The sequence below is a fragment of the Apteryx mantelli genome, chromosome 15, assembly GCF_036417845.1.
Source record: "Apteryx mantelli isolate bAptMan1 chromosome 15, bAptMan1.hap1, whole genome shotgun sequence".
Classification (NCBI taxonomy): domain Eukaryota; kingdom Metazoa; phylum Chordata; class Aves; order Apterygiformes; family Apterygidae; genus Apteryx; species Apteryx mantelli.
In genome coordinates this window covers 16,963,021-17,086,899 of record NC_089992.1, presented here as the reverse complement: position 1 = coordinate 17,086,899, position 123,879 = coordinate 16,963,021, and the positions used below count along the sequence as shown (strand labels likewise).

The 123,879-nt window shown below is 40.6% G+C and overlaps 1 protein-coding gene and 2 long non-coding RNA genes across 6 annotated transcripts; 1 reads left to right on the top strand and 2 right to left on the bottom strand.

Moving 5' to 3' along the window:
• Positions 1-5,023: 5,023 nt before the first annotated feature.
• On the top strand, positions 5,024-64,774 carry ALDH1A2 (aldehyde dehydrogenase 1 family member A2). Of its 4 annotated transcripts, XR_010885693.1 has the most exons (15): positions 5,139-5,161; positions 5,667-6,005; positions 30,961-31,065; positions 31,273-31,413; positions 32,961-33,090; positions 38,809-38,870; positions 41,669-41,797; positions 41,936-42,049; positions 52,474-52,576; positions 55,459-55,643; positions 56,415-56,579; positions 57,017-57,174; positions 58,015-58,089; positions 62,371-63,784; positions 64,533-64,774. XR_010885693.1 is itself a non-coding variant. In XM_067305461.1 (14 exons), the coding sequence occupies exons 2-14, from the start codon at positions 5,889-5,891 to the stop codon at positions 62,441-62,443; spliced, it is 1,557 nt and encodes a 518-aa protein (XP_067161562.1). In that variant the 5' UTR covers positions 5,024-5,095; positions 5,667-5,888; the 3' UTR covers positions 62,444-64,774. The 4 variants fall into 4 exon arrangements, 3 of the variants coding, with proteins under 3 accessions (XP_067161562.1, XP_067161560.1, XP_067161561.1); XM_067305461.1 differs by lacking the exon at positions 5,139-5,161 and adding an exon at positions 5,024-5,095 and having other exon boundaries at positions 62,371-64,774; XM_067305459.1 differs by having other exon boundaries at positions 62,371-64,774.
• On the bottom strand, positions 24,321-31,322 carry LOC106496537 (uncharacterized). Its single transcript, XR_001294630.1, has 2 exons — positions 31,239-31,322; positions 24,321-24,520 (listed from the first exon to the last, which is right to left on the bottom strand). It is a non-coding gene; the product is annotated as an uncharacterized lncRNA (long non-coding RNA).
• Positions 61,857-121,938, bottom strand: LOC136993410 (uncharacterized). The gene is made up of 3 exons (XR_010885694.1): positions 121,889-121,938; positions 121,619-121,723; positions 61,857-62,048 (listed from the first exon to the last, which is right to left on the bottom strand). It is a non-coding gene; the product is annotated as an uncharacterized lncRNA (long non-coding RNA).
• Between the last annotated feature and the right edge of the window lie 1,941 nt (positions 121,939-123,879).

Sequence of the window (123,879 nt, the reverse complement as noted above, 5' to 3'; positions counted from 1 at the left end):
ATCTGTGGCTTGGTTAAATTCTTCAACTGGAGTTTAAATTTAGGACTGACTTTACTATAGCAACAATTTACAGTTCTGCTGGGTGTAAAATGTCCAGTATCACAGATTAGAAAGCTGACCTGTTATACTCATTTTTAGTAAAAAAATTTTCAAATGAGGTTTCTTCATTGGTCATTTCTGGATTTTCAGTAATACAAAAATCATTCCTCTTGATATCAGCATTTATTTTAGAGTTTATGTTAAAATAATGTAAAAGTAAAATAAAAGTATATATTTCTCATTTCTGTAGAACTTAAAATGTATCCAGAGTCATTCTCAAACAATTATTATAAAGATTTGTAGTATTAAGACAATGAATTCATTGGGATATTTGAAAATTTCTATAATTTTTAGAGGATCATCACAGTATTGTGGGTATTGCTTTACAAAAAATACTGCTTATGCATATGGCTATTTTTATCTTACATGTATAATATATCTTTATCTAGAGTAAGGACCGATACCATTCTGCATGCAATCCAAGGGCCATAATTCTTAAAAGATGTCAAACAATCAACTCCTTTCAAATGATCAGGCTTAGAGACATTTAGAGAATAGATTCAATTAACCCAGAGGAAAAAAGTGCTACAGTGTGTGATTTATATTTGCAGATAAATTAAAACACAAGTATCTCCTGAAGATCATTTGCTGCCATCATGGTCAGTAATGAAAATAGCAGGCAATTAACATGGAACACCTAAGGCTGAAGCTTTTACTCTACACAGCAGAACATCAAGTTCAGATTTCATAAGTGCAAATCTGAGTTTAAAAAGTAACTTAGTGGAAGTTTCTTTTTGGTCCCTATTTTTCCTCCATAAGAGATTTCTAAAGCACATAAGAAATGGGATGGACATTTATTGAGGCAGAAGGCAAAAGGAGCAGAAGAGTAAGTTCTCTCAATCAATACTAAATTTGTATGAGAAGCCAGAGATATCAGTGCTAAATGGTAGAGGGATAGCTGAGTGAATTATATATAAAAAAGAACTTATGGGTCAGATGGAAATCAATTCAGGGGAGGGTTTTGAAGTTGATCTTGGAATGAATCACTGCAAGTGTCTGTCAGAATGATGTGATTTGGTTCCTTTGTGTGTGTGACAAAGTGCTTAGAAAATGTCTAGAGCTCACCAAAGAGCATAAGAAATACTCATGGTGCAAAGGATTTGAAGTCGTAAGAAGATCTTTGCGATTTTGGAGTTAATGTAGCCCCTGTACATTTCAGGGGTGTATCAGCATATGCCTTGATATGACTGCTCTGTCCAAAACAGGTATTTCGGATACAAATGTTTTTTTCCAAGCCTCTAGTTTATGGCCTATATTCCTTCAGGCAATGGGAGCATAGTAATAATGGGCAGAAAAACACCAGTACTCTGAGCAACCTGTGAATGCCTTGATTACAACTGTATTGTCTTCAACACCAGAGCTCTGTCATTTGCACCCTCTAAAACTACCAAATGTCCTGTTTCCATCAGATGGTATTTGCATGAGTGACATCTGTGTGCTTGTCTACAAATAATACTAGGTGCTGGCAGTAGGCAGAGAAATTCACAGAAACACAGAATGGTTGAGGTTGGAAGGGACCTCTGGAGATCATCTAGTCCAACCCCCCTGCTCAAACAGGGTCACCTAGAGCACATTGTACAAGATCGCATCCAGGTGTGTTTGAATATGTCCAGAGAAGGAGTCTCCACCACCTCTCTGGGCAACCTGTTCCAGTGCTCTGTCACCCTCACAGTAAAGAAGTTTTTCCTCATATTCAGATGGAACTTCCTGTGTTTCAGTTTGTGCCTGTTGCCTCTTGTCCTGTCGCTGGGCACCACTGAAAATAGTCTAATAATTAAATTAAATTAAGACTTGTAAAGGAAACAAGGCTGTTTCTTCAAATGTTATTTTCCATTTGTGTTAATCTGAATATAAAACTAAAACTCTTCAAGAATGAGTTTGATCTTGGCTGTATACCAGCCTAAATTCTAACACTTAAGTAAGAAACAGACTCACTTGGTAGTTCTTCATTTTCTTGACAATTCTTTCTTCACAAAGTGTGAAGACAGTAATATCTTTGTCATTACAACCTGAAACAGGACATATTTGTTTCCTGATCGGAAGTTGCTGTCTAAATAGGAGTTTAATTAAAACCCTTTCATGTGAGAAAAAATAAGCCAGTCTGACTTAACTGTCAGTTTATTTAATATTGTGACTCACTCCTCCCCCCATCCCACCCCAACACACACACACACACTGCAGGACTGCAATAAGAATAATGGTTTTGCTGCCATACCCAGGTGTTTGGGGACTGCAGAACTCGAGTCCTGGCTAGTGTTTCTGTTCTTTTTGTTCTTGGTAAATGTTGGACTTGCTGTCGTTTTCCACAAATTAGATTGGTTTACTTCTGTAATCATTGTTATTACTGAGTTATTGTTCTAATGCCCAAAGCAACAGGTGTAGCAATCCCTCCCACAAAGAAATTGCATTAAATATTAAATATTCACTTGCATGATTTGAAGCCATGACATTTGCTATCACAAAGTAGCCTGTGTAGTGCTGACTCATTGAACCAGCTCATTGAGCTGGGCTCCCTACGTGCGGAGTAGCATTGTGGACCTGGCTCCTAATTCTGTTTGGCAAAGCTGTTGTACGTGATGAAAACCCACTTGTGGTCTTGGCACTGAGGCCTACATCTCTCTTTGCAGATGGAGGAAGAGACAGTGCTATTGGTGGCTGGCTGTGAGAAGGCAGACGTCCCCCAGGAGCCCTCTGAGGCCAGTCGTTGACCGGAGAGCCTGTGGCGGGGCAGTGGGCACGCATGGTGCCGTTCACCGCCTGGGGAACGCGTGCGAGGCATAGTTAGCAATTAGTCTAAAGGTGAGTCAGCTCTGATTTCTTTTGCAAATGAAATTGCTTTTAGCTGTAAAAGGAACATAATCCATATGACAAGGAATTGGTGGAGGCTGAAGAAGACAAGAAATAATTAGAGGCACAGGAGCTCGGTGACAATATCACAGCTTAAAGCATTTCCAGATTATGTGGGTTTGAACTGCATCTTCAGATGCACTGCAACCTCTCCTCTCCAAAACCTCCTGAAAACTTTATTGACTGTATTTAAGAATGAAATTGTTGTACAGTCTCCTCATTCCTCAAACGTGTGTAAATGCAGTCCCTTTTTGAAGGAGCACGTCCCCATTCTGATTTATTTTAAGTCAGCTTTTAGAATGTGTCATCCTTGTGATGAAGTGTTAGGTCTGTATTGCCAGTGTGCCATTAAAAATTGAATTTCCGACGTTTAAAAGTCTCACTCATCCCAAGTGTCGCAATTTGACAGCTCTACATGTCACATTACAGCACAGTATTATGGATCCATTTCCTCTGTCATGAAAAAAGAAAAGAAATATGAAAAATGAGAGAGAGCAAAATCTTTACCTCCTTTTTCATTATTCATCTGGAAATTCACAGAAATATGCATGTTAGCCCTGAAATGACTTAAACGGCCCTCTATATTTTATGATGCCTGTCTGTGCGCAAGCAAACTTTGTCCCATGCTCTTGTACAAATATTAAGAATATGCTATGTCAGTCTTGTCAATAGTCTGTGAACTTGTAAAACAAGCAAGAAGGAACATCTATGGGATCAACAAATGGGTATTGTAACAAAATCAAAACATGACCAGATCCTGTTGTTTATTCTTAACAAGGTCAATAAAAAGGTCATGTGATATATTTCTTGCTACTTTGTTTTTGCCAACTCTGGACAGCCATTCACTTTCCTGCCCTTTCTCCGTTTATCTAACTTCAAAACATGACATCTGATCAGCTTCAAAATGTTGGGGTGTTTGCATCAGTAAGCAAAACCTTATTGATTTTGCTGAAAGTAACAAAAATGGTCTGAGCTTCAGATATGTTTTCTGCCTAGAACTTTTGTCCCCGCAGAACTTGAGGACTTTGGCCAGAAGTTTCTGATGTCCATCAGCCCAGTCAGAGCACAAGCTGAAGCCATCTGCTGTTTCATCCAGCGAGCTGGGACAGACGTCCAGTGCACATGCGCTGCTTGGCGCACGTTGATGAGTTTGACACAGTGAGTAATGGCACCAGGTTGTATTTGGCTGCTGCCTTTCCCAGGGACCCAGCCACCCCTCCCTGTTATATGTCATGCCCAACCTCTTCCATGATGTGGCCTCCCAGCTACGAGGGTCCTCCAAAAAATAATAGCTGGGAACAGGTGGCTGTTGCCTGAATAAATATTCTGGCCTTCAGTCCTTGTCCTTTCGCAAAGAACTTTCAAGAAAAGAGAAAGCCACGGCGGGGCTGCAGAAACTACACTGGCAGCAAGCGCCTGCTCTTTTGGTTGCTGCAGAGCTCATAGCAAAAGGGGAAATAGGTCATGGAGGCAAAGGGAGCCCCTGGCGTGGTTGTGGGACCTTGTCAATGGGAAGCGAGGAATGGAGTATCGATCCTTTCCATGAAGGGGGAAGCGGAAACCCAGGAAATGGAACAGCAGCAAGAACCTCCCTTCAGGAAGAGACCTTCACACGGACGGAGGGGACGGGGCACTCCAAGCCCTCCGGCAGTGCAGGCACTGAGGGAAGCAAGGTGAGCAATGCACCCGGCATCGCCAGCCTGGAGGACACAGTGCGCCTTCGTGCCAGACAGGGACTGGCAGCAGGAATGCTGTCATGGGAGGGAGAAATAACTCCCCATCCAGGCATCTTTGTGTTGGGAGGCCTGGGCACACAGTGGCAGAGTGGGGAACGAGGGCGCGAGGCGAGGGCGGCGCGGGGAACGAGGGCGCGAGGCGAGGGCGGCGCGGGGCCCCGCCACGGCGGCGCGGGGAACGAGGGCGCGCGGCCCCGCCACGCCGTTGGCTCTTTGCCGGCGGCGCCGGGCGCGCGGGCGGGCGGGCGCGGGGCCCCGGGCGCGGCAGTGGCGGGCGGCGGCCGGCAGGGGGCAGCAGCCCGACGGGGATGGCGGCGGCCGTGCGGCAGGTAGGGTGTCCGCGGGCCGCGGCGGTGGGAGAGTGTTTTCCTTGCATCCATCACTGTCACCCGCCGAAGCGGAGCCACTTTGATGTAAGTCGCTGCGAAAATACAAGCGGGGCGATCTGGGGAGCGGCGGGACCCGGCGAGGACCAGGCGGTGGGGCAGCGCCTTCCCCGCCCGTGCGCTGCGCGGCGGCAGCGAGGCGCCGGGGGCAATAAGGCGGCGGCGGCGGGTCGGGGGCCCGCGAGGGCGCAGCGGGCCGGGCGGCGGCGGCGGACGCGGGCGGTGCTCCGCGCAGCCCCTCCGGCCCCGCCGCTCGGGCAGGGCAGGGCAGCGCTGCGGCGCGTCCCCGGCCAGGGGGGCGTGCGGGGGGCCGCGCCGGGCCCCGGCCCCGGCCCGCCGGCCGGGCCGCGGCTCCGCGCCCGAGGGCCCGCTCCGGCTCCCGCTGCGGCCGGGGAGCTGCGGCGTCCCCCGGCCCGGCCCGGGGCTCCCCCCGGGGCTGCGCGGCCGCTCCGCCGCCCCCCGCGCGGCTCCCACCCCCCTGCGAGCGGGGGCTCCGCCGGCTGCCGCGGGGGCCGCTGCCGCCCGGCCGAGGGGCCGTCGGGGCGCGGCGGCGGCGGCGGCGGCGGCGTGTGAGCGGGCTGTGCTGCTCTCGCCCTAGGTAGGACGGACCTGCCCCCCTGCCTCTGCCCCCATGTCCAATAAGAAGAGCCCCGGCTTGACACCTGCCTATATACAGCGGACGGGAGCAACATCTTCAGCGCTGGTCTTTGGAGGGGGGGAGGAAAAAAAAAAAAAAAAAAAAGCCCCAAACACAACACAGCCCCCTCAGGTCAGAGCGGGGGGCTCGGCTGTGCTATAAACCCCCCCGCCCCCCGAGACTATGACTTCCAGTAAAATTGAGATGCCAGGGGAGGTGAAGGCAGATCCCGCAGCTCTGATGGCATCTCTGCATCTGCTGCCTTCTCCCGCTCTCAACCTGGAAATCAAATATACCAAGGTAAGTTGTGCTCGTTTGTTCTGACAGGGGATTCAGGGCTTTCCCTCCAGAGGAGGGATTTTGCTTAAAATCAGGTCTGATCTGCCCTAACCAACTTGAGTGGAGAGAGAAAAATCTGCCTTGAATCTGTAATAAAGAAAACAGATTGTTTTAGCCTTGTAATCATCTGAAAAAGACACTGGATAATGGAAAAGCAAATGAGATTTGTTGAGACTGGCTTTGTCACTTTCCTGCTCTTTAAATGTGTTATTTTTTACAGAGCTGCTGGAGTTTATTTTCAGTGCAAAATCAGTAGTTTCCTAATGTGCTTCAATTGCTTTTGATATAAATCAGAGAAAGTTACTATACATACCTCAATTTCTCAATCAGAAAATAAAAATGTTTTCTTTCTTGAATTACCCTGTGTGCCCAAGGGACTCTTTTACAATTCCTAGAGGACTCTTAATACTACCAGGTTGTTGTTACAGCTCTGGAACAGGTCTCTTTACTAACTTCCTTGATATTTGAATATACCCTTGAACGACATTGTAAGAGGGCATATGTTTTCCGACTAACCTTTAAGACTTATTTTCTTAAAGAGAGGATTAAGAATCGTGCCATCGGGTCTATGTAGAAAAATCTGCTGGATTTCTATGGTATATTACAGGACTGAATTGTTTTTGTAAACTAAAATGGGCTTTAAGAACAGTTATTTGTTTGTGAATGCAATTTGAATTTTTAAATTCGTTTTTATGTTTTGAGTCTTTGCATCCTTAGTATCTGTAACTAAGGAATGTTTTCATTTCTTCTGGAGAAGTTTCAAATGTATTGTATGAACAGATTACAATGTGTCAGACTTTGTTTCTAATTACTGAGTAACTTAATAGGAAAATAAAGCACATCAACACTGGAAGAAGGTGATAACATTTTTATCTACTGGAAATACAACATCAGGAGCTTTAGAGCTGATAGGAAACTCATTTTGGCCAATGCAGTGTAATATTTTCCTCCATATCATCACTTTAAAAGCTTTTCATCTTTTCTCTTTTTTAAGCGGGTGCCAAAACTAATTTATCCTCTAATTTGTTACAGCTATTCCATGTTCTAGAAGATTGTTTCAGAGGAAACTCAACTGTTTTAGATTTCATTACATTTTAATGAAAACTGTGATATGCAAATTAAAAGATGCATATAATTTCTTGTATATAATTTATTTGAAGTTAGCTTAAATAAATAAAGTAGGTGGTTATTTGATGTTGTGTGGTATTACACTTTGGGAGCAATGATACTGTGCAAATAGCACTTGGCATGAATTTTGTTTGTTGCTGTTTTCATTATAGAATATGCTTTAGGAGTGTTCAGGGGATGATATTTGCTAGTATCACAGTCAGTTTGCATAGTAAATGTACTTGTATTTCTCAGTTTTAAAACTAGAGAAATGATTCTAAAAACCTTTGAAAAACATAACACAGTCATTAGCAATCGTATCTCCGTATTTGTTAGAATGTAGGCTGGATAGTAACCTTTAATAAATCAGAATATATAGTGCCATCACCTCAGAAATATGTGAGATGTCACACATTTTATACTAATGAAACAAGTAAAAGAAAGTTATTTTATTTCAATATTAAACCAGTAACAACAAATGTTTCTTCTAGACTTGGTTTCGAGATATCAGGTAACTCCTGGCTGCTCTTGAGAGAAATTGGGTTTAGGACAGGTATCGAATATTTTATTTGGCATATCCTCTGTCTCTGTTTTTCTGTCTGTCTCTCTCCTCCCTCCCTCTTCTCTTTCTCTGCAGGAAATACAAGTGATTTATAGATAATTGGAGTCTTCAGTTTGGAGTCTTGTCTTGGGCAGGACTTTTATCCAGGATCCACTTTCCCACCTATTACAAAGAAAAACAATCAAAAATGAAATAATGGATTGTAACTTGATTCTTTCATTTGGGGGAGTGGTCGCTTCATGTCTTAAATGACAAACAACTTCCGTAAATAATAAATAACATTAGACTAAAGCACTTTACCCCAAAATTACCCCCCCACACACAAACCTTGTGAAATCAGACATCTGTAAGCATTCCTAGCAGCCTCTCTCCTGCTTGTTAGCTGAGAATTTTAAATACACAACCAGGACTCAGAATTCTTGAACTCTTTATTACAGCTGTCGCTGAAAGTAAAATCTTAACCATTTGGGAGTTAATTCTTTATGAAAAATAAAGGTACCTGTGGACATTTTTTAAACTAAGTGAAATAATTTAAAAATATGTTTTGCCAATTAAATTCCATTTCTGGAATTCTAAAATTGGGAAATATTTAAGATGATTTTGTTAAGATAAAACATATTAAAAGTTCCTGGAATCCCTAAATGAGATTTAGTAAAGATTTTTCATATGTACTGGAAAAAAGTAAATTTATTACTCATTAATCTTTAAAACACCACATTATCCTTGGAAATGCTAATTCAAGTAATTCAAGAACATAAATAAAACAAATACTGCCCATGTATTTGTAATATTTGTGTATTCTATTATTTAGCAGATTTCATGAAACTTGCATAGTAAAATATTTACCTGTTCCTCTGGTAGGCTTACTAAAGTGATCAGAAAATTGTGTATTAAGTCAGTCCAATGTGTGCAGCAAATATAGAACACAGGGACAACATAGTTCTTCATTGGTCAGGAAAAAATGTATGTGATTAGTGATGAAAATTTCATGTGCAGTTTTTATTTGAGATGTACAGCAGTATCTGTCGTGACTTCACTATTGGGAGTCAGCCTATGCTTCTTTAAAAACATAGTCATTAGAAATATATTCCCCATCTTTTTAATACCTCAACATGGTCTCTGTGAAAAATAACTAGTTCTAGATATGCATAATAAGACATGCTGGATGGGATGTAAAAAAACATATTCTATCCAAACATGACGATCAGAGTTCAAATACACTTACAGAGTTAAGTTCTTCTGTGTGGGTGGCAAGTACTAAAACTGCTACATGCAGGATTATATCCTCTTTTCATTGTGATGATCCTTTAATTTTTTATTTCTTAGCATTAACATTTTGAGAGGAATCACTTCCACAGAGCAGGCGATCTGCCCATGTGGAATCACGTTATTCTGCAGCCCGGTGGCACAGTCCCCCAGACCTGTCACGAGTTTGCTGGCAGTGCTGTGCCCCCCGCACAAGGCAGCGTGTCAGCAGGAGGGCATGCGAGGGGGATCGACCCTCTCCCTGGCAGCAAGTGATGCTTCCGGGACAGTCAGTTCTGTGCCAGCAGCTCTCCCAGGATGGGCTGCTCAGAAGCATCCAGCTGGGGAGACCATAGTGAGAAGCCTAGTAAGGACGTGGCTCTTTGCCTGTTGTGCAGGGCAAGCACGCTTCGGAGCGGACGGCTGGGAGACCTGGCGGCTCCTCCGGGAGATCCATGAGTCCCAGACTCCACCAGTGCCTCCATTCTCACACCCTTATGAGACTCCACTCTCCCCGCAGGATTTGAGTGTCTTCCAGTGTCTGCCAGCAGGCATGGAGGCAGTCCAGTGGAACAAACCCTGGGTAGCATTTTTCTGCCTTAAACTCCAGCTGCCTCCATTCGAGGAGGGAAAGGTGTTTCTGCAGGATGTGGCTATTCTTTTCTTGCTCTGGTGTCATCAAATCTGCTCTATGGAGTATTTTCATAGTGGTTTTAGTAAGTCACATTGACTTCAGAGGACAGCTTGAGGTACGGAACAAGGACCCTGGGGTCTGTTGTGTTCCTAGTTTCTACCAGTGCTTTGTGTTACTGCGAGTGAGCAAACTTGTCCTCACTGTGCATCATGGTGGGGACACAAATTCAGCTGGATGTTGTGACGTTTCTTTCCTGCTTGCCAATTGGTTTTAGTTTGATCCTGAGCATGAGGAAGAGTTAAAGAATTGTGCTCTTTGAGAGCTTTTCGTAAGAGGTGCTGTAAAGGGGTGAAGTTGCAGTGCTGTGGCAGTGAAGATGTACAGAAATGTTTCTACAGTAATAGCCTGTGAATTGACTGTGTGAAAAGGTTCACCTCTAGTCTTAAACCATAGACTAAAACCAGGTCAGTTCCTAAACACAGATCAGGTAAACAGTCAAACTGTCAGCCTGCCCAGCAGTGAAACAGAAAATCATATACATCAGTTTGAATTAAGTGTGGGCAAACTGCTTCTGGGTAAATAAGAACTAACAAAAACATTTGAAACTCTAATATAATAAGCATTTTGGTTTGAAGTGTTTTGTTATTAAGTTTCTGTGTTTTCATTCCCACTGGGCTTTCTTGGCATTGCCCAGAAATGAATGTTGCAGAATATTATTACAAATTCTTTTCCCCAATATTTCCTGCGTGTTTCCCACATAAAATTCTTGACTGAAATTCAGATAGGAGGCAAGAAATCTATTTTGTTTAGAATAATCGAGCAGAATTTTTGTCATTTTTTGAACTGATGACAGAGCTTTGGCAGAACTCAGGTAAGTGCAGAATAAATGCTATTCCCACCTGCCTTTCCCTAAACGGGCTCACGATTTTAATGTCTTACTTTTGAAGTCAAATTCAGTGACTGATACTTGAGTTGAAGAAATTAGCTAGCCTTTTGGATCAGCTCACTGAGCGCTGTCCAGATGCAAAAGATGGGGCAGAAAAAATTAGAGAGATGGTTGCATGAAAAGAGGACAAATACGATAGCTAATTTTTTTTCTGTGTGAAACATTTCAGCATCTGATGCTGTCACTTGATATGTCCCTCTGTATCATCATATATGAAGTTTTAGGGTATATATTGTATTGAGATTTACTTTAGTTTGAATCTGCAGTTTAAACTCTTCTAGTGTGTGCATACATTGTGGTTAGTACTACAATCCATCAATCCATATAGCAATAGCGAACTACTTAGGCATTTCTTTCCAGTGAATAGCCCGAATATAGGATTCTTTTAATCCTCCCCAAACCTTTAAGATCTTCTGCACAAACCAAATTTACCCAGGTTTTGTATGAGGGCTCAAGAAACAATTGTAGTCTTATCCATAACCCAGTCTTCTGTCTTTGCGTACTTCAATATATCTGCTATAACCGTGTTTATTTTGAGAGTCTTAGAACTGCAGAAACTACCATGCTGAAACTGGCACCTATTACAGAACTACTGTAAATAACTACTAGGTAACAGAGTAGGTAACTACTGTAGTAGTAACTTCTTACTGTGCCCAGGACTGAATACTTTGAGGAAGATGCAAGCTGTTTTAATGCATCAGGCCATACAATACTATATTGCTGGCTGGGGGACGTTTCCTTCTCATTGTCCAGTGCATAAGGTCAGATGATATATTGAAAGATAGAGCTGTGCAACAAATGTTCTTCTCATATTGCAAAAATGTCAATGATTCCAGTTTCCTGATATAAAAGATGTATATATTTATTTGAGTACCGGCATAGCCAGGAGCTCAGTAGTGATCAGAGCACTTGCCTAAGCTGCAAAGAGCCAAATTTGTATCCCTGCTCTGAAGCAGAGTGGGAACTTGAATATGAGTCCTTATTTTCTGATGGTGGTTGCATCCCAATTTTGAATGCTGTCCAGCAGTGTCTTTGGCCATCCTTCAAGAGAGTCTCTCACTCTCTCCTGTTGGATAATCCACTCACTGTAAATATTTATTATTATTTGAGAGAGAGATCAACTTGATAGCCCAGTGGTCAGGACACATGGAAAAAGTAGGATCCAAGTCTCTGCTCCAAGAATACTCAAGATGCCAGACCAAGCAAGGGTTTGATCCAAGATCTATAGCTGCCTATATTGACCCTAACTATTGGGCTGTTGAGCTGAGATATGTGTCTTGAACACACACGTTCCTTCTGACAAAAATACTTTCTTCTCTTTTCCTCTCCATTCCATCCCATTCTTCAGAAACTTTTCCCATAGAAGTTAATCAGACCTAGTACATTTCCATACTAAATTTCTGTCTTGATGAATCCATATTTTCTGATTAAAAGTTCCCAACAGTTAGTCCAAAAATTCTTGGCGATCTCTAGTCAGGTAGTCATCTCCCTGGCAGTGCAAAGTTGTTCCCCACAGACCTTAATGGGCTCTGCCAGTCTGAATTTACTTGCTACCATGAACTGCTTTGTTCCTGGGAGCCCCACACAACGGAGCCACTGTGTCCGGTTCTCTTCTCTTCTTCACAATGCGTATTAACAGATGCCTTCAGTAAGCTGTCCACAGAAACCGCAGCTCCTTTGGAACATGCCGGTATCTGTAAGTTAAACCCTTCCTTCCAAACACATTTCTTTGCACTTACTATCTCTGGCGAATATCATCTACCCTTGAGTTGCCCAAACACCCTTTAACTTCAATCCTAATGAATATTTTTATCTGCAAGCTATGTATCTTACTATTAATGATCTGCAAAAGCAGGTGAACCAAGATATCGATTGCTAGTCACAGTAATGAAGGGGCACCTTGCTATTAACCTCTTTCCGGGGAGAATTATCCATTTATTTCCAGTCTTTTTATCTTATCTCTTAACCACTTTTTAATCCATGGCAGGACTTTATCTTTCACCATATGGTTACTAACTTTCCTTAATAGCCTCTTGCTAAGGACTTTATCATCAAAAGCCTTTTTAAAGTCTAAATAAATTATATCCACTGATTCATCTCAGCCCCTCATTTGGCTAACTATCTCCCAAGAAATCTCACAGGTTTACAGAGATAAATGACAAAGATGAGTTCGTTGGTCCATATCATAAATTCCTAATCAGATCTTGCATAAAGCCACATTTTTTCTTTTATAGTTTTGCAGATATTTTTCTTGAGAATGAGCTGTAACATCTTGCCATTTCATTCTCTCCTCTTTTAAACAACACAGCTTTTTGTCTGTTTGTTTTTTGAAGAGTAGAACTCAGTCTCTGAAACAAGTAACAAAAAGGTTAAGTATTTTTTCAGAAAAAGGAATGATTATGTAGGCCAAGGCAACAGATCCACTATTAGAAGCTAAGGAGTATATATCAAACTGTAGTTAAGCTGAAAGAAATGAGACAAATAATATATTAATATGGAGATGGCATTATAAGGAAGCTATGTGAATATAAGATAAACATAAAATGTCTAAAGATTAAAAAAAAATCTTCAGAAAGTTGCAGTTCTGTGCACTCCTCTGGTAAGGAATCCTCAGACAAGTGCTGGCATGCCTACTGAAACACAAAAAAAGTAGCAGAAATAGATATACAAAGACTTACATAGAGAAAGACGAACTTAAATGATTGTCATCTAAGGACCCAATCATTCATTACTTTTATGCTTATTAAAATGAATAGAGAAATTCCTGTTCCGACTGTATTCACTTAACTGATTTTTCCCAAAACACAAGTTCCATATTTCAGAATTAGTCAAAAAACATACTTCTACTGACCAATATTTTCTGTTGCTTTTAATAGCAATCTACCTTTGTGACATGAGCGTGACACATCAATTTTAAGTAATGCAGTGTAACTAAGCTTTAAATATAGGAGCATTTCGTTACTAAAAATATGATACATGAAGCCACATCAAAGTGTTGCTGAAATAGCGTTGCTGAAATAGTCTCCAACTGGCAGAGAAAAGAGAAAAAGGACTTCATTCTTGTTCACGTGAAGTCAATTCCTTTCCCAGAGAGCATAGTGAACTAGATATTTACCTTATGACTTGAAACGTAATACATTCCAGCTTTGCTGGACTGAAGTGGGAAAATATTTCAGAGCAGAGAGCCATCCACATCAAATTCTGTGACCCAAGTGAAAATGTTTAAGGTCAGTTCAATCTCAGTTGACCTCAGCTGGAGGTTAAAACACAGGGACTGCAGTGACCACTAGAATATATAGAACTGAAAACCTGTGAGGGATTCATAGGCAATCAAGACTCTAAATTGTATTCAGCACCCAAACGGAAGCTGTGGGGACAGCTGGGGAGAGGCATATGGCAGGTGTTGCACTTACAGAAAGGATATATTTTGCTAATTTCTGTGGATTTCAGATATGCAAAATAAGCTACTTAGAAAAATCCATTTGGAAGTTAGCAAAGGCATAGAAAGTGTTGCCTGCAAGAACAGGCTGCAGCCCCTTTGCTGAGCTCGGAAGAAGAGAGGATGCCAGGCTGACACTGTCCTCAGCTAGCAATGATTAAACGAAACCCCTCAGTTTTTGATTCTGTTTATCAGAGAGTGCCTTTCCTTATGGAGGTTCTCTAAACACACATATTTACATAGGTAAAGGCTTCACTCTAAAGTGAAACTAACTTACTTCCAAAATGGAACTATTAACCAGTATTTCAATACTGTGCAAATGTTGTCAACAGGGAGTGGAAGTGTACCGGCTTCATTGGAGCTTGGGGCAGATTTTAGGAAGATGCGATGCCATTATCCAAAGCGTTATTTGACTGTCATATAAAAGCTATTATTATCCTCTTGTGAATATTTCAGTAAATCTTAAATCTGGCCTTAAGTGAGTACAGCTAGTCAGAAACTCAGGTTTACATTTCATCTAAAATATGATCTCTCCACCTGGAGGGTCCCTGCAGGTCTGTGCTGTGGCTTTGTTCCCTCATGGTTCAGTGGGAAAAACACCGGTCAATACATCATCAGCGCCACCCTGGCGTATCCTGGTGGTTTTTATGCAGTTACTGCTGATGCCTCAGCTTTGAGAGCTGAGAAGAATTGAGGTGCATTAGCATTTGGGATTTCTTGCAGGAACTTCATTTCAACTCTTTGTAGTGTAGTTGGGACCAAAGCACCCTTGTCTTTGGTGTGGTTTTGGTGTATAATTGTTATTAGAGCTTTAGTAAAGATGAGTCCCCAGAACAAGTATTTTACCCATCACCTTCCAGAGTATAGACTAGTGGCTCTGCTTTTCTTCCCTTGGCCTTACAACTCACATGACATTTCTGGCCAAAATTAATCTACTTTTGGTATAGCCAAATTAACACTCCCCAAATGAGCAGACCTTCTGGAAATATCTTCAGTTTCCCTGTTTATGTTTTTTTTGTAGCCAGGTTGTTATAGGAAGCCTGTATTTGTTTATTTACTTAAAATTATGCTTCTTTCGGCAGTTTTATTTGTCTTTTTGGTAAATTTTTTCTTCAGAATATTTAGTAGCAACTTTTAATTTTCATTTTTTATTTTGCAGCCTTTTAAGATTAGCTCTTTTATTTGGCCTGTGTTTTCTCTTGTACCTTTCTGCTTAGCCACCCCATTTATTTTCTTGCTTCTGCTTCCCATGTTTAGCCTTGGGAATGCAAATCTTCTTTGACTCTTTCACATTCTTAAGCCTCCATGCTGATTCTATGGATTTTAATTTCCTAACTTCAAGCAGGGAGTTTCTAAGTTACTTCCTCTTTTAAAAAAATCCCCTTCTTGAAGTTTAGTATCCCAGAGAGTAGGGCTTCTTCATGTATTTCTCTCCTGCAATGAAGCTGAAATTATTTATGTGGTAACCATTTCTCAGGGGTTCAGACACAATTTTTAGTCCTTGACAGGACTAAGTCAAACGTTGTTTAGATTAGGATAGAAAACTGCATGTTCTCTGGACACTGTTGCAGTGCAGCTTTCATTGAACTAATATGAGGTTACTGCTGCACCAGTCTTTTTGTTGCCTTCCTGTTCTTTTTCCGCTCCAACTTCACCACCACTGTGCTGATCCAGAAATCAGTACTTTGCTCCTGCTATTGTATGTGTACTTCGTGATATACGCTGACTCTACACGCATGGGTCTGCATTATGCCTCTCCCTCCCAAATGTTTCATTTCCACAGACTATCCATGGGATTTCTCACAGACAGACAGACACACACACACAAACACACACACACACACACACACACACACACACACAAACACACAGCTATTCCCCCATCCTTACAGCCTGACTTGTCCTCCGTATGTAGCTTATAGCTAGAACTTGTGGTATGCCACTGATACTCCTCACCCCTTTATGTTCAAAAATGGTAGGTCTTTTTCTCTCCATGATACAGTCCAGATCACCCATCTTTTACACTTAGGTTTCTTATGCTGGTTTGTAGGCACTTGTGTTTTAGTTCTTAACCATTAGATGACCTAGATGAAAACTGTGATCTAATTAGTTGAAAAGACCTGTAAAAGTTTTTCAACTTAATCACTAAAGCACTTCCCAAGGCATGGCACCTCATTCTCATTTTCCACTCTGCCAGTGTAAAATGTCCTTGAAATAGAAATTGGATTTAAACTGGATTTAATACTTCTTTACGCTGTCAAAGTGATGTGAAGAGGCATTTAACTGAAAGTTGGATGCAAAGGATGTTTTTAAGCAATGACTTCAGCCTGTAATTTGAAATTTAATTGGAGTTTATTCTAAACGTTCTTTACATCTGGGCATAAAAGCACTGTCCTGATTCCACTGAGTATTTTCAAAACGTACCAGCATACCATACCATACCATTTTCTATTTCCTCATGTGCTTTTTCAATTGTAACAGAAATGGCTTGAGTTTATCCTTGAGTAGTTAGAAGCTAATCAAGAAATTACCACCTGCCGTTCCAGATCAAGGGGGTTATCTTATTTTCTCCTACTTCAACTGCAACATATGGTTGCAGCAGTCCTGTACTGGCATGCCCTGCGCAAGCCTCAAGAAACATGCACAAGCTTTTTTCCAGTAGATCTGGCTAAGCTTTCACTCCCTTTTCCATCAATGGTGATGCTTTGTTGGTGTTTCTCTTCTTATCTTAATCACACTTTCCTTACCACAGGTACTTAACAGTCTCTTCTGCCTTTGTGACTTCTGTCAAATGCTGTTCTCATGAGAGGTGAAGATCAGCCTCTGGTTTCTCACTTGTCTGTCTAAAATTGAGATTGGAGGCTGCAACGCTACGTGCCATAATTATGCTGATGACGACCCAGCCTTGGTGGTCCAGCCCTCTGATAGTGATTTTAAAATCCATGTGTTACATTGCTAAAGACATTTTTAGCTAGCATCACTCCACTGCAAGTGATAATATTCTGCTCCTTCCATCAAAGCTTTTAGAAAGCATTAATTGATTCAGCCTCACTGTAAAACAAGGCTGCTTCACAGATGGGGAAGTTCAGAGTTGTGGGAGTGTAACCATGACTAACTCAAAGGCAGACAGTAGGTCAGTGTCAGAGTCAGGATCTCTTGCTAATCCAGCCAGACTACTAGAAGAGGAAACCTGTTTTTCTGTACTATTCTGGGAAATAGAAATATGGATGAATTTCAGAACTAGTGTTTATATGTGGATGCATGTGAACAATTATATATGATACTAATTATACACTTTTCTGTGCGCTTAGCTGTGCACACAGTCTGGATGAAAAGAGCCCTTTCTTCATGCTCTTTGCTCTCTTTCCCTATCGCTCAGAGCACGGGCTCTATCTGGCGTTGCCTCTGTCGTTATTCCCTCGAGTGCTGTCTCAGAGGCGATGCCCTCCTTGCTGCAAGATCGATCTGCGTAACGAGCTCCCGTGAAGCTGCTCCCCTCTGTACTTTTCTGTTAGGATGAGCAATATGTCCATTGATGCAATATGGAGAGGACACTGTCAGTCCAGGTTGTTGCCTCTAGTATTGTTTCTGTTCAGACTTTTCAAAGGTTTTGTTTTAGGAAGGCACTTCAACAAAGGCAGAGGGAGAAGGAGGGCCCTGCTCTATAGGTGACAACCGTGAGCCCACAGCAGAACGTGCCCAGCAACCGATGCAGCACCGTGCAGTCTCCCCTTGGGAAAAGGACTTCATTAGGTCTCTTCATTAGGCCCCGGGTACCTCTTCCATATGGCCTTAACAGAATTGCCGAGTCTCTCACGTCTTTTCTTCTTTCCTTTTAGTGTACATATTTTGCAAGTTATACTTAGAAATGGATGAAAGTGTGAGTCTTTGCTCTGGTTTTGTATCAGCTAAGACGGTTGTTTTTAATATTTGAATTCTTCTAGCTGAAACACAAATGCACTCAGGCTCTTGCTGTCTCACTTCATCCCTCTCCTAGAGGGAGCGTTAGGACAAATCCTTGATAACTGATTTCCTGGTTAGAAGCCTTTACCTGCTTTCCTGGAGTGGTTCCCTGTGACTGAGAAGCTTTGTAGTCAGCTCTTCCAGCTGTTTGCCTAAATGGTCTGCAGGGAGACTAAGAGCAGTGAACCTGGAATAACAACGTTTGACTTCAGCTAGGTCCCATGAGAATTTAGTTATTACTTAATGGATTGAATTGGCAACATATCTTATACCAGATAACAGCCAAAGGTTGCATCAAATTAACCTTCACAAATGGCTAGTTATTGATATACTCCTTAAAGAAAGCTAGGCATTGGGCAACATGTGTTAGCTGTAATTAATATTGCTTTTCATGCCTTTACATGCTGATAGCATTTGTACTGTCTGGGTGAAAAATTTCTCAGATTAAAGTCTTGATGGTGGTTTTAGCCATTTAGTGATCATGTGTCATTGTGTTCGCTACACTGAGCATAAATCCTGTCCTGTAAACAGCAGGGAGACTAATGAGGTTTGCCCACATTCTGCTATCATTACAAGGGGTTTCAGCAGAGAAAAGGGGGAGTCAGAGGAAGAGAAAAATGAATTTTAAAGGAAGTGGAAAAAGTCTCAGAATTACATATATAAACATTTGTTTTTAAGGAAGGCTTTTTATTGACAGGATTTTAAGCTGCTTGTCTTATTTAAGGAAATTTCTGCATAGTTAGGTTTTGTTTTTGCCTTAGTCCATGTTTTTAATGCTGCATGTTTGGCAAAAGGTGAGGGTCATGTTTTTAATTTACACACTCAAAGTTATTGGTCTGCTTCTATTTAAAGGTAAATAGAAGAGCTCATTTTTCATGCAGGCCTACATTTCTATAAGGAAAAACTCACCAATCATATATTAAAATGTTAAACTCTATTAAATATTGGCATTATTTTGCTATACCCTGAAGTATTTTATTTGCTTGGGACTGTAATCAGCTCTTGCAAGAACACTTCACATCCAATTTTAGTCTTAGCACCACAGTGTACTTTGGGGTGTAAACTTGTTAGGTGTCCAGGCACAGCAGGGTACTTCGACAGCTTAAGCCCAGTTGCTCCCAGTCTCTCTTACGGATAATAGAAAGTCGAATTGCCTGTTCCAGTTTTGTATATGCAAAATCAATGGCTAATCAACAGAAAGAACTAGAGGAGAGAACAGAACTGAACCCTGAGGCAAAGGGGTTTAGCTAAAAGTTTCTTTTCTCCAGAAGTAAATAAAACAAGATTTCCCAAGCCTCCTTATTGAAAAGAATAGTTCCCATTTCCAGCCCGAGGGATTTTGCTGTGGTAGTGAATAAGAGGAGAGGTGCTGAGCTCTTTAGCATCTTCTTGAAGAGCAAAAAGGTTTGTAAATTAGACTTCTGGGAATTGTTATCTCACAGCTTCTTTTAGCAAACACAACAATTTGTTTTAAAGGCTTTCACCAAAGATGTCATAAGTGGTAATCCCGATGTTGTAAGTGGGTACTTAATGTGTTTTAACTTAATGCTGATGATGCAAAGCTGTTCTCCCCCAAAGCCCATTAAGAACATCCAATTTTCTGGTAGACTAACACTCCTGCTTACTATCGTAGAGATAAGTGACTGTTTAACCAGGATAATACGGAATAGTTTTGTGGCCAAGGCTGCAAAACTGAGCACCATCTGGTCTTTGTGAAAGTTTAGACTTCGAATGCAAACTTTACGAGATGGATCTTTCTTTTCTAGGACTAGTCTGAAGTTATATGTACACACAGGTACATATGGTCACTTGCAATCACCTTAATGAATGTACTAGTGAATATCATTATTTGTGATATGTATTAGTAAGCATGGTTTAGGTAGAAGGGACAGTGCAAATCTTTTGTGCAAACTAAATAAACTGATAAATATTCAGTTTGATTTCAGATGGTCCCGAAGTGTAGACAATTAGAACAGTTTATCCAAGGTAATGCTTCTCAGGCTGTTGGCTTTTTTATATATTCCTTTATTTTACTTTTTGTAGAATCTGTATGTGTGAAATGACACAAAAGGAGATGTCGCTGGGCAACATTTACCAAAATGTTCTAACAGAAATATCTGAAAATATTCAGATGCTAGCAGAGTAGAAGTGAAGGCAAACTTTCCAGGAGCTTAGGGCTGCTCACTTGGGTCTAATACAGAGTTAGCACTTTGCAGGTCAGTGGCTCTGCTATTTGTCTCTGACCTAACAGATCTGGAGTTCTTCACATCAAAACCAAGTCTTGCTGAGCTGAGATCAAACGTGTTAAGGTAAGGATCTCGCCAGTGATTTATCGTGCTAGGGAGGGTGATCAGGCCATAAGGGGCCACTGCAAATGAAGTTGACATTCCAGCAATTTCTCATGTGTAGTTATAAAGTAATTTTCTCAGATGGAGCTTTTAAGTCAAAATAAACTTGTCCACTGTATTTTTCTGTGTTGCCTATAGTACTTGTGATCCTAGTAGGAGTATATATTTATGTAGCATAGCTAATTTGTAAGTGAGAACTTGTTCTTTGGTGATGAACAACATTTTAAATGGCAAATAATTATCTACAAGTTGATCTGCTACAATCTTTTAAATGGCAGAACATGTCTCCCATGTAGAAATAAATAAATCACCCTTTTTTTTTGTTACACATAATGAACACACATGACCTGCAATGCACAAACTGGGCACAACGCAGGAAAACTATACAGATTAATATTAGACTTGTTTGTACAAACCCCTCCTCATTCCCACAGCCTTAAATGAGAGATTGTGGAAGGGTTTCCAAGATCAAGTTCTTAATAGCCACAACTTCATTAAAGCCCAGTGACAGCTCAGAATTGATTCTGTAAACAAATACTCCTTCCCCTCCACTCCTGACTTAATGGATTTTTAGAAATCTTTCATTATTTCATTTCTAAGTTGCAGTAAATGCAATCAAGCAGATGGTCGTGCTCCATAAAAACGCTGCCATCCTTACCCAAACCAGTCCATGATGGCATTTCCTTGTTATCAATGGAAATCTCGAGCACACTTCATTTTTAGCACCCTAGCTTCAGCAGCAAGGTTTTCTGATGCAGTGCAGAGCAAGGCGGCGAATGTTTTTCTCCAGCAATTAATGAGAGCCCCGCAAGTGAAAGGATGACTGATGTTTAGGAACTTAGTTTCTTAGGAATACATGAAATATTACTTGGGCTATGGGAAAGTGTTATTGCTCCTGTATTGTGCTACTAACAGCAGAGAAATTTCATTAATTGAAAAAGTAGAAATTACTTCAAGGAAAACCTTTGTGTGCTGTAAGTAAAGGGTTTTTTTCCACAGATTGTAATAAGACAGCCAAAACAAATGAAATGTTTGTGATGGGTACAGTATAACAAACAATATGATCTGAATTTTTTCTCTTTGGATTAATTTTCTTGAAGAACCAGCAGCAAAATAATCCCTTTAATGAGACTAAATTGAAATAGCGGATGCTACATCAGCATGTGGCACAGTGAGAAACTAAAATAGAAAAGGGTATAATCACTGCTTGGCAGCCGGAGTTTCGTGCAGGAAATACTTGTGGAAAAAAAAAAAAAACACAAGTAAAGTAAGCATGCTACTGCATGTTGTTAAGACTTATTTAATCTCCTCAACTAATTACTCAAACCTCCTAAAACTCAAAATCATACAAACAAAAACGTTTAGATAAGCTGGGAGTTTTTTCAAATGGGTGCCCCCTACAGCTTAGAAAATAAACATGACAGGTTTCCCCCTGTCTGATGTGCTGCCATTTGCAAGAGAACAGACCCGACTCCCAGAAAGGCCGAAGACTAATTAAGACAGGAAGATAGGCAGGTCAAACATTTGGTGTGAGGGATTTGGGACAGAGGGGAGAAAAATCATGTTGCATTCCACTTTCACAGCTGCCTGACAGGAGGCTTCGAGCCCTTCCTCTGATCCCCGTTGCTGCTCAGAGGAGCTCGGTTCCCCCCAGTTTCCCCTCCGGCGGCTCCCGCGTGGCAGCGCCGTTGCCAGCGTGTCCGGGCTGCGAGCTGGCCCAGCGGGGGCTCGGCCGCGGGGCGGCGCGGGGGCTCGGCCGGCGCTCCCCGGGAGACGGCCGCTTCGGGGCGAGGCAGCTGCCCCGCGCGGGTCTCGCCCTGCGGGAGTGCCTCTCTCTCCGGTGACCCACGGGGACCGCAAAGAGACCCCGCTTCTCCTTCGCACGCCTCCCTCAGCTGCTGGATGGTGCAAATCCTCCTCCAGCTTTGCGTCTGCCACGCTGCAGGCTGATTGCATTTACACAAGCCGAGATGTCACCGAGAGCTTGATGTAGTCACCTATTTTAAATACTTGGCTTCTGATCCAAACTCTGCTGATGTCAAGGGCTGTTTTTGATTTCAGTAGGCTTGGCTCAGGCCATGCTGCTTGGAAGTTATATCCACAAAAGCTAAATACTCCGATCTTCTCATCCAGGCACGCACCCTTGGCACCTGACCCAGGCTGCGTAAACATCATTCGACCAGGTTTCAAGGTACTGCTGCACTGACAGGGAACCTGGACTCACTGCTTTCACTTCTTGTGCATTTCCAGACCATTTCCACTTTTTTGATCCTCCTGCTGTAGTATGTTTGTAAGTGTTTAAAGTTTGCCAGCCGTCTCAGTACACTCTGAATTTTAGGCTCTAGATTTTTTTTTAAGTGAAACTTCAACCTTGAGTTTATGAAGGAAACCCCCATTTATGGCAGATCTTGTCTAAAGGCTTGTCTAAACCTTACCCTCCCCTCTCCGGGATCCAAATGAGAGTTGAAAAAATAATCATCTCATGCAGTTTTAGAAAAGATCTCCTCTTCCTTTCCAAACATTTTTTCTGGGGGGGAGAGGGATGTTGGGGGAGGGAGGGAGCCAGAATGAACTAACATGTTAACAAAACATCCAAAGAAGGAAAAGAAAAAGCAATATGTTCTGTTTTTGTTTGGCCCTCATAGACGCTGGAGCTGGTGTCAGTCCCCAGTGAAGTCAGTTTATCTCCCAGTGCAGCCACCCAGCCACAGCCACCTCTCCATCCCCTGGGGCCCAGTCCAGGTCCCACTGAAACCAGTTGGTTTCCTACCAACTTTTTGGGGATGGGATTGGACCTCTAGTGGCTGAAAAGCAGCTCTGTCCACAGGCGCTTGCTTGCCGGGATTAAACTGAGTGCGCACTTTACTGCTACTCTTCTTACGCCAGCTCCAGCCCCACCAGCTTTGAAAGGGATCTCGTTGCAAGAGCCGGAGCCTGGGGAGCTCCTGCAGCAGTAACACTGCGCTGTGGTAACCAGGCTGAACACGACAACGTGCGTGTTTGCGTGCTCGAGCTGGACAGCTGGCCGCGATTTACGTAGCTGCGTCGTTGGCAAGCGATGCAGCCGTTGGCGCTGCCTGCCTTCGGAGACGGGCCTGTGCGCTGCGAACGTTTGGGGAGGCTGGTGCGAAAGTCCACAGCCCATTGCTCGTGCTTTGTGGAGTGCCAGCAAAGAGCTCTGTCCTCTCACTGTTCACCTGAACAATCCCGTTTAAAAATAAAATCAAATGGTGTTGCTGATCAATCGCTGACCAGTCGTCAGTCAGTCTGCTGGCGCTGGCTTTTGCTTTCCCAATGCCTGCTTATAAACCCGGGTTCTCTGAGTCTGTAGCCAGCTGCTGGTTCCCAGTGAGTCCCAGGAGTGCCCCACACCACTCGGGCTAGCACGGGAGAGATTTGTTGTATCAAGGCAGCCATAAAAGTGAAGGAAAACAAAGCCTGAGAAAATAAACAAGCTGCACCTCTGATCATCAATCCCTTCTACTTCATTGCCTTGCAATTGTACTAATCATTAGGACTCTTGAAATGTTTCCAAAGCAGAGGAAATGAAGTTGCTGAGATGGGAAAGGATATGAAATTTCCTGACCAGACTAAGGCACAGGTGCCCAGTATCTGTGATGTTATGAAATATTTACCAAGGGAAATGATGCTGCTGGATTTTTTGCGTGCCTCTAAAATTGTTGTGTCCCCCACCACAAAAAAGTGTCATTATGTGTTTCTTAATGCCTCCAGCTATGAGAAGATGCAGAGGGCTGAACAGCTGTGATTCTTGTATAAAGTACTTTGGCATCTGATGCCCCCTCCCCCATCCTCACAGATTTAACGTCAAAGGCTCTCTAAGGAGAAAGCCACATATGAAAAAAGGATCACTTTGAAGGAATGAAACTATAACCAGCTACTAAATCAATTGAGTTAGGAAATTCCCATTCATTCCTCCATTCATCCAGAACCATATCTCCTGTGGGAAGCCATTATTATTTGGATGTTAAAATCCTCTTCCTGTACCAAAAAACATTTCTGGAGCTGCAAAAGTACAAAAACATTTTTATTAAATCCATGGGAGAATAATTCCACCTCCAAAGAGCTGAATGCTAGGCCGCTGCCTGTCCACTGGCTGCAGCTCTTCCTCGTGCAGCTGGGGAGGCTGCAGAAACTGCCTGATGACATCATCAGTAAGCAAGCACGAGCGAGGACTGTAGCTCATCATCGCGCTCGCACATCATTTCAGAGCACTTTCAAGAAAGGAAATGAAAAGTTACATTGTTGCCACCTGTGTTGATTGCTCTTCTGAATTAAAACAACCCATTTTTTTCCAGTATATTTTTAGAGAAGACGTTTGGAAAAAAAAGAGGCAGTGAGTGTGCATGAATCCCCAGTGAATTTAAAAATCAGTTCTGCTTTCCAAATCCAGCGCTAGCCCCTGGGTAAACATCAGAGGGAATCTGTAGTGCAAGAAAACCAAATCTCACTTGACCGAGAGCTGCAAAGGAGGTATTAGTTCTGTGCTGCATTTTAATTAATTACTTTTATATTTATTTATACACATGCACACACACAAAGATGGTTGTTTCATACTTCCTCAGTAGTAAATAGTTATGAAAACAGAACATCCTGTCTGTTTTCTCTCTGCTCTAAATTTTGTTATTACTGCATTGCACATTAGATTGTTCAGCTTGGTTTTGTAGACATCCCTTTCTGTCTGAATGCTTATCGTATTATAGAAATTAATTACCTGTATGGTTTAAAATGAACATTAAGTTGCTAATTATTAGCAAGTCAACTGGGACAGATGGCTACATAAGCAAGATATTGTAATTGTTTATTTGCCAAGCTTAATTTGCTTTGCTTTAAGTGAAAAACATTTACTCTTGGCTCGATTTCAAAACTGATAAGCATCCAAAAATGCTATTGAACTGAGCGCATAGTGTTTTTTTAAATTCAGGTCCTATGTAAAATGTAATATATGATTTCCTTCCAACTGCACAGCAGCAGAGTCTCAAAGTAATTTGAATTTTTACAAGATAACTTTGGAATTTTTTTGTCCTTTTTATACTGTTCAGTACAACACAATATCCCAAAAGGGCTGAACAGTCATGTGCCCTATATGATGGGCCAGACTGCTTCCCTGATTAGTCATAGGTGACACTCAAGGAGGTCAACAGTGGCTGTACATAATTAACCAAGGGCAGAAACTGAGCCTGGCAATTAAGTGATTGCTCATGCAAAAATGGGGGAGCGGTTATCTTGCAAAGCTCTAAATGTCGGAAGGTCTGTGACGAGCGCGTGTGTGAGCAAGAGGTTATTGGCAGTACCATGGGGGCAGTGCCTGTTCCTTTAGGAAAACGCCCTGCCTTCACCTTCTTTCATTTGGAAAGGAACAGAAGTTATTGAGGGACCCTTTGGATGCGGTCTCAGGAGACCGCTGGCACTGCCCGGGCACACTCCCGGGGCAACCAGGAGCCGCGGCTGCACCTCTTGCCCCGCGAGGCGCCTGCCTGCCGGCCCCAGCCCGGCCCCAGCCCCCATCGGTGCCTCCGCTCCTGCCCCGCGTCGCCTGTGCCTCTGGGCTGCATTGCAGCTGAGCAAATGGTACTGAGTGCCCTCCTCAAACCATTGCACACCAGCTAAATCCAGACTCCTCACTCACGTTGATTGTTTTTCCAGTTGGGTTTGTTGCTGGCCAAGTCATTGTACTGACAGGGACCACAGTAAAGCAGGAAGGTTTGCATTTTCTCTTACTGGTCTGGCATTACTGCAGTTATTGACTCTACTGGGAGTAGATGGCAAACTAAATGTTCACAGTGTTCCAAAATTTTTCAAGTGTTCCCTTCTTCCCTTTCCATTTTGGCACAGTTTTGTTGATAGCACCCAACAGGCCAGATTATTTAACTACTCACAATACCGCATAGCAAATACATGACATACTATATACTTTTTCTTTTCCCTGTTGCAAACCACAAAAGGTAACACTAGGACTCAAACAAAAACAAATTACCTCAGTAACTCCTGGAAAACTCAAGTGGTTAATCAGTTACCTTTTATTTACATATATATGCTTAATGCTGAATTAAGTTGTAAAAACCAAAGGCTGATTTATAGCCTCAGTCAGCCTTAATTAACATTGATTCCAGGGGAATAGTAAATGTGAATAGCCTTCACAATTGAGGTTGAACAATGAACTCACTGGGTGTTGTCCAATTTGTAGCATGATTTACATGGAAGCGAGCCCTTCTTTTTTCTAAGGTTATCCTTTTTTCATCTGGTGTTTAGGATGGGTTATATATAATCCATAGATAGAAACACTTGCTGTCAAATATTCTCCCTGATTTAGAGTTAGCCTTTACAATGGTCACTATAAATAAGGGAGAAAAAAACCCAATTTGAGGCTTTGCAGGGATTCCTTGTTCTTGCAATGTGTCATCGCTTGTCCATTTCATGGCATTTTTACGAAGTGGCCATAATGAAAGTCAGATTAAATGTACAGGATATATACATTTAATCAACAGCCATTGGAGTCAGTAGTGCTGGAAGAGTTATAAAAGTCCCTGTGAATGCAAATTTATTGCAAAAGAATCTGAGTCTTGGTGGTAGGAATATCTGCTGAATGGTACTACCTGACACAGAACACCTAAAACTTTCAAAAGTGAGTTATTTAAGTGTAAGGTTTTGCTTGTAAAGCCGCCAGCTGCTGGATTTCAAGACTTGAAACTGTTCCAAAACATGGGACTAGGTACTTTATATGTGCACTAGAGTAAATACTCTGATTTTACTGCCAATTTAAATGTGCTCAGTTTACAGTAATGAGCTTGTATAGGCAATACCTTGTTTATAGAAAGTGGAACAGGAAGAAACTAACATTAACCATTAACAGTAGCAATTTCTCTTGCCTTCAGCTCCAACTTTATGCCAAATAGATCTTTCCCATGTCCTATCTAAAATATTTGCTATTACTGTTCTATTTCTAAACACTGTGGGATAAATGGAGCACTCAATAAAATCATACACCTTATAGCTCTAGTCAACTTGCATTGCAACCCTCTTTTGTAATTCCAGGGCACTACTTATTCCTGTGCTGAAATGTATTTTAAGAATATACACACATCCTGTGTACTGGCAAATTTGATGACAGTTGTTCATCCCAGCAGAATGTAGTTAACATTTTTTAATCTCTTTAACAAAAAAAAAAAAAAAAAAAAGCTGTTGCCTCCACCTCTCAGGTTCTTTTATTCAACCAAAATGTTTTATTCTTTCAAGACAGAGATCACACAGGGAACCTATGTGTTTATGTACATACTGTAACCCTAAACAAACATCCTTACATCTCCTTTGGCCATCTGCTCTTGAAACTGCAAGCTCTTCTCCCTGCCCTCCCGCCCTCCCCAGTGCAACCCCACACTGTGAGCGTGGAGTGAGCTCCACTGCAGTCAATGGAAAGGACTCCAGAAAATCCTTATCCACAGGTCACAGACCTCAGGGTTTCTTTGTTTCAGTTACATACAGTCTAAAAAGTGACAGTGAGACACCAGAAGATTTCTGCTTATGTTAGTCACTAGGGATGATACTGATGATTCTTTGTTTTTATTTTTTTTTGCTAGTTAGCTCCAAAATGTCCTCATTTTATGAAGCAGCGTAAGCAGAGCACAGGCAGACACAGCCCATGGTCTGAGAAGTTTATAGTCCAAGTACACAGACAGGTTCAAGATAAATACAGCATGCAAAGAAAGCGACAGATAGGAAATGGTGTGTTAAGTTTGATTACTTTAGAATGCTAAAACAAAAAAGAAAAAAAGTAAGGAAAAGATGGACCCTGGAAGGGGTGGCAGGACACAGACCAAAAAGGGCTGAGGCCAGAGGCAGGGGGGGCGATGAGGGAACGCGATGGAGGCAGCTGCAGCAGGCAGGCCAGCAGCAGTGAGGAAACCCCACCGAAGCAGCCTGTGGGCAGTGCCCTGCTCCTCAGCCAGCCTGCTGCCCCACGCAGAGCTGTGCGGGCGGCAGGGCACGGACCGGCTCTGCCCGCAGGAGTGTCCCGTAAGTCTGCCAGCTCCCTGCCCTGAGAGCAGGAGGCTGCTCAGGCCTCGGCTTGGGATGCGACCCCTTGCTGAGCTCAGGAGAAGGGTAGAGGCTGAGCCGGGGCTCAGGTGCCCTCTGCTTTGCGACCCTGCCAACAGGACACAATATCCCCCACCTGCGTGCATCTCCTGCGTCACCATTCACGGGTACTTAGTTATTATCTCAGCCCAGGTCCTGGAGCCCTGAAAGCTGAGGTTCAAACACAGCCATAAAAGCAAAAGCCCGCATAGTTGTTGGTTTCTGTGCAAAACTCAATGTCTTCAGGGTCTTTTTCAGACAGACACAGGCTCATCCTGCCCATGTCCTGAGCCAGCCGGACATGAGTCAGCTCTGAACCACCACCTAGGTCGCTGCAGGTAGTGTGGCACTGGGCCTGAGCTACTAAGCCCTGCTGAGATGAACACAGCTTCGTGGTTTCCAGTCGGCGTGGAGAATAGGTTGAGTGAGCTCATGTCTGGCAACAGCAAACTATGGACACATCTTCACCTTAATGTGCAAATATCAGTGTGCAATCTCTTTAATTTCTTTAAAATGCACGGCCATCCCAGCACCCTCACCATGTTCTTTTCTTTTACAGACCCTTTATACTCTTTGGTATTGCAATATTTCATCTTGGGCCTTCTGACTGTATTTTCTATAACCAGTTCTCTAGTTGTTGGGTTTTTTTTTGCTAAATAGCTTTTGTATTTTTTTCCCAGCTTAGTCTCTTTTCAGCAATGTAGGCCTATCTCTCCATTTCCCTCCTTCTTCCCTTACAGATGTGTTGAAGTTTTGGTGAGCCTCTTTACTTACACACAAGCTTTTGAGGCTGATGCTTTTTTTGTCTTCAGACAAGTTATAAATGTTTAAGTTACAATATTCAAGCTATAAATTATTCAGTTGGCGGGCTGGTGCTGCTAGCTTCATTGTACTGATCCAACCCTAGAAAAATCATCAACAGATCTATAATCATACATACTATTCTTTGAATAGAAAAGACAGGTATTACATTCCATTCATTTCCACAGGAAAATCAAGTAATTTTTGGCTACTTCTGTCCTGGTTTTGCCACATCACATTTTTCTCTAAAGAAAACAAATAAACAAAAAAAGAACCAACAATCTGACACCATCTCAGTGTAATCCTCACGTGCAAACTCTCTTCCATTGTCTCCCTGTGTTATCATGGCTGACCTGAGCCGTGTATCAGTGCAAAGGTAACAACTTCTGTATTGCCTGGCAGAAGAGACTGGAGAGTGCAAGATTAGAGAGGTGACAGAGAGCATTTTTGGACAAGGATGTTATGTTTAGGCTGCCTAATCAGTGCAACAGACTTTTGTCCCAGCAGATATGGTGGTTCTGTGAGGAAACTGGGCCAGTATTAAGTATTTATTTCATTGATTCCTGTTATTAGTCCTGATCTAAAAAGATTGGCTAATTCCCACTACGTGAGTGTCTTTGATGGGAACTGAGACTCCTTACCCCTTCAAAGGGTCTCTCGGCATTCTGCTCAGCTGCAGTTGTAGGGCCTGTTGGGGTATGGGGCTTGCTTTGCTTTAAGCAGAGAAAGGTTCCTGTCCCTATAAAAACAACTTAACCCATCTTGCAAAGAGGGCAGTAAACTTTCCTTCTACCTAGGGGTGAACTCCTGGCCCCCATCAAGTCAGTGGTAAAATTCCCATTGATTTCAGTGAGGCCAGGATTTCCCCCTAAGCATTTAAAGTTGTATTTCATGGAATACAATAAAAGAACATTGATACATGAACTCCAAGGAACCCATATGGTGCCTGCCCTTTTTGAATGCTTTCATCCTTTGTCTTAAAAAGATTTCAAGGACAGAAAAAGTCTGAATACCAGAAAAACCTTTCACTCAGTTGTTCTCTTAAAGTGACTTATTTCATATTTGCTAATAAATAACTGCATCCTGTTCCTGAGAGTCACTCAGTAGAAAATTTAACTTACATGTGTGTAGCTACCAGTAAAAATCTACTTTAAATAAACTCATTTGTCATTACCTCTCTCAAGACAGCTGCTGTCAACACCATTAAAATTCAAATTTGATTTGCCCATGACAATTAAAATGATGTCAACACTGAGAGAATTTAACAATTTCCATTGTTCCAAGCAGATAAGCAAGCTAATTCTGTTCTGCGAGCCTTCAGTGCAGCCATAATCAACTGACTGTGTATTGAAAAACTGCAATGTTAGAGATTATTCAGCCTTGACTGGGCTATATCAGTGACCAAATGTTTACTTACAGAGTTGGGTATTGAATGATTAGTCCAAATCCTTGTCTTGACTCCAGCAGTTTCAAGGCTTTTGCTCTGATACCGTTATTTCTTTCTTTAGTTTGTTACAGTGCTTGAATCAAATCTGACTGTTAACCAAATTATTTAGAGTCTAATGCTGCTCTGATAGTGACACTGCCACAGAACACAGAGAGACATCAGGGGCTGACCCTGAACTCTTGAAATCTGTAATTTTCAGTCTCACATAAATTAGTTTCACCTTCTGTGTATTAGAATCTGCAACTTTTCCCAGGAGTTTGTTGCTATATACATTACTGTGTGTTTCTGCAGAAGGATTGAGAAGTTTTACAATGTTTTTTCTTCCCTTTCTAGATTTTTATCAATAATGAGTGGCAAAATTCTGAAAGTGGGAGAATATTTCCAGTATATAACCCAGCAACAGGAGAGCAAATCTGTGAGATCCAGGAAGCTGACAAGGTAATGCATCCTGTGAATGGTTAGAAATGTACAAATAGACCAAAAGCAACAATTCCAGAATACTACTGTTGGACAATTCTTGTATTAATTCCAGTTCCAATACCCATTCATGTGACTAAGAGGCTGTGCAACAAACAATTTCATAAGCCTGGTAATGTTTTATTATTATTTACCTCAATGCTTTGTTTTTCTCTTCCTCCTTGACAGGTTGATACAGATAAAGCAGTGAGAGCCGCTCGCCTTGCTTTTTCTCTAGGTTCAGTCTGGAGGAGAATGGATGCATCGGAAAGAGGCCATCTTTTGGATAAGTTAGCAGACTTAGTCGAAAGAGACAGGGCAATTCTTGCTGTAAGTAGCACATGAAAATCAATGTCCGTTTTACATTCTGAGAGCAAATCAGTTCATAAATGTCATAACTTGAAGAGTATTTGAAAACTAAACTAGCTTGACAACTAAGATGGCCAACTGTCTGTTCAAGAACTGACCCAAAGCTCATCAAAGTCAACAACAACTTCAAATGACTCAAATGACCTTTACATTGGACATGAGACAAGTAAATAGGTGTGCGTTGGTGTGCGCATGTGTGTGCCTGTTATGAGCACTTGTAACTTTTCTGAAATAAAAAATGGAAGAGTCTATGAAGTAACTGGTGCAGATATTAATGAAATGACAGGTGAAATGCTTACTGATACTCAACTGGTAACATAAATTCTGGGTATTACGCTATTTAGCTCATGTATGAAGCATCTAAATGGTGGCATTGTTAATGTTGTTTTCCGCATGTCAAGTGCTTTGGACTAAGCTGGTGAACATCTTAATTCTAGCTTTGTCAACACTTAAATCATCTTACCACCAGTGTATACTGTAAAATCGCCGCGGGGAGAAGGAAGTGCACAGCAAATCAAGTTTACTCTGCCTGTCATTAGATTTGTATTTCTAGAGCCAAGTTCTTCACTGAATTGCACCACAGGCAATGCCAATAATTGCTCCTGTGGATGTAAGTCAGTGCAGAATTAGGCCTCCATTCTTCTCTATAGCAATTCATTCGATGGTTAGCATATATTCATGTGTTACACATTGGTGTACTTTGCCCATTCTTAATGATTTCTATTGGACAGCTATTGAGAGTCAGTTAAGCCACTCAACATCTTAGGACATTTTATTGGATTCTTTTCACTAAACGATCTTAGGAATTCTTAAGAGGATAGCTTATAAGGTACTTTAAAAATAGGAATATTAACTTAAAAATAAGGACATTAGCTTGTTAATTTATGAGCTTCCCTAGAGGAAAGTTTGTTTATTTGATGGCAATAAATAAACTGGCTGTACATTATAGATATCTCAGACCTCAGCAGGAGTCTTGGCAGCCATATAGAGAATTTTTTATATTCACATCAATTATATGAAGAGGGATATGTCCATTCTTCTCTTTATGGATTCAGATCATTAATATGGGGTTACAAGGAGCCCCTTCTCAGCTGTTATCATTAACATAACAGAACCTACTTTGACAGGCATTTTTATCTTGGCTCCTGATTAAAGCAATTTTGCAATTATATATCTGGACCAAATACAGTAGCTATTAGGTCCAAAATACACACACACACACGTACGTGCGCGCATGCGCTCTTAAAATCATAGTCATTCCAGAAGGTTTAAAGGAACTAGATTTTTTTGAGGAAAATCCTCTATGTTCACAATTACAAAAAGAAGTAACAAAGGAGATCAGACAGTTGTTCTGAACCTTCTAGATTAAGACTATGCCAAGGAGTATATGGTTTGGTCTTCATTAAAAGTCTGTCATGACTGAAGAGCTGTTGGACTGTAAATACTGAAATGCAATAGTCTAAAAATGCTACTTTGCTTATATGTCTTAACTTTTTCTTGTCCTCTAGACTATGGAATCATTGAACAGCGGCAAACCTTTCCTGCAAGCCTTCTATGTAGATCTTCAAGGAGTAATAAAAACCCTGAGATATTATGCCGGTTGGGCAGACAAAATCCATGGAATGACAATTCCTGTAGGTAAGAGAGATTAAAGAACATGTGTGCACACAAACCTTCTGATGGCCAAATGGATTAATAGATTACAGAGTAATTTTTTCTTGTCTAAGTGGAAATCAAAGTGGATTCACCAGTGTATAATATGCTGCTGAAGACAATGTTTAACGGTCAGCAAGGGCTGGATTAGATGACCTGCCATTGTTCTTGGGGGCCCTACATGCATCCAAAGAGTGTTTTGGTTCTTCTCCATGTGTCCATTTGAGAGGGAGATAGCTCAATATCTGTATTTTAATATTGTTACACTCATAAAAATGGATGTGGTATAAGCCTGACAAATACTTTGGAACACGTGAAAACACAGTGCTGCCTATTTAAGACAATAGTGTGCTAACAAATATATCTTGTTTATATATATCTTCTTAATGCCCATCCAAATCATTTCACTTGGGACTCACACTGGATCCAAATTCACTTATGCCTCGATAGAGTTTGCAATGTTATTACAGAGAGCTGTATGTAGATATATTTTATGTTACAATTGCTTCTTCAAACCATTCAGTGGGATCAGTTTGGTTATATGTATGAGAGAAAGAAATCTTTATGAGTGCTAAGAAATAAGTTATTCTGCTCTTATTTTTTGGTAAAGAGATTAGAAAAGAAAAAATCCTTACCATCATTTTTATTCAACATGTCTCTTCCTCCTGCCCCTCCCTCACAGCTGTTTAACAAATGCAGGCAGCATTTTGATTGTGAATATCTTCATTTGCAATCTGGACTAAATGTACCAACTGCTATAATTATGCAAAATGACACAACATGGCAAAGAATCATTTTACGCAGGTGCAGCCACTAATATAAATGTACTCATCTTTTACCTACATAATATTAAATCTTTTGAAAAATGGTAAGGAAGAACAACATTTACTCCATACTTTTCAGTTTCATGGTTGCACAAGCATGTTTATTACACATTACTGATGGAGACCAGGAAGGCACAGTCACAAGTAAATGAATTTTGCTGTTGTCCTTGTACAGTAGGCACCTTTACAGTGGCCACATATTTCCATAAAATTAAATAATGTATCATTTCTATCTGCAGTACACTAGTTTTCCTCTGCAGGAAGTACAGCAAAGCACAAGACTATCAAAGTTAGGTAAGCTGACAAGTTGAAAATGTGGCTCCCTATTTTCAAGAGAAAAACAGATCGTCTAACTCTTACTGCAGTGTTATTCATCGGTGTTTCAGCCTGTTAAAAGTGCAGTGTGTAACTGACTGATGTTTATCATCACTAGTATATTTTCACCAAAGAAATGACAATATTAATATATCAGCTGTACGCTCTCTTGTAAGGACTTATGAAGATTTCCACAGCCATTTAGGCTGAGATTCATAAATCCTCCTTTTGCTGCTTGCACTTCACATTTAAACAAGCAAAAGTGCAGAGCACACCATAAATTCATATATTCAGCAAATTTCCTGTTCCCTAATCCCTTTCTCCCTGGTCAGTGAATGCCTCCTTCTCACGCCGCAGGAACACAGAAGTTACATTGGTCACCAAAAGGCAGTGCCAGCTTAAGGAGAATAAATATTCTCTGCTTATTCTTGTCCTCAAAAAGAGTGATGCAGATGAGAACCCTGAATTTTTCAGTGAACTGGGCTATGCCTGGGGAAAGGAAGCCACATTTTCAGCAGGTTGTCTTAAATACAAACTTCAGTGCTGACACAGTTATCAGCAGTGTACAATCATAAGTCTATTCACAGGTTTTAGGGTATGAATTAGTTCTTCCTGTTGGTTTAATACACCACTTTTTTTCCTCTAGTTTCACACCACAGATCTGTCATTCTCATAGAGTTATCTTAGAGCAAAGCCAGTGTTAAACAGTGGTTCTCTTTACATTCACTTACCATCAGCTTGGTAAAGGAAACCAAACAAGACAACAAAAACAAAACAAAAAAAACTATTAAATCTCTTTCTGTTCAGTGTGCTAATAAATCTGAAACATCCCAATCTTTCATCTATTTCTGCTCAGGGTTTCTTTTCCTCTAAAATAACAGTGAGCAAGTGATAGACATGTGGAGGACAGAAGAAGTGTTTTTCAGTCACATTACTTTTGGTCCCAGAGCTGCTAAGACCTTCAGACTGTCCTTTGCTTGCTCCCATTTATAAAGCCTTTATGATTTAAATTAAAACAAAATGAGGCTACAATGGAAGCCATTAAACTAACAAATTAAATGCAAGCAGAAATATATCTCTACGTACAATATATGATATGACACAACTTAAAGAACCAACACTGCTCTACTCACCCACTTGTTTGTTGTGTGCTTCTGTACGAGACTTTTGACTATCTTATGATTTTTATGCAAATGAAATATCCGGGCCATAGATTCCTGATGGAAATCTGAGCAGACACATCTGTGGAAGGTATTGCTGTCCCAAAGTGAGATCCCTGGATAAACAGGGCTTTCTTTCTAATTAAAAAATAAAAATCTTTGGACCAGGTGCTAAGCAGCTGCAAATTGACCCAGCTCTATTAATATCAGTGAGTGCTGAAGAATGCCAATTTACATCAGCTGAGGATATTAAAAAAAAAAAAAAAACTTTTAAAACAAATTTTTAGCTTGCATGTGGGATCAGGCTGACAGATTCATCTCAATCTCCTGCTGGCTGCCAGCTAGTAGAAGGATAAGAGTAAAAAGCATCAGCAACAGCATCTTAGAACAACAGTGTTATTATCATGAGTTGTATGCACTAAACTTAAAGCTCTAAAAAGTTAAGAAGTTGCCTATTTAATTTCTGAGCACAGGGAGCTTTCTATGCTCATTGTTCAATAAAAGTGATTCACTTTATTGAACTTGAGTTATTTTGCCATGGTAACAACTTATTTTACAGTATGGACAAGATGGCTCTTACATGTATGTACCTTTGGCTTGTCCAGAGTCATCTGAAACATCTGAATAACTTGAAGTCATATGTGTTCACAAAAACGTTATTAGAAAGCAACCTCAAAAGTCCCATCTTAATAATAAATCTGTGGATGATGAACTTTGGAAGTAGATGTTAAAAAGGGTAACTGTCTAGGGTCTAATAGAAGAAAGCAGGACAAGCAACCCTGAACGGGAGGGATTGCTCTGAGGAAAGAACATTACCTTGATGCAGCAGAATAAACCACCGTTTCTCTGACTTGGCAACCATGTTCAGGTTATCTGTAACTTTACGTTAGGAAGCACACAGACATGTGGTAATGATTATAGAGTGACAATCTAAAGTCAGATGGTGCTAACAACTGTGTTACTGTTATGTTGTCACCATCTTTCTGGCTGAGAATCCACCTCACAGTAATACCAAGTACAAGCTGGTATTTTTAGCTGACTCTTCTATGTGCTTCTTGAGTATTTGTACAGTTTTTTCCATATATACTTCTCCATAGTTTTACTTCTACTTTACTTCTCTCTGGTCTGATGACGCGTAGTATTGTCTGTGAACCACTGCTAGCGTCTCTGAAAGATAACCTAGAAAAGCTGATTGTCTGAATTGTGGAACAAATATTCTCACCTCCACTGGGAAGCTGTTAAGAATCTGCAAATTGAAAAGATGCAAAAACATTTTGTCAGTGCAGAACAAACTGATAGATCAATCATTTTCTTCCCCCTTTTCCTGATGTGAAACTCTCTCTCTCTCTCTCTCTCCCCTCCCTCCTTTATTCTCTCTGTTCAGTCCCTTTTCTGGGCTACAGCCTATTGTTACCTTTCTCATAATTATTCTATTTCTGGCACCCACCTGATGTATTAGCTGCTCTAGCTCAAGTTTCTCCTGAACAAAGCCTGTGAAATAGATGTACAGAAATAAGTAGACCTGAAAATAAGTTATTTCTAATCAAATCCAAGTTGAAGCCTTTACTTAAACCCAGGAAACTTTATGGATTAACCCATTTATTGTTACCAGATGTATGGTACAGGACATTGCTGCAGGTTCCCAAAATGTACTCTCTGTTGTGTTGTTAGGCCTTTCCCTAAAATTGAACAAGGCTGGCTGCAGCTCCAGACTGAATGGGGTAGAGGCCCCACAGCTGCTTGGGTGCTCTCACACCACGTGAGGGAAAAGCACATGCCCTGCATCAGACAGTGAGAGGGGAGCAAAAAACCTGTGATCTGTCCTCCTCTTATTTCCTGCCTCCCTCTGACCATTTTCTATCCTGGTAAAGGCTCTCCTGTGACTGATCCTAGGCAGCCTTCTCACCATCTCACACATACTTAGCTGAAATGATTTTCTAAATAAAGAGATTCACGTTTTTCTATAGGACCAAGCACTATAGGCCTAGGTACACATCCAGCTTATGCCTTTACTGTAACCCTTCCCTGCTTTTTAGCCTCACCAAAAAACAGCTGATCTGAATTCAGAGATTGTTTGAGTTTGGGCTAGCTTAGACAGCTAAAAACCTCAATTTAGGTACAAAAGTGCTTTAACTCTACTTTGACAGAAGATGCAGGCCAAGCATACTCCGCTTTGGGAGCAGAGCAGGAATTTGGTCAGCCCCGTGCTAGTCACTTCCAGCAGCGGTGCAAAGCGCGCCGGCGCAGAGCCCCGCCGCTTGGAGCAGGCCAGGCCACGTGGAAGGTTTCCGCAGACCACAGGCCTGACCCCAAATCCCTGAGCTGTTTATTCCGTGGCCTGACTCAGGCTGCCCTGGGCTCAACAGCGCTTTAGTTAAGGAATCCAGATCTAGCATAGCACTCGCTATAAATAATGACACCTTTTGCCTCTAGGTTTTTTTTTTTTTTTTTTTTTTGCCATTTTGATTCTTCAGGATCTTAAAAATAACTACCAGATCAGAGAGTTAATTAAGTAATTCCCTCAAGCCTTGTACCATCCACACCTGCTGTTTGTGGGCGTATGATCTGCTCTTCCTGTATCTTTACTGTTAGCATCTTTATTAGTCCATATTCTTATACCTCTCTGTCAAAAGCCTAGTGAGACTATTCCATATTTTCCAAGTTTCCAGTTACTCTGTCCCTTCATTTATTTATCCAACCTCTACCTGCCCAACAGGTTCGTGAAAATTTCTCTTATCCTCTGTTGTCTTGTTTTCCAGCAACATCCAGCTTTTCTCTGTCAGCTTAAACTGACTGCCTATTTACCTTGAGGCCATTTCTGATATATGCCTTGTTTTACAAGTCAGATATCAGAGCATATCAGAGCAGTGTGAGGTGATGGCCCCTGTATTCCCCTTTGCACATCAGTGACAGGCTTCCCACCTTCATTCCACACCTACAGATTTTTACATATTATTCCATCATCATATACATATATTACTCTATTTCTCCAAATCTGCTTGTATATATACTTTTATATTGCTGTGTTCTAGCCGTTCCTTTCAGGAAATTGCTTCTGTGACTCTTTCTCCTCTTCCCTCAGCCCACAATCAGCAGAGACCAGTACGTAGCTTCCTTGCTACTGTCCTTTTTTTGTGCCATACAGCTTGTCCTCCTTCCCAAGGAAGAAAGCAGGTTGCTTTCTGACGGGATGCCTGTTTCCTTTGTTCTACTGAAAGAACAATTAGGTTGTTCCTGAACCTGGGTTTCCCATGCTGGCTCATGAAAAAACATTTCCATGAGTTCTTTATTTCTTTTACTGCCATCAAAGGCTGATCCTTAGAGCATTTTTCCCCCCCCTCTATTTTTTTTTTGTTCTGCCAAGTCAAACTGCACTTGAGAGTAACCATGCTCATCTGTTTCAGATGGAGATTATTTTACGTTTACAAGACATGAACCCATCGGAGTGTGTGGACAGATCATCCCTGTGAGTATCTCTACTAGCGCCTTCTATTTATTTTCATTTGAACCAGCTCTCTTTAAAGACACATAAAACATGGTCCTCAGCTATGTGTGTTTTCCATTACGAAAAAAGCTGAGCTCATATTGTTGACATATCTTTAACAGCCTCCCTGCAAATGCTTATTTGAACATGCTAATAGGGTTTAGGCTCTGTTATTAGGAGTTAAGTTCTCAAGTCATAGAATTCTCATGATTAAAACAAGCAAAGCAAAACACAGTGTTAATATGCTGTCACTGGTTATAGATGTTCACACAACTTATGGAAAATTGATGCTTTGCTGTGGCAGTCTTTTTATTTAGTTAGTTTTTACTGTGATTTAACAGGCTCCTCAGTTTCTGGGAGAATGCAATGCATTTTAATTCTGTTCTTTCCTGCTATTTCTTTTACAAGGCTGGAGGAGAAGAAGAAACTCCAGGAGACATATCATTACAATTAACATTGTGTCGCTAATGAAAGACATGAAATATTTGTTTTATTTGTTATGAGAGAGAAACAACTTTTCATCAAGTCTAATATTCCCCCTACACCCCAATATACACCCTTAAGACACTCTTTCTGAACACTGCATGGGAATTACACTGAAAAAGCTGACTTTTTCAGAAGTCCTAGTTAACCAGTTTTGGCAGAAATTTCAATGGGAGGCTCACATATAGCTATTAAAATATTGTGCGGAAGCTTTTTTCCTTGACAAAACATTGGGGAACTAATCAAGGCATTCTCTGAAATTTTTGTTGATGTTGTTTTTTATTTTGTTCATGCTAACCACAAAACCACTAAAGAGCAAAACACAGCAATTCCAGTAAAAGAGAAGCAGCCAGACAAGATTACTTTAACAATGTTAAGCCCTTTTTTCCCTATTTATATTTATTATTATTTCATTTCTTTGCTAAGGGGTGGCTATTATGTTTGGCACTCTGCAGAGACTCAGAGAACCATGCATAGGAACGCATAGTCTGTGGTTACACTCGTCCTGCAAACACCTACACGCTCGCCTAACTTCACTCATGAGTGATCTTTATGAATGAATGATTTCACACATCTTTCCCCTTTGTTCGGTAAAACACATGGATGAGCATTTGCAAAATGACAGCCTCAACATCTAGCCCCAGAGCTGCTGGATATCTCTTAGGATTGTCTCATTGATCTTGACTGATAGATCTAGTGAAGGAACTTGGCCAAGGGCTAAAGATCATGCCAAAAGCAGGATTTATTTAATTCAGATTTGTAAAATAAGATCATTATCCAGTGTACCCTGCCTCTACCATACCTGTTCATTTTTCCCCCAAGTTTGTCCTCTAGAATTTCACCATGGCTGTCACACACATCTATTCTAACACTCCTGATAATGTGTTGTACATTTCCTCCGCCGCTACCACAGTACAGCCCCAGGGCCACTGCGTGTGCTTAGCCATTACACTAGCAAATATGTTACTACCAAAAAAAAAAAAGAGTACAGTCTGAAAACAGTCAGCCTAACACTAAAGTGTTCATCCTCTTTCACATCCTAGCTCCCACCAAAACTGACTCTCTGTGGCAGCTTTGTAGCATAAACGGGGCCACATACTACCCTATAAAACTCTTCAGAGCTCTCCTTGCAATAGGCATTATAAGTGGAGGCTGTCAGCACACTGTTGGCCCAATAGCTCCCCTCCCAGGTTTATATATTGGAGATGGAATTAAAACATCACTTTGTCTCCGGAGTTTATAAACAACTGAGAGAGTAAAAAATTGAGTGTTCAGTGAAGGAAAGACAGTTGTGTATTTTTTCAAGCTAGCCAGGGGCTAGAGAGATGTCCATGAGAGTGGCAGCTGATATGCATCAGGCAGTAACGTGTTTTGGCCAGTGGCTGACTCTTTGTGACTGATATTTTTTCTTTTCTTTCCAAACAAGATTATTATATGCATTTATGAGATTGACTCTGCAAACACAGTTATTTTATTCCTCTGGCATTTCCAGTGAAATCAGTGGTACTATCCACTTAAGTTATTAGGATCAGGCCTTGATACAGAAAGCCAAACACTTGCTGTGGTTACTGTTATCTTGACCAACAACTTTGTATATCAAATTAATATAATTCACCACATTTTCTGCTGCAGTTAAGTGAAGTTGAAATTAATGGCGATGCACAATTTTACATCAGCAGAGGGTTTATCTCAACTTGTTTTTACTGTTCTTTTAATGTCTTATATATAAATTGCATGACTGGAAGTTTTCAAGAAAATAAAAGATATTAATGAAATGTCTTGCCCTAATATAGACATTTAGGGAAGGATATTTTATTGTAATCCCATCAATTAGTGATGATATCATTTGTGTACAGATCTTATGCCTTATTCAAGGACTGGAAATTTACATCTAAAAATGCTTTAAATGCTTTAGCATGAGCGAACAGTTCTTTCCAAATGTACCAGAAGCAAGAACTATTTTTCATGGGGGGGTGGGGTGGGGGGGAATAAAGTGCCAATTGCAAAACAGTAAATGAAATCAAAAGTTGCAACTAAAAAAATTAATGGATAATATAAGATTCTTTTATGAAGGCTGCGGGTGGGGGTTGTAGTTCTTTGAACAGAAGAGAAAGAACTGAAAGGTCACCATTGTTGCTTTCTTAATGGGGGTAATTAAAAAAAATCCTTGCTTTGTGCTGGGAAAGATTTATGTTGAGGATCAGTCTGAGAAATAAGTGAGGTAGCAGCTTGACATCTTGAAAACAAAACACCACTGCAATATTTTTCCATCTATCAACTTTTATTTTTTCCTACAGTGGAACTTCCCCCTGCTGATGTTTGCATGGAAGATTGCTCCAGCTCTGTGCTGTGGCAATACAGTAGTTATTAAACCAGCAGAACAAACACCACTCAGCGCTCTCTATATGGGAGCCCTCATCAAGGAGGTAAGAATAATTGACAGGAATAATGTCTCTGTCTCTGTCTCTCCTTGTGGGGAAGGAACTACCAGCACATGTCTGGTTTAACAAGCTCTGTCAGTTTTCATAAATCATGCCTCCCTTCATTCATTCTTATTTTGACAGGCTGGCTTTCCACCAGGAGTTGTCAATATTTTGCCAGGATTTGGTCCAATTGTTGGTACAGCAATAGCATCTCATGTTGGCATTGATAAAATTGCTTTCACTGGATCCACTGAGGTAAGAGTGTTCTCAGATATGTAGAATGTGAATAAATACTTAGTGAGCTAGAGTTAAACCCTTGTGTTACATTCCTTACTGTCACTGAGTAAAAGAGCTACATCTAAATAACAGTGGCCTGTCCTTCCCAGCTAAGCTTATGTACTGCAGTACTTCCAAAGCAGGAATGGCCCTTTTCCTCCAGCCCCTGCTGTGCCTGGCACCTCAGCACAGGAGATAGTCCTGGAAAAATATTGCTGGGATTTCCTGTGGGCTCATGAGAATATGAATCACATGCAAGAAGGCAGAACATCCAGTGTATATCACAGCACATATAAATTCTGCTTTAGCATCCATAATTTGTGTATCCTGGCATATTTGGGGGGAAAAGGAAGAGGAAAGGGACAAATATACTTAAGCTTTGCTGCTGCACTGAAATATATTGAGGAGAAGGAGGTCTGAAAAGGAAGAAGGAGTGTAGGGGAGGAAGGGGGTTGTCCAAGGTGTCTGTTCCCAAAATGAAGGAAAGATGCTGGCCAGAAGAGGACAGGAGCCAGTTGTCTCCTGGATGCCAAAAATGTCTTGCTATGACTCCGTGACGCAAATGCTACAGAAGAGGTTAGGTTGAAAGAGAAAGGCTGTAATCTACAGAAAGAGAGCCAAATCTCTCAGAACTCAGACCATGCCTCACTCTCAAATACGTGCAAAGCTGCCTGTTATCAGGGTTGGGGTGGGGATGATAGAGGGACTACAGACTGATGTCACAGGAGAAGGGGCCTTATCTCATCGTCTGAAGGCAGACAGAAAGGAATCTCAGTGGGAGTTTCAGGGCTGGTTATATTTAGAGAGTGCTAAAAACAGGCCCTTTTCAATTCAAAATCTGACAGACTATTGTATGGAGGGAGCTAAACTCCAGGGATCTGGTTTCTCTTTGATATGCATGACTCCCACTCGCGGCAGTGGGAGGCTGTATGCATCCCAGGCATACTGCACTTCACAGTGAGTTGAATTTGTTCTTCGTGTGAGTTGCTAAATTCACTGACCAAGCAGCTCTACTAGATATGTGTGGGTAACTCCCTTGTGTGCCCAGGGATTGCAGGGACCAGCTAAATTATTTCATATGATTTTTGTGGAATTATACCTGTAATGGAGTTTGGATGCCACAACACATGCACCTAAATCATCAGTGAAATGTAGCTGCAGTTATATGCCTAATCTGCACACCCAGTTATTGTCACACCCAGTTATCTTGCAATTACTATATGCAATTGCATATGAATTTTTATGGCAAGTTTTGATTATTATATACACAGGCTATATACTAAAAGTCAATGGCAACATCAGATTTCAGATTACTCTAAGGAATTACATCTAGTCATTACCTCTCCTGTAACCAACTTATATTAGCATCCTAGAATACTGAAAATCTTAATATGAGCTGATTACCCCCCACAAATTAAGTTGAAACAATTGTTTTCATAAAGATATGTGGTCTCTGTTTAAGATAAATATTCTATTATACAGGATGTTGCACTGTTTGGAGGAGGAAAAATACAGATGGGTTAGGTTTCAAAGTTGTCTTTTGTAGCCAAAATAAATTTTTATTGTAGTTCCAGACAGTTTTAGTTTTAATAGGCGTTTAAACTCAAAAGATGTGGGTTTTATGCTAACTCAGTGCCTACCTTTAAAAGCCTTACTAATAGGAAGTGAAAAGCATTACAGAGATGAAAAAGCAATTCTCTAAGAACCTAAAGCAAGAACAGATGGAACGTTTTAATGCAGAGTTAGTGTAAACTATTCCATATTGTTTCTGATTTCCTGTAACACTGAATTTTTGTAACAGCAAGTCAACATCGTAACATTTTAAACACAATGCTGTGGTATCAGCTGTACTATAGAGTGTTTGACTTCTCAGAAACAGTTTTCAATTTTTAATGAAATAATAACAGAAATATTTTGTCTCTCTGGTCTTGTCTGCGGCATGTCAATTGTACACTCCAGTGATGTGGATTTCCAACAGCCATCAGCTATATACTGAGCAAGATATTAACTTCCGTTCCCCCATTTCTTCCAGGTGCTGGTTAAGGCAGTTAATATTTTTAGCCTGAGCAAGGTTATCAGTACAAAAGCAGAGATCTTCAAGTTTAAGTGCCTGAAGCATAGGTGTTTCTTAAGTTTCCACCATGAAAAGTTCTTTTGGAAAAAATATAAATTGTTTACCTTATAAATATATATACTTAGAACTAATGAAACTCCCCATCTGCTTGTAAAAATCACAACAACTGGCTATTATTGTTTCTTTCCTGCAAAGTTTTTTGAAGGTAGAAAACAAGTTGCTCTTTCTACAAATAATTTTAATTATAATGTTTTAAAAAATTTGTAGAATCCAATCCACAGACTAAAGAAAGGAGAACAAGAAGGCCAAGTTCATGACCTTGACTCCATACAGCCTGACACAGTCAGGCCAAAGATCCATCTAGCCTAGTATCTTATCTTCAACAGTGACCAGTAACAGATGCTTATAGAAGCACAGAGCATATGTAGAGTGATCCTTCCCTGCTATAGTGTCAGAGCTTCTAGTAATCGGCAATTTAAAGACTTCCTGAGCCTGAAGTTGCATGTGGACAACTGTATTTAATAGCCACCAATGGACCTGTCATCCGTGATTTTGCCTAATCCTTCTTGAAGCCACTGACTATTGTGAGGCCTCAAGCCGATGCCTATACAAGGACAACAAATAAATAACTCCTAATTTATGATACATCTAATTTATTCAAGCTCCAATTCAGGAAAATGCTCGTTCACAACTATGCCTGTTCCAGACAATATTTATGCAATACTTAACTTTAAATGTATCCTTAAATTTTCCTCTGGAGAGGGTTTTTTCCTGAACTGAGAGTATAAAATCCACATCCTATTTTCCAATGATAAACTGAGTAAGCTAATATCATCCCAATTGAAAGAGCAATAAAAAAATCCCAACAACTTTTCTTCAATAAATACCTGTAGCTGTCATTCATTGACAAAAAATTCAGCAGAAGATACACTAACTCCAGTGGAGCTAAAACACTTGGAAAACCCTGCTGATTGCCAAATTCACCTGGCAGTCCCCCTCCCCCCCCAACTGACAACTTGCTTTCTTCTGCAAAGCAGGAAAAAGAAGAATATACGCATATTAGTGACACAAAAAAGAAGGCCAAGCAGACCCATTTAAGGGAGAGTTACATCTTCTGCCACTGACAGGCCATCAGCACATCCCTTCTGTCACACCCATGCTTCTCCGCGCAAGTTGAGGGAGAGGCCTGACTCATCGGGAGAGACTAGAACTATACAGAACTGTGCATGACATAAAACTGCTGTTCTCCACCCCTCCTGTCAGTGGATCAAGTAATGCACAGAGTGGAGGAAACAGGCTGATCAGCTGCACAGCACATCAGTTACTGGCCTGTGCATCCTCCTCATCTGCTCCCTTGCTAGGTATGCCTTCACATTATTGAGCAAGGAACCAAAAGTCTCATAGTTTTGGAACTGTCTGTGCAATACAGTTTTTATTTCCAACATGGATGGGAGCCATTTGCTTCTAAGGGGATCAACAAGCCTAACAAAAAGCATAACTCTGAGTGGGAAGAAGAAAAGCCATGCAGAATTTGCATAGGACATCATATGTCCTATGGCTCAGACAGCTTGTGAACCAGCCACTTACAGATAGTGCGGTGGTTCAGCTTGCACTCTTTCTTTTCTGTTTCTCACATTTTCTAACACTCTCAAAATTGTTTTAAGTAGCACCTATTTGCTAGATTGCCTCCAAGTAATGTGTGGCATATCATCATCTAGATGGACCTCTTTTTCTGTGGTACCATCCCTGATCGATTCCACTTCTCTCCCTATTTCCTTCTGACCCCTCCTTTTATGGGTCAGCTCATGCACATTAAAACAGTAGTCTTCCAACTCTTTCATACCTTAGACCACTTCTTATGAAACACCTTTCCATGGATCAGCTTCTCTCCCAGTCTCCTAGTGCATGGCTGTCAAAACTCCTCCCTCTGCAGCTCCTTTGGGAAGCTTCTGCAGACACCCCATGGGCTGTGAATTTCACTTTGAGAACCGTCACATTGTAAGAGAGAAAAATCATACTGAGTACACGAGCAAGCCATAAAATATTGTGTCTCCGCAGATTTTGACAGCTTTCTTGGCTTGCTTTGGTTCATACTCCTCAGCAGCTCGTTTGGTACAGGCTTTTTAACAAAAGTGTTTATTTTTACTGTGTTGCTTTTAGTGAACCAGAGCTAATCCATGATCCCCCTTAATTGTGGCAATCTCCTCTCAGGCTTTTTTCTCACATCTTCCACAATCAGATGAAACTGAAACTGCCCAAAATAATCTTTTTGCAGTGAATCTGACCACATCAGCACTTGTTCCTATCCTTCCTACTTTCTCTTTAAAAAACATAATCAATTTAAACATCTCATTACTTCTTTCTGTATTTCTCCATGGTCCTTCTGGTCCCTAGTTGCAGGGTGAAACTCTTGCTCACCAAGGACTCTGGAAGTGCTTCTCTAAAACTCAGCGCTCTCTCATACTTTCCTAGTTGTTCCTTGTAACCTCTCTCCATTTTTCTGTACCTCTCTCTGCCTCAGCTTCCTCACTGTTCCAAGTATTCCTCTCTATTTGAGTTCCCTTTAAAAATGTGGTTCTTTCCTAGGACTTAAAAGCAACAATGTAGTTAAAATAGAATTCAGTTATTTATATTCCTTAGCTTAAGAAAAGATCCAAAAGCTGGATGTCTGGTTTACCCAAGTGGCTGCTGTTGGTCTACGGAGTTCAGCAGTACAGGAGATGCTGTACAAGTCTCTTCTCTTCCCCTATAGTTAAATGAACAGTGGACATCATTATTCATTTCCAAGAGAAGTTATGATGAGGGGACAATTATTTACACATATCAGAAAGGCAGAGAGGTTCTTCTTCATCTTCCTGTTACCTTCTTATTTTCTGAAAGAACTACTCCGACATAGCCTCCAAATAGCAGAGAAAAACAGCAAGTAGAAACTGCTTTACTCTTCCTATGCCTTTATTTCCACCCAAGACTGTGCTCTCAGTGGCACAACTGCTCTGAGCTGTCTGGCTGTGCATGTATATATGTGCTCCACTTGAACTGAAATGGGGTACCCATAAGTTACAGGTGCACATGGAATAGTTGGGTACACTCTGTTTTGGGCTTCAAATTAGAGATGATGATAGAGAGCAACAAGCTGTGCATTTAAAAATATGTGCATTTAAAACACTGTCTGGATTAAAAATTACTTTTGCTTATTGCAAAAGTTTAATGAGTTCTAGTAACTTCTGTTCAAAAACAAATGTGTTACCTCCAAATCAGTGTGGCTTACAACTCTCTCCAGTTGTTAAATGTTCTCAAGATGAGAATCATAGATAGCACACAAAACATTTGAAGCACTGGCCAACAAGAAATGTATCCTAAGTGGCTGATTTCCATTTTGTTCAAACTAAGACTCATTAAAAGCCAGACAGATTAAAGATAGGATTCAGGTCTATGTTCATGCAGTTCTGTATAGTAACCCAAATAAATATTCAATAAATTGTTTTGGATGCCTGTGTAAACAAAAGGTCTATAAACAACTTCAATAAAACCCAGCAAAGCAGCCTGCATTTTGCTTGGCAGAATGTTTTCTTTATGCACTTAGATTAACAAACCATGATCTCATCATTAGTCAACAAGATACTAGAGAGACCATCAAAGCAAACTACAGGAGCGTCAAGATTGATTCATGCCAAACAAATGTTTGTAGCTAACAGCTGTATTACCACTGATTCTAATTTACTCAGCAGGATTCTCCTTTCATTTCCGAAATGTCACAAGGCATGATGTAGACAGCATGTCTACCTACTGCACAAGTAATGAGTTGTGTCAGCTCTCTTGGATCATGCAATCTTGGGCTGATTTTGGACATCCTGAAGAATTACATACTGGCATTTTCACTTTTAACAACAATCCTAAAGGTGATCTCTTCTGCTTTAAGTCTGATAGCTAACCATGCTACAGAAATGCTCTATTCCAAATAGGGAGGATTTAGGGAGGCTACATTATTGTTCATTCTTGCTTCTGTTGAACCTTTTTGATCATGTCTTAGACAATTTGTGCTTCTGAATGAAAAGTCATTCTTTTCCTTTTCCTTCATGGTGTTTTTGGTAGAATTTAGGGAGCTGTCCTTGGACAACTGTTTTTTCTTCTTTGCCAACAAAAGCTCCATGTCAAAGTGATTCCTGAAACTAAAACAAAGGGGGTGGTGTATCAGCCTGTCAGAGCTAACAAGAGTTTAGCCATGAACTTCCATGGTGCCAGGATTTTACCCAGCATACAGATAAGCCATTTATAGCTAAGGATTCTTGCCAGTCATTTCTGTTTGGGATTTCCATTTTATTTATGCACCACTATTCACAGTGCTCTTCTCAGGGCTTCTCCTCACTCAAGGCACTGCACAGCCAAAGCAAGCTGGATCATGCAATGCTTTTCTTTATGACAATATTTCAATATTCATTAATCTTTGCTGGAGCCAGGGACACACCCTGAACATGCCACGTGGTCCTGAAATGCTCCTCAGAAAGATTCTGCCTATAATCTGGAGTTTAAAAAAAAAAAATCACATGGACTAAGCAGCAGCATGGGTTTGAAGGTTTTGCCAAAACACTGACATTTTGTACCTCAAGAGCTAGAGAGATAAAATTGTGTAATTCCAGGAATCATTGAATTTTGTATCTGATCATACCATCTGCCCAAAACTTAATCCATCTCTTGTAACTTAATACACTTACTGTTCTTCAGATACTCTCCTAATATCCCAAGCAAGGTGTAATAGCGAAGATGGGCAGTCCAGTTACTCAGAACACCTAAATAACCAAAGATGAATCTCTCCTCTGTCAGTTTTTGCCCTGTTCATGGAAGCTTTTAATCTACATAGCTTTCCTGCGCACTCAAGCTTATCTCTGCAGTCTTGTCTATGGCAGTGTGCAAGGAAATCATCTGCTGTCCAGCTAGACTGCCATTCCCCTTGATTCTGGTGTTCCCTAGTGGCTTACTGCATATCTGTGATCAAAGGAGGCTCAGGGCAGAGAAGAACCTGGACACTCTGATGGAGCTAAAGTGGAATTATCACAAACTTTGAAGGTTTGCTTCTGACTTCTGAGATTTCCAGTGCTTTAACAATGACAGACAAAAATCACTTGTACCTTTTTGAAACACACATTTCCATCTGATATCAGGAACTGAAGAGAATATGAAAGGCAATAGACTTCCTTGAATTTCTGCACAGATGATATATTTAAAAAAAACGACTGCATGAACCTCCTCTTGAGAGAGACATTGAACTTTCAAACACAGAAGGCACAAACAAATAACAATCAAATGTTGTATATCATGATACGCTCTCAATTCCTAATATCATACAGCTCACAGTCCAGAAACAGACCCTTCCAGGACTATCCTTCAAGTAGCTTTTTTTGCACATGGATGCCGCAGAATGCTTCTTTAATCATCTTTGTTGTTGTTGTTCTGAATAACAAATTGTTTTCTTTGAGATGGGCCAAATTACATCTGCCTCACTCTCCATGCAGCTTAAAAGGTTATAGTACTTCACAAGTTATCCAGGGATACTCCTGATATCAATCTTGAAGCCTATTCAAAACAAGGATGGGGAGTCAGGGTTTTCTGTGCCAACATTCCTGCTGAATAATCAGCCCAGCTCCATTATCTGTGGGGGAGTCCTCTCTTCCAGCGTTCCCTTGCAAGGCTGCACTGCCTGTTGGGAGCTCACAGATATAGAGCTGAGAGACGCCACAGGAAGCATGTACTAAAAGACCATACAGATTGGAATACTATCACTTATCCCTTTCATGCTGTCGTTCTCCATAAAGAGAGAGAGAGTCAGTTACAAAAGGCTGCTTTTGTCGCTAAATAATCACAGCTCTGGTGCCCTCCCCAAGACTTTCCTGAACCTGTAAGTGCACAGGGCACAATAGGAGCACAGTGAACAATAATGCCGAGCAGCAGGCGCCCTACCAACCTCATGTCTGCACTGATTTTGGATGGAAAAGACACAGTGAAGCTGTCTGTTAAGTTTATACTTGGAAACTTGACAACAACCTCCATTTACTAACAGCACTCTGGACAACACTTTTCCTAACTAAGGCCATTTTCTCCAAGCCTTTTGGATTTCAATATTTGCCACACACATAATATTTGGACTTGCATATTCCCAATCGCTTGTTTCTACAGAATTCTTTACAAACCTTTATTTACATGGACAAAACAACTTTGACATTAAAGTGATGGAATGGAAGAGAGGAGATGGTGGGCTGGACACATTGCTCTGGCTTCCTTGGTATACCCTGCTCTTTGGGGATTTTTGAGAGGAAATAAATAGAGGATTGTTGCTCTTTGAAAGAGGGAAGCTCAAGGCAGTGAGGGTGTGAATGGCATTGGCTGGCGCTGGCACTGGCTGTAAACACAGCACTCTCACCGGTTTTCACTGTAAATTTTCAGGATGGTTTGAGAGGTTGGAATTTCCAAATGACATGTTCAATGTATGTGGTGGGGGTGGAGGGCAGAAAGGGTTCTTCTTTTTCATGTTCACATCTGGCTGTCAGTCAAACATAGCAATAAAATCAGCTCCAATTAAGGGGGATATGCAAGGAATTTCATGATAATGTCAACACTCCATTCCATCAATACAGGGGTAAAGAAAAGAAGCTAATGTTAATTTCTTTTTCTAAAAAAGAAATAACCTCAGTCACACTTGATAGTGGCAACACCAGATAAACAGTTAATCAGAAAGGTACATGAAGTGGTTGACAATTCCTTCATTATCCTGTGAGCTTTTAGCTTTGTTTTTTCTGTGGGGGCCCTGGTTTCTGTTTCATTTGCTTTCTGATTACTCCAGTGCTGAGTTAACTTCCTCCAGCAGACTAACTTCAGTTCTGTAAGAGGTTGAGCTTCTCTTCCATTAACCCTTTACTGCTGGGAATCTCACTCACCTGACGTGAGGAAGAGAAACAGAAAACTGAGAAATCCCAACAGCCAGAGCCCAGAGTACTAGGCAGAGATTGAAGTCTAGTTGTTGACAGAATTTTGAAGACAAAACCCTCATTCCTAGTGAATATAGCATGAGAGTTGGAGTTCTGGTCAGCATCTCACTCATGTGTCACTAGGCATCTAACTTTGTGAGACCTTAAAACATGTTCCATTAAAAAAAAAAAAAAGAATATCCTCAAGCTTCTCAATATTCAAAAGATAATTTTAATCCTGTGCTTTACTGTGTGGGGGCCTAAATCTATCTCTTATTACTTCCTTAGCTACAAAAATGGGCATAATTACACTGCAACAGTACAAAATCTGATCTATTTTGGATTCATTGTTCCAGGGAGGGGAGAATCTCCAGGGAGCACAGCTGCCTCTCCAACTGTCCTGGGTACAGGAAACGTCATATATGTAGCTCTCGAAGTGCTACTCCATTTAATCAATCCTTGTGTTCCTTGGTCAGATTGGCAACTTGAGGCTGCTCTGATTTCCTCTTAGGGCTGCATTCTGCTCCAGCTGACCCCACAATCTACAAAGACATTTTAGAGGCACCTTTGACCTCCTCGACCCATATTAAGATCATCTGTGGTGCAGTTGAGGGTTAGATCCGGGATGGTGCATTTGTAACTTCTTGCTCTTTTTGGTATTCTGCTGTACACTGCTAATCCTGCAGAGAAGGCTGATGATTCTGTCAGAATTTGATACATGCTGGATTATGATTTCACTGCTAAAATTACTTAAATTTTGGGGCACTGAAAACTGAATTTTGAGGCACTCCTACAAACTGGTTTGGCTAGCAGTTTAGAAACTGTAAGTACTAAAAGTGAAATAAATTCTAATGGCAGTGCTCATTTGGGGTAACTAAAACCTGGACTATATAAAAAAGTGTGATTGTAGTTATTACTGATGAATAGTAATAAATACATGCTTAATACATACTCAAATATCAGATCTATTTTCTTCCACATGAAACTGAAAATTGTATAACCAAACCTCTTGATAACAGTATGGAAAACCTCGTGCACATGCCGGTAATTTGGATGGAAGTAATTCTAGTTACACAAATTTCAGATTTTTAACTCAGCCCTCCTATAGCACCCTAAAAGAGAGCGCCAAGTCATTTTAGCATAGCTACCATGGGATGAAAGATACAAACACCTCTCTTTGTGCCAGACTTTGTCCCCGCTACAATTCTAGAAAAAAAACCTGGAAAGCTGTCTACTGTTGATGTGAATCTGTTTGGACTGAAGAACCTGCTGGATTATTTAAAGCACTGTTCCAGTGATGTCCAGCACTGGCTGTTAAAGTGAACTGTATGACTACATTGCCTGTAAAATGCGTCTCCATTTCCTTTCAGGTTGGAAAGCTGATCCAAGAAGCAGCTGGAAGGAGTAATTTGAAGAGAGTTACTCTGGAGCTGGGTGGGAAAAGCCCAAACATTATTTTTGCAGATGCTGATTGTAAGTCAGCACTTCCACATTTTCCTTAAAAACACGTTTTTGTGTTGTCATTTTAGGGCATATCTTTCATTCAAAGTGAAATGGACAAATATAGCTGTATCTTATCACACTTTTGACATTACAGAGACAGCCTGGGGGGTGATTTTTTTTTAAAAAACGACAACACTTGTACCCAGAGATTCACAGTGAACAACAAAACAGAGAAACAGTTATAACCAAGCATATATATCTGGTGTTAGTCAAAATCATGGTCCTATACATTTGTAGTCCTAAACTCTGCAGCAAGGTACTCTAGCGCTTTAGATCTGGAAATTCTGTGATAGCAAATTCGCAGCAATTATAAAAAAGGTGGTCTTAATTTAAATCATTTGAATGGTAATCTAGTCGCTGCATTATTACTTTGTTAAGCTGTTCTGATAGTAGCTACAAATGGATATTATTCCATTTTTAAAATTTTCACAACTGAAGATTTGTGTATTGAAGTATCCTCATTGCCATTGTCAGCAGGGAGCTGAAGATTTTGGCAGCTGGATGATGTGCAGCTGGGATTTTTGGCACCTGGGAAGGTACAGGGCAGCAATTTAGGATAGGATAAAACACGAACTGGAAGTTTCTGCTTAAATGATCAGTAATGAAATAGTTAACAATGTTGATATTTAAATTGTCAGCAGGCGGTTTTGACGTTAACACCTCATTAAGATGATGGGACAGTTCACACCTTGCTTTGAGCTATTGTTTCAGGCTGTGTGCAGGCACACTGTGCTCACTGCATTTTCTGAGAACTTACTTTGTAACCCAAAGGATTAGAAATTTAAGTTTTTTTTTTTTTTTAATTTAAAAGAGGAAAGTGAATGGAAGAATGATTCTGAATAGCATAAATTACAAGAGTTGGTTACAATCCTATGTTCATTTAAAAACTTATCAATGACATCTAAAAGACTAGGAGAAAGGTTGAGGACTTTCAGCAACTGAAGGCTTTTCTACATAGGAAAGTTTTACCGTGCTGGGGGTCTAAATTACAGCTGTAGTCATCCCTGTAAGCTAAAAAAGGCTCCTGGTTAGCTGGAGCCAGGTGCAGATGTTACAGCCCTCTACCCCAGTTACTCATCTGCATCTCTCACCAGAAATCACCATGCTCTCAGATGTCCCTAACCTACTAATCATACATACCTGAACATCTTTTGTACAGCAATATGTGCCAGGCCCAGGTCTGCATTATGGTCTTCCACAGCAGAAGGACAAATACTGCTTAGCTGCTGTACGGAACTATAGTTTATCTGTGGCTTGCTGTATCTGCCAAAATAAGGCTGAGGACTTGGGAAGAAGCTGCAGGCAACAGCAGAATAACAGGGCAAGGAGAGGGAGCAAAGCCTTCTCCAGGACTGTTCCACACTGTATCATAGTAACAATCTCTGGCCTGCCTGTAATTACAACCACCAGCACTTGACCTGAGATCCAGACTTCAAAGCTATTATTATTTAAGAACTGCAGACAATTTGCTCACCATTCCAAAGGAGCAGTTTGTTCTGTTTGAGGAACACCATGTGCCAAAAGTTAGCAGAAAGCATGACAAAGCTGTTGAAAGTACAGTGTACCAAAAAAACAGAGAAGAATGGTTAGAGCCCTTCATGGTGCAAAACTGTGTTAAGGAAAGAGGAAGAAACATCAGTTGATCAGTTCTATCCACTGTTGTTTTCAGTCTCTGTGGAGCTGCCTTGGGAAAATTTGAATGTGGTCCAGGGAACACCCTACATGATTTTTTTCAAGATCATGCTGAAGGCAGAATAGGACATTTTTGTTAGATGAAGTTGTCTAGGATGTGCTGAAAGTAAAGCACTGTTGTTTTGTTTATTCCATAAATAATTATATTTAAGCAATGTTCCAAAGCACTGCAGCTGATAACAGAGGTATTGCAGTGCTGCAGGCCATCACTTTATAATGATAAATTCAATATCATACAGCTCAAATTCTTCTCTAGTCAGCTATTATACCCAAGGGGAGAATCTAGCTCTGAATGTCTAAATATGGCTGGATTTTCCTCTCCTGCTTGAGTATTGGATGTGCTGGTTGGACCTCCAGGGAAGCTGGAAAGGAAATCATTTATTGTTTGTTCCATAATTGAACTATATTTTTAAGGCCTCACCTGGCTTTCTGTGAAGGATGTGTTTTGCCATTATCAAAATTAAATTCTCTCAGGTACTTGGTTGGTTATAATCCTCCTCACAGCAGGATTAAACCAACTGCAAACTTGGGATAAGAGACAAATTTTCCCCTTCCCTACCATCCCCAGTCAGCCAGGCTTCTATAGTGTGGGGCACCATTCACTTCCTAGAGTCCTCTTAGAGTTTAGTTTATAAATTACATGTTGCAGGGACATAAGGCATTGGTGAAATTGTTCTCAAATGGCCTACTCCTATAGAACGCTATAGCTGTGTCTTGACTGCAGACTTAATTTTTGCTATGGGATATTAGGCAGTATTTTGTGGCTTGTGTCATGAGATGGCATGTGGAATGTATTATCTATGGACCCTTCTTTACCTAGACAGTGCCTGAAGTCCCAAGGGGTCCCTTGCAATCTGGTGTTTCTGAAACAGTTGTAATACTTTTAATATCATTCTAGTATAGCTGTGCCCAGGCTAGCATAAATGAGGAAAAATCAACTTTAGACACTAAAAAACTCCATATTTTCACAGCGATTATGACATAAAATGAAATGAATCTTCTTCCTTTATGACCTAACATAATATGTCTTTTTTAACCAAATTCACTACTTCTGCTTTGAAGTTTTGGGACTGTGACACCATGTAATACACACGATGCTGGCGCAACAGCAGATGTGTCTATGATGTCTCACAGCAGCTTGTGCTGTCTTCATTTTGTAGTGGACTATGCTGTGGAACAAGCTCACCAGGGTGTCTTCTTCAATCAAGGTCAATGCTGCACTGCAGGCTCCCGGATTTATGTGGAAGAATCAATCTATGAGGAGTTTGTTAGAAGAAGTGTAGAACGTGCAAAGAGGAGAGTAGTAGGGAGTCCTTTTGACCCAACTACAGAACAAGGTCCACAGGTAAAGAAATAGGGCTTCAGTTCTACAGCCCAGATGGTGCCTGGAAGCATTTAAACTATAGTAGGGCCGAGGTCTTTCAATGTATACTCATTGCAATCTGGAGTAGCTGACGTGACAAACGTCTGAAAGATTAAAATTCTAAAGGAGCTAGCTTATCTGTGCAGCACAGAGGTGTTTCTTGTTTAGTGAAAACTCTCATCTTAAATATTAGAAAGTTTGCCTCACAGCTTTAACAGCGAGATTCTGGCCCTTGGTCCCCAACATGCAGCTACAAACTGTATAGTGCTACCATTCATAGGAGAGAAGTTTGCAAAAGTTTCTTTCTAGGCACTTATTTTCAAGAACCGTCTACAACCATGCTGTGCTTGTAGACCCCTAGAGAGATATGAGTTCTAAGCAAAAGATGGGCAGAATTAGAAATTCATCTTTAGAAAATGTAGTGCCACTGTAATAATCAGCCTGGCTTATAACATTTTTAAGAAGTGAACATGGTTCATCGGGAAAAAAATAACGCCCTTCTTTCTTTGTACTTACAAGCCAGATTCCTTAGCAAGGATGCAGGTCTAGCCACATCCATAAGGGGACACATTCTGAAGAAGACGGAGTCCTAGATTACAGTCAGCAGCCATTTGTAGATCTTTGGCGTCTCCAGCTCAAGCAGTAGTGAATATAAGCATGAGTCTACTCACTGGGAGATGACTTGCCTAAAAACTTATTCTGTTTTGATAGTCAAGTGCATGATCTGCAAGTAAAACTGCTTCTCTCTTTCAGATTGATAAAAAGCAATACAACAAAATCTTGGAACTGATTCAAAGTGGCATTACTGAAGGAGCAAAACTCGAATGTGGGGGTAAAGGACTAGGAAGAAAAGGTTTCTTTATTGAACCTACGGTATTTTCCAACGTAACAGATGACATGCGGATTGCGAAGGAGGAGGTATTCACACACATGGGCAAGATCATTTTAGAATGTCCTAAGCACAATTCTGTTTCTTTTCTTTATTTTCTGAGACAAAAGCTTTCAAGTGAAAATTACCACTATAAAAAAAGAGATTAGAATCTCTTCAGAACTCCTTCTGCATAAAGCAACTTATAGCATTGGTTTGGGTAAAGAAGCTCAATTTTTGTCATTGGCTATAAAGCCTCAGACCTCAAAGAAGAGATAAGGGAGGAAATGTATGAGTTCCACTGGGACAACTGCTTTAGGAAATTCATACAGTTTTAGAGAGAGCTATTACCACTAATAAATGTTGCTGTGGGAATTTCTGAAGAGTAAAACAGGAGAAGGGAGACAGCTAAAAAGCAGTATAAATTAGGAATAAAATGTCTCTTGAGTGGTCTGTTTTATAAATTAATGATTAATCTTTCTTGCAGATTTTTGGGCCTGTTCAAGAAATACTGAGATTTAAAACCATGGATGAAGTTATAGAGAGAGCCAACAATTCTGATTTTGGGCTGGTAGCTGCTGTCTTTACAAATGACATAAACAAGGCCCTGACAGTCTCTTCAGCAATGCAGGCTGGGACAGTCTGGTAAGGCCGAAGTTATCACACTCCTGCTCTTGGAGATAAAGAGTTTGACTCACAATCATTATGTCACCTCAGTTTTGCACGTTTGTCTCAAAAGTGTTTATCTAGACCATCCTGAAGGTGAATCACTGAGATATGAAGCAGCTGTAAGGGGGGGGGGGTGTTGTCACTCTGCTCACTTTGGGTGAATGCTGCTGTCTGCAGACTTGTTGAAAAGTGGAAAGTGCCTTTCTTTCTGTTAGCAGGGCAGTCACACTGCTGAAGGGCACCGCTGAAAACAAACAATCCAGAGTATAAACGACCCTTTCTGTGGAGCAGAGGAATCCTGTAAGGTTTCTGCTCATGGCACAAAGAAGCGTGCACTTTCTATAAGGCCAACATCATGGAACCAAGGGGAGACCTGTTCTCTCTAGCCCCTGGGAGTAGGCAATGCCACTTCTAAAGTTTGATAGCTTACAATTTGATATGTCAAGCCTGGATAAACTAAAAATCCAAGAGAAATCAGGTGGAAAAGGGACAAATTCAAATGTAATAGCTCTGTGTTACAACCTGGCATTGAGGTTTGTCAGCAAATTAACAGTTCATTTACTGAAGCTGCATCCAAGTGTTCGGTGTGCTCCTCCAAGTCTTCACAGGCCAGATCCTGTTCTCTTTTTGAATGAGGAGTAGAATGTTGCTATTGCAATGTAAATCCCTCTTTTTTTTTTTTTTTTAACCAATGACAAGTTTGTTATTACAAAGAGCATTACAGTATCCTTAGCTCCACAAGTTTCAGTCTCTCCCTGAGTCTTCCAAATGCCTTTCTGACAGTACAATCAGACTTGCTGCCTTTTCCTTTTACAGGATAAATTGCTACAATGCCTTAAATGCCCAAAGTCCTTTTGGAGGATTCAAAATGTCTGGCAATGGGAGAGAGATGTAAGTATTATATTGTTATCTTCTAAACTGTTTTCAGCTCTACAACTCAATAAACATTAGTGAATCTTTCCACACAAATTCCATCTAGAAATACTCCCATCTGACGATTAGGGCACAGTATAAGATGACTGATAGTTATTGCCAGTTGTATATGGCAAGATGGCAAGATCATTTTTCTTCTTCCTTTTTTTTTTTTGACACAGCAAAATAAGTTCTTGGCTATATCTTCATATTCTGAAAAAAACTGAAAATTTCTGAGTATTTTGCCACACTGTACCCTGTGTTCCAAGAGAGTTTTCCTTAGCTGTATTAACCAGTGCTTTTCCAGAAAGATTCACTTTTTGTTATTTGTTGCTGTTTGCTTTGGACTAGTTTGGTGTACTTGTTTTAGAGTTGTTTTGCCATATATTTTGCCTCTCTCTCTGAAACTTTGTATTTTTTCCTTTCTTTACTTTTTGCTACATTTATTAGTATAGGTCCATCTGAATTTAATTAAAATGTTATCTTTCTCTTCCAGATTTAAAAACAATGTTAAATGAAATCAGGCCTAGACAAGAATAGACAACTGTTTACACCCCTTTAAAAAATCACCTTCCATTACAAAGCCTTCTGTCTTTTCTTATTCCATTTAGAAGTAAGTGCCAAATATTTTGAAATGGAGCTCCACCCTCAAATGCTTTCCATGTACCTAGCTTAAAGTCTTAGTAGTTTTTAATTCTCATTACAATCACAAGGAAGTTTAGCAATCCATCAGCCCCAGATTGGTTATGCATTTCTTTTTATATATATATACATATATATATATATATATATATATAAAGGATTCAATTAATTTCTGTGCAGGAGGCATATGTAGCAGTTTTGTCCCACCTAAACCTTCAAAATAGCTTATGGCTAATAGCAAACTCAGCAGTAAACTAAAATAAGGTCAAACTCTTTAAAACTTTAAATATATTGAATTATACAACTTGATCTATAAAATGAGCTCTGTGTAGTCTGAAATATTTTCCCTCATTAGGGAGTACTTTGAATAACACATTCATACTATTCTTCACATTCATGAGTTATGAGGTGATCTCACACTGGCATAAATATGTCAGCTCATCTAACTCTTATCATTGTGAAAATATTCTAGAACTACTAAGCTCAATAGAGCACATGAGTAACCTGACACCCAAGGGTGACCCTATTGACTTCAGGGAGGTTAACTGTGCAGGCAAAATATTCACATATTGATATCGTAGAGTTTTCTAAAGGGGGGAAAACAGGCAGCCCCCCAGCTCTCATGGAAAAATCTATGGGAGTTGTATACTCGATTCCCATCTACAGCTTTGAAAATCTTTACCGTAAACAATAAATGATGTGAATAAAAATAATATTCCTCACACAAAGATGCCTGAAAACCTGCTCCTGAGTAATTATTCTATTCATTTAAGAACTTCTTGATCAGATAACCTATCAAGGCTTCTAATTCTTCCTCCCCCTGCCCCACTTATTATTTGCACACTGTTTATTAAAATGTCAAGGTTTCTTAGTAGATCCCTATTTTTCAAGGATACATTTTACAGCATGAATCATGTTGATGCAGAATTAAAAAACAAAAAATAAGAACAGAACATGGCCATATATATGTGTGCATCTTTGCTAAGCTAACACTATGTTACAGACAGATCATAATTGTACCACTGTGATATTTGTGCTAGCACTGTATCTAGCTGGGATTTGATTTGTTCCTGCATTTAAATTCCCAGATTTTTAAAATACATAGGGAAAAAAATGAACATAGACAGTTGAGATCTGCCACAGTTATTTTACACTGCCACAAAACTTCTGTACACAATGCAAGATTCTTGTTTACCTTAAGGCTATTTAAAACATTCTTGTATTCCTAAAGGCGTATTAAAAGGAGGGATTTCTTTACATTTTTTTTTAAAGCTCCTTATACGACTTGAGTGGTGTAAAACTGAACTCCTGTAACTAGAAATCGGGTGACTCATCCTATATGGCCACATATAACCTTTTATATTAGGTATAGTCTCTCAAAATTCTGGTCTCAGTCCAAATGTCTTCAAGGGAAGGAGGTTCCATTCTACTTTACCACTATCCTTTACTGTCGTGGGAATCATTATTGTCTGGATAGCTCTGAGCTCAGCAGTGCATAGCTGCATTCCCAAAAGAAGTGAAAACAGGAGAAAGGCTTGGAGCTATAATTCTTTCTCTTATCTTCTTTTCTCTTGGCCTGAGAGGGAGGAGAGTCATCATTTCTTTTTGGAGAGCAATTTATTCCCTTTCCCTCACACCTACACAAGCCAGGGATAGCGTCAGGCAAACTTGACCCATGGGTTCCTCCGTCTCATGGATGCAACCCTTGTTCTCACCCTGTTACTGAACTGCAATCCAAGAAGACCCAAAGTGGCCACGAAACAGGATGTTATTGCTCCCTACTTCCCTGTATTAGGCTGTGGGGACAACCTAGCCCTTTGAACATGCACTGACTCATCTGCTCTGAATGCCTGGAATAACCCATCTTCCTATTCAGCAAGAGCAACTGTTTAACTTTTGAAAAATACTTTCTTTAAAATTTCTCACAGTTGTCTACTTCCAAAGTTTCAGCCAGAAAACCAATCCATAAGGCCCTGAAGCCTTGAGTTGAAGAAACAGAGAATAAATTTGTCTAGTTTTGTTTGCCAGACCAAGACACGACACAAACTGGCAGCTGGAACATACATAAAGGCACTGGATTCTCTGTTGGCTAGGTTATCTATTGATTCACAAAAATATGTCCAACTGGTGTCTGGAGCCAAGTTGCAGCACTACTGAATCAAGCAGAAACTTTCATGCAGAGAGACTTATTAGTGTTCATTCTTGGGCTCCATGCAGCTCCTGATGGCAGCTGAGCCATAGGGGATGGTTCTGTGGCTTCAGCTGAGTCTGACAAATAGCTAAATATTTTGGTCATTCTGTTGGAGACAAAACTAGGACTTTCCACTGAAAGTTGGAGCTGTGGTGGTCCAAATCATTGGGCACCCTTCACATGCTGAAAAATCTTTACCAGTATATTTTCTTCCATGTATTTAGGCTTTGGTAAATCATAAAATTCCTACTGAAACATCAGTCTGGGTGAGTTAAGTATCAACCTGTATATCAAGTGTCAGGCTTGCCAAGCCAACAGGCATGTCAGAAAGTTTTCAAAACTGCAGGTGGTGTGAAATGGGAATTGTGTGTGTTTTAGGGGTGGGGATAACATTTTAACTAAGAATGCTTAAGCATCCTTTTATGAGTTCAGGTAGAAGAGACCCTCCACTTACAGGCTTGGATTGTACATGTTTTGAGGTGGGGATATTTTTTGCTTTATGCACACAGCAGACAGCTTAGAACTCAACAACTTGACTAGAACACACTTATCCCTCACTCAAAACATACATAGGGAAATGCAAATACCTACACTTTAGGGAAGAAAGGTGTGCTCCCAAGGAACCAAGTCCACTCTGAACCTCAGCAGAGTTGCCTAAGAGATGAGCCAGACCAGAGATGACTGCAATAAAATCTACGCAGCATTCACAAACACCCATTCCTTAAGCATCATCTATCCCAAGCAGAACATGTATCCCACAGCGTTAGGTGTCAGATGACAGGGACCTAGTAAGTGGCTAGATAGTTTACAGGATCTGGTGTAAGATGCTGTGCCAGGACAAAAAGAGGTTTTCTAGTTAACTAGTGGAAATCTGAGCAGGTTGAACTCTCTTTCATAGTAAGTGCAAATGCTGATTCCTGCTGCTGGATATTTTGATAGGGTAAAAAGAGCAATGGGTTAAGAATCACGTTCAACTTTATCCAGGGTTGTGAGTAGTTCACTTACCACAGTATTCAGTTTGGAGCTTCTCTCTCCTGAGTGCAAATATAAGTAGTAATTTTATTGAGCAGTAGTGTAGGTCTTGTCATTTGGACATCTGCAGGATCTGGAAAGGACAGAGGACATCAGTTCACTTGGAACAGTTCTGCTGAGGGACAGTGAGTACTACTGGGTTTAATGTGGTTCTGTATCTCCTTATCAAATGCTAGAGCCATCTGTTGTTCTTCTGACCTCCACTGAAACTTCATATTCAGGTTTTTTGAAAGATGGCATGAATGGAAATCTTATATAAAGTAACAGTACAACAGGAAACCCATGACTAGAAATTTAGGCTATATCTTAACTTTTTCAAGGAATCACTTCATGGATTTTGCTCAGTAAGGAATTAATGACTGCTGTAAGTTGACAGTTGCAATTTGTCTTTTTAGGGGTGAATGTGGATTGAGAGAATATTCTGAAGTTAAAACTGTGACAATAAAGATCCCTCAGAAGAATTCGTAAAATGATGAAAGACAAGGTTGTGCGGAAGAGCACATGATGCCACCCTCTCTATTCCTTAACGGGACCAGCACTCAGGAATAAAAAGTGTTACACAATATATATTTAAGAAATTAAGTTGCAGCATATATACCAGGCACATAATCGCATAAGTAATGCAAATCAATTCTGCATGTTTTCATAAAACTCTTCTTTACATCTTTATTAAACAAACCATACAAACCATACCAACAAGAGATAAAGTTGCTATTGGGCATCATTTAATAACGGTTCTACCTATAAAACTGTTAAATGCAAATGCATGCACATACACATTTATCTCTTCATTAAATAAACAGAATAAGTCTGCTTTCAAGTTGCCTTTTCAAGGCCTGCCTTGTGCTGACATTCTTGTTTCATACAGGGCTTTACAAGCCGAATTTTACCCCAAATGCTAGCAGTGAGCAACATAACCAAGTACCATTGTTATTCTTAAAATCAAAAAAAGAAAAAAAAAAAAAGATTGTGAACTGTAACCAGCCAGAAATTGGTATACTGGCAACTTTTCAATTAGCACACTCACATAAAAAGGTCAAACTGGGGAGAGAACTAAATCATTGTATGCATAATGAAATCCAAATATTCATCAGTGAGATTTGTCTTTCAGACTCACAGCTTTTTGGTTTTTGAAACTTATTTTAATAATTATTTTATGCCTTGCTTATTATAAGCAAAAATCCTCCCTTAAAGGACTTAAAGGGACTTAAAAAGTTTTACCTGCCTGCAGAAAGAGCATGGCCAGGCAGGGTGGAAGGGTGCTAAGGAGAACAGGAACAGATCTAAAGGCTTCACAGAGTATTTCAGCTTTCACTGATCACCTAGTTTTGTTGTTATTACTGTTGTTGTTTTCACCTTTTTTTTCTTTTTTTTAAGAAGCATATGCACACATAGACTCTGTAACCTTGTCTGCCAGTAAACTGTCCATGATTACAGCAGATGTTTCTACTTTTACCAGTGGGAAATTGTTACGTATTCATTACACAAGGAAGTATCCAGCAAAAACTCACCTGACAAGCAAGTTAGCTTGACTTTATTTTCTTATCGAATGATGGCTTGCCATCCTCACCATGCTTGTGAGCCTGAGGTGAGTTTACTTGCTGGTACTACAACTTCTCAATGATGTCTGCTCTTTTATTGACCCAGCACAAAAATATGAGCGAGCTCTTTTAAGTCTGATGTTTAAAACCACTGTCCCACCATTCCCTGCTGCCTACAGAAGCTCTTCCAACTTGCAACTAAACATCATCTTCTCTTTCTTCTTTCCAGCTGCAGAATTCATCGAATCCTCAGACTTTTTTAAAAAAGGTTTTGCTTTATGTTTTAACTTAGAATTAAGAAAATTTATTTTAAAAGTATAGTAGATCAGATGATTTACTGTAGCTACATTATATACGTGGAGTGCAAGGACAAAATTATAGACTCATTTTAACAGTTCTCCTAGCTGCAGACTCTATACTACAAACCATTGAAAACTCCAGACCTGATTCAGCAAATGATTTCTGCACGTTCTTAACTTTCTTTACCCTCTAAGGAATTCCTCTTAGACCTTAAGTTAAGTGTGTCCTTAAATATATCGCTGAATCAGAGCAAGATTATGCAGCACTTCGCAGTGTTGTGGCCCTCAAATCAACATTTTGTATTTATAACTCATGTCAATCTGTGTGTGTGTTTTTAAAGCAATATGTATACATGATGTTATTCAGAAATGATAGTACATTCACAGACATGGAGATGAATCAAAATATTCCTGAGTTGTTAAATGCGAATGCCATATACTCCTACTGTAGTGTATGTTGGAGTTAAAGAAAAACAAAAAATACAGCAAATAAATAAGAAATTAGTTATCTTTTTAACTGCAATATAATATGTGAAAAAGGAGATTTTATTTCTTTCCTCCTATTTACCTAAAAACAAAACTTTCTGTGCTAGCATCATTTACACTGTGTACTCTTTTGTATTCTTTTTGTGTGTTTTGTATGTCTGTGTGTTATTCCCAGTACTTTCAGGTAAATAATATAGAGTTGCCTTTTTTTTTTCAATCTTTTCACTGCAGCTCCATTTGATGTACATGGACTTGTGAAATCCTTTTTTAATGTACCATCTGCATGGATCCAACAAAACATTTTTCCAGTCCCTGCAGCTTTTTGTTACAGTTTTTAATCATGTATATAGTTATATGTTATTAAAAAAGTAAAAGGATATTTTCTATGAAGTTTTTTCCATTAAAAAGGTTTAGAGAAAGACTTTACAGACTGTGAGACTCCTTTGTTGTTGACAGAGCTATAAAAATATTAAAAAAAATATTTTCTTTGCAAAAAATCTGTTCTCACAGTAGCTTTATTTTCATTTGCAAAAGTGAATGAAGTAAAAGGCCAATTACATTTTCTGGAATATTATTGCAGCTGTATGAAAAACACTTGCGAATTGCAGATCTAGGTCATAGCCAAAGTTCATCCTCACCCTCGTGGTCATAAAGTTTAGCTATTGGGGAAGGTCTGAAATCATCAGACCCAGTGGGGCACCCTTGCAAACTGCTGCATCACAGCTTGAATTTTGGATAATATTTAAAAAAAAAAAAGTGATGCTTTTTCTTTCTCCAGTAGATGAGTCACAGAGATGATTAAATTAACAATCAGATCATTTATGGAGTGATATTCCACTTGTCTTTAATTTCAGAATCCTAAAAAGGGGGAAAAGGACAGACTGAACATTAATTTGATGGTCAGTAAAATTCACATGGCCAGGTACTATACAACTCCCCTCAGGCAATCCCTTAATTCCAAGGTTACTTTCATTGCCAGGAATAGCACTCCTCTTTTGAAACGTTGCCTGTTTAGATAGCGTAAAACAGCTACTCAGTAATAACTCTGAGCTACTTCATTGTAGGGCAAGCTCCAGTTATACCTCAGTGTCAGAGCATAATGCTATTGATTTAATCAATGCTCTACAGGCAATCACTGTACATAAAGTAACTTGGCTAAAGCAGACGGGATAAAAGAGAACAACAGTTAAGAGTAGCAGTGAAACTGAATTCTAGAAAAGGAGCACTGTTCCTGAAAGCCTGGGATATCAGGAATGCAGAAAGCAGGGTGCCATTTCTGCTTGTCTTATCCAGTGGCACGGACGACCCTTTGTCGTGGCCCTGTGAGTGGACAACAAGCACTTTCCATAGTCTCCCTGTCTCTCTGACCTGTTTGCAGCCTGTTTCACCACCTCAGGCATATGCACAAGCAATGGAATGCTTTTTTAAAAGCAAGCTAAAGGAAGAAAGGTTGTTCTGGAACCCATGGAAAACAAGGGAGTGGTGTCACCTAAGGGAATAAGCAAAATCCCGTTCATAGTAAGCAAGCAGTCTGCGGACCTCCAGGCAAATGAGAGTAAATGTATCAATAAATGTGTATGTAGGTGTAATAAAATGGAAATAATTGTGTATTTCTTCTGGAAAAGGATGTGAACAAAGGCAAAAAGAATTTCAGTTCTGTGGCCTTCACACAAAGCTACCATGTTGACAATACTTGGGTAGCATTGACGCATTTATTGGTGCCTATTACAAAGAACGATCTCTCCCTTCCTCCCCGCAGAGGCCAGGATGGAAAAGCTTGCCTTGCATATGCAGAGGCACTGTGTTACAGGCTCTCTTATGCCTCAGTTCTGGAAAAGTGTCCTGGAAAAGGCAGAACCTGTAATAACACACTGAGTTCAGGGCACCAGTTTGGCTAGAGAGGAAGTCAAAGACAAGCAATACACTGTGCTGGTGCTTATGGCTCTCTGCATGGTTACACCTAGAGCTCTGGCGAGCTACATTTGCAAGCACCTTACGCTTGCATCCGCACATCTCCATTTACTGCATGCTACGTCTATCAACACAGGAAGTGATTTTTCTCACAACAACTTTATACCGCAATGACTGATATTCACAGTGCCGTATGACTCACACTGTCTCTACCAAGAAGCAGGAAAAGCCTCTGTGGCTATTAGATGCCATCAGCATTCCCACTGAATCCAGACAGACCTCTCTGAGCACATTAGACTACAGTTGCATACAACACATCTTTCTGCCTTGTTAAACAGAGTTGATTAATTCTATACTGTATCTGCAGTGTCCACTGACAGCACGCGGGTGTCAGGGAACTAGATGTGCCTCTGCCAGAAAGCTTTCTGAGGTGCCCGTGTTCCCTGATAACATTCAGTGGTTTGGCTGTCCTGGCTGTCTGCTGTAAGGGAGAGCGGTCAGCTGTCCATGAAGAGAAAACACAGGTAATACTGGCACTTTTTAGGTACTGTTTTGAACATACACAGATGAAGTGAAACTAGTGGCAAGCTAGATTCAGACTACAAAGAATAAGAAAAGTGCTTGGAAACTTTTGAAGTGAAGTAGGGGAATTTGGCACTTTTGAAGTTTGGGCCGTTTATAAGGTTGGATTAGGCTGATGTGAGAGTAGTGGTGTAATCTCATGCGACTGAAGTGTGACTAGAAGATGCTGTCACTAGGAGTTTGGGTCCCATTTTCCTCTTCCACACAGTACAGTGAGGAGTGCTGGGATGCTGGTTTCAATAAGCACTTGCCTAATTTTTCAGAGGACTAGAACTTACTCACTGGTATTCAAGGTTAACACAAGCTAGGTATTACTACGTCCGGCTGCAGTGCAAGTTCAGCCATTTTAGTGGTTAAGAGCAGGTTAAGCTGTCTCTGTAGCCACAGCTGCTATACTGGGGTAGTGCTTAGTGCCAAGCGCTTGGCTAAGGTAGAGGCCTAGAGGCTGTGACAGCCGTGGCTGAGAATCTGTCCCAAAGAACTGTCAGGGAACAGAAGCAAAAAGGTAACCTGCCTCTCGGTACAAATGGGATAGGTCACCCCAGCTGTTGCATAATGTCTCTAATCCCCTTAAATCACTGTTAAAGGGAGAGAAAAAACACACCTACGCGCTGATGATTCCTAAGAATAAGAATGCGTTGTCTCAAACAGTTCAGCCAGCTGAGCTCAAGTCCTGAATCCTCACCAAAAGTCAACCTCATCCCCCTAGCACAGGTTACTGTAGGGCCCAGCTGCACCACAAAGACCACAGCTACTTTTTTCTGATATCTACAAATTTTAATCCCTCAAACCACTAGTGAAAGGAAGGACTGCACCCATGATCTACCACTTCTCTGTGGCAAGCATTTGCGCTGTTATTTTTCCTGGGTTTATAGGATGAATTTCATCTAACAGTAAATAGAGGCTGCCCTGCACTGTGCACAGTACATGTATCTCTGGCTGAGCCTGCAACACTCCAGGGAACACTTTTTCCTCCCAATTTCAGTTGACATTTATAAGCACTTTATGGAGGGCCCTTGCCATCAGCTGTAACGCCCAGAAGTCTCCAATGCCCAGGAAGGGTCTCTGAGACAATCCAGTTTAAGGATCAATGAAGTCTGCACTGCTGATACAGTCCCCAGTGAAATACTGTAACCAATCCTCATATTGTCATCTAATCCTAGTATGTATCACCTAATCCTGCAACTCTGCGCTCTTTTCAAGGTGTTTTGGTCTGCTTGATGTCTGTCTCCTGCTGGGAACGGCTAAATAAACCTGGATTGTGCAACCACAACAGCAATACACTGTAAGAAAAGCTCCATCTGCAGAGTTTGCCAAGGAGGCTGTGCACACAGCGTGCTGAAGTAACCCAAAAGGGTGCTTGTGAAATGTTTGTGCTGCTGGCAGGCAGCACGTTGCCAGGACAGATCACACATGCATTTGCACATCAAATGAAGCTGCACTGGTCTGAGAGCATGGGAAAGGCCTGTCTTGAACGGCATGTGTCCTACTTCCTAAACATGTATATTTTACACTTTACACTTGGTTATTGGCCAGATTGAAAGTACCGCAAGTTCCCCGAAGCTTGTCGTTTTGCCTTTGAAGTGGAACTGTTTGGATAATGTTTCCTTTGGCAATTTATCTATGTAACAAAGCAGAAACCTAGCTGCACTGGCCTCTCAACAGTCCACTGCTAGTTTTTGTCCAAGTATTCATGCATTTGTGTATACTCACGCACACATAAACACACACAAAAATTGATCATTTTTAATGACCTTGCTTAACTACTCTCATTTTCCCTTATGGCTCCTCATGACGAGGTTGGTGTAATTTGTGCTAATAGGAACTCATTTCATTTGTGGATTTTTCCCCTGTAAAGGTATTCTTTGTAAAGGTCAAGTTCCTATTTCCTACAGCAGCTGAATTAGCAAGAAATTTGTGTGCAGCTCACTGCCCCAGTGAACAAAAAGAGAACGTGTTTGCGCTGGCTAAAGGGCTCCAGCTCACAGTCCGCAGGTTTTCTCAGCCTCTCCTGAGAGCACAGGATGGGATGTGGAGCAGGATGTCTTGTGATATTTCTGCTGTTTCCCTGCTTTCTATCAGTCCAAAACCTCTCCCACAATCTTTGGCATTCTACATCCAATCTAAAGCACAGTCAGTGCCTGGCAAGAGAGGCCTCCTCTTCACTTTTAATTTTGACCCTCTCAAACATAGAAGTTTTTGGGAAGGACCCTGCATAGGAAGGTCTTCCTCACCCTACCAAAAACCTGCAGATTAGGGACAAAGGCTAAAGCAGTCCCCTTGCATCTGCTGGCCCTGACGCTGGCCAGAAGGCCCAGCTGCCCAGCCACCGTGTGTGGATGGCTCTCACGTGGAAGTGGCTAGCAAGATGCCCCGTCCTCAGGCTGTAGTGCTGTGGGGGTTAACCAGATGGCCTTTATTCAAATGCAAACAGCCTAAGAAGTGCATACTCTCTTTTAAATACAGCCAGGTCATGCAAGTAAGGAGAAAAACACATTGTCCCCACAGAAAAGTACATTCGTAAGAGCTCCCAGCCTGTGGTTCCTGAGTGGCCTGAAGCTCTTAAGCAGTACAAGGCAAGCTCCTATGCCAGGCTGTTACACGGCAGCAGGACTGCCTCATTGCAGGACGCCGTGTCCCATGCAGGGGAGGAGGTGAGCCGAGGGAGGCTGCTGAGAGCACTATGCTCCCGCTGCCCCGGCAGGAAACTGGAGCAGCGAGCACTTTCCTGACACTCAGTCCCGTGTTGCCCTGCTGTGCATATCTTGCACCTTAGGCCACAGGAAGCCACTGCCAGAGGGCTCCCAGGGACTGGTAAGCTGGCCAGGCCTGTCATCACATCAGCATATATAGAACCATCTACTCCCAGGACTGAAATGGCAGCAAAAGCCACAGCAAATCCTGCTCCATCCTTGCTGCATTGCTGGCTCTCCAGCAGTCTTCCCTTGCTAAATTTGCCTTCCAAGGATACACTGCACGTGCCAAACATTTATGGGAAAAAAACACCCAGGAAATGTCACTGATACAACAGATTTTTCCATGGGTTTCCCTAGAAAATTCTGTACATTTGACCTTTTCCATAGTTCCCATTAGATTCCCTTCTGTGAACTTCTGATGCCACCAGTTCAGATTGCTCTGCTGGGAAAATGGCAGCAGACCCCAGCTCCTCAGCCCCTTCCACAAAGACTCAGAAGCATGTTCTTACCTCCTGCATCTGTAGCAACTTTATCACCAAGGCTCTGGCCCTCTGTTTTAAGTTAATTCCATTACGATAGACGTAAAAAAATATGATGACTAAATCACTACAAATTATGTTTCTCAGTGTTTCCAATCACCTTACAGCTCTTTCTTATAAAAATGCCAAACCTGTTCTCTTCCCTGTGGTGAACTGCACATGTATTATACAAGGGCTGGCGCCCAGCTCCGTTAAAAGACAGGGCTGCTGGTTGTTTCCATTTTAAAAACACATAGAACATCCTGAGCTCTTTCTCAGGGTTTTGGCATTGAGGCTCTTTTAACTAACTGTGTTCTTAGGTAGAACAGCAACAAATGGCTCAATGATTTGTTTTTACAACGTCCACTCTGGGAAGACTAATTACCAGCTAGCCTTCTAGCATGCAGTTTCAAACATTTGGGGCCCCATTCTTTTCCAAGCAAAATTCATTCTAAGGACTGTAGAATCTGTCTGGGTGGGGGCATTTTGCTGAAAGTTTCTAAGAGCTTTACGATTATGGACCGAGAGATTTCATGGTGCTTCCAGAATTTTGAAAAAGCAAATAGGAAAAAAACACGTTTTTTCTCTGTGTTGTTATTTGCCTTCTGGGGAGTATTCTAGTCACCAAAACAAAGTCACTGCAAATGCTGTTCTTAGCTGTTTTGCACACACGGCTCAGAGGAACAAAGGTAGCTTTTGCGCACTAGTTGTGAAAGCCGTGTTCGGCAGCAAGAACCACACTGCACGGAACAGTGCAGGGCGTTAAGCACTAGCAGATTCTGCCTGACAAACTGATGGGCTTCTTCTGATCTGTCTTTTAATACAAAGTTTCAGGACAATCAATTTTCCTTACTCATTCCTCTCCCTAATGTACCTCTCGTCTTAATTTTTCTTCCCCTTGTAGTAAATGGTGCCTGCCTAGAGGCCCTGACTCAGCAAAGTACTGAAGCATATGTGTAACTTTATTGTGCATATAGTCTCTGCCAGCATTTTTCCAGTTTTGCCATCATATGCCAGGCAGGTTTGGCAGCAGCTGTGTTCCTGGGTAACATAGACTGCAAAGCCGAGGCAACGAACATAACTGACTTTCAGGACTCAGTCACAGTAGCCAGTGTTCAGTAAGTCAGAATTAGTCTCATCTGCCGCAACCTATATTAATGAACTGGAAATGACCAGTTCAACTTGCCTTTTTTTCCAGTTATGGATATCAGGCTTTATAGCAAATAATATTGTAATCTATTCTTATCAGCAGCAAAGGTACTATATATTCACAACTCATTGCTCAGACATGCTTTTATAACCTTTTTAAATTTAAAAATAAACAGTCACAGCCACTTGCTAGGTTTCCATTCACAGTCCAGTCTTTCCCTGTTTTGAAGGTTATTTAAAGCTCTGGAAGACATGCTTCTTTACATTAGCTTGAGTCACAAACCACCTCCCATTGCAGTCCCAGGCAAATTAGTAGCTGAACAACTGCAGACACTGCTGATCCAGAGACAAAAACCTAATCAACCAGCATGAAATTTACTGAAGGGAAGGTGACGTGGGAGAAGCTGGCTTCAATGGGCTTCGCCCTCCCCTTCCTGCCTTAGCACACCTCCTCCAGCATTGCTTATGCACTTGGTCATAAGTCTGCACAGCAGCTCCTCTACATCCCTCGGTGGCTCATGGCTGCATCTGCCCTGTAAGTCACACTAATTTTAGAAGTCTTGATGGAAAGGTTCCTCTATGTATAAGAAATCAAGTTACGTAAACCTCACACACACAAGAGTCAGAATTTCCAAAATCCAGACAGTTCAGATCAATAGATTTGGTTCAGCTGCTTACTTAGGTCATGGACGCTCATGCAATTCAGATCTGGAAAGAAATTTTTCCTCTCTTCAGGGGGTGCAGATATGGACGTTTCCTATGGAATATGTTTGTAACGCAAATAGGCTTTGGATGGTCTACAAACCAAACTTATAAGCACAGAAGAAGTCAGAGTTACAATGCAAGTGTCCATTTTAAAACAGTTCTAATGAAATGAAGTTATTTCAGCTGCAACAGCCTGCAGGGATGACAATATTTGCTTTCTTTTGCATCATCTTTGTCAATGCTCCATTTGCATTGTGGCACAAAAAAAGAAAAAGATGTTAATTGATCACCTGTTTGTATGCAATCCATCAAAACCATGGCCCCCCAGTCCTCTGCAGACACTACGGAGATGGTGATAGAGCCTTGAAGGTCTTACAAATAAATTGAAAAGCCAGAAAAAAAAGAAAGTAACTATTATTCCCACTTTATAGACAAGGAGCTGCCTGAGAGAAACAAATGAAACAACTCATCCCAAGACTACAAGGGAAAATCTGCAGCAAAGGCTGGAACCAAGCACAGATCTCCTCCTCCTAGCTCAACGCCCTACTTAGTATTATCCTTTTTCCCAACCCATGTTTCTTGTATATAAACACTGTAATCATCCTATTTAAGGAAAAAATAATACATACAATCACATACACAGAGAACTAATGAGACTCCTACAGATTTAGAAATTCTATTTGCCTAAAGATGTGTAGGAACAGAATGAAAATATTTTTCACTTCTGAGAAAATGAGCTGGGGAAAGCCCTGGAAATTCTTTGGAACTCATGATATTAAGACCTTAAGCAAGGGGTCTGATTTTGTTTGTTACAAATAGCCACACCAGCCATTTATTTCTACATATCAATCCCTTGCTTTCCCCTCCTCTCCCCATTCCTGCATTTGCCCACTCCAACGACGAGGTGAGCTTGCACAGGACCAAAGCACTGTCAGTCCCTTCTGAGTTCACTGGGAATGGACAATGTTCAGCACCTCTGAAAACCTGGGGCACTCACGAGGCTTTAACTCACGAAAGCAATTCAGCATTTAGGCACCAATTAGTGGCTGGCTGCACTTGACACCAAGTTGTAGTTAGCTGTCCAGAAACCTTTGAAAAGCTGGGTCTAGAGATGGGCCTAACTTGAGGTTTCTATATTTATAGATGTCCAATCTAGATGTTTAGGCATCCATTATAGCCAACGGAGGTCCAATCAATATAATCAGTGGCATTCGAGACAGAGCTCTAGGTAGACAGGAATTGTTCTCTAGATTCTGTTAACCCTGTTGACTAGATCTCTAAAGGCTGCAACCAGAGCTTAGACAGATCAGATATCAACACCTTCAGCACAGACATTTCAACTTAGAGTGAGATTCATCTTGCCCAGGTTCCTAACTTAGGAATCTTATTTGAAAATTGTATCCTTACCTAGATTAATTCAAATTATATTCAATGTTTATTTTTTTAAATTCAAAACTGTGGCAGATTTGGATGGCAAAGTTACATAACTATGTATGCAACTTGCTGGGCTACCCTAAAGGAATCCCTATTAAAGGTTCTTAAAAACTCTGTTGTGTGCCTTGAGGACTCACAACATCAAGATACTGACATACAATTGCACTGGAACAGATGCAGAAACAGTGCCTTGCGAATGTCAAAACTGAAAAAAAACCCAAATGCATGCTTTTAAATAAAATAAAACTACAATTTTGGAAAAAAATAAATTGAGGAAGAGGCAGTAGGCATTCATTTTCAGTTCTGAATAACCACGATTTTGTAAATAGATCAGATAATTAATGACGATACTTTTTTCCTAAACTCTTGCCATTTACTCTCTTTGGTTCCTTATTCATCTAAGCACTTACATAGTGCAGTTTATGTCTGTCTGTATGCTACTTTCCCTCCTCTTTTATCACTAGTCTCAACAACTCTTTTGCTGCCTAACACTGAGAAAACTGCATATAGTCACACTAGCTGCTTGCTCCTGCTCTTAGCTCCTGGTATTTTCCTTTTACAGTGCAACTGTGTGTGTAGCACCTGACACCTTTTAGGATGATCCAGCTGCCTTCACAACTACAATAATACGCTTGAGCCAGTGCAAACAAGTGATGCAATGCAAGCTGTGTTCTTCCTGAGGGTGGAGAGCATCCCCAGCCAGGCTCTCAACTTCTTTTTTCCCCAAGGAGAACAACTTGCAAGGTCACTCTTGAACCTTTACTTCTCATGAGGTGGCCACAGTCCACCCTGCAGAGCTAAGAGGGAAGAAAATTAACCTCTGAACTATCTTTATTCATATACTGAGTGCAGGAACTAGCAAACAAAGCAATATAGAGCACCAACTGATTGCAGCTTTATTTGCAAGGATTGAAAGCTTCTCCTAAATAATCTGAAAAGGTACATGGCTAGTAATGACTTACTGTAGCTTTATTTGGAAGTTTAAATTAGATGGTAGTATATCAATATATAACTCATGTATAATTTCCAAATGCATGAGCCTTAATTACTGTTTTATTGTTTCTACAGGAGATGCTGGTGATTCCCACCCAAATCTGTCATGCAAAATTTGACTTAACTGGAAGAAAAACAACACCCTCTAAACAGATTATAACTTCTATAATTTTTCTCTTTAAAGCCTAGTGGAAATGGAGAACACTAGAAGATATGAAATAGTCTAAAAAGGATTTGACAGGATTAGTACTATAACAATCTTTTAAGTACTTCTCAATCAGGTTTCTTTATATGACCATCATTGCGTGACCACCTAATATCTACATTTGTCATTCTGATTTATATAAATAACACTTTTTGATTATGACTATCTTCTTTAAGCAGCCAAAATATGTATCTCTGAGTTGGCCACTAACAGGATTTGGGCTTTTCATATTGTTTCAGAGAAGTGAGGATTTTAATAATACATTACACAAATTTGAGTTGATGCATATTTCAAACATAACTAGACATGAAAAGAAAAGCATTTAGAAGACAGCAAATAAGTCAGATACATTAAGAAATACTTTGAATCTTTGCAAAAGGTTGAATACTGCTGAACTCTGATTGAGGCTTAATATCCAAGTACATCTCTTTTCCTGTTCATTCCTCTGTTTCAGTCATATTCTGAATCTATTTCATCATTCAGTGCACCAAACAATTTCTTCTTGTTATCATTCTGTCAGTCCAGCTGGTTCTGGTTAGAAATCTGTTCTTGCGACAGTCCAGCCTGTTCTCCATACCAAAGAATGATGATAAGCAAACAGACTTCTTAAAGCCCAGAGCAATGCTGTTTCTGATCCTTTCAGACATCACTTGGGCATAAGACAGAACAAAACATTTTAAATGCCAGCTTGGAATTAAATCAAGGTCACCTAATCACCTAATGATCCAAGGAACCTCACAAACCTCATCATCCTTTGCCTTAAATGTGTACACACAAATGTAAAGAATTTCCAAACCAGAATACATTGGTGCGCATAGAAGTAGACATGAGAATACACAGAGGACAGATGCTGGTTATTCTGCACTACTGGAAGGTTCTCAGACCGTACATGGCCTGCAATAGTCTGCAGGGAGCCTTTTATACCACCACCAAAACATAGCTGCTGCTGCTATTGCTGCTACAAGATTTCATAGCATCATCCAAAGCAAACAGCATCTGCAGCGTTACAAAGAGCCATTCTTGGGGCATCTTGGACAGGACTGGACTGAAATTCTGCAGCTACAATACACAATATAAATCACACCACGTTTTCTTGCACAGTGTAGTATGACCTACTTAAATTTTAGTCTCAACATGCTTTGTCCATGTCATTCCATAGCATCTATATGAATTAAGAACCAAGTGTCAGACCCTCTGGTTGGTGACATCTGTGGTCCCAAAGATGTGCTCCACAACAAAGAAGGACGTAACATTAAAGAAAACATGTGACATTGGCAAGAATAAAAAAATAAAAAAACACTTGGCAGGGGGGAGGAGAAATGACAAGAAAAGACATGACTTCAATTTTTTTTGAGCAGGGCAGAACAAATGTTTGACTGAAAAGCTTCAGGTCCAGCTGGGAGAAGGCCAAGACTAATTTAACCTTTGGTCAAATGGTTGGGAGTTAGCTAGTTTCCTTTTTCCTCTTACATCACTCCCAGAGATTTCGACAAAAATAATATGGCCCCGATTACATGACATTACAGGCTCTCAAAATGCACTAGGGAGGATAGTGTTGAAACCCCTTGGAGGCAAATTAATCCCAGCAAAGCAACAGCTGTAAGATTGCTACAAACAGGGAAAACAACCACAATGTTTGCATCGTATACTTATATGATTCTAATATAGCTTATTGAGGGGATTAGACTAACGGAATTTTTGATCAGGTTGGATTGCCTTGTAGCATCATTAAGACACCAGTTACCAGGTTGTGTGTAGTCGCTGGCAAGAAGTTCAACCACTCGGTACATGCTTGTACAAAGCTAAAGCAGACCTAGGTATAAGATGATTTATCTTGCGTTCGGGAAACCCAGGCAGCCAGAGAACGTGCTCTGTGGGTTTTTTAGGAAGCGCTGGAGGGTCTCACCCCTTCCGTCCCATCCGCCGGGGCAGCCCGGAGGAGCCCCGGGGCTGGCGCAGAGCTCCTGCGCCGCCCGCACCGGCAAAGGGAAGAGAGAGAGAGGGCCCTGAGGAGGAAGCTCCCCTCTCCTGTCCCTGCTTTCCGGTTGCTCGGTACACCTGCACGGTACCGCGCACATGCAACTCTCCTCTGCTACACCACCGCTCCGGCTGTAGCCAAGGCGCTTGTTTTGGAAAGAAACACGCTGAGCTGAAGGCAGACCCCGGTTCAAGCCCCACGACCGCCCCCGCAGGTGCCCCGCGCTCCCCTCGCCCACCTGCTGCCGGGGGCCGGGGCCGAGTGCGGCTGCCCACGCTGGCGCCGCGGCCTCCCGACTCACCTCCGCAGAGCACCGCCGTCCCTCGCGCGGGGCAGAGCGCAGGGAAGGAGAGGCAGGAGACACAAACTGGGGCAGCCGCAGCCCCTCACCGCCAGCGGCGGTGCCTGCCGGAGCCTTCTGGAACCTTCCGGGAGCACCCGCCCGCCCGCCACGCTGGGTGGCGCAAGGAAGGGCTGCGGCGCCCCACTCGCCACCTGCACGGTCATCCTTAGGGCCCCCAGGAGCTTTCACCCGTCCTTTATTTTACAGTCTTTCATGATCTGCTGCCCCAGGCGCCTCTGTGGAAGCCCCCGACACTGACCGTCTCTCATGGGGCACCTCTCGCCCCAGCCCTCACCACGGGGCCACAGCCGGGCGTCCACGCCGTACGGGGGGCTGCTCCGCACTGCACCAACCGTCCCTCGTGGGGCGCCTCTCACCCCAGCCCTCACCACGGGGCCACAGCCGGGCATCCACGCCGTACGGGGGGCTGCTCCGCACTGCACCAACCGTCCCTCGTGGGGCGCCTCTCGCCCCGGCCCTCGCCACGGGGCCGCAGCCGGGCATCCATGCCGTACGGGGGGCTGCTCCGCACTGCACCAACCGTCCCTCGTGGGGCGCCTCTCGCCCCGGCCCTCGCCACGAGGCCGGGCGTCCACGCTGTACGGCGGGCTGCTCTGCGCACACCGCATGGCACCCGCGTGCAAAAGACACAGCGGGCAGAGAGCTTTGTCCCACCAAGGCGGCAAAAACTACTTCCCTACGGTCCTAACCGCCGGCGGAAAGCTGTGCAGTGAGCGAGCAGCGCCCAGACCTGCACAAGTGCTACGAGGCGCGAGGAAGACGGATTTTGCCCAAGCTGAGAAGGGCCTTTGAGCTTTACATTTAGGGCCTTTGCGCTGCTGCTTTGAGAACAGGCGCTGATTATTCTTTATTTTCTGTCAGACGTGGTTTGCATTTCATTTCTGCTTTCCAAATACTTCTTAATTCTTTAATACATTACTTCAAAGCATTTGGAAGAGTAAAGACGTCTTTGGTAACCAAGAATTAGAAGGACAACACGTTCATTTTTAGAACTGCTTTTAAATACAGTAAGCTTAATGTTATCAGATTCAATTTAACATATGGCTGTGACTTCTAATGATTCATTTAATAGATCACAGCTAATAATGTCATGAATATTATGTAATAATAAATAGTATATCATGAATATCGCTGTGAAGTTTAATATTTTTTACATACCATCGGGGTGTAAAAACATACTTTCTTATAGCAATTTTAACCAAAAGAATATAATAAAATGTGCAAACATGAGAACAAGGGATTAATAAATTAGTGAAAGTTTGTACGGCGTATCAGAAGTTCAGCACCACCCACAGCCTCAGCAACTGCAGGTGCATACACCTTCACCTGTGTGGTTTCTGCATCAGGTTTCAGCTGGGCCGCTGCCCATCCGAGGTCTGACATGTCACACCAGAGACCATCATTTTCACCCAAGGGCTCAGGGAAGCTTCCTGAAATGCTGTTTTCAGTATCCTCTGCTGTGCTGGAGCGGGGAGAGAGGAGGCTGCAGACGCACTCGCCTCTCCCGCTGAGCTGCGGAGGAGAAGACAGGAAGCCCACCTTGTCTGCTGCTGCATGGTTTGCAGCCACACGTGTTTGTGCACAGAGTCGTGGTGCTGGTCTACTGGGAAATCAAAAAAGTGGCGGCTGCTTCCACACCACACACGGCTCAATATGCGCAGCCAGCACGCAGGTGTCTGGCGTGTGCAGTGGGAATGGGGCTCTGGCAGTCAGGTGCTGCTGAGGACCATCGCCTACAGACAGGCAGGGCCCTCCCCATATTTCGAGAGGACTAGAGAGGGAGACAGTCAGAGGGGACGTGGAGTTTACAGGAGGTCAGATAAGCAATTACGTGTGTTCTTGTGGAGAGCAGAGCTGTCACTTCTTAGGAGATGCAAAGTACATCTCAAAGACAGGGTCTCCACTGCTATGCAAGGCATGCTTTGATGTTATTCCTCCGAATGATCTTTTAAGATCTACTGAATTGGAAAGGCATCTCTACATGTGGTGGAAGAAACAGTATGAAGATCTGTTGAGTAACGTGGTCATAATAGAGCACTTTCCTTGAAATTTAATTGTTCTGCAGGTATGCAAAAGATATACAAGTCTGCTGGGAAATAAATGGGGTTTTGCAAGGATCATTCCAAACCTAGGAAGCAAGAATGCTCTTGCTTCATGGATGCCTTATTAAGTCTATATATTTTCATGTGATTTCTAAAGAAAGTTTACAGTCTATTTAAAGTGTACAGTTTGTGCCAGGAAAAAAAAGACAAAAAATATAAATAGAATAGTATCATGTTTTCCTTATTCTGCTATGAGAAATACTACAGAATATGCCTCACAGAACCCTATATATATATACACACATATATATGTGTGTGTGTGTGTGTGTATATATATATATATATATATACACACACACATAAATATATACATACACACACACACCCCTTGCATTTTTTCAGTGCTACATTAAGAAAGCTGTAGTCTCAAGTAAGCACCAAGTAAATGAACAAACTCATTTAAAAATGTGGCCCACAGTGCAATAGTTACAGCTTTATTCCCTGAAGCTGACCCTAGTACCACGCTACTGCGCAGGGCATGATCTTGGCTCACCCTCAGCATCTAAACAAAGAAGTACCATTTGATCAGCAGTGTTCCAGAATGGCAAGCAAAGAGATGCACCGGTTCTAGCACCAGGTAAAGGAATGCAGGATGGTAGCATGAAGACTGCTAGGCTAGCCTGCACTAACACTGCTCTGAAAACTCAGTGTTTTCAAACAGGACATTAGAATATACACTGTTCTGCCAATTCACATGTAAAAGCAATAGCGTGAATAAAAACAGGGATCAGTCACTTATGGCTTTCATGCCAAAAAAGTCAGCACATGGATAAATTCTGATAAATAAATCCTTCTTCATGAAGGAAGGCCAGTGTGTGGCTGAGAGCTGAGTCACAAAAGCTTTAGAGAGGTATCTATGGAAAGCAGCAGCTTCCACTGAGTTCAGCCCCACATGGAGCCTGCACCACCTATCGGCTGACCCATCTGCAATTCAGCAGGGGCTAGAAGCCCGGCCTTGCCAGGAGAAAGGTGTTGTGATTAGCTTTGGTCTGCTTGCATGCTTCTCCTCTAACTTTGGAAAGAAATACCCAGTTTGGTACTGCATACCAAAATGTGGTACTGGCCACTCCTAAAATGTTGCTGATCCCAGCATTATAACACACTGCTAAGCCAGTTCTTCAGCCTAAGGAAAAATGGAGTAATTTGGGGAATGCTGCTTTTTAAAAATATTAGGAGCATCCTTTTCTAGTAATTGCATGAAGAAACTCTTACTGTGGTTTATAAGGTAGACCAATAAGGGGAAACTAATCAGCCTACTCAATTTAGAGGAACAAACAGAGTAGAATTTGTGGTGCTGTTGTATTTTTGCCTTATTAATGATGGCAATATGGAAAAAAATCCCTTCATATGACTAACCAGTCAAGGTCTGCTATGTGAAGGAAGGGGGAGATAGCTCAGTTTGCTCTCCTGAGATCATCCAGTAGTCTCTGCTGTCAAAAGCCTATTTGTACAATCCTGTTTTTAATAGACTACTCTAAAAATTGAAAATAACAGTTTACAAAGATCAGTATGCAACCTCAGTGCACACACACACACGTATACGCATGCATTATTGAAAGATACATTACTACTTAACATCTGAATATGTAGAGCCATGCTGATAGGCAGACTTCTCAAATGCCTTTCATTTCATGGTACACTTTTATGGTGGGAAGTTATTGACATCAGAAAGGAAGAATAATGAAACTGAGGTCACAGAGCTGTTTACACTGGCGGGCGGATCCCACCGCATTCCTGCATGATTTGATTGTTTTGATGACCCTCATTTTGGGATTCTGTCACACATTACATCTGATATTTGGATCTTGGTAAGTTGAAAGGACACTGGGAGGTTTGTTTGGTTACCGTTACCAGTGAGTTAAGAGAAGGTTAAAAAGCCTGTCCCTGTTCAAGCCAATGGCACAATTCCCAATGACTTCAGGAAGTTTCCAAACTCCCTGCCCCAAAGCGCTAACAGTGCAAACAGAAGAAGGAGCCCTGCAGACACCAGGCTAACCAGGGGCAAAGAAACAGCCAGAGAAACGTGATGAAATTATTCGGGGGGGGAGAAGAAGTGGTCAACAGCATACAAGCTCCTTTAAAATACAAGCTTGATTTTTAATTTTGCTGTTAAAAGGGAATTACAGAATTACTGCCTTAAAGACTTTTGTTTAGAGTTGGGAACTGATAGTCCACTGCTACATAAACTAATAAAAGAAGAAGAGCACAAAACCTCATTCAGACCATAAGCAGAAATCTCATACTCCCGAGATGAGCCTTCCCTCTGTTTTTAGACCATTATTGTAAAGCTGTTAACCTTACAGACACTGTACCAGAATCTGGCCAGCAGGAATTAAAAGCACAATCCACAGTGACTGGAAAAAACAGGCCAGAGACACATTAGCAACAAGGATGTGTAAGTATGGCTGTGAATAATATGGCTCTGATCCTAGTGCAGAAGCTGAGGGCTTCATTACATTTAATTACTTCCGGCTTTAAATCAAGGCCTGCTTCAAAATGAGGGTGGCTTCTATTAAACTAATTACTTTCCCCTCAAGCTTGTATGGAAAAGTACAGTACCGAAGGAAGACAGTTTCTATTAAAAGCAGTATGGTAAAGGTGCTGCTGCCAATCTAGAGATGGTTTGTAACTGGGAGCAGCTCATAAATGAAGTTTTATATGGTATCTGTCTTTAATACTTTCTGAGGGAGAAACTTTTGTATTTGTCTCCATTCCTTCCTGCCTGTGGCTTTTTGCTGCTCATTGTGCCGCACTGAACTGTTACATAACAACCCTTCCCAGTGCAGAAGCTACACATAGGAGCACATGGACTCTCTTTCCTGCAGGTTTCCCCCCTCACAGGGTGGGTATAGGGAGCAACTGCGTGATATTCAGCAAAATGAGACTTCCCAGAAACAGAGGTGCGGGCAGGTTTGCATGACTGCATGTTTGAGCATAGATTTCAAACATAAACACATTAAGTGATGGAAGAAACCCTCTCCCACAAAGGTCACAACACTTATATCCCGGACCTACCCAGATGACAGGCCCAATTAGTACCGATTAAAAAAGTCAGTAAGAAGCAAAACTCCAGCAATAGCCCTCAATAAAATAATCTGCTGTGGGATACAGCAGATTCCTAGTAGGCAGGCTGAAATGAAAATAAAAGATGGGTTACTCAAATCAAACCAAATAGGAACTGAACAAGAATTTACCCAAATCTTCTGACAGGTTTTTTTAATCCCTGTTGTGTTTCTGGCTCTCACTTACATTCAGCATCTGCTCTCTATCCTTGATCACTACCCGAATATTTGTTCCATGCACTTAATTTCATTCTCTTTTATTTTACAGCCTGCATGGTTCATTTTTTTCATTCTTTGATTTACCCTCACATTTTCTCAGCTTTTCATCTCTTTTTGCTGGTCTTTTTTCTGTCTCCTGGCTTTATTGTTTCTCTTTCTCCCTTTTTTTGCCTTAGCCTATACAGCCCTAAATTTCCCTTCCCTATTTCCCTGTTGCCTTCCTGTCACCATTTGTTTTCTATCACCCTGCTTTTCTGCTGGCTGATGTTGGAAATATTTCAGGAATTTCTAATTCACAGCACCATGAGAACTGTTATCTTCGCATTTTCACTAGTGAAAGTGCTCTCTGCGCGGCAAGGCCGGCGACAGAGCAAGCCCGGCATGCAGAGGCTCGGGATGGACTCTTCCCGAGCCCACTGTGCCTCCGCAGTGGTACGCTCCAGCGCGGAATGTGCGAGAGGAAGCCGGGTCCGTGGGGAGCGCACAGGCTGGGGGCAGGGAAGGCGTATTGAGAAACCTCAAATTCCACACAATAGAAATGAGCACAGGAGAAACTGAAATGCAAGAGAAAAGCAGGATGAAGGACCAGCTGGAGGAGAGTGCAGGGAGGACAGGAAAAAAAAATACACCCACTGACACCACACCCTAGTCTTTGAGTTTTTCTTCCATGCAGGTGCAGATGAGCAGCAGTACCAGCCCTTGCTAATATTCACTTGCTCTGTGTAGTAATAATAAGAAAACCTCAGACCTCCATCTATCCATTAGTTCACTCCTTGAGCAGGGTTAGGGGTCACCTTTAAATCAACAACAGCAAATGAAAGGCAATTACATGGAATAAAAAATGATCAGTCACAGAAAGAGCTGGCCAAGGCATGGACCACTGGTGACATGTCATTGTAGTATTGCAATACACCAACCCAAAGTCACCACAGACACAAAAATAAATCAGTGGATGACTGACTGTATTCCAGTATCTCAAGATGTCTCAGGAAAGGAACATCAAAGGTTAAACCACCTACTTTGTTATTGCTTCTGCTGCTCCTGCTATTGTTATTTGTATTCTGATATCACCAAGAGGCCTCAACCAAGATTGAGGCCGTTGTGTTAGGCACAAGATAAATATGCACAGGAAGAGAAAGTTCCTGTTTTAAAAACTTAAAGCTTAATAGATAAGATGAGCAAGAAGTTGAGGAAAAACAGAGATAAAGAGAAGTGAAATGACTCAAACTGAGCCACACAGCAGGTCGGTGAGAGAGCTTCTATCCTATGTTTTATAACTGCTATGAATTTAATAGAAAGAAGCCAGGAATATTAAGTATTTTATTACATTTATTGTTTAGAAATTTAAGAATTCCTTAAGCTTTTCTATCCATACTGAGGGAAGCCTCTTCTGTATATCCAGATAAAAGTTAATCCACATTCACTGTATGCTAGGTTGGTCCTTCACACGCCCACCACACTGTCTCACCATGAGAAATACACAGTACCATTTACAGATCACACATAGATGGTCATGAGATCAGCATATGTTCACCTAATACAAGATATATTTCACTTGTCTAATTCTTTTCCTTTTTACTTTCAATTTCTGCACTGGCTTTAATTAAGCTCACACAGTCTCACAAGCTGCCAGAAGTGTCAAGCTGTAAGAGAAAAGGTGACCTTGATCACCAGGTAGGATGCCCATAGCTCCATCAGTTCTTGAGATGATCTCTGTTTCAGCTTCACATTCTCCAAAAGTTACTGTAAACAGTTATCTAACATACCACCTTCAAGTGCATACAACTTTGTTAACTCATCATAGATCTTCCAGCTGGACCTGTGCATGAAAAGCTGATTTATGTCTGGAGACACACTATTAACCACTTTCCAGTACAGATGCAAAAAAGTTATGCAGATGAAATTCAAACAGTATTGACATTCAAGCTACTGGCTAGTATAGGCAAGCTGCATGTCTATACAACACAACAGCAGTCATTGTGCCAAACAACAGCAAGGCAACTTAATACTCAAAACCAGTATTTTAATATGTTTGCAAACATTTTACTGAAGAGCTACAACCTGTTAATGTAAGATATATCAGAGATGTCCCTAACTGCTAAGTGCAGATTACAGCCATATCAGGATGAGGCTCAAGGAGGAAAGATTGCCTATAACCACCATCTACCTTTTACAGAACTTCAAGAACTTCCAATCTTAAAAAACTGCAGAAACAGCCGAGTGTTATTCTAGTAACAGCAACCACTCCCAAGATTTCAGGGTGGATGTATTGCTAGTAAAGTTGAAAGAGATTCACAAGGTAAATAAGCATAAGGTTTGTTCTTACTGGGTCAAGAGGACACAGTGGCACCATATTTAAGAGACTGTTTTCCACTGAAGTGGCATTGATAAAAGTGTTGAAAAACCTTTCAGAGTGATTCACTACTATCAGACAACTTTTCTCCCCTAAAATAGAGAAGGGCAAGCAAGAACACTTTTGCAGTGATTACTTTTCCCTACTAAAAAGGTTTTTCTTTCTCAAGATCACAGAGAAGTATCCCCGAGCTGACAGGCTGCCAGTGCCAGTCACCCACTCCTGCAAGAACCATGTGAGCTCCAGGGGAAAGACTTACCACCATGGCAGAGAACCTGTAAGACTTTGTCCTCATGCATTTCCCCTGAAGTCCTATTAGCAATGAATGACTGACAGGTACTGCAGTTCAGTTCCTTTGGGTAATCTATTTTAATTGTTTGTCAACACTGATTGACTCCTGTCTGCAAAGCATAAAGCAAAGTAGTAAGTTTTCATGTTATCAAAAGTCATTAAGAGGTTTAAGATGGCCAACTGTAACTGAAACAAGTTGTTACAAAACCATGACACAGAGAAGGAGGAGAGTTTTCTGAAACCATGACAGAAACAAGCAAGGGGTGATAACCATTAAGCACTGGTGGCCTTGGGATGTAAAAAATAGAGAGGGAAAGGAGAGGAAAGGAGTCAGATATGACTCAATCTGCATGACCACAAAAATACTTCATTACTCTCTAAGCTTTTGAAAAAATGAACCATCCCTGTTGTAAATATCAGAATGGAACTGCTCCTTCAGAGAGCCTTCAGAATATGGCTTAGCTAAAGCAGACATGGACAGACCAGACAGATGGAAACTTGCAGAAAAGTATCTGGGATACAAGTCAGCCATGTCATGCTGTTGCAAAAAAAGTAAATACTATAAAAAAATGCAGAAACAGAGGCACAAGAAAAAAGACCTGTGACATATAATCTACGGAGCACTTGCAAACCTTTGCCAGAGTATGATAGTTGCTTTTGGGCACTTCATTTCAGAAATTTGTAGACCAGTTGGGGATAGTGAAGAGAAGATAATGAGGCTGACCAGTGATCTTGAAAGCATGAGCATGGAAAGACTGAATGAATTAGAGAAATATAGACCAAGGAAAACACTCTAGAAAATGATAAAAGGGTTAGGAATGGTAACAACCTCCGAATATGTGAAAGGCTATACAAAAAGGATTGGAAGAATATGATTTCCATAAACTTAAGTTGGGGCAAGGGAAATTCAGATTAGGCATTAGGAAAATCTTTATAATGTTAAGATGTGATATAATAAGATGCATCTAGATGACCTGAAAGACTGTGGGGTCTTTATCACTGGACATCTTTAAAAAGAGTTAAAGAAACACCTATTGGGAATAACCAAGCTAGAGTGGATCACTCCTTAGAGAAAGCAGATAGACTAGATGTTTTTTCGGAATTATGATTTTTCCACATTTTTCATTGTAATTGCTCACTCACCTGGTATGTCTTATACAGAACTCCCTTCTTTGTATAGAGGAACAATACTAGAGTTTTGGTAATACTCATATTCAAATTCAATAGTTGCCAGAGGTTCAAATTACAGAACAGGTTTGGAGGAGTAAAAAAAGACAAATTATTAGCATGTTTTGAACAATAATCTGGAATCTTAAAAAAAGAAAATCAATTCAACAGACAAGGTCAGATTGCATTTGGGGGTGTCCACAAATCATTTCCCATATTCAGAAATCATAAGGATAATTTTCTGTACAACTGATACAGGTTTGAAATAGTGAGGCCACCTTCACATTAGCTCAAGTATTATCTCTTTTCATTTTGCCTGATACTTTTGCTCTTAACTTCTTCTGTGGAGAGAGGGGAAAAGGTTCCTCCCACAAGGATTATGAGCAAGAAACAAGAAAAAGAGGTTGACAGGATTTTTAAACTAATGCTCTTGATTATCTCTAGAGTTAGGTTCAAAACATTATCTTCCTTGTTCAACATGTCAATCTGTATGACATCTGTAACAAAAATACAGTCAGACCTATGCATATTGCATTTCAGAAAAGTCATTTTCTTAAAACATCTGTTTGGAAGTGTTAAGGTCCTGCTGAAAAACCTCACATAGATGTGGGCAGCATGCCATACTCTGAACAACAATAGAATCTCCAAACATCCTCCCAGGACATCCTTAAATAAAATTCCCCCAAAAGAATGAAATCAAAGGTTTTTAACCAAAATTTTGTGCATGGTACCTTATCTGTGCTAAAGTCCTGGATCCAGCTGCACAGAAGACCAAGTCAGCTGTCACTTTCTGGCAGTGCCATGTCTTGCACTGTTACATTTAGTTCTGCTAACAGGGTCCCACAGTATGTTTTCTATTATGCCATGTTTACTAATCCCTGTCACATTATGTAGAGGGAGAAGAAAAGGAAAAAAAAATCACCAAAGTCAGAGCAGTGTGTTTTTGTTTTTTCTTCCCTTTTTGCCATTACTGTACCCTGTCTGTGCTGAGTATTTGCCAGGATTCTCCACCCAACCTTATTGCTCTCAATTCCCCCCCCCCTTTTTCTGAACACCTCTCTTGGGATTCTTATCCCATAGTTTCTTTCAAATCTCATTTTCTTCTCCCTTTTTCTCTCTCTAGCTTTCTTTTCTTTTCCCTCTTTTTTCCACAGTTCCTCTCACCACTGCAGGAAAGAAAAAAGGGAATGAAATGAACTGCATTTTAACAATCAGAATACCAGTGAAACAATGCTCTTGAGATCCCATCTGTTGCCAACACATCTCCCAAGACAGCAAATGATGGGCATTCCTGGCTAAATAAAGAGAATTTCCCACACCCATTAAAGATCTACAGAGCAAAGACTGTTGCTTAAGTATTTACTTTTTATGGCATACAAGAAAACTACCTGGAATTGTAAATACCAATGACATATTGTTCACATCTCTACCAAACATGTGGTCAGTGGCCATATGGATAACTTCTGGGTGTGAAATATCCTTTCTCTTTTTTACAGTGCTGCAATATCCTTGTGCCAGAAGCTTTTTTAAAAGTTTAATTGCATAATTCTACCTCCAGCGGGTGAAATTAAATTCTATTTACAAACAAAATCCACATCCCCTCCTACCCCCAAAATCTACCCACTCAAATTGTGGCTCAGTTCTTACATTTATTCCAACTAAGAGCTCCTATTTTTTAAATTCATTCAAACTTTCTCTGATTAGGATTCCATGATTCTTGATCTAAAACAGCACATTCATGCACACCATTTGCATCCTCAATCTAATTCACAAGGAACAGCAATAATTTAGAATATGATTGCCCTGGATTTCTAGGGTGGTCTCATCAAAAGCATCATTTCTAATGTAACACTTCTCCACTTAAAGTTATATAGTTTACTAAGGACTGAAATGGGAACATAGTGAAGCTACAGCAAAGCACTTTTAGAGTGCCATTTCTCATTAATTTGATAATGAACTTTTCCATTAAAAAGAAGAGAGAGACTTTTTAGAGACGTTTTGAAAGTTCTTAATAATATTGCTGGGGAGCTACCTTGACAACCATGCTGTTACAGCTTCACATCTGCACTCTACGAGAAATGCAACTTCCATATGCTTAAGCAAGATGTTCCTCACCAGCCTATCTCCAAAACCAAGTTGTTTTGTATCCCCTTTTTCATTACAGCCATATCCCAGGCGGTGCTTCATAAAAATAGGTGTTACTGTGAAAATACTGAAGCTTCAGAAATGTAAAGCCAAGAGAGAAATCCCGAGAAAAAGATGGAAAGAAAATTATGTAAATGAGTTTGGTTTTATTTGCATCAATGCTGAAAAACCTTCTGAAAATGGATGGAAATCCACAATATATATAGAGAAAGAAAATGAGGAAAAGGTTGTAGAGAAGATGAATATGTAAGACTACAAGAATAGAGAACAGACCTCTTAGCAGAACTGAGGAAAACAGGGAGAAAAGGAAGATGTCCATGCAGAAGGCTGGAATGACCCCAAGACAGTTTGAAAATCAAGAAATGCTATTTCTGAAGCAGCTTGTAAGTTCAATGGGGAGCCATCTGAGTTGTTTGAGGACGTGGGAGATGTGGTTATGTTTTCCTGTATATAAGAGGATCTAGCCAGCACCGCCTTGCACATACTAGAATCTGAAGAAGTGGAAGCACAGAAAGCCACATAGAAAGGAACTGCGTTAGCAAAGGTGGAAGACACAAAAGCAACCAGGGATGCGAATTTTGGCTAAAGCGAGTCTGAACATTATCACAGGTGTTGAGTGTGGTGGAGGTGATGACAGATGCGGAGAAGTCAGAGGAGGAATTCATTCTGCCTTCAAAGAGCAGGCCAAATTTATGGGCAGTGCAAGTAATCAGAACATTTGAGCAGAGAAGGGAGATAGATGAAATGGACTTACATTGAGGAAGTTGCTCTGTTTTTGAGATATTTAGCTGAAGAAATTAACTGAGAGATATTTATTAAAGGCTCTGGTTAAGATTTACAGCTGAACCTGATTAGGATGAAAATAGTGTCACTAGAACCCTGACAACCTAAGGCACAGTTCATAGGCAAGGGTAATACCTTTTATTACATATAACCGATGTAGACCTACTTGATATAACTGAAAAATAAACAGATACTCTTTCAAGCACAGAAACCTTCCCTTCACATCCAATACAAATACAACACAATCCATGTTTTGGAACAAGAATGAAGGTAAGATGTCCAAGAGACAGAAGGCAGCAGAAAAGCCAGAGGCCTAGACAATATAAAGGTAGGTATCTTAGCAGAGAGCACTATCATTGGATACAGAGGAAGGAGAGACAGATGTTTGGATGATATACCTAAAACCTTGCAATGAGGAAGACAGCTGAAACAGTTCAGAAGGGTGGACACATCTGAAAGCAGAATACATGCACTATCTATAGTATATTACAGATAGATAGATAGATATACTATCTATGACTAGCATTATCTTCAGCATAAGACAACCCATAATTGAAAATTAGTGAGGAAAAAACAAGATCTATGCCAAACTATAAATACTGTATCTACTCAGCCTGAGCACAGACATCTCTGCAAACTCAGGATTTGATCCTTCCATTAAAAAAAATGGTGTTTCCAAAGAACATCTCTCTCCCTGTAGTGACACAATATCACAGGTAGGTTATCGCTGATTTGATCATCTAGTGGCTTTCCGTGCTTCTAGTGTCTTTGGAAATACAGTCTTTCAAGAAGTAAAATAAAACCTAGCTTCTGCCTACATATAATATGCTGTTTTTACTAATCTATTAGTCAGCAAATGCACAGTTGTACTGCACAAACTGCGTGTGTCTTTTCTGGGTATGGTTATTAAAAATGCATAGAAGTAAAAGGTCCAAGTTTCCTAGTATGAGGAGGAAACAAGGAAAGCATGTCAGGAGGAAATGGCCCCACCTGTTTAGCAATGCCTGACTGATAGAATGGTGTGAACACATTCATAAACGAGCTAAATGCCTGAAGAATTTCACATTGCAGTCACATTTCTGCTTCCTTGTCCATGCTGGCAAAGTAACAGTCTCTCACATTTCTAAAACATGGCCATAAAGAGGCAGGAAGCACATGCAGCAGGTACAGCTTCATACCCCTTCCCAGTTGGAATTTGTTAAACTGCTTCTGCCTTTTCCCTTCTCCATTCCATGTCCCCTTCCACACATTTATCTCGTGGTCCGTCCCTGGATCTGGCCATGGTTGTGGAGTGGATTCCTACCTCTGTACACATGCAGATACTCAGCCCCATATGCAAACCAGGGAGGGTGGACATTCTTCTACTGTTAGTTGAGTGGGGAGGGGAAGGAATTGGTTCTATAAACAACTTTGAAGGATTATGAATAGTGCCTGTTTCTGTTGTGTGTGACAACTCAAGTCAGTAAGAACCAGTCAGTCTTATGCCTCTCATCTCTCCTCTTTCTGTGAGATAAAGAAATCCACAGCCAATTTGCTATTTGAAAAAAGAAAAGAACAGAAAGTGCACTTTCCTCTCCCAGATGATAATGACCGAATTCATAGCCTTTACTCTTTAGTGACAGTGATTATTAATACTGCCTCAATTATGCTTGATGAAGATGATTATGTAATTAACATAAAGATCTATTATGTTTTATTGATGTTAAGTGTATGTTGATTATAAATGGGACAGGATGTATTTACTTGAGCTTCACTCTTCGAGGAAGGTTGTGAAATCGGAGTCCAATCCTGCACTGAGAATAAAACCTGCACCTTTTATAATTGTAATAGCATCCAGATGTTCCTCTGTAACATGGATGCAGGTGGTGAAAGCAGTAAACTGGTATGGAGCACATGTGCTCTTAGCACAGGTGGGACTCACTCCCACTGCTACAGTGAATTCTGCACTCACTGATGTAACAAAAGAAGAGTCCAGAAGATATAAAAGTGTTGTTAAAAAATGATGCAAAAGATGTAAAAAGTTGTTTCAATTTTGGTGGCATGCCTTGATTGTTGGAACTTTACAATATCTAGCAAGCAAAACAAAGCAGAAATTTTTCTTTTAACTGAAACTACAAAAATCCACAGAGGTCAGATAACTCAAGGTGCTGATAAAAAGCTATGAGCAGCTGAGCATGCTCTGGTAGAGAAACCCTGGAGAGTGCCGTACTTCATACTCTGTGAGATGTGCGTAATGTGCATCAGCTGCAGAGATTATTTCTGCCCCATGCCACCACATAAATAATCACCACCACTGTGTTTTGACTGTATATTAATAACTTAACTGACACTTCAGAATTACGCTCTTCTTTACTATCCTGTTGCAGTGGATTAGGGAAGACTGATTTGCCTTTGTCAGCAAGCTGGGCCAACCAGTCTGATTCCTATTAACTTTTCAGACTGCATTTAAATAAATCTAATACATCTCCACTGTAGAGTAAAACAGCCTCTTTCTGAAATTTCACATAAAGGCTGAATATTACTTGTCCTATAAAGGATGTTGTTTGTCTGTCATTTGTAACACATATTCCCAGAACACTTGCAACCAGTCAGGGCCCAGCTGCACTAGGTGCCGAACCAGTGCAGAATAACGCATACCCCAGAAGAACACACACTGAAAGACAGTCAACTGGATACAACGAGACAGGATGTACATGGAAACCGAGAATATAATCATCTCCTTGACAGCACCCCTGCAGGCTACTCACTGGCATATTTTCTGTAACCATATAAGCAAGGGAAAGTATTAAAGAGGGTGTGAAGGGAAAGGGATGAGACAGTGTTGTGGACTTTTGTGCAGTATCTGCCAAGTATAGGAGGCAATGTCAGAGTTTATTTGACAGATGATGTTATTAGGGATCTGCTATAGACAGAATTTGATCTCTGGATACAGAAAGGCAAGGCTGGGAGAGACTGTGAAAGAGAGATTTATCTGAGAGGGTTAAAGTAGGAACCTGTTGAGGGATGTCCTGGTTTACATGGAGGATAAGAAATGAGCCCCAGAGCAGCATTCAGAGTGGCTCTGAACAGTGCAAGACTATAGGTGTCAGAACAAGGGAAGAAAACATCACATAATAAGTTAGCATGGTACATCAGTATGGCGGCCTTGGCTCTCAAAACCCTCCCAGTAACCTCCAGTAGTTTGGTCGCCATTGCACAGATTTATGTTGGGTTAGTTTCCATTGTCTCCAAGTCATTATTTATATTAGATGCTCAGGAACACCACTCAAAGTAGGTGCTTCACAGCCAAATAATAAAGCCTGGTTCCTATCCCAGAGAACTCACAGTCTAGACAAAAACATCTCTGCTATTCCTAATCGTATCAAGCCGAATCTGGCTGCTCACATTTGGAGCCCAGATGAGAACAGGATTTCTGAGGCATACTCCAAGACTACTTCCCCTCTGTGAGTTGAGTAATCAAGTTATAAACCATACCATGATGGGCTTGGCAATTAAGCATTCTCTAGCTCATCTAAAGAGATTGCTATGGTAACAATTTCTATACCAGCTCTATTGTTGGTCTCATTTCTTCTACTCTTCTTCTTTATTTAGCAACAGACATTATTTATCTTCTATTTAACCATACAAGGTGGTTATCCTGATAGCAGCAGATGTATGTAGTCCAAGAATATTGCTATATAAGGAAATGTTATGACTATGTGTCTGAATCAAAAAGATAAAGATGCCACATAGTTCAATTGGGTTATTAATTCCCTGTATGAATGAGAAGCTTTATGATGACCTGCTGAGAAAAGTAACAGTGAGACAACATAATACCTAATTAAGCAACCTCCAAACAAATACTCTGGAGGAGAATCACAAGACAACGGTTCTCTTCCAGACCCCAGTTGCACAATTGTTTTGTCATTGGTGAGTGCTAATAGCTTGAAGGCTGTAAAGGAATATCTGTACAATGGCTGCAGCGCATTGTGGCCATATCTGAGCTAGCATGAATACCAGTAACTGGCCTAAAGGTAGCTGCCTTAGAGCCTTCCGACTTGGGCCCTATATTAAGATTCATTCTGCCAACAGATGAAGGAAACTATCTGGGGCAGAAGAACAGTTATCATTGACTGCTGCAACTGCAGTCATTTCACAGTAAAATCAGGAGAGATAATGAGGAATACTGTGTGTATTTGAAAGAGCTCATTGCAGGGGCTGGTCTGATGGTCATTATGAACTTGGATAGAAATAGTTCTACTAAGAGTTTGGACAAAGGACAAAGTACTTCTGAAAAGGAGTCAAAATCCTGAGGTTACAACTCATCCAAAGGACAGGTGGAAGATAATTTTTTTTGTATCCTCATGTTTGAAAGACCATCGTTTTACCTTTTCCACCGTACTCACCTGTGCTATGAGTAGAAAGAATGTTTCATGTAATCAAAGTTCTTGTGCATTTCCTAATTAAAGCATCTCATCATAGTGAGAGAGAGTACTAAGTGTCACAATTTAAAGGTATCGGCCACAAAACATCCCTACAGTTTCAACCCTTCCCCACCAGCAGCAGAAGTCAGCCTCACAAGAGGAAGGCCTGTGCAGATGTGAAGAGCAATTTTTTAAAAATATGTTATGTGGCAAAAATGGCTGCTGTAGTGAATTAACCAGTTTTTTCTTCTATTTTCTATTTTTGAATTAAGAGGGGTAATAGATAAGGAAAACAGTCTGGAGACCCAGAAAAGGGAGACAATGCAAGAAGGAAAAAACAACTGGGAAAAGAGAACATTTGCTCTGCTTTGAGACCTGTGGATGGACAGAACTGTGCAGAACTAAGTATTATTAAGGAAGGGAGAAGAGGAAATGATTGTTTGGTAGAAGACTCCCACTTGTTCTAAGCATCAGCAAATTCACCTTTCCAAAAGAATCACTCACTGAAGAAGGTAAGGACATTTTCTGCATGTAGTTTTATAGGTAGGATAGTAGATACAGTCTAGATACGACACATCACATATCACTCAAGAAAACTGATACTGAAGATTCAACTTACTGATGTGCAATATCATGCATTTTTCTGATATGAATGAAATAGCAAGAGCAATGCAGTGAGTACAAGCACATAAGCAGCACTGCCACTTCATAAAAATAAGGATGGCCAAATCTCAAATGATTTAAGTAACAAGAACCAACTACAACATATGAAAACTCACTGAAATTCTAGCCCAGAAAACCAGTTTCTAGTAGCATAAGCATGTAGGTCCTAATTGTGTGAAAGACCACAGCTAACAGCTCTCTAGTCATGTTTTGGTATTTTCACTTATAAGGTAGCCACAGAGGGTAGAAGCACATGAAAATCCTAGGATAAAAATTATCTGTCTTAATAAAGATACAAAGACTCCCAATACAGGTTTAGTTTACCTTGGAACAATGAACCGTTACAGTGCAAACCATGAAACAGTTTGGTTGAAGAATGCTGGGAATCAGAGTTGGCAATAACGACATTAAGTCAAATAAACTTTTTTTTTATGCTATAATCATACATAAGACATACCACATTTACTTGCTTCTTTCATGGCTAGATATGACATCTGTCACAATGCAATCTGTTTATTTTAAAACTTCATTATAAATACCCTCCAAATCTTTTTTTTTTTTTTTTTTTAAGTAAAGCTACAACTGAACAGCATAGATCTGTTTTTCCACTCTCAATCTCGGCAGTAAGGACAATTCACCTCCTATTCCACTAATTTTCTGAAGCCAAGCTTCAGCTCAGTGCAAAAGTGAACATTTACAACATGAGGGAAACTGATAGAACAATCATAGAGTAACTTAACCTGGGCTGATGCCAAAGGGAAATTATAGCATTTCTTACCCTTGTTACCACGCTGTCATTGACTACCTGCCTCAAATAAGCACCAAAGGCAGAGCACGTATACATTGAGTCTGCTATTTCTATGCAGATTAAGAAAAAAATCATCTGAAGGATGTGAAATGTGCAGGAACTTTATGAGCTCAAGTATTGCCTCATTTCACATATGTATTCCAGAATGTTTTTGTTACATTAATACTTTATAGCCAAAGCTTTGGGCACTATCTACTGCCTTCTGTGGAGGACAATGGTTTTGTGTCATTGCACCTGTTGTAAATTTTGCTTTTATTGTTTGGGGGAAAGGGATTGTTTTTAACATCTAATTGGCTCCATGTCAACAATACCCAATGAAATCTTGCGGAAATGTAAGAAGGACACTAAAACAAAGACTGTGGTGAAAGTGGAGAATACCTAAAGGGATGCTGCTCGGATACATGCGCTTCCTCCAGTTGTTCCACCTCTGGCTCTTTAGTGTTGCCACCTATCTCTCTCCTTATCATTTATCCTTCACACAGGCTTTTTTCAGTTACAGCTGGAGTTCCTCCCCATAAAAGGCATATTAATACAGCAGAAATGCCAAACTCCCACTCCCTTCTGACCAATGTTCATTTTGCAGAAAGTAAACTGCTAGAGTTTCAAGCTCTATGCTCTGGATTATACATGGCTGGGAGATGAGGGAGTAGGCAGAAAACCACCCTACCTTATTTGTATACATATAGGAACCTAGGGAAACAATTTAAATGGTCTGAGTTGTAGTCTGTAAGAGCTGATACCTGCAGTGCCATATGCAGTTATTACTGAGTAAAGGTCACACTCACAGAGACAAATAACAGCTTCAATATTCTTCAACATTCTTCAATATTATAAGAATGGCTGACATAGGGGGCAATATTTGTCAATATATCTTTATTTAAGTAATTTACACCAGGGATATGCTTGGTCAAAAGTGAATTAGCATGATTTCTGAGGATTCCTTAGAGCAGCTTCCGAAATAACAACCCTCTTTCACAGGTAATTACTTTATACCAAACTGAAATGTAATTGAGAGTTGAGCTTCTCTCAGGAGAACCCAGATACTAAAGTAGTCAAATCATGAATAATCAAATTCCTTCTTTACTGCAATGTACATGGTGTTTTAATTTAAGGAAGAATAAATGTTTTAATGTGGACCCCATTATGCCATTTTATGCTTATAGTATTTGATGCTTCTATGATTCTGATAAATTAAAGTACTGTGATATTACTGAGGAGCTCATTGCTATTAAACATTTTAGAGAAATATCAGTGGTGTCAAAGACAGCAGGGTTTCTATTCCCTATGTTCCCTTGTTTCCCAGACAATCTGGTCTTGCTAAGAGACTGGACCTTTCCCTGGGGCTTTTTCCCTGTAGTGCCACCAAGGATGTTGGATGGCTCCTCTCGCCTCCAGCGGGGCACAAACTGCAGAACACCATCTCCCTCCCTGCCATCAGCTGCCCTCTCACGAGCACCACCTTGTCCCACCCTGAGCCTTCGGTAGGACGCAGGTGCCCAATATCAGCAGAAGTGGGGGGGAACAGAGTCCACTTCCAACCTCTGCCGCCCTCCCATCGCCGGAGCAGGGAGACCGCCGAAGGTCTGGGGAGGAAGACGGCCAAGACACGGTGGGGCTTGGCTTTGCTGAGCACGTCCAATCTGGGTGCTGCACACAAGTTTGCACCCACCTGGGCACAAAACTAAGATCACAGACTCAGCACCTAATAACTACGATTTTTGTTTGGTACCGCTTATATTCACAATCACTATATCATCATATTACATCAGTCTGTTGCAGCCATTACTTCTGTGCTAATGGTTAAAAGATAATGCTAATAATTTGCCGCTTAGAGAAATTGTTTACAAGAAAGTGCCACTGGCATGGAGCACAACACTTTTGAAGCAGGAGAGAAGTCAAGCTGAAATCTGCACTTCCAGTGTATTCGAATTTCTATTTTCTGTTTTCAAGCAGTAAAATGAACTTTGTGTATTGTATTAGAGAGATTGAGAAGAATTCTGCAGACAGTGCCTCCCTAAGTTAAATATTTTTATTTGCTTTGAAAGTAAAAACACTGGTTTATTTCATTCAATATTTTACTTTCCAAAACACTTTGTTTCCTATTACAATGTATGCACTTCCTGAAGGATGAAAATAAGAGAGATTCTTGAAAAAGTCCTGCTTGGGAGAGGGCCCTGTCCTGTGCTGCCCAGCTCTCAGAGCAAAAGAAACTCAGCAACGCTTTCCAAGCTTTTTCTATTTCTCTCTCTCAAATCAGCAACATTTCCTGTAACCAAACCCTGTTTGGGAACTCTATTTTTATTATGACCAGAACTGATTCTGCACTACTTGGTTTCTTTCCTAATAAACTGTCACCTCTCCTCTTAGATAGCCTCCGCTTCTCATTTTTTCCTGTTAGTTTTTAATTCCACATGTACCATAAGCACACCTTCCTGTCTTGTCTTCAGTCTCACCAGCTACCTTTCCTACTGTCCACTCTCACGACTGACAGGCCATTGCTTCAGGCTAGGGTTCTCCAAGTCCACTTTCCTCAGCGTCAAAGATATCTTCCCTGGCAAACAATAATATCCCTGGCAAACAGGTAGAAGTAGAGAGAAATCTTTTGCAAAACACTTCTGAAGAAAAACCTAATTCAAATAAGCTTTTATTAAAAAAATATATACATATCTAACACAAATCTGGCATAGTTGAGCATACCTCTACTCCAGAGCTCTACTTCTGGACAAGTCTCAAGTTGTTCTTCTCCTGTCATAGCTATTACTTGTGAAGGAAAAGTATCAATTTCTTTCTAGTTTTAATAGGAAGTTGCTGACTTCATCCTTTCTTTATAAACCTACAGTAAAAAAAAGCCAGAGTTGGCTTTACCTTTCTCATGGCTGTATATTTCAAAATACCATCCATTTATTGCCCATCTCCTGTCTTACAGCACTTAATACTGAAGGTGGAGATGGTTTTTGCATGTTTGTTTTGTAGCCAAGCACAGAATTTCATTAAAGGCCCACTTCATTGAACTTTTCACCTAAACAGGGCATCTAAAAATCTATTTTAAGGGTCAGTTCCATTTCCAGAGAGCACCTTAGCATGCACGTAAACTGTATTATACGTAAGGTTAAGGTGCTCCTATTAAACATCAGGCTGCTTTCTTGGAAGGGGGCTAAAATTTGTTAGACATAACGGAATTGTAGCTCTAATACATTTTCATTATCTAGAGGCCTAATTCACTACTATTTATTTCATTACTATCACATCCAAAAGCAGTGTTACAGCTTTTATATAAAGGACCTGAGGATACTTACTAGATCCAGAAACAGTGCATCCTAGAAACCTCTGCAAAGAGTACGTATGCTGCAGCACAAGTGATAAAACTATTACCAACAGCCAAGTTTCCTTCCAACTTTTCATTTCTGAGTAATTTCTGCAATGAAGAGAGAAGTGTAATAGACATGAAGGAATGTGGCAATCCATTTGTTTTATTTCTATGAAATTATTGCTGATTGCAGGTTTGGAGGATGTGTGGGTGAAGTTTGCTGATTTATTTCAGTTTGGTCAGGAATGCTTTTTTAGAACACCTTTAACCTTTTTCTTCCAAACAGTTAATTTGGGTCACTACTTTTGCACTGAAGCTTTGATTGTTAGAGGAAATACTTCTGCATACTTTTGCTCTGCTGTAAGAGAGGCAATATGTTGTGGGCCGTATGCCAACAGATTTTAACCACAAACTAAGGGAAAGGAGACAGATTAGATTGTGGTGGTCTTATAATCAGAGTCTTAGTATTCTTTTCTTGCTAAGAGCAAGTATTCACCACTAAAGTGGCTCTATGACATACAGATGGTGTATCCATAGTAATAGGGCAAACTATACCCTCTCAGCTGCATTCCTCTGTTCTCTGATAAGTGTTCTATAATAATTTTATCATAAAAGAACTACTTTAAAATGTCCGGCCAAATAATATACTTTTAGCTCCTCAATGAGTTCTGAACTTATTTTTCAGCTGTCTGCATGTAAAAATCTGTTCAACAGAGGGAGGTATTAAACAAAGACTTGGAGGTATATGAGAATGAGGAAAAGCCTAGTTTCTATTTGAGCTCTTACAGACACTATTTCCTTTTAAAAGCTGGTGGACAAGGAACAAAGAGAAACAAGATCTATTGGTCACACCATCTATCTGCCTGCCAGCGCAGGTTTGTCCCTGGTAGCAAACTTGCTAGTTGCTTGGGCAATTTAGCTTTAACCACCTAAGACAAATAGATCTTCCACCAGCTCTCTAGGGAGACTATTCAACAGCTTAATAAATCTCAGTGGTATTTGCCTGATACTCCTGTAAAAGTCTTCACGTCTTTAAGTCTTCCCTTTCTGGGAAGCAAACAACGGCTGCATGCTCTTAGGCAGCGCATTCTGTTATTCAGACTCCATCCCTTCCTCCTTAACGCTGCTGTTCCCAGAGCAGGAGCAGTTGATGTGGTGACTCACCCACTTAGCGCCCAGGCTCGCCTGGATCCGAGTGTGTGGGACTAGTACACTTCAACATATTTCAAGTTATGCAGAAAATGGGGAGAATGGTAAGAGGACACAGTCTACCGATGGCACAGAATGATTCAGGATAAGTAAAACTAAAGATAACCAGAAAGAATTAATAAAGAGTTCAGTGTCATGAGATGTCCTGAACAATTGAGCAATAAAATAGCAGAAGAAATGCAGTGCTGGTAAGTGCAAGGAAATGCCAAAAAGTTAAAAACAACCCTAATTACACAAGCTAATCAACAGGAGCTATATTAGCTATTACCATTCAGTAAAGAGATCTCACAGTCACTCTCTTTCAAGACCAGGTCACATCAATTCAATGCTCAGTAAGAATTAAAGAAAATAGATTGGTAAGAATTATCAGGAACAGAATTGAGAACAAACCAGAAAGTATCATTATACCTCAGAAAGGATTATGCGTGCAGCCTAAATGGACAAGGTTGAGAACATGACATTTATCTTTTGATTGGTGAGACAGATTATGGTAGAAACACGTATGAATTTATTCTTATGAAGATATCAGATTATGAAGGAAAGAGAAATTTGTCTGTACTGATGGAGATTACTCTGTTGGCAAAATTATACCTCTGATTGTTCTACACTTTGTCCTTCTAGACACAATGCTGTAACTTGTCAGAAACAAAGACTCCCGGTAAAGTATTTGATATCATCGCTTTTACCCCAAATGAGAGCTACTACATAAATATGTAGGTTTGTTGAGGCATTTGCAGCAAGAGGTGATTATGAAAAAAGTAATTTAGTAGTAAACAGGGGTAGTAGATTCATTTTACTATTTTCCAAAACATAATAAATTCAGTCTTCATTTCAGTACAAAAGAGAAGAACATTTGCACTGACCATTCTTGTTTGATCACCTTTACTGAAGCGTGGTAGAGACACTTGGGAGCATCAGTGGGAACAGGCTTTTCTTCAGTCATCAAGGTTTTGTATCTCCTGCCCCCAAAGCAAAGATACGAATATATTTTCAGCTCCTTGCTCTTTCTATCACACCCACAGATAAATTTTTCCCCTGGACAAAGTTCTCACTATTGCTGTGGACAAATGGTGCTTTCCAAACCTCCTCAGAACATCATCTAAGTGAGTGTATTTTGCTATCAGTGTTTAGCATATTGATTAACTTGTTTTTAGATAAAAGCTGTGAAGGAGAAGGTGCTTCTCTCCTCTGTTCCTCAGCAGGGAACTCAGCAGTTTCTCATCACCTCCAGACTACATGCTGAATAGAGGTGTGGGGCCAAGTTGTCTGCAAATACCAACAGCTGTGCTTGGTGTAGCCAGCAGCCCAAGCACATGTCCTCTCAGCACTGCTCTCCACTTACGTTATTTACTGTTAGTGGGATAAACACCAGAAAGAAAAACCCTTATGGGAAAAGTTCTGTACAACACACTAGGAATATTATCCTCTCCATTAGTTCCTAATTCTTCAGCTCTCCTGTAGGAGTTATCATTCATAACATTCCACCCATTGACTGTTTATCAAAAAACAAACAAAACCTACAAGGAGAAATGAAATGAAGTACAGATTGTCATTCCCTACTACCTCTGTAGGTTTTAAAGAGTAATTTTTATAGAAATAAAAAAATTTTACTCCTACCCTACTCTAAATGACTCTTCAGAAAGGAATGGGAGATTCAGGATTCAGAATATCATTCAGGGAAAACAATTTTTAATTTCATTTCTCATTTTGGCTATAGACATATTTTTGTTTTTCAGTCTTTACAACAGTTATAATTCCGGTGAACCCCTCCTCAAGAGTTTTTGAAGGATTAGGTAAGCTGAAAACCTTATGAATAGGGACTTGCAGCATTTCACATTTTTCAGCATTGGATACTTTCAGCATTTAGAAATCATTACTCAGGCATAATATAAAACCTGCAAAATTATATTTCTCTGAAAAAAAAAACTCTCCCCTGCTAGTCATGTGGACCTTTGAAACAGTTTTTGAGTGTCATTTATTAGAGATGTACTGTTTGAAGTCAAAGAGCACATAGGTGTTCATGCAACCACTACTGCATTTCCAGATCGCTAGGGAACACTTTCCATAAGGACGGAATTGCACGGTGTCTACGCAAGGCATAACTGCAGTCTACGGTAGTGTGCCAAGACCAACTTTCAAACTAGTTTGGTGTGAAAGCAGTGAAACGATGAGAGGACCGACTGTCAGCTTGATACTAGGTGAGGGCCCTGTGCATTATGTGGACTTATTCAGGCCTGGCAGAAGTTTTGCTGGAGCTTCAGTTCATGCTATGACGGACTGCATCTTGTTGGGGAAGACTGCAGTGGCAGGGGAGGACATACCAGAAAATGAATTACAGTGGCTGCTACAGATCACTCTGTTGTGAAAGCTCTCCTGCTGGCGGGAGCATTCCTCGCAGCTTTAGCACAAGGGACAGAGCGTTTCAGGCCCAACTCTTCAGCCCTTTCCTGACACACAGAGACATGGCTGTGCACACTCTAATTGGATTATAAGAAGTAAAGCAACAAAGCAAACACAAGTTGGCTCCCCCAATTCAAAGCTTGGTGTTTGTTTCATAACAGGATGTAAAACCAGAAGCACAACGTGTTCTCTTTAAAAGCCAGGATACAGCTGAGCAGCACTTTCTGTCAAATTCAGGTACCATGGGAACGAGGCCACGAAGCATAGGATGCATATCCATATGGTCAAACACTTTCATTTCTCCTCATGAAAGAAGTGATCTTTTCTTTATGTCATTGGAATAGTGAAGAATAGTTGTAATCTCTGAGTTGACAACTTTTCTTCAGCTTCATGCCGCTTTTAAGTTAACATCTTAGAAGAAATGCAGGCATAGTCATGTCCTCAGCAAGCACATGAAAGAACATCACCAGAGAACCAGAAGTTCACTAGCTAAACACATGGTTCAGAAGTTGACCATTTGCTTGCAAGCTTATGTAACATTTGTTTAAATTCCCATGCTACTGAGATGATTAACAAATAGTTTATTTTCCTTGTTTTTTCCATGTTCTAAAAGCTCAGGCAATAAATAATCCTTTACAAAAGGTTAAAAAAAAAAAAAAAAAGACAAACAAACAAAAAACCAAACTCATAGAAGTCTGTTGAATGCCAGTATTCAGAGACTGTTAATTTGAGAGGCCTTGTGTCACAGTGGGGCATGCTATTTTGAGTACAGTTGCTTAAAAGGTATAGGCCCAGGAAGAGCCATTTTGGAAACTAGCCCACATCATTTTTCTTTAGCTTTTGACATCTACTTTCATACTGCAAATTCAGAAAATGGACCCCATACCCACAATCCAAAGTGTTGTCAAGCAAGATATGAACAAACATGCAAAATGTCATCATGCGACACAGCAACAAAAGTTAAAAACCGAATGTACTGGGTCTTTTGCTGGTAGCCTAATACTCACTTAATCCAAGTACCCACTTTGAAACTCACTCTCATGTGCTGTTGTTTCCCTTTACTACTTCATAATCATACAACATTAAATATTTCTGGAGTGTAGAGATGAACAATGGAATCTGTAGGCTAGAGATTTTTTTCTCGTTTGCCCATTGAACTACCAGCACCCTAATTCAATAGAAGTTGTCTATTACTATCGCGCTTTTTAAATAAAAAGGAACCCATGTAAACTGCAGATGGCATGTGCAATCCAACCTGCTACAGGCAAAATAGCAGTTCTTACCTATCCTGTATTTGAAGTTTGGTTGCAAACTTGCACCTGGTTGAATTCTATCCATATATGTACTAAGTGCTTTTTATGAAACTTTTGTTTTTCTTTTGAACTCTCTGTATGATCCAACTCAGATCTATCTGTGCATAAAAATTCTCATGCTCTTAATCGGAGGCTGTAGCAGGATCTTTGTACTATGAGCAGGTTTTACGTGCATTGGTATTTGTGGAAAGCATACTGCTGCTGGATGATGCAGTGTTCTGCTAAACCACAATAACCTTTAATCAAAAATATCATGAGAAAAAGGCTTGCAAATCAAACTGTTGTTTTCCTTGGCAATTTAAAAGGCTTGTAACTGGCATGTATGGATTATCTTCAGGCATTTCAAATATACTGCAAAGTAACATCAGTGAAACTCCTCCAATTTTAGAGATGTTCTGATGAAATTTTTATACTTATAGGTCAAGTTTTCAACCACGACCACTGAAACAGAGTTGGAATCTTAGAAAAAGTTCATTGCAAGTCTTCTGAGAAGTCAGGACCCTTAATGATACTTTAATATAGCCCCTCAAGAATTGGAGCACGCAAAGCCATAACCATTTTGTAAGGCCTGATCACGAGTTACCCTGACTGACAGGAAATGGCGAGAGAACACACAATGACTTGAGCCACTCACTCAACTCACTTGGAGTTTGGAAAGGTTTTAAAAGATGTATATAAACACGAGTTTAAGAACTGGTCAAAAAAATGTAAAAAGTATTTCAAATTGATTTTGAAATTTTCAAAGTAATTTTGACATCAAAGCAAATTGTTTTGCATTTACTTGTAATCATTCATTAAAAACTTTCAAAAATTGTTCTGGAATTTATTATACTCTTATTTCTCTCTTTCTCTTGTATCTTTTGAAAAAAAGGAAGAGAAAAGGTGGGGAGGACAGAATGTGGCAAATGCTTTGATCTGTTGGTTTTGACTTTACAGAAGAGAAAAACCCACATGCAATACAATCCAAAAAAAAAAAAAAAAAGGAAAAAGAGGGAAAGAGATGTGTACAAACACACTTGTTCCAACAGCTAGAGTTTATATATATAGTTATTTGAGGATAGAAAATTTCTACTCAAAATACTTGTACTTCTTTAAACCTTAGACTTAGATAGGCTATCTAGGTAATCATCCCATGTGATGAATTCATTTATCTTGTCTACAAACTGAACCATCATACTTACTAGCTAAAAATTAGAGTTCTCCCTGGGCCTTTTTGATCCCACAGGCAGTGTAGTTGGGGTATGGTAATTTGTGAAGGCAACAGCACAGGGTTTGGCTAGCATCCCATCCAGCTCACCATGAATCACCAGTCCGTGTGAGCAGGTACCTGTTTGTACCTGGCTCGGTGGGGCAGCTGTCAGAACAGACTAACCCCAGACCCAAACATCTGATCCTTTCTGCCACCCTTTCCTTATTCAATTTACCTTCCAAACATATATAGGATTTAGCTGCAACTCTTGCTATCTTGGGTACAAACATACAACTTTAGTATTTCTTCAGAAATTATTAGTCCCAAAGTAATGCATATTGATGTTTCACTTCCTGTTAGGATTAGAAAGTAAATAAAGCATTTTTACCAGTTGTGGACTATATCATGAGTTATGAGACCTGAGCATTGCTATGTTATTACAAAGGGAAATGATATGTTGAGTAATATTTAGATATAGCAAATCCTTCCATAGGAAAGCTCCTCATAAGACTTCAAGCATTTGAATTGTCCCAGCAGCACTGCTGTGTCTGCCATGAGTTTTTTGTTTAAGACCAACTCTGCAAAATATTTTATCAGGTGCCACGAGAAAATAAGTTTAAGCTTACTTTTCTATTAGTAATTTTGACCTGATTTTGCAAACTCTTCCTCAGGTAAATACAAAACAGAACAGATTCTGGACACTTGTATCTTCAGTAGAGATACTTGTGAACAAAGGATTCAGATCCTTTATTAAAGGCATCCGATTCAATACTAGAGCCCACAAGTACTATATATTTAGATTTCCTCTACATTTCCTGCAAGAAAAAAGAAAAGGGGGGGGGGGAAGACATGAAGGACAGAGGCTTCTCTTTCACAAGGTTGACAGATTATCAGAGGACAGGTCTGGTTGTTGGGAAGAAACTGCAGAACCCAACTCATGCATTACTAAACCATTTGTTTCGTTAACTATCTGTGAATGTTGCAAAGTGATAATCTCGCTGAGGTACACAGATTCACAGCCTTCTTGAATAAACACTGTACTTCCCCACCTTGAACTTCTAAAGACCCAGTTCAAAAGAAAAAGCCAAGTTCATTTTCATAAGCTGAAACAGGCAGTAATTAACAATCCCCAGTTAAACAGAAAGGGGGTTGTTCCTCACTTGTCCGTTTACTTGTCAATATAACCAAGCAACTAAATCATTGAACTGGTGTGTCCCTACATTAATGCTAAATTTGAAATGCCACATTAAAATAGAGGTTATGTCTTTAAATGGCACACAGGGTAAAACACATTCCACCATCCCCCTTAATATTTTCCAAAATGCTACTCAATAAAAGGAAAGGGATCTCTACATACCAAAGCAGTTAAGTATCATAGAGTTACTACAGTGGAAAATACAACCGATAAATTCAGTATTCTGTTGAGCCTTTCACAGATTTGGTCATTTTATGCAGGATTGTAGCTCATTTACTAAGTCAGACAGCAGAGATTTCCTCTCGTAACTAACTGTCAAAAAAGCAACAGCATTACTTTCTTGCACCTTCAAATTTGAGCCCAAAGGAAACAGTGCTTGTATCAAGTTTTCCGTCTTCCTAACAGTAGACTACTGGGAACTAGGATAATTCATAAATTCTTTGTTTTGTAAGTAACCCAGGTTCTCTGATGTGTTTGTTCAAGAGTAAACACAAAATATTCCCAAAGTACTTCTTTTGAGGTCTGAAATCGGTTAGAATACTCCAGCTGGCATTAGAGAAGATCTTATGACCCTGACATCAAAAGGTGTGCACAGAGGTTCACATTTTTTCCAGTCAATGTAGATATCTTCCAAGCTGCAATAGTAATGTTGTACCTGTGGTGAGCAAGGCAGCGCTTGCAGAATGCAGTGATACCTGCTACCAGTTAAAATGATGGAGTTAGGAAGGACAGAAAAGATTTCAAGCATATATGTCATTCTTCAGCATCTGTGTGCCCAAAAGACTTTTTTCCCCCCAACTCTGTCATTTGACGTAATATTGATGTGACTTGCCTCAGCAATATTTTTCAGCTGAGTGCCAGTGGAACTAAATATCCTTTTTATCTACAGAAAGGATGTCTCAAACTTGCAGTCTTAGTGTGTCTAAGGCAAATCTTTGAAGTAAGAAAGTTTTCACTTCTCAGTAAAGATTGTGTTATTTAGGTTCCTTATCTCTCAGAAGTGCTGCAGTTCTAGTAGCTGACTATATTTTCCATTTGATTAATCCTTCATTTCATTTCTTCATTCATTTTTTCATGCATCTTAAAGTGGCTTTTGTGTTCTAAAGACTCTATTTTTGTGTCTTAGCATAAATGGCATTCATCGAGGAACCCTTCAAGAAGTAGAACCCTAGACCATAGTATTTCTTGCTGCTCTCTGGAAGGGAATACCACTGTAGAAATGCAGTTTTAACATTGAGAATGCTAGTTCTTTACTCAGATGGCCTTGAAAGGCATTTTATATCTTATCTTACAGATGTGATGAAGAGGATGAGAGTTCAAGGGTGCAAAAAGTCAACCTGATTGTTGCTTCTTCAGTGCCAAGAGATACAGAAGCCAGCAGTCCTGGTCTTTCTGCAGCTGATTCAAGCAAAGCTGTTACTGGTCCCAGCTATCAAAGATCACTGCCCTGTGAGATCTGCTGCCATCACAGCTCCAGCAATTGCTTCATAATCTACTTCAGTCAAAATGACTAGGTTAGCTTAAACACTCTAAAAATATCTATATATGTATTTATTTCTCAGCTAGCTTGCCCAAGCAGTTATCCTGGCAGATCTGTAGGGAGTAGAGTGGGAAAAGAAACCAAAGGGAGCCCCTCGGCAGTAACCTGTTCTCCCTGCAAAGCTGCAATCAGAACAGAATGTGTGACTTTATTGTGTCTTCACGTTATGGTTCCCGAGACAATACTGAGCATTGTTTCCTTTGTCTATAGGAACAATGGCATGGATAACTCCATGTGAAAAAGTTATCTGCAGAAGTTGCTTGACAGTATTGTATTAATCTGTCAGAGTTGGGGATAGCAATTAAATTGTGGAACCAACAGAAAAGCAAATAAAAGCACAATGAGTGCATGCAATGTATCTAATGAAGAAAGTGGATGTGACAAATGAGCCAAGAGAAAGTCAAATCGTAATAGGAACTGAAGGACACTGGAAGGATTGCAATGGGGATTCTCCAGAGGATGGAGCTGGCATGAAACCAACAGAAGCTGCCAATCTCCTGGAAGAAGGGGTAACTGCCAGGCCGCAAAGCTGGCACATCCCCAGGGAGAGAAGGAGAAGTCCTTCTAACCAGAGTGTTCGTCACAGAGGAACATTTTGGTCAATGCCACTGGTGTCTGAACTCCTGGACTACAGGGAAGGAGCTGAGAGAAAAAATACTTGTAGGAATGCTCAGTCCCTTGTTTAAAGAAATGTAGGAGCAAAGAAACTGCAAAACCTGAACAGGTAAAGAAAAGCTGAGGAATAATTTAGGGAACAGTTTTAAATTCTTTTCAGTGCAACAGCTCAACAAGCACCGAAGAGCCTACATCAGTGGTACTGCACAAAGGATGTCAGCCAACAGTGTGGCAAGCGGTGTCAGCAGCTGATCTAGAAAGCAGCAGTGCTGTCATTCTGCCAAAATATTTGTTTCTGCAGTTATGACCAGAAGTTTGAAGTAACCCTTGATTAAGTCTCTCTGTGCAGCCAACACAGGCAGTAAAACCTTAAACCCCAGAAGACTGCCTGCTGGGCACCCATTTTATCAGGGACCTGCTGGGGGAGTGCAGGAGGGGGGTCAGACAGCCAAAGAGTCCTTATGGGATCAACCTGGCCAGCACAACCCACAGCATCCCGGAGCTTAAGGGGAATGAACGCTCCAGGGATAACACTCCCTGCCACCCACCAGCCCCCGGCTGACCGCAAAGTGCACGGAGGAGACTGCCTCGAGCCACTTTTTGCTGTTCTCAGGAGTCATCTGCCTTGAAAAGTGACAAATAATTTAAAAGAGGGGGGAAAAAAAAGTAAGAACAAAATACAGCAGCACAATCGAGTTACAAACAACTTCTGGCTTATTGCACGACTCCATCCACACAAGCCCTCCGCAGGATATTGAGTTACACAATACTCTCCACCAGCAACAAAAACAAAAAAATAACTTACAGCCATTACATCAGCTGAACAGACCCAAAGGCAACAGCGTTGTTACCCAACAGCTTCAGACAGCTGATTAACCACATTTTGTGGGGTGTCAACTACACCACACCCTGCTTGTTCATAACTACACCGCTGACAGCAGAAGCCGGCAAGAGCGAAGCCTCTCGCCCCCCGCATGCACGCCACACATACACATGCTAATGCCACTGCCAGGACCATGCGTTTCACTTGTCACAAGCTCAGCTAGCAGTGCTTAAAAATCTTCAGTAAATAAATAAAATAGGTCCAGCAACTTAATGGCACATCTGGGCTTGTTATGAGGTGGTATAATGAAATAATTTTGAATTGCTTCACATTATATCACTTGCTTGGGGGAACAGAGGGCTTTAGGAAGAGCAGTGAAGGTGACTCTATGGCACTGCCTACACCCAACTTTATGAAGGGGGATGTTCACCCTTGACAGTGCCACTTTAAGATTCAAGAATCGTACTACGGTAGAGGGTCTTTTTTAAAAAGTCCTCCTACTTGTTCTATTCTGTTTCCTTCACATTCCTTGCACAACTTTTAGGTACATTTCATCATTATGTATGTTAGCGGTTCTGAGAAATTTAGAGTGATCTGCTCAGTTTGACACAGAACTGATAATGCATACTTTCCTTATAACCTCTCCTTTCCATGTGCCTGCTGGAAATTGTTTTTCATTGTTCATAAATCCAAGGATTGTTTACACTGGAATACAGGAAAAGCTAAAGGAGAATGCTGGTGTGTAAGCCATGGTGGCTTTTTTTGGCTTTTGCTGTGAAGTGATAAATGATTCTTGGTCCCCCATGGGTTAGAGGGCACCAAACTTCAAATAACTACAACATCCGATAACAAAGTTTTTCTCCATCATTTGCAATCAAAACATCAAGAACACAGCCCTCTGGACCTCTCATCCTTCATGTTCAATTGTAAATCCTGATTAAATAGCTTGCAGGTGTCAGGATTAGAGTATATTCATTGGGAGCCTAAACATAGCCCCAGCTGGGTTCCTCATTTGCCAGTTGTAGTTGCTTCTTTGTTTTGAAACTGTTGACAGTACAACTAAAAATATTCCTTTGGGTAGAGACAGAGTTAAATAACAAGCAGGATGAGTAAGAGAACAGCTGTAGATATTTTTCTGTGTTTAACATACCTGCCTTGTTGATTTATAGTAAGTCCTCCATATAATGTACATTCTGTGTAATCCAAAACATTTAACCTTTGGAGCTGGGGCTGTGATAAAGCTATCAAACACAGGAAAGGGTCTTGACAAGCCCTGTATTACCAACCTTTTTCTCAAACGAAAAGTGAAATATAGTTTCACCTCACTTTTAGTATACAACAAGCAGTATTATGCCTTATCAGTTGCTACCAACTAAACTGTATGCCAGACACCTACATAAACAGCAGCATGGAGATGGAGAAGAAAGGACATAATTTTGGCAAGTTCTCAGTATCTTATTCTGGGGAGTGTCCTATTGGTTTGGGCATGGCTTCGTTGCAGGGATGAGGATTTCAATCCTTCTTTTAAAAACAGAACCACATCAAGTAACTGCTCAAAAAACAGAGAGGCCATTTTCACAGTCTGCCTTTTGCACAAAAGTGAGCAGTATTTGCTAGTGCTCAAGATCATCAGTTTAAATTCAAATGCCATTATTATGGTTTTGTCAGCAAAGCAACATATCACAGTAGGGCAAGGGTACTCTTCTCCTAGTACTGTTCTCTCAAGATGTAATACCAAGGTTGCAACTCATTTTTATCATCAAAGAATTTCTATTGCTTTTTGCTATTTTGTCCAAATCCATGTTCTCTTTGGGTTCTAATCTGGAATTAAATTCTGGCTACTTCAAATTCCCTGAAGTTTTCAAATAGTTACCTATTTTTACTTCCTGTCCTAAACTCAAGAGTTTAGGACGCATTACTGTGTTATAATCCCAAAGGCCACTTCCTTTCAGTGGCAGTGAATCAAGTTATATGGAATACATGAAAAGAAAGAGACATGTGTACAAAAGACATTACTCCTTTTGATACAAAAGAGTAGAGGGGAAAAAAATCTGAAAAATTTAATAGTCTTTTTATTATCCTGCACTGAAGAAAAAAAAAATCTGAGGGTTTCAGATAATCAGTCCAAGATAAGTTTAAACAAAATATTGACTACATTACACATCCGTATTTATGAGGGGGGAAGATCATCAGCAGACATGGGCCAAATGGTCCCAAAGCAATCTGCACAGTAGTGAGGCACTCACCTCGCTCATGACTAACTGAGCTCACTTTTCCCAGCATCAGTTCTCTGGAGAAATTCAGAGTACATTGTAGGGTCTATCTTTAACCCCGATATTTTAACAAGTTAACTTGCAAGGCTGCTAGAGTTTTAAAGGCAAGTTCTTCCAAGTAAATAATATAACAGAAAATATCAGGACTTAAGAGGATGCCATAGGGTTAATGCCAGGTTTTATAAGACTTCAAAATGGATTTTACCCAGTTCACATGTCAGGAGGCACAGCACGGAATCAATTTACAGCAGGAGCCAAAGATCACAAATTTTAGGGGAGCCTGGGGACTGATTCCCCCAATCGGTGCCGTGGGGTGCACAGATGAAAGAGCAAACTTGTTTTTTTTCTTTAATGGTGACAGTGTATTCTGAAATTACGCACAGCAGGCAGGAGAAACCTGCATAGATTTCAAAAGATACTGCAGGTTTGTGCGCTAAGCACACATTTAAGGTCCTAGTTAATGTGCTAGCCTTTCACCTCTGGAGGCCTAAGCTCAGATTTATCTAAGGTAAAAGTGAAGGAGAATTTGGGAGTTCTAACTTCTTAACCCTTATCAGTCATTAGTCCACATCACAGAAACAAAAACCAGTTATCAAACTTTGGATCAAACTCTGCTGACTTTTGCTATTCTGAAGTAAACCTGGATTAATTCATCTGAATACTAACATAGTTCTGGGTTTCCGCTGATGTAAACTGGACTTTCTGTACGAAAAGCCAAATTCTGTTTTTGTTTATACCACTGGAAACCTAGAACTGTACCAGTATTCAGATGTATCAGGCAGAGAAATTAGATGCAAGAAATGAGAGAACATTCAGGCACCTACCCAGACTGGAAAGCAGACTTTGTGCAGGTCCAAAATATTTGCTCAGAACTTGCTTGGAAGATGCCATGTCCTCTGGTTTCCTCGTCATACAGAAATGTTGTATAAGGATACCTTATAAAAAGCATGTATAAATTTGTCCTTTACTAATGCTGTTCAAGACATTATTAGAGTTCAAGATGTTCCAGGCAATTTCAAATAGATGGAGGTAATCCATCTCCTGAAAATGTAGAACACTATAAATGAATAAGATTTAATATTAAAAAAAAAATTGTAGCTATTTGCCTGGAGACTGTCCTGACAGAATGGTAGTCTGGCATCTTCCCATTGCAGAAATGAGTTCTTAAAACAGGGAAAAGAGCACTCAAAAGACCTATTAGATTACCCAGATCTGTCACTTTTAGGGTTCCTATAGGATTATTCCTAAATAATGGGACTTCCTAGTGTTTTTCTTTATCTCATTTCAGAATTTCAAAGCAATGAAGCACTCACTCTTTCTGCAGCCCAGTTTCTCTCACTTTTAAGAATTTTCTTCCCCATGCATTCATTTCAAATTTATCTTTTCCTAATTTTCTTTTCACGCATGTGAGTCAAGTGCATTATGTGAAATATTTCCTCTCTAGCCCTACCAATTACAAATCCAAATTATACTTAACTCTGTGTATTTCTATGCCAATTATTATGTATAAGATCTATGTTTCAAAGATTTGGCCTGCACAGGTTGTATCACATGGCAGGGTGTTACCTGGTACTTTTAAACAGAAGAGTCATTTCTCTTGAAGCTTGCTCTGGGGATACTGATGATATCCTCGGCCTTATGTGCAATAGAAAGCTATTCTGCAGCCACAGGTCTTGCATATAGAGTTTTCTCTCTCACATCTACCAGCTGTGCTTCCAGGTCTTTCCCCTGAAGCTCCTACACCTAGCCTTTAGACTGACCAATCTGTACCATATATTAGGGCTAAATGCACCTTTATTCCACTTGGTACTTACTAGAGAAAGGTAGAGTACTGTATTTATCTCCTTGCTGATACAGGTGAGGTTATATACAAATCCACTGATCCTATGCATAAATTCAGTCCTTTACAAAGTCATCTTGAAATCTTCACCATCCTCTCTGGCTACAGTATGTCTATTATTTTCTACTAGTAAGGGCAGTTTTAGTTTGTTGGAGGCTAACAATTTTTCTATTAGTGTGCTTCCTAAAGATAGATGTAATTTCTTGTAAGATATGATGTTCTTGAGAGGATGTATGGGTTTTGTTTGTTTGTTTTAAAACACAAGGCCATCCTAGCCAATTTATCTTTTTTTTTTTTTTTTTAAAATGATGAACACAACCACCACATTATCTCTGCATCACTGGCATTTACACATGAAAATGCACTTTCTTCTCTGTGCATTTGACTGCAGTTTCCTTCCAAAAGGATTTTCCAAGTTCTGTGAAAAAATACCTTTTCACACTTCACTTTAAAATCTTCATTGTCTACCGAGGGACAGAAACAGCTATGCATTATTTTTGTTTAAAAATATCTAAATAGCTTTGCTTAAGCTGATTTGAAGAAAAAAATAAAAAAATCCAAGTTTCCTCTGTAACCATGACTTAAGTCCCTCTTACATTTAACTTCAAACTGCATGTGTATAAGGAGCCCAAAAATACATCCATTATAATATTTCCACCTTGGTAGCAGACATATTTTCTAGGAGGACACCAAAAATCACTCTTTCAACCCACTCAGAAATGTTCCTCTTTGCCGTGAAAGAGCTTTGAGTAAGCTTTGTTAATGAGGAACCTATGAAGCCCTCGGCAGGTTGAGAGATTGTCACTATAATCATTTTTATAACCACCAAGCCAAAACCTCACCTTATATATTCACTAAGGTCTCCCTTCCCCATACTCACTCTTTCCAAGCTTATTCAGTAATCATGGGTATGCACAAGCCTAGCATACGCAGCCATTTCAGTGCTGTGCACTAAGAGTTCTGACTTGAACATACATGTTAGAAGTTTGGCGGTTGTTTTTGTTGCATGTATTGAACAGTACATTGCCTGTACTTCAAATGACAAACTGGTTTCAGAAACAGGTTTAACACAACAGCATGAATAGCAATGAAAAGGGCCACTTCTGTAAGTCATACGTCCTACCCTTCTCACACACCTCATCATGCACACAAAAAAATATGTCAAAGCAGAATAATTAGACATTGGAAAAGAGCCATTTGTGCCCAGTAAATTATACTAACAGAAAAGATGGGTCAAACAATCCCATGCAAAGAGGAAAAAAAGAAAATCAGACCACGTGTAAAATATGACATATTACAATCTGGCACGGTAGACAAGCCTCTAATGCATGGAAACACATGGAAACAAATACAGTAGACTGCAAGACTGAACACAAAATGACAAGCTACATCTTAGCACTGGGAGAGGTAGTCACAACATACTTATTCTGCTAAAAATCTTCCTTCTGGCTCATTTCCTTTGTTTTAGGACATGGTAAAAAAGAAAGAAAAAAAATATACACACACACACACATATATACATACATATACACATACATACACACACCCATATAAGCTCTTCTGAGATCTTTAGGTTTTTTCTAAACAGGACGGGTGAGTGATGCGAGGCGGACAGAGGACTAACCTCCTGCGCAACAGCTTGCCAGAGAGCAGAGAAGCGAGCTGCACCACAGAGCAAGCGTTCTGCGCCGAACATACACAGAACACAAGCTTTCTCTTTAGGGGCTCCCTGTAGGTGTGAACAGCCAAATGCTTTGAATGTCTTCTCATATGATCAAACACAGCGGACATGCTCATTCACTGGCACAAAGCTGAGGGAATGTGGATGCAAGAGGTTCACTTTGTAACCAGAGTGAAATAACCTGAAGCTTTTCTTCAGTGTTGTTCTATGTCTACATATGAAGAAACATTTCCCCAAACGGCAGCGTCTTCATTCCGCTCTAGTTCAACAACTGAAGATAGAAACTATGTGAAAAATAACAGTATATTTTATTTTAACTGGTGTTTAAACTCTGTTTTCTTATTGCCATCAATTAAGTTATTACATATTCTTTCCAGGAAAGACAAATAATCTGATCTGTTCATATTGAACTGCATGCATACAGTGCACGTGTGTGTGTAAACAGAGAGAGATGATAAACCTGCATGTCTTATATAAGCAGTTGGTTAAACAAATCATTTGCTGATTTAACGTTTACATTTCATCATTACAATATTGTCAATGCCCTGAAAAAATCATTTCAGACAGCATAAGTATGATAGATAGTCGGGTGTCCACAGAGTTGTCTGGATTTTATTTGTCAAGAATGACTTGGAATAAATCTTGATCTTAGAGGCTAGAACAAGAGTGCTGCAAGATAAATTATGGAACATCCTTCAACTCAAGCAATTGCTATTTTAAAGGAAACTCGCTTAGTTTCTAACAAACAGATTATTCTGATTCAAGACCACCCCAAGCAAAGCATAAAGGCATTTATTTAAGTTTAAACACTTGAGTGGGCTTTTTGGATTGCTAATCAACCTGTTGCTCCTGTTCTATTATTCATTCAGAAAATGCCTCTGTTTTTTGTTGCAGATGATATTCAACACCTCCTGTGACAGCATTTTAGCTCTACCACAGGCAGATGTTAAATTTGCCTAAGACACCAAGCAATACGCATCCAGCATTCCAGGTCTCACAATTTGCACCTCACTTTTTCACTCTCACTCTTATATCCAAACCACAACAGAGTTGTCTGCTGGACCTGAAATATGCTAGCAGAAAATGGCATCAAAGGATGCACAGTCAAAAATCAAAAGTGGCCCAAGAAGTGATATTGCCTGTAACTGTTGCATTGGCAAGAAAGAGGGAATCAGTTGCCCATGGTGAATAGCATTCAGAGATCAAAATGATTTTCAATAGGAATCTAAAAAGCTAATAGAAATTCTAATTTGTACATTTCAGAAGGTATCTAGCATGACCCAAATCTATAGTTTAATACTAGCAAAAATACCGCTTTACATAAAGATGATGACTTTTCAGCATACGTCTTCACTGAGCACATGAATTACACAAACTTTCATAACAAAGTAAAATAAATTTGAGATCAAGACATACCCACTGAAATTAATACAGCCCTCCTGGTGACACATGTCCATTTCTACACATTTTTGCCTTAAATGGGCAAATTCTCCCTAAGCAATACAGGTAATTATCTTCAGAACAATTATGTTCTGAATGAGTTGCTACAATATGTTCTACAAATTCAGATTCTGTCTTCCTAACTGGTTCCCGGAATATGATGGGACTTCTGAAAATTCTTTGTAGTCATAAAAAAATAGCCCTCTCATACAATCGCCAATATTTAAATCAACAAGCTCTAATCTAATGATGTTTCACAGAACTTTATGCCTGATCTACCAGTAAGCATTTTCATCAAATATGATGGCTAATTTTACTCTATGTAATAGAAAGCTCTTTCATGTAGCATAATTTAAAATGACCACATTTTTCAGCAAATGAAACGACATGTTGCCAATGAAATTTAAGCAACCTCAGGAGTACCATAGAGGTTTGGCTAAATAATGATCAGATGAAAAATTAGTTGGTTAAGTCTTACCAAGGATGTCCACACATTAGAGTTAAGTCTGCACTAGAACACTGCATAAACACATACTTCTTGGGGTTTTTTTTTTTCTTTTTTTAAAGTGAATGTTTTTCATTTGGAGATTATATCACGAACAGATGTAGGATAATGTTAATAGTCCCTTCTGGAAACATTAATCACAAGGTTTTACTTATTATTTGGTGTAAGCATTTAAAAGTTAAAGCATTTCCAGAACTGCCACCATTGAAATATTCCTTTTGCTTAAAGCTAAATTACAAAACAGTAATTTATTTTACAGTCCCAGCACATTTTTAAGGCACATAGAAGAAGGAAAATGGCAGACAATGTCCTGTTCTCATGGTAACAGTGTAGACTGACAACTGTAAGCCTGTTTCTACTTTAGGAAGGGGACTGAAAACCCAAGTCTACCAAACTGTTTCAATGTTTGAGCAAGTTTTAAGTATCCACAAAAAGAAATTTTGGTTGTCAGCATGATACTAACATGATGCCTTCAAAGGTGGATTGCCCATTCCCAGCTCACCGAGCAAACACTAAGCAGAATCAAAGTAAGTGAAGGCCAGCGCCTTGTTACCAAAGACACTTCAGTTTCTCTTCCACATGTACTCTGATATGCAAAGCATGGTGCAGGTGAAGTGGTCTGCTACTACTTCAAAATACTTGTTAACATGTGTGCAGAAATGTGCCACTAACTATATTCAAAAGACTAAGAAAGTAATACAAAAAAGCCCATATCCTTCCATTTGCAGGTAATGACCTTGCAGTTGCTTCATTGTCCTGGAACTCGGGAACTCCACATTATTTTTCCAGTTCAAGATTTGCTGTGTGTCACCCTGGACAGGTTCAGCAAAGTCCTTACAAGCACATTTGGATCTAGGCTATTGAAGAAAATATGTAAGACCTTAAAGTGTCAATAAAACGTAATCTAACATGGCAGCACAGTCTCAACATCTCCAAAATCAGTCTGCATTCACACTTCACCAAGTTGAAAGTTATTAACTGCTTCACATGAGACAAAGGTTTTTAAGCAAGCAGATAAGACAAAGACTATTCGCTTGTTTAAACAGTACTATATTTGTCAGCATTTAGACACCAAGCACTTTTGCTATAACATCCTCCATCACCTCTTCCTTTTTCAAATATACAGGATGAACATCAAATAAACTCCTCCAGGAGATACCCCTCTCTCTCCACTCAACTAAGCACCAAGTTTTTAGGTTGTTCAGGGGATGTGAAATGAATCCTGAAGTCTATTTAAACTATTCTCACATCTCTAGTTCTGAAATTTCAGCCTTTATCTGCCTTGATCTACCTCTGCTAACTGGTCCTGCTGGATCTTGTCTTGTCACCTCTGTGGAACAAAAGCGGTGTGTAAAGTAAAAATGGAACTGCTTTTGTTGCTATGTTTAGTAAAAAGGACCACATCTTCCAGTCTGTACAGAAAAATGGCTTAAGCCTGTTCCTTGGCAAACTGATTCTCTATTTAGTTTCCACAGTATAATTTTCAAAATGTACATGTGAAAATGCAAGCACATGCACTAAGGATTATTTTGACACATGGTATCCATCATTTGGATTTACTAATTTTCCAAAATAAACTGTTTTGTCAGTTTCCCTGTGCATGTGAATTTTTGAGTACAGGCAGTGTGTACTGTTACGAGACATTCATGTGCTGACCTTCACAAAACCAGAATTGTTAGTAAAGCTGAGGTGGTAGGAAGCGCTCCATTTTCATTTTGGCCACAAGACTAAAACAGCCACATTTGAAAAGAGGCACTGGCTGTCACTAGCTTGTGACCTAATTCTGCTACCTGACACGAGTGATCTGACTGCGAAGCTGGTGTTAACGGAAGTTGCTCACCCAACAGAGGGGCTGTAGAATCAGATCCTTTCTGAAAACTTGCCTATATACGACGTGCACAAACCAGGCCTACACAAAGAGCAGTAACTGCAGTTTATTTCCAAATCTAATTCCAGAGGCTCTATGTTCCTTTAGTTTGGCACAAGTATGTACAAATCACACAGACTCAGAGCCAAGTTTTGTATATTCCTTCTCATTCCTAGAATCAGAGCTTAAATCCTACTTTTATGCAGTATACTCTACTACTTCCCAATCACAAGGTATTCGCATATGTTGGGTTTACTGAAAGACCGAACCCAATCAGCCTTTTTTTTTTTTTTTTTTTAAATAGTTCTAGCATATTTCCAGGTAAATACACTGGATTTGAATGTATTTAGAAATCAAAATTCCACCCCTTATATATAGCCTCCCAGTGGCTATGGGACCTGTTGATGTTACAACCATGGTAAAGAAGAGTTACCAACGTAAGCAGTACAAAGCTGCAGCACGCTCCCTACCAGTCCACAGAACAACGTAACTACAGTTCTTGCCTTCACTTGAATCTTCCTTCTGAAAAGTGTTTAAACCACCACACACTTTTCCAAGAGAATTCACATGAGATCAGTAAATATGCATTTTACTTATAGTAAATCATGGCTCACCTGCATTTTACCCAGCAGCTTTTTCAGCACTCATGCACACCATTTCCAAATGACCTCTGTTTGAAAGAGCTCACAACACAACTTTCAAGGGCTGCAAAATCTAGCTTCTAAATAGACTGAATTAATACTAACTTTTCTTCAATTTAGGCTGGTCTCATATGGGGAGGGAGTTTGCATAATCACACGATCTGCCCTTCTTTCCATCTGAACAGCCATAATCCCAAGACCTGTTTTTATTATGCCAAACCCTTAAAGCACCAGCCTTGCTCCTTCTCCTTCCACCAAAGGCGGAGAGAAGCTTCAGAGAAGCAACAGCAGTCACCATCTCCAAAGCACCAGAGAAAAGCAAACCTGTTTTGTCAGGACTCTGTTCCCCAGATCCACCTTAACTTCCCATTCCTGTGTCAGATACAGCCCAAGTGCTGTCCTCCTACTCCTTGAGGCAGGGAAACCGAGTTTTGCCTTCACTGCTGAAAAGCCTTCACCTAGCAGTAGGTAATACTGGTATCCCTCCATGAATTACATTACGGAGGTAAAGTTCCTGTTTGTAGACTCTTCTTTGCTTCCACTTTCCTACTGTTGCAGTTGTCCAGCACGGCCAAAGCACTCAGAGTCTGAAAACACATTTTGTTTATCTCAGCTCCTGGGTACCCAGCTCTGGACAACAACATCACAACTGTCAAAGGACCTTCACCAATTTAAGTCCAGGATTAGAGAATACTCCTGAAAACAAAGTTAGAAACAAAATACTAACACTGAACAGCTTTTTAACTAAGGCTCTCTCACTGGACTAAATGAAACCCTCCCACTGTCCTTGTGGCATGGCCTGCAGCTGCACTCCTCATCCTCTCTTAGCAACTTCTGTGGCTGCATGAAGCGGGCAGTGCACAGCAGTCACTACTGGAGATCCTCATTAAGCCAGTACATCACTGCAGCTTCCAACTCCACTTCAGAAGATGCAAAGGAATATGCAGTGGAATATATATTTTTTATTTCTGTATAAAATCCACATATTCCAATAATACAGACTTAAAATTAATAAAACTTGTCTCCATTTTGAAGCACTGCTCCTGCCTCAAGGAGTACCAAGTAAAAGCACTTCTATAACTGGAAATAATTTATTTTATCACAAGTATCTGTATACAGAAATAATGAAATGCTCCTTAAACAGTATAATCAGGCTTTGTAGCAGAAGAAAGTCCATTGTGGAAGGGCACAGAATTTCCCACCCACCGAGCCCCAGAGCGTGGCTGCCACCATGACATTTGACTTTGCGCCTGTGGTATTACATGACACAGTAATGGCAGTCGGTGTTTGCAGTTTGCAGTTTCTGGCAGAATCCCCAAAGTAATTTTCAGTTAAAAGGTTAGATGCTGGTACTTGTCAAATGTGAAGACATACAGTGCCGTAACGATATGAAATAGCTTCCTTACAATTAAATTAATTTCATCAGGTATTTAAGTAGGGGTTGCGAATATTATGCCTTTGAGTAACTTGACCAAATACCTAAATGAAGTGCAATCATTTTCTGTCACTACTGTGTCCCACAGTGGAATACAAGCCTGGCCTTCAAGTCCTTTCAACTGAACAACTCAAATACATGTAGGTCCAACATACATTGAATATTTTTGTTTCCATTAATAACCCATTTCCATTAAATTAGCAAAAAAATGACATTTTTATTTCCACTGGTGGTCTCTTTTTCCCCTGAATAGGTAAACTAGCCACAAATGAAGAAACAGTGATGCTTCCAGACAATCACACAGAGATTGCCAAAAGGCAATACTGAATAAATTAATCCCCCTCCAGGTTAACTTTCCTCTAATCAAACTGTTAGCAGAATTAATCCTCTTTCATAGGTTCACAGAAAAACATTTGGGAAATAGAACACACCTGAAACAAGGAAAGCACAAGAAATGATACATAACCTGTGGGAATTCAAGGCTCTGTTCTCCCTACAGAAAACTCACTAACAAGACCTTCATAGTCTTCAGATGGACCAGCAAGACTTTAATAAGCTTCCTTGGACTGAACATTCACTCTTGCAAGCACTTAATTTCTAGGTGTTTCAGTTTCCTCAGGTGTAAAGGGGCACTAATGATGCTTACTCTAATTTGAAATGCACTTAGACATCTGTCAATGGAAAATATTTCATAATGGCTGTTTTTGATTTATTTCATTTTCAAATCTTTTAATTAAAAGAACATTCTCAATGCTGCTGATATTACATGTCAGGATCTCAGTGCACAGACCGATGCCTAGATCACTGTTTGAACTGCTGTGGGATTTTAAAAACTATGTAATTAAAGCTTTGATTCAGCAAAGTCTTATGAATGCACTGAATGTAAATGATGGGATTACTCTTGCATTTAAAACTGAGCATGTACAAGACTTATATGTTTAAATGCAGAAGTTCAGCTTGACCGCAAGAAACATACTGCATACAGAAACAGAACAAGAGTAAATCTTAATTTCTCCATGCAGATGTAGGTGACAACCCCCCACTCCTAGCCTTATAGCTTGTCCTCCATTCATCAGCCAGCATGTTTATTTTTGCTGTATGTGATGTGACTAGCAGAACTTAGGCAATGAAAACTTTTTAATCAAGTGAAGATCTTTGGAAGAAAAAAAAGCCAAAGACCTGCTCCACTTTTTAGAGTGCAAGGTCAAGAGTTATATACACACATTTAGAACCCAGTTTCATTTACTTAAATTTATAACTGAGGAAAGGAAACATTTCTTCATACAACCTGTGAAACCCACTGACACAAAAAGTTACTGAAATAAATAACGTTACAGTATTGTAATGTTACAGTAACAGAAACAAAACAAGATAAGAATATTACCTTTAATAATCTATGTACTTATGCAGATATAACAAGCATATGTCATCTTAAGCTGCAGGATAAGATCTCAACCCGCATGAGTAAATCAGAGAGAAGTTACTTCTATTTGATACACAGCATTTCTCTTACCTCCAGATAAAGCCTTGCAGAAACATGTTTTTATGCTCTCACCTATCAGCGAAGCTACAAGGTTTTCAACCAGTAGATATACAAGCCGGTGCTGTATTTCAGTACCTACCAGAAGCAAAAATTCAGAAATTAGTCTCCTGCTACCAGGAGTTGTCCCTCAATCCCCACATTGTAAGATCTGACTGCAATAAAAACTAAAAAACATACATTGCTATTGAGCAAGAGAGCCTGAAAGGTAGCAGAGATTTTTGAAGGATTAACTCAGCTCACCTCAATTTTATCAACTCCAACGAAGGGCATAAAGAGGAAGCGCTATAGCCGTCTTCCACTCGTTGCAGAAGCGAGGCAGGAGACGGCAGGCAGCGCTACCTTCACCAAGCATTCCCCAGAGACAGGGCCTCCTCGCAGCCCCTCTGCTCTTGCCTCTACTCCTGGGAAAGGCCCTGCGGAATCATGGGATACACGGGCCTGACTTTAAAGCCCCAGCAGCGTTTTTTAGTGGTGGGAATGAGTTACTCCTACACTCCAAGGAATGAATAAGAAACTGGGGAGAAAAGATAAACTATGTATTTGTTCCTGATTTGTTGTTCATTTTCTGTGTTTATTTCTCTTCGTTCTTCCTCCTTCCAGCCAGAGGCGGAACAGGCTGATTTCTTTCCTGCTTTCCAGGCTTGCTTAAAGAAATATAGTTGGTTTATGTGAGGTTTAAAAGACAAACAAGTCATGGGAAAAGGAAGGAAGGAAGCACAGAACAGCAGAAGAGATGATATCTGAAAATTACAGGAGACAAGGCAGTGGGGCTGCCCCACACGGCTTCTTCCGTGCCAGGGAGCCCTAAGCAAATGAGCACTCTTTCTAACATGCAAAGAGGAAGCCACAGCTTTGGTAGCCTTTTCCATTCTGCCTCTATTAATCTCTATGTATCTGCAAGACCACTTTTTTTAAGCAAAACCAAAAATCACAACTGGGTTTCTTTCCCCCTCACAGTAAATTTGCCCTGTGCACAGCCCCTGCTACACGGCCACGAGGCCAGCCGCGGCCCCGCTTCCTTCCAGCCCAAAAGCACCTCCGGCAGCAACGCCGTGGGCAAGCGCTTCGGCGCTCGCCTGCGAGGCACCTCCCTGGCGCTGCTACGATCAGTTTGGCACCTGGGAGCTCACTGTAATGTGGTAACTGCCCATGCGTGTGCTCTTACCCTCCACTAAATGTGCTAAACAGGAGCTAAGGTGGCCTCCTCTCCTCTCCTCTCCCGGTGAGGTTCCTCCTGCGGCAGAATTAGGGCAGTGGTGAAGGCAGTCAACCCAGCGGACCCGGCAGGCTGTGTTCCCCCTTCCTTTGTTCCTCTGAGTAACTCGTTTCTGTACATACGTCCAGCCTTACGCATGTGAAGTACGCCAGCAGCAGCCAAATTGAAGAGAAAGGGTTTTATTTCTGTATATTGTTTTATAAGACCATTCCAAAAGAGGAGAGACCACCAGGAGATGGTGAAAGAGAAAAAACTGGGAAAAAAGGAAGCAAGTAAACAGGAGAAAATGAGGGAAAGTGGAAAAAGATGAACTCTTATGCTCTGCAGGTATCAGGAGCTTGGGTCTGATGGAAGAGCAAGGGAGAGAGAGAGATCTAATGAACAGGCTGAGATAGCTAAAGTTTAGGAAAGGAAAGGTAGTTTAGCAACAGTATTTGACTAGACTGAAAATGAGATAGGCAGGCCAAAAAATAGGAGGAAAGATTCAAGTAAAGATATCCTTCGGGCTTAGTAAGAATGCTGTGGGATAGATTTAGAGCTTTTGGATTAAAATACTTTTATCAGAATTATGAGCAGAGTCAGCATCTCAGTTTATAAGGAAATTTCCATTCAGGAAATTCATAATTGCAGCTTTCACTACCAATCAAGAGGAGAAGATGAGATTCTTTTTATTTTTTTTAAATTGCACAGTAAGTCAATGGATGGAAGGGTTGATTACTCCACATAGGTATAAACTGTGGGGTGCAGGAGCACTCGAAGAGTGCAATGGTCACTCTGTTTTAAACCAACAACAAAGAAACCACAGTTAATGCTGAAGTTGCATTCAGAACAACTAAGTTCTTTATGGCCTTCCCTTATCATAAAACTATGGCACTAGAAAAGGATTTTATGAGCTATTCTGCCAACTCCTTCTTTATCAAGCAGTTCATAATAACCTTGTTATTCCCATGTTTCATACAGATAGCTACAGCTTTTTCAATAAGATAAAGTCAACTTCCATTAATTTTAAAATAGG

Excerpts from the sequence above, each read along its gene's own strand:
- ALDH1A2 (XM_067305461.1), top strand. The coding sequence starts at position 5,889 with ATGACTTCCAGTAAAATTGAGATGCCAGGGGAGGTGAAGGCAGATCCC. Across the intron at positions 6,006-30,960 it reads TGGAAATCAAATATACCAAG|ATTTTTATCAATAATGAGTG; the intron begins GTAAGTTGTGCT and ends TTCCCTTTCTAG. Across the intron at positions 42,050-52,473 it reads CTTTCACTGGATCCACTGAG|GTTGGAAAGCTGATCCAAGA; the intron begins GTAAGAGTGTTC and ends ATTTCCTTTCAG.